We start from the raw sequence: 144,179 nt of genomic DNA on the forward strand, positions 1-144,179 counted from the left end.
CTCATTCCCATCCCTTTAAATATATAGGGACGGCCCATTCCCTTGCTCTCATTACCACCCCTTTAAATATATAGGGACGGCCCATCCCCTTGCTCTCATTACCACCCCATTAACTATATAGGGACGGCCCTTTCCCCTGCTCTCATACCCACCCCTTTAAATATATAGGGACGGCCCATCCCCTGCTCTCATTCCCACCCCTTTAAATATATATCAACGGACCATTCCCCTGCTCTCATTCCCACCCCTTTAAATATATAGGGACGGCCCTTTCCCCTGCTCTCATTCCCACCCCTTTAAATATATAGGGACGGCCCTTTCCCCTGCTCTCATTCCCACCCCATTGACTATATAGGGAAGGCCCTTTCCCCTGCTCTCATTCCCACCCCTTTAAATATACAGGGACGGCCCTTTCTCTTGCTCTCATTCCCACCCCTTTAAATATATAGGGACGGCCCATCCCCTTGCTCTCATTCCCACCCCATTAACTATATAGGGACGGCCCTTTCCCCTGCTCTCATTCCCACACCTTTAAATATATAAGGACGGCCCATTTCCCTGCTCTCATTCCCAACCCTTTAAATATACAGGACGGCCCATTCCCCTGCTCTCATTCCCACCCCATCAACTATATAGGGACGGCCCTTTCCCCTGCTCTCATTCCCATCCCTTTAGATATATAGGGAGGGCCAATTCCCCTGCTCTCATTCCCACCCCTTTAAATATATAGGGACGGCCCTTTCCCCTGCTCTCAATCCCACCCCTAAAATATATAAGGACGGCCCTTTCCCCTGCTCTCATTCCCACCCCTAAAATATATAAGGACGGTCCTTTCCCCTGCTCTCATTCCCACCCCTTTAAATATATAGGGAGGGCCCATTCACACTGCCCTCTTCCCATCCGATAAAATTACATTATTTGGACGGTCCATTTCCCAGCCGCTATCCACCCTCTTACATTATTGGGACGGTCCATTCCCCTCCCTCCTCCCCCACCCTCTTACATTATTGCGTCCATTCACCTGTCCCTATCTCCACCCCATTTAACTATATTAATTGGGATGATGCTTTAATGGATATGACGTGTTCCTTCTGGATAGCTCCGTTTTGTGCAGTTGACTGACTAACATCCGGTTGACTAGATATACACCTTCTGGATACCTCCGTTTTGTCCAGTTGACTGACTAACATCCGGTTGACTAGATATACACCTTCTGGATACCTCCGTTTTGTCCAGTTGACTGACTAATATCCGGTTGACTAGATATACACCTTCTGGATAGCTCCGTTTTGTGCAGTTGACTGACTAACATCCGGTTGACTAGATATACACCTTCTGGATACCTCCGTTTTGTGCAGTTGACTGACTAACATCCGGTTGACTAGATATACACCTTCTGGATACCTCCGTTTTGTCCAGTTGACTGACTAACATCCGGTTGACTAGATATACACCTTCTGGATAGCTCCGTTTTGTGCAGTTGACTCACTAACATCCGGTTGGCTAGACATACACCTTCTGGATACCTCCGTTTTGTCCAGTTGACTGACTAACATTGTGCAGGTGACTAGAAACGAAGTGTTCATCCTGGATAGCTCCGTTTGGCCATTTGATTGACATCATACATATGTCATTTCATACAGAAACGCACGCACACGCACATACACACACACACACACACACACACACACACACACCTTGTGCTGCATAACAGATACGTGAACTTGCTCGTTGTTCAGAAAGGTATTTTTCATTCAGTTATTCTTTTAATCATCATTGACTTAAGTTTGAAAATGCATTACAAGTATTTCTTTTAGGTTCCAATATTTAGTGTAATTGATGAAAGGACAAAAAGTTATGTGTCCGCGTTAGAGAGGTAAAAACTGAAGTAGACCCAAAACACTTTGGGTTTTTTCTTAATGAGGAACTTAAAAAAACCTTATTAACAATCATAAACTTTTTTGAAACGGAACCAGTCCATTTGGCAACATCTTCTGCACATATTTATGGGAGCTCTGTATTTCGGGCCGTGTTTTCGTAATTGTTTACTCAATCTAAGTGAAATAAATTCATCGCAGAGAAACCGACATGTCATCATTTCAAACTAATAACCAATGAACAGAATACACTGTGCCTGTATTCAAGAAATGTTACATGTGAGTGAAACGCAATACTGTAATGAGTATGGTATAACATTACAAGACATACGTTACCACTAATAACAGATACGTCACCACAGGCGTTACCAAAGGCATCTATTTCTGTTGTAACCATCTTAGTGAGTTAGTGTGTATGGTTTTACGCCGCTTTTAGCAATATTCAAGCAATATCACGGCGGGGGACACCGGAAATGGGCTTTACACATTGTAACAATGTCGGAAATCGAACCCGGGTTTTCGGCGTGACGGGCGAAAGCCATAACCACTAGGCTACCCGACCGTCCCTGCAACCATCATACAAATGATTCAATCTTTATGAGGAACAAACAATAATCAACTTTCGTAACGTATCTGGCTGTAACATACCTGTTGACACAAATTATACTGATGATCGAGAGAGTTTCTTGTTCATCAGCCAATGGTAATACTTACCCGTATTGGGGGCTGGTGTGGCCCAGTTGCCTGAGGCGTCACAATTGGCTGGTGCAGGGTTGCGACCCTTGGGCACGCCAGCAATCTTTGATTGTGGGTGCGAATCCCGGTTCGACCCGATCAAGTTTCTAGGTTTCTCAGCACCATAAACATATATCACCTGCGTCACTCTGGGCTTTCCTCCCATATTAACCTGACACGCCGTGATATAACTACAATACTGTTAAAAGCGGCGTTAAACCCAACCCACTTACCCATATTAAGCGTTTGCAAGTCATGTATATAAGCACTGGGAAGTGCAGTTTGTTTGTTTGTTGTTTAACGCCGCACTCAGCAATATTCCAGCTATATGACGAGGGTAAATAATCGAGTCTGGACTAGACAATCCAGTGACTGAAATCATGAGCATCGATCCACGCAATTGGGATACAATAACATGTATCAACCAAGTCAGCGAGCCTGACCACCCGATCCCGTTAGTCGCCTCTTACGACAAGCATGGGTTGCTGAAGGCCTATTCTACCCCGGATCTTCACGGGTCGCCCTGGGAAGTGACAATATTTGTGTGCCGTATATATGGTAACGTATCTGTTGAACATGTTCGGTACCAACACAAACTGGAGGCCTCATGATACCCAGCTCTTTTATATCTCAAATGTTGAGTTATGACTGAATGTAAAAAAACTATTTTCATATTAGAAGCTCTAGATAGATGAAGACGTACACAACTCACTTTGGGATATAAAGACATTCATTTGGCCTATTGGAGCACTGGTGTTACATTATGTTGTGACAAACAGCTGATTTGATTTGGTGAGTATAGGCCTTCTTATACACTCTACTTTAACCTAACTGCATAGATCGCACACTTAGCGGGGAAAGAAAATATCCATATTTTTGCTTTGTTTAGCGGTACCTAGCGCGAACGATAAGGCATGATTTTAATTAGATTGATTCCGATTTCTGATTGGTTGGATAACGTTTAGAAAGTATTCGAAGCCTTTGTTACATCATCCATGCATTGTGACGTAACAAAGCAGACGTCATGCGTGAAAGTCAAAGACAAACGCTGGCTGCAGTAGTTTGATCTCTGAGATGCCTCAGCTTGATGTGCGAGGTAAACCATGATGCAGCAGGTCTTAGACGTTCGCCACTTTGGTGAAACTAACGAGAATGTGTAGGGTGCTGTCAAACCTAGAAATGTTATCAGCGCGAATCTGGGGTTCGAACCCACCATCATAGGTTTACATACTGGGGTGGCTATTTGAGGATTATATCGGTCGCCCATCTCACTGAAGACCCGGGAACGAATTCCCTGTTTTTTACCGAGCCGTGGAGTGGATGGAATATTGCTTATATCGGCATAACTACATACTCACTTATTAACTGGATAAAATGACATCTGGTAAAATGATAATAAAGACAGTCATTTGGATTGTGCGGCCCTTCTAAATGAACGACAAACAACTCGACATATTCTTTCAAATTATCATGAACACTACATACAACTGGAGTAACTATAATGAATTGCGTGCACGCGAAATCACAGGCTATATGTCGTCGGTGAATAATTATTCCTGGTAAACTGGCGATTTTATATACTGCACGGGGGCGGTCGGGTAGCCTAGTGGTTAAAGCGTTCGCTCGTCACGCCGAAAACCCGGGTTCGATTCCCGACATGGGTACAATGTGTGGAGCCCATTTCTGGTGTCCCCCGCCGTGATATTGCTGGAATATTGCTAAAAGCGGCGTAAAACCGTACTCACTCACTCACTATATACTGCACGGCTGTAGCGACCTGGTCGTATCCCAGTTCTGGTCGCTACACACGGCTACATATAACTGCCACCTCAACCGTGCAGAATGAGCCTGTGGTAGTACTGTGGGACTTGATAACTATTTTGGTCTGGCAAACATTTACATGTAAGAACCTACTGTATCATACAAGTGAGGATCTGGGTATTTATTCAATATGATGTGCATATAAAATCCACGATCAAATACAGGAGTAATATATACGCGTCATTATGATACCAACAGTAAATTAATGTTCATGGATAAATATGTCCATTTCACATCATGCACATATGCAACTGAAATTTCACTTTACATAAAACACTATCCGTTTGATACATAACACTGGCCAGCCTATGATGCACGGGGAACACATCCTGCCAAATGCCCAACAACTTCATGTAAACGGTTCTTAACGCACTCAAATACTTGACATATATAGAGTGTATACAAGTATGTATCAACTGCATGCATGTGCACTGCATATGTGTATTAGCGAATTGCAAAACATCACCTACATGGCAATAATAATTAGTCACCTACCACTAACGAGAAAATCAATTTCACAGGTTTATCAACATCTCCCACTCGTCAATCTAATATTTTGACTCGTGCTTTTTAGAAGCCACAACATTATACCACATCTTCCATGGTTTGTATCGATCATTAAAATGCCTCAGCCACATTCAGAACATTCGGCATCTGAACTAAAAACCCTAAAATAATTACATTGATCTAAAAACCCAAAGTCCGCACGCCTGCTTCTGCTAAAAATCCAGCGAAATCTATTTTCGTTTCAGCGCTGCCTGTACAGTAAATTGTACCGAATCGCCCTCGGCCTAGAGTTTTCCGGCTTCGTGTAGTCTTGCACAGAAATTCGGGACATGTTTACCGGGATCAGTGAAGCGTGGACATCTGGAACTGGTAAGAGTTATGTCTGAATATGATTTTAGTTACTGAAATATCAGTCAAATGTCTCCGATATTGTACTGTTCACCGAACAGTCGTCCCTCTCGCCTCGCGTCATCAAACATGTCTTCCGAAATTTCGTGTGTGGAAATTTGGTGAAGAAGGAGAGACGGGTTTTCCCGACGCTGTGTGGGGTTCCTGTTCTATAGTGAGCCGTGGCAGAAATGAATGATGTTGTGAATATGAAGTGGTTTGGACAACTCCAACCCTTGATGTTGATTCAAGAGATGTAGAATATGATTATTGATTCTTGTCTCCAAAAATTTTTGGCGAGGACGAGGCGGGTTTAACGGAAGTGTTGCCGGCATTTGTTTGAAACGAAGTAAATCCTCGCTCGGCTGGCAAAGTATGTAGGTCACATTGATTTATTTCCGTATGTAGATGCCCTTGGTATATTTCCCACACAGTTGTTTACGGTGGCTAGTCATAGATTTTATCATGAATGCAGTTATTTTAATATCATTTTAGATTTGAAATGTAAAATGGGCAAATATATTAAACAATGTTAATCAGATGCAATACAACATCACTAATAGCAGAATATTTGATAATTCCTAACCATAAATATTCAATTTCATCTTCATTTTAATGTAATCTGTTATTATGCATGTAATATTTTATTTTATTTTATTTCCGAAAATCTCAAATTTCCACAATAAACAATGCTAAAAGTTGTCTATAAATTACAATTAAATATTGCAAGAAAGATTGTGAATAATAAAATAGTATGCTTATTAAACATAAAAATACCCATGACGATAAATCTTTCAAGAAATCATTTCATTTTTTTTCTCAGAAATATGCCTTGTTTGAAAATAATCATAAACAGCTCAGATGTCAGTATATTCACGTGTTTATGTTGCACAGGAAAGACATATTCAAATAACATAATGAATTTGTAGTAATGACAGAAGTGTAAGATATTCCAGTTGTTGGCACTTGAACAGATTTGTCAACAATCTGCGTTATCAGTCAAATGTGTACAGAGGAGAGATTGATGATGTCCATCATATTTGATGGAGATAAAATAATTGTGATACATGGGTTGCAATGTGATTATGATACTTGTTGCAGTTATTCAACAGTTTATTTGTGCATTCTGGTTAATCAACATTATTGATGATTAGATTGTTTCATTATCCAAACCAGCTTACATTGTGATCAATTAGCTTCCCAAATGAAGATGATTTGTATATGTGTCAGGAATATTGGAGTTGAGGTGTGCGACCTGTTGCAAATATTGTGGGTACAATATTTTCTGTTATTAGTAGTAGATATATTTTTGTAGCACATTGTAGTAACATGTCGTTTGGATGTAGTGTTGTTTTTTTTCCCTTTTCTATCATATAATTGGATGATGGTGAGAAAGAATTTTCATAAATTCTCATGATTAATCAATGTTGTACTTTTAAGCCATTATCATGATTATCATAATTTGGCCATACTTTGAAAGTATACATCTTTCAAGATATAATTTTTCTTCTTTTTGTATGTACAAGCTTGGTTTGGTAGACTATCATCATGAATATAATGCACTGCCAGTGTGTGTACATATACTTTATAGTTTTTCTAATATAATCTACAGATGACAACATGAATTTTTCTTTATTTATGGTGTAATCAGCATTGTCAGAAATCTCACACTATTTCTATAATAAATTGATCAGTAAATCATTTGCTCATTACCTGGATATATGCTGCTAGCTACTGTCAGTATCATCACTGCTGGTTGTTATCAAAGGGATAACATACTGTATTCATTGTATAACACATGATTAAGCGCCTTGCTTTAATAAGTGTCCTCTGACCACCTTCTAGACCAATGTGTAAGGAATCTTCACAAGCGCCCCCTACTAAGACTGAAAATGAATATGATTGTGCATATTTTCTTGTTTATCTTACTGACCTTTTCACAGAAAACATTATTGCCCAGAAACTATTATTGAAAACATTTTAGTCCCAATTGCATAGATCGATGCTCATGATGTCAAGGACCCGATTATTAACTGACCGCCGTCATATTGCTGTATTATTGCTGAGTGCGGCGTTAAACAAACAAACAAAGTTTCATCGATGTTTGAAGTTAGTTTGTTCACTACCTCGTCACTATATGGCTGAGAATAGTGAGATACTGCTGATGTGATGTAAACCTTTCACTCACTCACTTGTTCACTACCACTGGATTTCTGACATCAAATTCACTGTATTGGTACAAGTGTATGGCTTAATAAGCACCCACTCTGTCAATTTTCTAAGAGCCAATGGCACTTATTACAGCAAATATAGTATATCATTTATTTGCAATGTTGTGCCATCAACTTTTTTGATTAACTTGACAAGAGCAATATTATGATGATTTTTATGTGTAGTATATCATTTCAGTGGTGTAGAAAATAGCATCAATATTATCACGAAAATGTTGGACACCATTTTGTGCTTATCCTCTTATTGTCCACATGGATTGTAGGGCTGTCATCAGTGTCATGGTAACGATACACTTTGTTACGATATGATTCACACATATCAGACAGGATGTCATGGAAAACAACTAGCCTCTTGTCTTTCAGGAGATATAATGCATCATTAGAGGAAATGAATAGAATCCTAACAAAGACATATTTAGATTGATTATGTGAGTTCACAGTCACAGATGAAAAAGTGGCCTACAATCTCTTGAACATACCAACAAGAATCGTATTTTCACACAATGTTACATGTCTCCTTCATCCATCATATATGCTTATAAGTTGTGCCATTTACTACCGATGCATAACGTGCAAATGTCAGGAAAAGTCATTCCCAAAGTGTAAATAAACATTTCGCAATTCATGTTAATATCGTTATAGCTAATGTGCCGGTTATGTCAAGGTGACTTGTATTTCACTGAGAGCAGGACTAACATAGGGGAAGAGGCTTTATTGCTTAAATTCACCTTTTTGCATTGAAATTCAGTGAATGCAGTGTTAAATATACAAAGTCAAACTTCCTGTTTGTTTGTTGTTTAATGTCGCACTCAGCAATATTCCAGCTATAAGACAGCCGTCTGTAAATAATCGAGTCTGGACCAGACAATCCAGCATTGATCCAAGCAATTGGGATCGATGACATGCTCTAACCAAGTCAGCGAGCCTGACCACCAGATCCCGTTAGTCGCCTCTTATGACAAGCATAGTCGCCTTTTACAGCAAGCATGGGTTGCTGAAGACCTATTCCACCCTGGATTTTCACAGGTGCAAACTTCCTATGAAATTATGAAAATGAGAAAAACCTATAAATATTCAAACTTTGAACAAAATAACACTTTGTTGAGATAAATCCCTGCAGGAGTTCCCTTCAGTTGGGAAGTATGAAGAGACGGACTCCAAAGGCATGGTGTTCACTGCTGGGTTCTCCTGCTAATATGACACACTGTGAATGGCATGTCACATGCACTGACCTGAAAGAGTTATTTCTTACCCATGTTGAATCTGGTTAACAGTTAAAAAAACAAATTGGGGAGGAGGCAATTTTAGGGACAGGAGGGTCATTAGCACATGATTAGGAACCAGATATTTATTTTAAATAATTTTGTTGTAGACTAGTGTTTGACACTAAGCACAAACATCGAATCAACAACCAAAACGAACCTGCATCTGTTTGTGCATCGGGGCTGTCGGGTAGCCTAGTGGTTAAAGCGTTCGCTCGTCATGCAGAAGACCCGGGTTCGATTCCCGACATGGGTACAATGTGTGAAGCCCATTTCTGGTGTCCCCTGGCATGATATTGCTGGAATATTGCTGAAAGCAACGTAAAACAATACTCACTCACTTTTGAGTCTTGTTCATGGCATTAAAAAAACACAACATACTCTTGTTTTTGGTTTAAATTAACAAAATAATATTATGAAAAATCTATCCAGATCTTCCAACAAACCACGACAATTAGGAATTTGAAACATTGATATGATGTGTTTCAGTCTGGTCGTGCAGATGGGATTCAGATTTGCTCATGCAAGCAAAATGAAAAGTTTTGGATTTTTGTAACAAAAAATCAGAGAAAAATCAACTAAAATACTTTACGAATCTTTTTCTCAGAATCCACAAATGTCAAAAGTTGAAACTTTTATATACAGGGTTTTACATGATGCAGAAATGTGTATCCAGTATTAAAGCACAAATGTATAGAATGGAGTCCAACGGACGCAGAAAAAAATATTTATTGCATCCCAAGGAACGCACAATAATATTAATTGCACCTAAATCTTGACAAAAAATAAAAAGGTCCTGTAATTGAAGTAATTATTGAAATCTAACAGTACAGTACACGACATCATTACTTTACAGGACCCTCCTGTTTCCTGTAAGGATCCTTGAAATTTGATTTGTTCATGGCATGAATGTTCTTGTTTTTGTCTTAGAAATGAAAAATAATCAAGTTGTGAAAAATGTGTGCATTTCACAAGCTGTGGGCACGGGGCATTGGTGTATGAATACTAATAAGATTTCAAAGGTGATTTTGTCTGAACATACTTACATGGGGAGATGTGAGATATGGAAACTTAACAGCACACTTTGTCTGAAATAACGGACCAGCTGTGGCCTAAAGCATGTGTAGCAGCTGAAAGTTCATTTGCCTTGGGACAAGTAAACTGTTCTTTATAGATATCCAATCCTTCCTCAAGATTTTATCAGTGATCAGAAACAATCCACATACCCTTAGGAAAGAGAAAAGATATTAAACATTAGGGCTGGGATGAGTCCAAATTTACTACCCGGGTACCCACCCCCCTATTACCCGACCCTACCCGGGTACCCACTGTAGGTCTCAGGAGATGTCTCAAAATGTCCGATTGGGTACAGTTTTAGTATAGCCCTGCCAAAATTATTTAGATACATGTATTAAACAATCTGGTCATTCATACACTGAAGTTGAATTAAGTTACATCTTTATTCAACCATATGAAAAATCAGAAGGCATGGGTGCATAGTCAGAAAGAAATGTGAACATTAGTGACTTGCAGTGTAACCATAGAGTTCTAGAAAATGTTTGTCATTAAACTATATATATCACGTGACTAACCACGGGTCCGGTTAGTCCTATGGGTACACGGCTCCTACTCAGTACCCACCCGACCCGGGTACCCGAGTTACCGGTCCCAGCCCTATTAAACATGTAAATATATAACATAAATGCCAGAGAATAACCAGTCTCGATTATCCAATGTAACATTGGGATAAAAGGCAAAATGGCACAGTGAGCACCATATGTAAACATGGTAAAGATATAGCTCAATGTTTCCGAAGAAGATCCATTTGACAAGCCAATTAGTGGAAGGACAACCGAACACATGTACTCATAGTATATTGATGATAAGGACTGAAATGATGTTTCCCTTCAATATTGATTAACAAATCTCGTTATCTCTCTTGTATCCATGACTACAAAATGGCGGTGACAGATTTTATTTTGGGTCTGTAAAGATATGGGTCAGGATCTCTATGATTGCGAAAACGCCACTACATATTGTCCATGGAAGAGTCACTGGGCCGTACTACCGAGATGACATACTTGCGCCAATCTGGTGCTGTTTGTGCGCCATGCTGGTTCACGTTTTGTCTATCAAGACGCTTGCCAACTGTACACATATCGTGTACCGAACATGGCTATACAAGACTCCCTTGGATTGTCATTTGGAGATTGATTCGGACCATGGCACACCGTATAAACGAATGTTTGACTAATCGTGGGTGTATGACCCATTACTAATCAAGTCGTCTCAAACATTCATTTTTTTAACTGCACACCCATGTGATCTGTCTTGGTTGTTTGCACCCTTTTAGTGCACCGCCAACATGTTCTGTTGATTGTCAGGATGCACCTTGTCCTTCCTTTTTCATACCCATCCATTGCCATCACTTGATATCTCTTATTTCTGTACTCATCTGTTACTATCGTATAGACCCGTGAAGATTCCGGGGTAGAATAGGTCTTCAGCAACCCATGCTTGCTGTAAAAGTGACTATGCTTGTCGTAAAAGGCGACAAACGGGATCGGGTGGTTAGGCTCGCTGGCTTGGTTGATGCAGGTCATCGATCCCAATTGCGTGGATCGATACTCATGATGTCAATCACTGGATTGTCTGGTCCAGACTTGATTATTTACAGGCCGCCGTCATATAACCGGAATATTGCTGAGTGCGGCGTTAAACAACAAACCCAACCAACTACTATCGTATATCCCCAAATGTTTTTTTAGGAGTATGTTTCATTTACCTTGTGTCTCTTACTCAGATGTATAATCATTTGTTCACATCTACTCTCATAGCGGTGGAAGTCAGTGGCTGCAGCAACCCATGCTTGCCGTAAAAGGCGACTAACGGGATCGGGTGGTCAGCCTCGCTGACTTGGTTGATGCATGTCATCGATCCCAATTGCGTGGACCGATGCGCATGATATTAATCACTGGATTGTCTGGTCCAGACTCGATTATTTACAGACCGTCGTCAGATAGCTGGAATATTGCTGAGTGTGGTGTTAAACAACAACCCACCCAACCAACCAGTGGCTTCACCGGCAAGTGTCTTAGACATGAGCTTTGAAACCGAAGTGAGCACAAGCATCAATTTAGCGTGTAATCATCCTGTGTATCTTGAACATGGGTTTATTTTCTTAGTCTTTTGCAACTGTAATACTTATTTTGGGGTTATTTTCACTTCATGATCTTAAAGAAAACACAATTTTTGCATAACAACTTCTTTATTACTGTGAGGGCGACGTTTCAACCATAGAAACTAACTTTTTATTCCACTAGTCCTTAATATGATAACATGTAGCAAAATCCTTAATAATGGCAAATTTCTACTGGTCGTTATGATACCTTAACTATTGGGCAGTTTGGCAAGGACTACAGGACTAGTGCCAATTTCTAACTCTGTGTTTTGGTATAGATCCTTATACCGTTGTCAAGCAAGACTGTATTAAAGAAGTTATCCATAAATTGTGTCTACTTTGTCTTCCGTCAACTTCTAAGTAATGCCTATCGAACAATTCATGATCATAGTATGATAAACAGTGATGTTGTTACTTACCATCTATTGTTGTGAGAAAACATATTGTTCTTGTGCTAACATTAGTGTTTGAACCATTTATTTATCATCTCAAACTTACTGATATTTCGTTGGACCTTAGACTATGGAATACAAGGAGATACATATATCTATTGTACACTCAGACTCTTAATTATATTTCATTTTATGCAACATGTGCAACAGTTTTGTATACTATGACCTTGACATCTGGATTGATCCTCATTGGTAACATCACCAATGCTGCCTACTTGTATATTTTGCAAAACCAATTTTTCTCCAATTGTACAAATAATTTGTCAAGGCTAGAGCTGAGTATTGTATATGGGATGTAGATATAATTCTAAACTCCGTACAGCTGCATTCCAGTATCATGATCAAAAGAAAACCTCCTAATCTTGAGTGGTTCTCTACTGTGGGCCTCTATACAGTGGTTTATTACCTCTTGAAAGATATCCATGCTAAGATGACAGTAGAAGAAATTGAAATCCAGAGCTCCAGATAACTATTTGATCAATTGAGTTTTTACTCGAAGATTTCTATTTTAATTGGGTTATGACATTTTTCATTGGGTAACCAATATTTTTTCACTCATCTATTCATCGCTCTATTTGGTTTTTCCCAAAATGAGTTAACATTTGAGAATTAAAAAAAAAATGAAATAATGTTTTAGATGTATATAAGGGTTCTAACTACAGGCTTGACTCGGAAAGTAAATTAGCTCGTAATTGTGTTTCGGAAATTAGCTCCATTGTACACATGCTGAAAAATCTTCATTGGGTATTTACGAATGCTGTTTTTATACATATGAGTTTTTCTGTACGCAAGTTAATTGAAAGTTATTGGGTTTTGAATATTCTTCTTTTGGGGGGGGGGGGGGGATTTTACGCAAATATGCAGCTTATCTGTTGCTCTGAAATCTGACTTATATTGATTCATATTACTCTAAAGTAAGAAGAAATCATAGATTGTAAGTTATTCATGAAAACTTAATGCAACCCTTATGCATGCTTATTCAATGAAAATTTATAATTGTTCAATCACTTAAAATGTAAATGAAATTTGTTCAATACGTTTTGAAAGGTAAACCTCTTTCTGTCCCCACAGCTACTTCCTGAGAACAAATTGATATATTCTTACTTCAACATGTCTTTCAGTTTTGAATGAGGAATGTTTTTATTTTGAAAATATATGTTATTATGAGCAATATGATTCTCATTTTCTGTTGTAAAGATGATGATGTCGAATTCCAATGTATATTTTTACCAGTTTTACTGGTGACTTGACCTTTACATTACACAGAATTCATAGATATCTTACAGTATACTGTAAAGTATATATTTTAAGTCATCTGTAAGAATTGTAAACATTACATACCAATGGCCCTAATTGTGTTCTTTTAACCTGCATGTATGTCATCATGGTCATGCAAATTGCTGCCATTTTTTATATGATCCATTCAAACTTGAGGATGTTATTCAAACCTGCTTTGAGCGATTCCAAACCGTGCTATTGCAATGCAATTTTTAGCCATTACACAGCCCTATCGATGATACGCCTCAATACATCAGGTCACGAGACTTGCCGGGATTGTTATACCAAATTGGGTGTGCTGCTATAAGGATGTTATTCTTGGTGAATTTGTGAAATGATGATGGCAAGTGAAGAACTGATTATTGGAACAAATAAACCATGACAATGTACGTTGTGGTAAAAACTCAAAAACTCTATAAAATGCTGTAAAGGTGAACTATTTAATGTATGAAAGTCTTCAAGTAAAACTAAATGTTTTGAAAATGTTACCAGTCTGCAGAAAGGACTGGTCTTGGAAGCTGCTTGCTTTCTACTGAAAATAGATAATCACAATTCAGTACTGCAAAGTACCAGGGCAGATATTCAGGGGGAGATAATTTCAACCATGCATGGCAAGAAAACAAATTACCTCCCTTAGACCATGCAGTCAGCATTCTTGTCTGAAGTTAGCATGGTACAGTTACCTGATAAAGCCAGTCAGTGTGAAGTTGAACACTTCTTTAAATTTACTTTCATAGATGATAATAAAACTGATAAGAAATTTTAGCTCACCTGGTTTTGACAATTCATGTTATATTTTTTTTATAACAGCGTTAGAAACTAACAGTTTTCGTCCACTAGTCCTTATAATGATAACATATAGCAAAACCCTTAAAAATGGCAATTTTCTACTAGTCCTTATGATTTCTTTACCATTGGGCAGTTTGGCAAGGACTATAGGACTAGTGCCAATTTCTAACCCTGATGTACATGTATCCTGTAATTACAATCTCATTAAACTCAGATCTTAGTTCTCGCTATCGCTAAACAAAGATCTGAGGACATCCTTTTACGGGTCATGTCAGAACGACCTTTCCTCCGACCAATCAAAGCATCGCTTACCAGATCATGAAAATGACAGTCGTAATGTGTTTTCTAATCATGCAACCTCGAAAACGCTAACACAGGTTATTCCGAATGACAGTTACGGCCTGTACGACTGATTCCGTCAAAATCAACACTATGGCAGCCATTCCAACTGAATACAATAGAATTGGCGAGAAATTAAACATTGGGAAACTGACTGACACGCAAAAGAAAGCCCTAAAAAATCTTTTTGATGCAAAAGGATGTCTTCATCATGTTCATGTCCACCTCCTTTACATATTTCCCTATCCAACGTTTGATTGGTTGGTGAAAGGTTAACGATAAACAAGGGTGGTTAATTTGAGATTATGAGCACCATGGGCATAGGTGCAGATTTACCGAAATGCTAGCCCTGGAGATCTAGAGGATGATAATTCTGATCCACTTCTAATAAGGGTGACTGCTGCTGCCTAAGCAAAATTGGCAATGTCATTGATCTTGTTTATTCAACACTAATTTCATGGACCAATGAAGATCCGGGGTAGAATAGGTCTTCAACAACCCAGGCATGACGTAAAAGACATCTATGCTTGTGCGTAAGTGGCGACTTACGGGATCGGGTGGCCAGGCTCACTGACTTGGTTGATGCATGTCATTGCGTGGATTAATGCTCATGATGTCAATCACGAGATTGTCTGGTCCCGACTCGATTATTTACAGACCGCCATCATATAGCTGGAATATTGCGGCGTTAAACAACAATCAAACAAACTAATTTCATGTGTTATTGTGACATTTACTATATGCAAGAAAAAGTAAGCATGTAACTTATGTTTTTTTAACTGTGACATTAACAATTTTAGCCTACATGTATACCTTCCCCTTGCACCTGATGATATTTTCAATATATTTTCTTGAAACACTCTCATTGACTGTGGTGATTCTGACATATTGTGTATGGGCCAAATTAAAGTATAATCAAAAGTGGTCACAGGTTTCCAGTATTAATGAAGTTAATACAGTTATAATCATGACCAAAGTAGAAGCCATTTTGAAAAAGTCTTAATGGCCAATTCGTATCAATCTACTCATGGCTGCTTGTAATTTGATGAAAATTAAACAAGGTAAATAACTCAATATGTGTATATTATTGCTGTAACTTCCCTTTACATGGGCACTGCTTTACTGTGCATCTTGTGTTTTGTGTTATGGTCATTGCAGCAATAGGAGTTTGTGTGTTTGTTTTGCCGTTTGCAAATTTGGTCACTGAAAATGTGAAATTTACGATAAAACAGCACTAGACATGATGATTTACAAATTCAATGGTATTCATGTACTGTAAGCAATGTTTCAAACACAGAGATTAAGAATACATGAGTATTTGTCTCATAAATTAAGCTGGAAATAGCTATCTGCTGTTTACACGTTTTCTCCTTGATCTATGTGTGATTTAGTTTAAAAAATACTTAATGTCATGGCCAATATATCATAACTGAAAAGAAATTTCATAAGAATTGATAGGAAGAGTGACGACTTTGTATCTCTAACGGCTAATTTCAAGGCAAGTTCATGGCGAGTTGATGTGATTTGCCGATCAGATTATACACAATTTTGCCGAAATTAATGTAAACAAAGTTTAATGAAATCTTGGAGAAAAGAAATATAATGGATTACAAACGAACGTCCAGATATACAATGAAATTTTTTATAGCCAGATAGTGTAATAACAGGACTAACTTGCCTACTTCAGTACGGATTTGTTGACATGCTTCTTCCGGTCTTGTGTGCACACGATAATGTCATCGCGTTGTGAAATAAAATAAAATCTCATTGTATGTGTGTACTATGCACACACTGTTTGTCCAACGGAAGTCAAATACTGTATTCCAGTATTTTACTCATCAAGGAATACATTGATGTAGGAAGGACCTTTTCCAGGTTGATTGTACACAACTGTTTCTTTAGTTACATACTAGTTTGAACAAAAACAACAAAAAGGCTGTCTACCCAAACTATACTTTCAACAGCCATTGCCTGAGAGCCATTTCTTTTATTTTATTAAGCCTTAATGTGTTTTTGAAGTGACAAATGTCACTTAGTTTGAGTGTCTGCATTAATTATTTGAGTGACTGCATTAATGATTGAAGACAAGCGAGATGGCACAGTACATGCTCTTCCATCAAAATGGCAGTTTTCTATCTGTTTGTACATATGTTATATTATCTTTTGAAATAAGTACTGTAGTAGTCATTAATATCATAAAAACACATGAAACAGGACTTGGAATAGCACACAATAATTCTGTTTGTGTTCAAGGTATCATTTGATTCTTTGGAAAGTCATGACTCCCTACAATACACTAACAACCCCCTGTCATGATGGGAGGCGGTCGGGTAGCCTAGTGGTTAAAGCGTTCGATCCTCACGCCGAAGACCCGGGTTCGATTCCTGGCATGGGTACAATGTGTGAAGCACATTTCAGGTGTCCCCCGCTGTGATATTGCTGGAATATTACTAAAAGCGGTGTAAAACCATACTCACTCACTCACTCACTCACTTTATGACTGGCAAGGGGTCATGAGGACCTGTCACTGAGTGAGTGGTTGCGTTGGGTTTACTGCCGCTTTTATCAGTAAGCTTTAAAGCAGGTCCCATACATTTACCACTTTGGTGAAACCCACGAGCCCAGGTATTTTGCTGACAAACCTAGAAACATAATCAGGGCAAAGCCGGAATTCAAACCCACGATCGTAGGTTTCTGGCATGCCCAAGGGATGCCTGAGCAGACTCGGCCATTCATGCCCCCACCTGTCACTGTGTTGTAGGAATTATTATGCATTAACATCAATCATTCTCTGTCTTGACTTAAACTCTTCCAAATGTTTTTGTTTTTTCAGACTGACGGATGACCTGGAATGGCCCTGTATATACCAGCTGGTCTGAGCTAGTCCTTCCAGATAAGTCTCCAGGTACAAAGAACTGAAACACATACTATGGCATCTGATGCAGTGGAGGTTCTTTCGGATGCTGCTGATGACAAAGAGGGCAACATGGACATAGAGATCTCCATCAACCCTGACTATGATGATCCCACTCCAGACACCAGCGAGAGTGAGCCAGAAAGAAAAAAGGAGAAATTTGTACCGGTTCATGATGAAAATTTTGAAATCTCAGATGAACCGCTTTTGTCCTGTGACCAGTGTGACCGACAGTTTGTCTCTGAGGAATTCCTCCAGAAGCATCGGGTCAATCACCAGTTCAAGCGGTCATTTGTATGTCGACACTGTCACCATGAGACCTCCTCTGAAAGAGACCTCCAGCAGCACCTGAAGACACATCTGGGGGAGATGCCTTTTATGTGTGATGTGTGTGGTAAAGGTTTCGGAAATGTGTACCACTACCGGAGTCACTACAGGACACACACTGGAGAGAAGCCTTACAAGTGTGGAATTTGTGGTAAGCGATTTACAACTTCAACGGGACTTCGATATCATGAAAGAACACGCAGTGGTGAGAACTGTAGCATCAGAGTTGGAGGAAAGAGTCCAGAAGAAGGTAACAAAACAAAGGATTGGGATGGCGAGACATTGATTTATGTACACCCACCAGCAGGATATGTGAATCTGTTGATCAAATCGGAAAGTAAATCCCCACAAGATGAAGATGACTCCACAGCCAAATCTCGGGGTAAAAGTCCAGAGAAGAGCAATGCAAGTACAGATGTTTCTTCCATGACAACGGTGGAGAAGCAACAGATAGCTCTATCTTACAATGAGGGAACTGAGTGCATGATTTGTGGAAAGAAATTTCAGTACCCATCCATTCTTAAGAGTCACATGAGAGTTCATAGTGCTGAAGAGATTGATCACACCCTGAAGATGTTCCAGTCTTCTACTGATGAGGACAGTTTGAAGAAGTTTGCATCATGGAGGCCATATGCTTGTAAGGAGTGTGGACATGAATGTTGCACTTCAGAGGAGTTGAAGACTCACATGCTATCACATTCAGCAGAGAAACCTCATTTTTGCAAATATTGTGGGAAGTGTTTTGGAAAGGCACACAATTTACATGCTCATGTGCGCACACATACTGGTGAGAAGCCATTTAAATGTTTAGAGTGTGGTAAACGTTTCACAACATCTACTGGATTCCGATATCATAACAAAGCTCATCACAAGGGTTCAGCCTCACATGCTTCCAAAGAGAAGGAGACGCTAATTGAATCCTTTGAACCTGGTTTTCTGAAGATTGTCAGCGTGACCTCCTTAGCTGATGGCTCTTCTGACATTGACCCATCCATTTTTGAGGACAGTGTTGAGACAGTTAATGAGGCAGATCTTCCTGAAACTCCAACAGAAAAAACTGAAACATGTGAGGATAATACAAATGAAAAGAATTCAGAAGTTACAATGATATTAACAGCTGATGATATCACTGAAGTTGAAAAACAAAGCAGCAGTGATGTTACTTTGGAATGTGAAGTCTGTGGCACTATGTTTGAAGAGGAAGCTGTATTAGAACGCCATATGAAGAAACATCGAGCTATCAAGAAGAAGAAGGCTCGGTCATTAGGATCTGAAGCATCTCCAGAAAAACAGTCATTAAGTGTGGAGGGATGGAACACATCTATTTCTCAGTCAGCAGAGGGACAAGCCCCTGTGACCATTGAAAATGTCACAAGTCCTTATGTAACTGACATAATGGATGAAGATTCTGATGATGAATCACCTTCTGACTCATCAACATTGACTTGCCCATCTTGTGACAAGACTTTCTGTTCAGTGCCTGAATTCGAGATTCACTTAGAGGAACATTCAAACAATCTCGGACCTATCAAATACACATGTAGATTTTGTGCTAGAACCTTCTGGAGAAAGTACAACTTGAAGATCCACATGAAGACCCATACAGGGGAACGTGCCTATTCATGTCATTACTGCCCAAAGAGCTTCATCACCAGCAGTAGGCTCAAGTTTCACATGAAAAGCAAACACTCTTATGTGAGACTGAACAAAGTGAACACAGCAGACAGTGGTAATCTAAGGAATAGGATGCAGAATTCGGATGTATATATTGATGATGCTTCTGATGACAGAGATGATGAAGTCTGCCCCCAAGGACCAACTGATGATAGTGAGAATATAGAAAGCTCTAATGTCACCTACTTATATGATGGTGCTACTGGTGGCACTGACACACCACCTGAAGAACCAACTACTGGCCATGTCTGTCAGTTATGCAAAAAGGAGTTCCCCAGCGAGCAACGGATGATTGTGCATATGGAAGTTCACGCTGGTGAAAAGCCTTATGACTGCTTGATATGCGGCAAAGCCAACAAAACAGGCTATCAGTTAAATCTGCATATGAGGACTCACACTGGAGAGAAGCCATATCAGTGTGATGTCTGCTCAAAGCGGTTTAGGCGATACAATCATTTTTTCAGCCATAAACGAACTCACACAGGTGGAAGGCCCTTCAAGTGCAACGTCTGCCAGAAGACTTTCACAGCTATGAATGGACTGAAGTACCACCTGACTCATGTACACAAGCCAGAAGAGGCAGAGAAGGATCCAGTTCAGGTAGAAAGTGAAGAAAAGATGATTCAGGAGACTGTTGCCATGGTAAAAAGACATGAAGAGAGTAAGTTACCGCCAGAGCCTGGCAGTAAGTGTATTGTAACAGCAATTAAGATAAAAACGGAACCAGGTGACCCAGATGATATTCTTGCGATGCAGACTCTAACTGATGCAGAGCAGCGCGATGACGGGTCAGAGACTGCGGCCCTGTGTGCTGAGATTGCTGAACGGATGAAGAAGAGTAACAGCCAGTCAGCTTTCATGCTACCATCAGGTAGGGGCAGTATGAAGAGTGTTCCCTCAAGTAGTTCTGACATTGAGATGAATGAGCCATCCAAGGCTGCTGTACAGGACACACCTGTTAGTGATAGCATGTCGGGTCGAAGGAGGAACAGAAAGAGTTCTAAACCAAGCTTTTATGGAATTAAGGTCAAGACTGAAAACACTGAAAAGACAAAATCTGTAGAGTCTGGTTCCAACACTGATGATGACTTTGCAATTTCATTAGACAGTGTCTGTTCTGGACAAATTCCAGATGATGTTCGAGCAATGGCAGACAGTGAGATCTATGACGCATTGAATCCTGAGATGAACAGCTTCACAATGGAAGAGGAACTGGGGGTGGACGACAGTTCCAGGGATGAAAGCATGACGTCGAATATAATGAAGGACTTCAAATTTTGTGATTACTGCAGTATAACTCTACCTAGTTCTGAGTATGACAGTCACATGGAAAAGCATAATGGGACGTATTACTCATGCAGTATTTGTAATTTCAAATTTGCCACTAAGGAGACATTGAGAAAACATGAAAACCTTCATCCCAAAGAGACTCCTTTTGAGTGTATAGAATGTGGGCTTGGTTTCATGTATGCAGCCGACTTGCAAGTACATCGTCGAGTTCACAAGAGTAAGAAGAAATATGAGTGTTTGTATTGTGGCAAGTTTTTTGGGAAGTCGGACAACTTAAAATCACATGTCCGGACACACACTGGTGAAAAACCTTATAAATGTGATATCTGTGACAAGAGATTCACGACATCAACTGGGCTGAGATACCATGAAAGAAACAGAACACCGGAAAACTGCTACAAGGGAATGGACAACCGTTGTCGTTACAAGAACCATTACCAACAGGCTTATGATATCATTACAAAGGCTGCCAAGGAGGGGAAGAGCCGAGAAGATATTGCCATGATGTCGATCAAGTCACGGTCATCAACTAATACCTACTCTCTGGACTCCAAACAGGTTCTTGTCTTTCCCAAGACACCTGTGATGAAGGATAATTATCAGCAAATAGCTTTGAAGAAAACGCTCATGAAGCTTGACTCGTCAGTGCTGCCCGATGTAGCCAAACATGTTCTCAATGCACCTGCAGGGAAGAAACAGATGACTGACGAATCTAAACAGAAAGATGATATTCAACCTGAAGCTGTTTCAGTCAGGAGAGCCAGTATTGACAGACATGTCAAGAAAGAAATGCAGAAACAGCAAGAATTGGATAGGCTGGTAAAAGATCAATCCGTTTTTGCTAAGAAAAAGTATGCTCGCTGCCCGTTCTGCCCAAAGGTTTTGTCTGATCAGTCAGGGCTCAAGAAGCATCTCCGTATTCACACCGGCGAGAAACCATACAAATGTAGGCAATGTAGCAACTGTTTCGCTCGTTCTGACTACCTTCAAAAGCACATGCTGACCCACATGGATGAGAAACTTCACAGGTGTGATGTTTGTGACAAATCGTACAAGTTAGCATCAGATCTCAACAGACACAAACTTGCTCTGCATGGCATCTTCATGCCTTCCAACATAGAGTCATCTTATATTTCCTTGGTTACCTACCCTTGTGATGTCTGCCAGTTGGAGTGGAAGTCTGAGGAATTGCTGCGTCAACATATGAAAACCCATGACCATCAGTGCCCCAAATGCAACAGAGCTTTCTCCAATGATCGCCTTTATCAGATTCACTGCGGGATCTGTACAGGAGCAGAGGTAGACAACATGGGGGAGGAACCCGATGTCACAGTCACCTTTGAAGGTTTTGAGATTACATGTAGTCCACCTGGCTCTGATATTGAGGATGAGGAACAAAACATTGAAATAGAAAATGAAGGAGTAGACGCTAAAGAGATGGAAGATTTGGATGATACAGATGATGAATCAGATAATGAATCAGATGAAGTGGAAGGTGATGCGGTTGATGATGCAGGTGGTGCAGAAGTTGATACTGAAAGTGATTATGAGCAGGTTAGTCGGATGAAGTCTCAGTCCGATGCACAGAACAAACAAAAAACAAGCCACAGCTGCACATTCTGTGGGAAGACCTTCAGGTCCTTCTCCACCATGATACTGCATCTGCTGGAACATAAGGGTAAGTGTTAAAACTTGGGGGTGTCATATCTTCATTCTGCTACCATTGCTCATTTGGAACTCTATTCAAAAAACACAAATAAAGACGTCAGTCAGCATGATCAGATTCCTCTCAGGAATGAGATAATTTTGTGGTAAGTTGGTGAGATGGAGATAGTTATGTCACTTCCAAAATGAAGCTGTACTGGTGAATGGGTCTTATCATAATAATATTGAGAAATGATACACTGGATGAGAGATAATTTATTTACAGCATAAATAGGGAGACATGGAAAAATGTTACTCTTCAAAGTGCTTTGTCAACAAGTTTTTGCTTCAGATAAATTGTCAAATGGTTCATGTTATTTCTGCCATAATATTTGAAAATAATTGAAAAATATGGGATAATGTTCTCTGATGGTTTACAGGACCGAAGGTATTTCCTTGTCCAGTATGCAGCTACACATGCTCTTCTCTCAAATCCCTGGAGGAGCACGAGAACGAACACAACGCTTCTAAGAACGAATGGGCTCAAGTCAGGTGCAACCTCTGTGGCAAGTTCTTCGAGACACACGAGGTGATGAAGTCCCACTACCCCGAACATATGGGTGGGGATGTGTACAAGTGCAGCAAGTGTCACAAGATGTTCAAGCAGTTTCCTGACCTCAACAAACACTCGAAGACCTGTAAAGAGTCTTTGGAACATGTGAAGGCATTTTCTTGCAGCTTCTGTAACAAGCAGTTTGACAAGCAGGATCACATAAAGACACATGTTCGCATCCACACCGGGGAAAAACCGTATGAGTGTCAAGTGTGTGGGAAGGCATTCGCTGCTTCTACTGGCCTGCGGCTCCATCAGAAGCGAGGGCCACCATACGTCTGTGCTCCGCCATCACCTGCAAAGAAGGTCACCACCACAACCTTTGTCACAAAGCGGACAGTCAGTGACAAGCAGACTGTGCACGAAAAGCGGACAGTGAGTGCTAGCACTAGCAAAGCCACACCTGATGATGTTGCCGCAATCCAGAATGGTTATAACGAGCCACGGAGGAGAAGCTTAAGAAACAGAACAATCAGTGCTAGCAAGGGGAAGTAACCAGTGCTAGCAAGGGGAAGTAACCAGTGCTAGCAAGGGGAAGTAACCAGTGCTAGCAAAGGGAAGTAACCAGTACACTCTAGGGAAAGTAACCAGTGTTAGCAAGGGGAAGTAATCAGTACACTCTAGGGGAAGTAACCAGTGTTAGCAAGGGGAAGTAACCACTACACTTTAGGGGAAGTAACCTGTGATAGCAAGGGGTAGTAACCAGTGTTAGCAAGGGGAAGTAACCCTCATTGACAAAGTTGACTTCTGCTGAAGAATACAGTGTTAATGTTTGAAATAAAAGAAGAATATAGATAGAAGTGATGAAGTCTTAACCATGTTACTGATGTTCAAATTCAGATTTTCAATTTCAAGAGTTTGTGTCGGATGCGAAACACAAGTTCTAGTTCCAGATTGTAAGGGACCCAGGTCAGTGACCTCTGAAAATAATAAATGACTTTAACTGTCAGACAAATATAAGGGCTCTGGTCATGTATAAACTTATACTTCTGGGGTTGGGGCTACAAAGCAAAGTTTAGTTTGCACCGACATACCGGTATGTCAGTGGTGAAATATAGGAGTAATGATCGTTTTTTATGCTCAGATTGGAATATTTATAAACCTCACCAACTCATTAATTTCCCAGGTTGTCAGTCGGAGGTTTAAAGTGAACATGGTGTCGTCTTGAACAAGTTAAACTTGCGTGTTCTTTTATCAACAACGTTCTGCCAGGTCAGACGTAACTGTTGATGCCACGTTTGTCTCGTATGTGTATGGTAACCTGATATTTATATTTAGACATGGTGGAGAAAGCATGGACCGGGTGTATTCTTACACCAGTATTATTGTTGGATCTAGGGGCTCTTCAGCCTGTCATGGAAAATCATTTTTGCATTCAATATTACCCTTAAAAAGTCATTACAATAATTGTATGTTTGAGAGAAGCTCAGTTGGTTTAAGGTGTGAGGAGTTATCTCCCCTGAATGAATCCCCCCGCTCTGTCCTTTTAATGAATTATTCTACTATGGTTGATATACAGTGTTTTTAACAAGGTAGAAACTTAGTGAATTCATATTTTGCTACTTTCTTTTCTCTATATGTTTGAAGTAACCATGGTAACAGTATAATTCAGAGGAAAATGCCCTTGTGATTTTTCCAAAAATGGAGTGCATTATTTCTAGCAGGGATTACTTTTTGGTTATGATTGTTTGATTTTATGGCATTTTAAGAACGGCATATGCTATTATTTTATAACTATTCTTAAACAGTGTGAAAATTATTATGTTGATTTTGTGTTTTACATGATCATTTAGCAACCTTTTATTCTGAGATGTTATGTTTCTTGGGTGTAATATTGTCATAGATGAACGTGTTAAGTTTCTGTTCCTGAAACATTGAGATATATTGAAATTATTTTTACACATTGAGAGTTATTGTAACATACTATCAAGAAAATGCTAAGCACACAGCAAATATGCAAATGTGATAGATTATTTTTGTTAATCAGTGATCAGAATGTTACTGGTCTATGACTTCAAGAGGTCAGATAGAAAGCGAGCGAGCGAGTATGGTTTTTACGCCGCTTTTAGCAATATTCCAGCAATATCACGGCGGGGGACACCAGAAATGGGCTTCACACATTGTACCCATGTCGGGAATCAAACCCGGGTCTTCGGCGTGACGAGCGAACGCTTTAACCACGAGGCTACCCGACCGCCCCGTCAGATAGATAGCATCACCATGGTGATATACCTTGTTAAAAATGATTATGATGATACATGCCACCTGTTATTGTATGGAAAACTCAAGAATATGTGAAAGCCCATGGCGTTCTGGACCCTGTAGACATTATTGCAAAACAGGATTTCATGGTTTTTCTGTACATTTCTTTTTGGTAAAAATATCATTAACACGTCATCTTACCCAAACTATGGAACCTCATGTTCCACATGTTGATTAAGAATCTCTATTTTTGACCACTTAGTTTACATGTAATTCTCCAAAACAAAGGTCCGGTGGTAACATAAATATAAAAAATCATAAAGGCTTAAAAAGATAAAAGAATTGGTTCTCAGGCACTGGTTTTGGAAAATATAGTGCTTTTTTCCGTTCATCTAGTATGTAACCAAATAAACAACCTGGGAAAGGGCCTCCCTACATAAATGTATTCCTTGATGAGTAAAATTCTGGAACACAGTGTAGGAATAACCATTGGACTTGGAATATTTAATGATTTTTTGTTTGTTTTTTTAAATGGAAATAAAAATGAAGGATGCGGCGAACTTTATGATGATGCAGTCGGTGCCTGAGAACCAAAGCCATTTTTTTTTAAGCCTAAATCCAAATTTTTAAGTGACCTTAAGAAAATTGATGGCCAAATGAAAACATAAGAGTAATGAAAAAGTATATTTTAATGAAAATTTAAAGGATTAATTTTGTTTCTATTCTGACAAATTTGACCCACTTTGAACAGGTTGATTTTGTTCTGAAGATTTAAGATGGAAGGAATATCTTCTCAATATTTATATCTAATTTGGGGTCAACGGATATGTAAACCAGGTAATTAGAAACTTCTGCCTCAGTTGTAACATGTCGGTATTACTCTGAAGATGTTCATGCATAATGTGTATTTGATAGTATGGTTTGATCGTTTTGTAACCATGGTAACAAGTGTAAATATGTGTATCAGCACACAATCCGTCCACAACTCTGAACTGTCTGTGTTTCAATAGTACCTGTTTGTTTTCATACGACTCGTGTAAGCCATGCAGCATGTACACTATTGTTATTCTGGTTTATCATATGAAATTACCACTGATGTATTCAATTTATCAGAAATGTTCTCAATTGTACGCAATCCACTGGGAATACTGTAAAGCATTAAATCGATTCTCTAGCCATCCATGCATGCACCATGCATCCTACCAATATAAGTTGCAGCAGTTGCAACGAGGGGTACATCTGGTTTTATGTGTCCCGTGTTAGGTTTTATACCACAAGCCAGATTTTTTACAAGCTGGCGTGACATAACAGGGTTAATGCAGCATTTAACAGCAGGCAAACAATGTTGTTGGTTCATGTCCAAGATTCACTCAGGTCCAGGGGGTGTCAGCACTTTGAAAGCTGCATATTCATATTTTCATCTCCTCGTCACCACCTATAAGTATGTTAAATGAGGTGCTTGTGACCTATGCCCCTGTGGCAAGCCGTGAATGTGCAGTATGGAACTGATGGCGAGGCATTCACATTGAAGTTGGTTTCTATCCCTTGTTATTTTACAAAACATCCCCAGAAAGGTTGGTCATCAGATTTCTGCCATTGTTTCAAAGAATGTCAATCTTCTGAAAGTTTGAAAATTTAACTGGATAGTTTCCAGTTGTATCTATCTGAAGGGACAATGCCATGTTTCAGCAGACAGTTTTTATGGCAACTGTCATTCCTGTCTTGATGCCACCATTGTCTGCACGATGTATCCACTTGGAGCTCCCATTGTTGGCATGATGTACTCCACTTGGAGCTCCCATTACCTGCACGATGTATACACTTGGAGCTCCTATTGTCTGCACGATGTATTCACTTGGACCTCCCATTGTCTACACGATGTATACACTTGAAGCTCCAATTGTCTACACGATGTATACACTTGAAGCTCCCATTGTCTGCACGATGTATTCACTTGGAGCTCCCATTGTCTGCGATATGTATATACTTGAAGCTCCTATTGTCTACACGATGTATACACTTGAAGCTCCCATTGTCTGCACGATGTATACACTTGAAGCTCCAATTGTCTGCACGATGTATACACTTGAAGCTCCCATTGTCTGCACGATGTATACACTTGAAGCTCCCATTGTCTGCACGATGTATTCACTTGGAGCTCCCATTGTCTGCGATATGTATATACTTGAAGCTCCTATTGTCTACACGATGTATACACTTGAAGCTCCCATTGTCTGCACGATGTATACACTTGAAGCTCCAATTGTCTGCAGGATGTATACACTTGAAGCTCCCATTGTCTGCACGATGTATACACTTGAAGCTCCCATTGTCTACACGATGTATACACTTGAAGCTCCCATTGTCTGCACGATGTATACACTTATGGCTCCCATTGTCTGCACGATGTATTCACTTGGAGCTCCCATTGTCTGCACGATGTATTCACTTGGAGCTCCCATTGTCTGCACGATGTACACACTTGGAGCTCCCATTGTCTGCACGATGTACACACTTGGAGCTCCCATTGTCTGCACGATGTACACACTTGAAGCTCCCATTGTCTGCACGATGTATACACTTGAAGCTCCCATTGTTTGCACGATGTACACACTTGGAGCTCCCATTGTCTACATGATGTATTCACTTGGAGCTCCCATTGTCTGCACGATGTACACACTTGGAGCTCCCATTGTCTGCACGATGTACACACTTGGAGCTCCCATTGTCTGCACGATGTACACACTTGGAGCTCCCATTGTCTGCAAGATGTATTCACTTGGAGCTCCCTTTGTCTGCAGGATGTATTCACTTGGAGCTCCCATTGTCTGCACAATGTATTCACTTGGAGCTCCCATTGTCTGCATGATGTATTCACTTGGAGCTCCCATTGTCTGAAGGATGTATTCACTTGGAGCTCCCATTGTCTGCATGATGTATTCACTTGGAGCTCCCATTGTCTGCATGATGTATTCACTTGGAGCTCGCTATGTCTGCACTATGTACTCACTTGGAGCTCCCATTGTTTGCACGATGTATTCACTTGGAGCTCCCTTTGTCTGCAGGATGTATTCACTTGGAGCTCCCATTGTCTGCATGATGTATTCACTTGGAGCTCCCATTGTCTGCACGATGTATACACTTAGAGCTCCCATTTTCTGCAAGATGTATTCACTTGGAGCTCCCTTTGTCTGCAGGATGTATTCACTTGGAGCTCCCATTGTCTGCATGATGTATTCTGTTTGTAATTTTCTGTCCTTGTTGCATTAGACTTAGTTGTTATTCTGACATACGAAGAACAGATTTGAACTTTTGTTAAATAACAGATCTTCTATATTGTGAAAATGTTTTTTTGCTGAATAAGCATTGACTTTACTATATTTGTTACAATATGTATATTGCCAAGTGGTAAGATGTGTAAATATATATTGATGGTATGTATGGTTTATGTGTTGGTTTTTACAAGATAAGCTTGAAGATTGTTGTTAAAACTGCTTTGATATATCTGGTTTGCTTGGACTAGATGTGAGTATTTCTTTGGGGCACGCTAATATTTTGAAGAATGACTAATATATGGATGTCGGTGTTGGATGGGGATTAAAGAGACCTGAAACTGAGTTACCTCCCTTTATATGTGATCACAACTTTGAGAATTGATGATTAGAAAAGATATATTCACTCAGAACAATGAGTCTTCCTCATGATCCCATTCAATATAAGAACCTGATATCATATTTTAAGATATCTTCTTTTTTCAACTGAAAACAAATATATTGTTTTATGACTTGTCTGTCTTGCAAGCTGCTTCTATTACTCAAGCAGGCTTCATACTGGTTATGATGTCCCTGAGAAGTCATTGAATTTTAGTTTCCCGGGCCTGGAATAGTTTGGGAAAATAGAAAAATTTAATAAAGTCATAGAAAAATCATTGGAAAGTAAAAGTTTTATTCAAGTAAGTTTCCTGGGGAAATATCATTGACAAGAAAATATATATACCGGTACCTCAACCATCGGGTGTTCTCATCTTCCAGAGATTATTTTGTTATTTTTATTGGTATAATATAATGAAAAACTGTCATAATGCCCTTGAAAAGAAATGGAAAAAGCTTGTCAGGCTTACAGAACCCAGTGGAACTTTCTCCCCAAACCATGTACGTACACTGGTGCCAACATGTCTAAACAGGTCTGTGAGTCGGGGAAGATGTCCTTCCCAGCAAGTTTGAATCAGGCTAATAACAATGTGTTTCTTGTGTGTCAGATCAGATATTATGTAGATCCCACTGTCCAATACCCCGTTTAGTCCCTACCCCGGTGGGGATAACAGGTTAGAATTGGTCCCCATAAATCTGTTTGTACAAGGCAACTAAATGGTTTGGGTGGTCAGGCTTGGTGACTTGGTTGAATGCATGTCAACTTGCAGCATGCATTGGTTGTGACATCAGAACTGGATAATTTTGGTATACACATTTTCGAATGCCTGGGAGGAATTGAGGGGAAAAACCCAACTTAATCCAACTGTTTGCAGAAGGTCAAGCTACTTTGGGCCAATGTAAGTGCTGAATTGGGCCCATATCTGAAAGCTAGCATGGCTCATTTGGTACCATGTAAACTTCACTCTATATTTTGTTTAACCCATGTTCCACAATGAGTATGTTCAGTTTTTGCAAGGAATTCAGGGTGGTTTTGCACAGTACTTAACATAAATATTCATGTTGTATAACTGGGTATATGTTTATAAGAGTAGTATATGTGTCCAGGAGTGTGGAAAGATTGATAAAATGTTCCATGGGAAAATAGTCTGCGAAGATGATAAATTAGTGGCATTGTAGACAGAATTGACTCACGAATTTCCACTTCTTTATTCTTTCAGTGCCATGTTTTGGTTCAGATGCAAGTACCTTTATAAGCACCACGTCAAATCGATGTCATTAAGATGCATTTGTTACTTCAGGCTATCACTGCACTTCAATGAAAAAATGTTTTCTGTCTTATACATAAAATTTGTGTGCAGAATATAGTTTCAGTCTCAGCACAATTTTCTACTTGTTTGCAGGCAAAAATCGACTTGTCTTATAACTTTCAATTCTTGAACGGATATGGTATCTTTGCAGTCCTGATACATTTAAAATTATATAATAAACAACTCTGATCAACCCAACTCTGTTTCTTATAACAAGCTACACAGGCAATGAAGTGTAACACATAGCCGTCTAATGAGGTTTAAATCATTAGGTACAAGCTATGTGGTTTCTTAAGGTGTAGTTTAAAAAAGGACTTATTTCTGTACAATGATATTAGAATGACAGTCCAAATGTTCACAAATTGATGAACATGAGTATGAGGTTGGTAAACATCAATACATTATTGACACACAGGTCGAAGGATGTGATGGTATAAGATTAGGCTATATCTCACATGTCAGCAGTGTTTAATTAACTAGCATCAGGCCATAATTGATTGATTATTAGAGTTTCATCTGTCTCATTCTTTCTTTGGTGAAATACACCATATGAATGGTTCTGCCAATGCTTCATGTGATTCCCATCCATCCATCCCTATTTGCAAATGCCTTTAACAGTTTGTTTGGAAAAGTATTTAGTTGAAAGGCGAATATTGAACTTTATTATTGCCTTGGCTGGAATTGCCACACATATTTTCATACGGAGTCCGGTTTAATGAAAGAATCGGAAGCTTGAACAGCAGCATCATCAACCACATAACACCCTTACCCCTAACACTACATGAATTTGGCAATTGGGAAAAAGCATAATTCATAACAAGTTGAAATGACGAAAATGCATTTTTCAATCCAATGACATTGATTATTTTTCTGAAAAAATTGTTCCAAAATGTTTGATACTGTTCCTTGTATAGATGTACACCTAAAAGGTATATGTGTGCATCCTCTCCCGCCCAATTGGTATCCTCCAAAACTTTTCTTATGTCACATGATGTTTGTTCTAAACAGAGCATTGAATGCTTTTTTCGATGTGATTTCTCATTATAATGTTCTTTGTTATGGTGAGATTCTCATTTACTCATGCATATATATATATCTATATATGTTTAATTTTGTATTTAATGTTTACCTATACTTGTTATGTTAACAAGGGTTCATGTCTTTCATGTGGCTCTGTCAGTGAAACTGCACATATTTAGGCACTGTTGAGAGAGAATAAATGTCTAGTCTCCAGCTGTTCTGTGTGTCCTGATCAGAGTGAATGTTATTTTATGCCACATTGGACAATACTCCCACTGAGTCATTGCAGCCAGTGAGTGAGTGAGTGAGTGAGTTGGGCTTAACCCCGCTTTTAACAGTATTCCAGTCATATCACGGCGTGTCAGCTTAATGGGGGAGGAAAGCCCGAAGTGATGCAAGTCTCAGACGTTTACCACTTCGGTGAAACCCACGAGCACGGGTATGGTGCTGACAAACCTAGAAACATAATCGGGGCGAACCGGGATTCGAACCCACAATCATAGGTTTCTGGCGTGCCCAAGGGATGCAACTCTGCACAGCCAATCGCGGCCACCCGTGCCCCCTGCAGCCAGTGACCTGTGAAGATCCGGGGTAGAAGAGGTCTTCAGCAACCCATGCTTGCTGTAAAAGGCAAATATGCTTGTCGTAAGAGGAGACTAACGGGATCGGGTGGTCAGGATTGCTGACTTGGTTGATGCATGTCATCGTATCCCAATTGCGTGGATCGATGATCATGGTGTCAATCACTGGATTGTCTGATCCAGGCTGGATTATTTACAGACTGCTGTCATATAGCTGTAATAGTGCTGAGTGCCACGTTAAACAAACAAACATTGCAGCTAGTAAATATTCACCTCTGGGCCATGTACATCAGTGGATGATATATATGTATGTGTCTGTGTATGTATGTGTACATATATATACTATAGACAGCGGTCTGTAACAAATCAAGTCTGGACCAGACGGTCCAGTGATCGACATCATAAGCATCAGTCTACGCAAATGGGATACAATGACATGTATCAATCAAGTCAGCCAGCCCAGTCATGTCACAAAGATCGTTCTGTGGAACGGACCTATGATACAATTATACCCTATGACACAATTATACGTCTTCCTGAAAACTAATCTGCCCCATCAATATCAATAGATACGTCTACATACTTGTAATCCATGATACGTTGAACCAGCTCACAAAACGCCTTGAGACAAGTAGGTATTATTGCACAGAATTTGGGCAAACATATTAGGTTTTTCACAGTTAAAGGGTGTACGCATGTTATACACGTGCAGGTCATGGCGATGAAATTGAATACGCTCCCATGGACACACACGTGTTGCTCATAAGACTATTAAGAGGTCGATGTGACACATTGATACCATAATTCTCTAAAAGTTCATTTACAAACAGGCATGCCAAAGCAAGGTAAGCATGGCCAAGTCATGCATTATCAGGCTCGAGAATTGACCTTTAATGTCATAAATTACATGGAGGGAGAATGTACAAATATATCTCAAGCATTGTCAAGCATTGAGCTTAAGCACATCATACATGAAAAACAATTGCCAGCTCCATAACCACTCAGAAGCTGGTATTTTAGTGAAAGGTGAGATAAATGGAATTATCCTTACACCAGTAGCCACTGGTTTGACTGGTCCAGTAACGTGTTTGTATTGTTTAGCACCATACACTCAATCACTCTTTCTCTTTTTGTGAAAATAAATCTATTTGGAAATTTGGTTGATGTTCATACTGCTTTTTAGGTCTTACGAATTAATGTATAGTATGCTCGATTTAAAAAAAAAATGTTTTGACAGATACAGGCTGATTACCCAGCTAAACAAGCCTTGATAATGACAGTTGAAAAGCCTTGAATTTTAATGTTCCATATCTGTATGAACCTTGTGTGGCCACCATCAGAGTCCAAAACTGACTGGCATCGTCGTCCAATGGAAACAATCAGATCTCGAATTGTGTCCTGAGGAATGTTCACCCACTATGCCTACATTGCTTGTACCAACTGTACGAGGTTCTGTAGTTGTTGATGACGTACTCGTAGTCGTCGATCCAGTGCTCCTTATAAATGTTCGATTGTGTTTAAATCTGGAGACCTGGAGCGCCATGGTAGACCTACATGTTGTGATTCCTGAAAACGGCTGTTGTCAGTCCTGCTCTGTTGGAAAACGTAATTTGAAGGTCGCGTGGCGGAAGAATCTCATCCGTGTGACGTTGTGCCGTTAAAACCACCCAGTACTTACACCAAGTCTGTTCTTCCAGTTTAGAATGCGCACATCATCACACTACCACCACCAAATCTGTCCACTTCCTTTATGCAGTTCGGGCATAACGTTCCTCGCGACGTCTGTAAACACGGCCACCCACACAGCAAATCATGAAACGTGACTCGTCACGAAGCCAAATGGTTCCCATCGCAGTTGTGGCCATACCCTGTGACCTTGACACCAATGACGTCGCAGCCGACGACGCAGGTCCGTCACATTGACACTTCGAACTGGTCGTCTATTTCGAATACCTTATGCGCGTAAACGGTTCCCCACTGTATTGGCCGATATTAGTTGTAGAAGTGGCCGTGGTAGTTCTTTCACGTAAGTGACGTTGCCGTATGAATCTATCCTGTGCTCTAGCAGTGATACGTGGTCGACCGGATGTGCGAAGGTCCCGTGTTGTCTCGTGTGTCTGATAACGGTTCCACAGTCTTGTAATTGGTGCTTGGTGTTACGTGGAAACAGTAGGCTACAGCTGAAGATGATTCACCTATCTGCAGTCGGCCGATGGCGTTGATGCGTTGGGCTTCCGTCAGTCGTAGCATGTTTTCGCTGATCGCTTGCCATACGATTATGATGGCATGCAAATGAAAACCCAACGTCGTTTTAGCCCAACAAGTGATGCTGCGCGTGCAAGTCATATTGGTGTGTTTCGGCGCCAGTATAGTTGTTCTCGCCACTAAGAGCGTGTTTGGAACTCCAAGTAGAAACTCCCTTGGGACCTGTAATTAGAATTGAGTCAAAAGTCAAATCTGCTGGACGCACTCGTTAAATCTCCAACGTAAGAAGGCAGACACAACAGCCCGTCAAACGTGAAGTTTTGCAATGGAACATAAAACAGCAAAACGCGTCCGTATACACAGGTGATCAAAATGTGTAAAAAGAATTATTTACATTTTGGCTAAAGAAACATGCATTAAGTGTCATGTGTATGATCCGCGTCTGTTTACGAACGAGAGAAAAATCTGGTCACATGATATGCAACTTAGCTTGTGACAATGGTGTAATGCAGAGTCATCGCTGCGCCGGAGTGTTACCAGCCACCGGAGTGTTTCTTTGATATATGACTTCATTCTCTCACTATTCTGCTCAGCTCGACTCTCATTGTTTAATCTTGACGCAAATACATTCAGCTTTGAAATGGTTGATATTCTGTATGTGCGAAAGACACTTGCTTGATAAAAACAATTAAATTATAGTGATTTATAGGACAGGATAATAATTATGTCCCTCAACATGTATATCAAATTTATTGTATTTTTTTAAACATTGCTTGATCTGATTTGAATTTTTTAAAACCAAATTTAACACAACAATGTTATTTCGCCACGGAAGATGTCATCACTCAAACAAATGACAAGCTGGCGTATCTACTTAGCATTTTATTAGGAAAATAGCACATCTAGAGAAATACAAAGCGAAACACTGAAACCCCTTTAATTATTAACCTCACATAAGTTTTAATAAAGTAACAAGTAATAGAGTTTGTACTGCCTCTGATGTTTGATATGTTGACATTTTTCACAGACGCAGTAGCGCTTTCGAACAGCGTTAGCTGGCATTTTAGTTATTATAAAAGTATTTGTGTGTATGTATGTATGTATGTATGTATGTATAACGTCGAGGTTAAGTGAAATAGTATTGTTTTACGCCGCATCAGCAGGTGTAGCTATCCCTGGAGATAAGAGAATGAGTTCCGTACTAAAGAGACGTACATGTTTAAACGCATTCCATGGTCATTACCTAAATTCTAAAGGGTTTCAAATTGATCAATAGGTATGTAAACTTCACAAAATCAGCTCAGTTATAAATAATACCCCAAAGATTTGTGCGCATCCACTTAAAATTTTAAACATACATACTTTTATATATACAGTAAACTACGGTTATAACGAACTCAGGGACCACTAATTTTAGTTCGTTATAACCGTAGTTCGTTATAAGCATATATATATACAGCATATATACAGCAAATGGCCGGGACTAAAAAATAAGTTCGTTATATCCGTCAGTTCGTTATAAGCGTGTTCGTTATAAACGTAGTTTACTGTACATACTCCGGGCCGGGGAATCAACGATGTACTAAGATGTACTATGTCGGTGGTGATTCTCGTTAACTTTTAACTTTGTAAATATCATCAAAACAACGCAAATGTATGTAAACAATATAAAAGCAGTATCATGCAATTTGAAGCATATACTATTATTTCATGTCTGTTGCTGGATGTTAAACAATGTCACATGATAGGCAGCAACTTATTATATTTTACATCATTTTGACGTTGGTCGACACAGGCTACATTTGATAATTTGCGGGAAGTAGCCTTGGGACAATTTATGACACAGCAGAATGTTATCGTCCTTGTCGTCTTAATGAGCGTCATGTTTAACGATTGGTTTGTAAACAAGTGACAGGAAAACATGTAATCCTTGGTAAACACCCCAAATGTCACGTTGCTTTATCACGTCGAAATGAACGACAGAATTAAATAGTCTGTTCCACATCTCGACACTTGGGACTGGGGCAGCTCTTTATAAAAGGAAGGGGTTCGTTTTTGTGATCACGAATATAATACAAGTGCGATTTGTAGTCGTGTTGTTATTGTTGAAATCCCATCAAGAACATGGGCTAGTTTTGTGATACATGTACATTGTGTCTACACGAACAACAACACACACTTCAAATTACAAGAGGGCGGTCGGGTAGCCTAGTGGTTAAAGCGTTCGCTCGTCACGCCGAAGACCCGGGTTCGATTCCCGACATGGGCACAATGTGTGAAGCCCATTTCTGGTGTCCTCCGCCGTGATATTGCTGGAATATTGCTAAAAGCGGCGTTAAACCATACTCACTCACTCAAATTACAAGATCATGAGTCATGTTTAGCATCGACACAAATGTGTGCACAATTGACAATTATGATGATATTTAGTAATAAATATACTCAAGCATTACCCTAGCTTGTTATTTCGGTGTATTTTATGACAATGTGTGAAAGGACTCTGAAAGAACAAGGAACACTTCAAAGGTTCTACCCCCTTGTAGAGATCAGATATTGAAATTAAATGTACTTATATGTTCTCATTAATATTATTCTTAAGTAGTTTGTATCATATTACAATGAATGAAACAGACAGCAATAGCAAATAGAATTGACGCATATAATATCACTGTCAAGTCACATTCTGTGGAGTGTCATTATACTGGGGCATCAAGTATGCATTAAGGGAGGGGGGAAGGGTATTGGGTGTTGAAAATTGTTAATTATTTTTTAATTAGGCTCATACTTTTAATTAAAAAATATCCTGGTTTTGCAGCCGTAGCTGTAAGAATATCTATTCTCTTCACAGAATCCCAGATAACAGGTTACAACATGCATGGAGAAGAGGACCCGATCTACCCGGGTGCTGGACTAGGCTCTTCAAATGACGGCATATACAATGTGGGCGAAACCTGCGGAGAACTGAGAGGAAACATTATTTGTATATCTCAACGCTGAATGTGAAGCCGCTCCAAGCCAGCGTTTGACAATGTGCCAGTTTGATTGCTGTTTAAACAGCATTTAGCGACGCTGATCCATACTCCAGGTGAACGTATTCCATGACCCAGACTGGACATTCTGACCTGACTGTTTGCCAGGGAAAGTGTGCTCTACGGCCATGTTTGGTCCAGACCTAGACGTTGATATAGTTCATGTGTGACATTCAGACATTGTCTCTGTGTGAGGGTGATACAGATCTTACCCCTGTGGGGATCCCGGGATGTATTGGTCCCGGGATGTATTGGAGGCGACTGACTGGATCGGGTGCTCTGACTCGGTGTATTGGTTGATTACGCGTCGTCCTACCACGACGGCGTGGGACGTTGTATATTTGTTTGTTGTTTGTTGCCGCACTCAGCAATATTCCAATTATATGACGCTGGTATGTAAATAATCGAGTCTGTACCTGATATTCCAACGATTGACATCACGAGCATCGATCCACGCCATTGGGATACTATGACATGAATTTATCAAGTCAACGAGCCTGACCACTCGATCACGTCTTTTGGTATGACGCAACCGGGGATCGAACCCCGACCTTTTCCTCTCCGGGCGGACGCTCTACCACTAGACCACGGAGGTAGTCCACTGTTGAGTTAGGGTAATATGATAGTACAGGATGAAAAGGAACATTATTTGCCGACGGCAGGTACAAGATTGTTCCTTCCTATGATATATATTCCCTGGTTTAAGTTTAACATGTTTTGGTGGCCTATAGTATACTCTTTGATGGTGGAGCATGTCTTCTTAACGTGGCTAATTCAAATTACCATGTGTCAGATTGTCTATATCATACACCTACTATTGTACAGCTATCAAAATTCATATTGAATGTAATGAAATTGTATAAGTCACTGTATCAGTAATCGTATTCCTGTAATGTTATGTTATATGGACCTGTGGCCTCTAACTTGAAATGAAGGTGTTGTTGAATTGAGTATATCACGACATGTTTCGAGTAATCCGTAGTTCGAGATAAACGAAATGTCGATATAAGGCTACAGGGTAATTAAGCATTCTGGTGGGTCATATCGTTCCGTCGTTTTAAGCGACATATTGTGTCACTTGCATGGTTAAACAGATTTCACTTTGTGTATGGCGTCTTGAAAGATGAAACGTTGCAGCCTAATCACAGTAACATTCAGATGCATACACGTGCCATGTCACGTACACTTCATTGTGCCAGGTTCAGATTACACCACGGATATCTCTACTGGACCCGTGAAGATTCTTGCCGTAAAAGGCGACTCTGCTTGTCGTCAGAGGCGACTAACGGGGTCGGGTGGTCAGGCTCGCTGGCTTGGTGGATGCTTGTCATCGTATCCCAATTGCGTAGATCGATGCTCAAGATGTCAATCACTGGATTGTCTGGTCAACACTCGATTATTTGCAGACCTCCGTCATGTAACTGGAATATTGCTGAGTGCTGTGTTAAACAACAAACAAACAAACAAACAAAACATCTCTACTGAGGTCGTCAAGACGCTGGCAGTTTTCGTGAAAATAGTGAACCCTTGCTTGATTTTTATTGTTTTACTCTGCAGTCGCAATAATCCAGCTGGACCAGGAAAACAATGGCTTGCTGCATGATCAACATCCCACTCTGGGGAGGATACACGATCATCTAAATCACAGAGCAGGGACATTCAACCTCCTTTGCCGGACCTACTTCCATCCCTGTAGCTCAAGCTTCAACAGACATGCTCGATGTCATATTACGTCCTCGGCCAACGGATCAGCTTCATTCAAACCTCCCAGGGGGGAACACAAGCTGCATGTTTAGCGCTGAATGCATGTAAAATATCCAAATGAACTTTGAAAAACTCGGTGTAATATTGGTCTTGTCTATTGTTCCGCATGTCGATCATGCAAAATACAATCTCTCAACTGAAAAAAAGAAAGACTAAACAGTAACTCTTTGGGGACTGGGCACCGTTCTACAAAGCGATCTTAGCGTTACGACTATCGTAAGCCAGTGTTAGAGTACGGGACTTACGATCACCTTAGCGCTAAGATGGCTTTGTGGAACGGGTCCCTGGTCATTTATTATAAGGTGAGGTGTCTTAGGCCCATTATTCCGAAATGTTTCTAGTTACGTGAGAAGTACGTCGCGCTGACCATAAGGCCCGGATTGATAGGAGACTCGCTTTGCTGTCCCTGCGCCATCGTGGACCCATGAGAACTTGAAGAGTATAAATTGTTTCCGTTGAACCTTACATGACGAGCAGAATTAACGCTCTTTTTAATGTAAAAGAAATATGCATCTGTCTGCGTCGTTTCTGACCTACATTGTAACTAAGACGAAGGTAAGGCCTCCTCATTATGATGTGTGACATGTCACGGTTTATGGCTCTATCTGTCAGAGGAGTTGACGACACATCGTGACGGCCAGTAGCGTGTCCCAAGCTTACCTCTGTGGTAGGTAGGCCTTTGTGAACAGTGGTGGGGAGAGGGAAAGCCAAGCCATCTTTTCGGGAGAAATCCTGAACTTCGATAAAGGATTATTTTCGACAATTCGCAGCTTGCTCATGCTGCCAATTTAAACGGTTACCGTGGCAATGATTGTACGTGATACAGCGCCAAAACCTTATTGATCACGAGGTAAGAGTTTGACTGACAACATGTTTTATATGTGTTCCATGAAGTTTGTTTACTGTGACGTATGTTTTTAATGCTTCTGCTGTAAAGTCTTCTCATGGTCAGATGAGGTTTTCACTCTTGTGAGATGACAGCATTTCAAGGGATGACATGTCGTTCTGCCTGTAAAAGTGGGCACGGGTGGCCAAGTCGTCTAAGGCGCCGCGATTCGCTGTGCAGAGTTGCGTCCATTGGGCATGCCAGAAACCCTATGATTGTTGGTTCGAATCCCGTTTCGCCCCGATTATGTTTCTAGGTTTGTCAGCACCATACCCATGCTAGTGGGTTTCAGCGAAGTGGTAAACGTCTGAGACCCGCATCACTTCGGGCTTTCCTCCCACATTAAGCTAATACGCCGTGATATAACTGGAATACTGTTAAAAGCGCCGTTAAACCCAAATCACTCACTCACTCACTGCCTGTAGGAAAATAACAATAAGACATTTCGCGCTAAAGAGCAATACGAATTACCACTTCATATTCGACACAGCGCTCTCTTGTGCAGTGTTTAGGGCAGCTTTGACACAATTACACATACTGTAGCCTAAACAACAATCGATTATAGCACGCATTACATGGAGAATGTGACAGATTTACAGATTTTCAGTGATACTTTCACATAAATGTAAGCGCAATTTTGCCCTTTATTCCCAATGGAATCTGTTTCGGCGCATAATTGACGCTAGTTATTCTCTGACATTGACGCTTAAAATTTATGAATATCAAATTGTCGGTCCCTTAAGTAAATTTGAATCTGCTGATACTCGTAACATTACCATCTATATCGAATAAAGACGTTTGCTGTTTTAAACTCAACTGGTATTAACATATTTGATGTTATAACAGGGTTATATGACATGTATTTATGACAATGAGCTCCGTGGCACTGACGTGAGCGCCCACCTACAAGTAGGTACGATAAGCAGTCAAACCGGGAGGACATTACGTAACTGACACGTTGGAATGGTATCTTTACTTTAAGATTTGCAACTTAATCTACATATCGAATTGCACTCGCAAGATTCAGATGTGGTTCACACGAACTCTTTATCGAGACGGGAAGATATATGGGGATCGCGAGAGAACACAGAATTTGTCAGTTTTGTTATTTAAACACTGTAAAAAATGAATACCATTTCTTACAATTTGTCCGTTATATGCTGAACTCAGAAAACAGTTCATTGATATATATTATATCCGTTATCCAAGTCCACAGAAGTTTGTTACATTAATGTCAAGTAAGAATGTAGTAATAACGAAAAAGCTGACAATGTGCATCTTGCATGCTTTGAAGCTAAGAAGCTCCAAATGTGTTACCTTATAAATGTATATACACCCACTACTATATAACATGTACTATAGGCCTATGGCCTCTCATATACGTATGTTGTGAATAATTGTGCCTATCTTTATAAACTAAAGAACTACCTGTTTTTGTATTTTATGGTAGATATTCAGAAGAGTTTACTAAACATGAAAGGCAGCTTGTCAACGTGATGTGATCCATGCTGTGACTTTAAGACGGAGTTTTCCCATCTCGTTACTCACTGGCTCTCACGTTTTGAATGAAGATTGTGTGAGTAGCCGGTGCTATCTGTAGGGCGGGATGTGCGTACCCTTTTCGGGAACACCTGGTGTCGTTACTGATTTTCAGTGATCCATTCCCATAATTTGCATCAAACTTTGCTGTTTACAATACGTCATATGGGATATGTTTCGGCAGGCAATGGAGACTGATTATTCTTTGGCTTAAACGTAAATTGTTTTAAATGTTCAGTTACCTCTGTTTCATACAGACCATGTAAATTCTTATCATAGGTATGAACTGCCTCTGTTAGAAAAGGGGCGGTCGGGTAGCCTAGTGGTTAAAGCGTCCGCTCTTCACGCTGAAGACCCGGGTTCGATTCCCGACATGGGTACAATGTGTGAAGCCCATTTCTGGTGTCCCCCGCCGTGATATTGCTGGAATATTGCTAAAAGCGGCGTAAAACCAAACTCACTCACTCACTCTGTTAGACTAAATTGTACTTCACGTCTAAACAGCTACTTTGATCCGTCATTGATGCAACCTTAAACACATTGCCCCTATTAGAATATATCGTACCTCCGGTCAAAAAGCTACTTTAGTTTAACATTGTTGTAGTGAGTGAGTGAGTATGGTTTTACGCCGCTTTTAGCAATATTCCAGCAATATCACGGCGGGGGACACCAGAAATGGGCTTCACACATTGTGCCCATGTCGGGAATCGAACCCGGGTCTTCGGCGTGACGAGCGAACGCTTTAACCACTAGGCTACCCGACCGACCGCTAACATTGTTGTAACCTTTTACACACTGCTTTTGCGAGAATAGTGCTAATCACGTTTTGTAAAAAAGCGACAAACACCTTTCCATATCCAATAGTAATCTCTGCATAAAGCAGAATCGATAATACGATATCGACTTTATTATGAGCATGTGTTTATGAATCACTATCAAATAGTGATATTACAAGGTGTTCCGAAAAAGGGTGAGCGTATCCTGCACCACCGGCGGGACCCATCACAAATACATGCAAAGGCAAGCTAGCAATGTATGTTTGTGTTTGAATATTTCTAATTACACATTGCCAATGTTTACACAACATGTATTCTAGCAGGGACAATGTGTAAAAGGTTGCACCAATTAGCCATGTGACATTTGTTGCTAAACAAGGTGACCATAGACATTACTGGTAATCCAGGATAAGTTGAACCAACTCAACCATTGACATACTGGTAATCCAGGATAAGTTGAACCAACTCAACCATAGACATACTGGTAATCCAGGATAAGTTGAACCAACTCAACCATAGACATACTGGTAATCCAGGATAAGTTGAACCAACTCAACCATAGACATACTGGTAATCCAGGATAAGTTGAACCAGCTCAACCATAGACATACTGGTAATCCAGGATAAGTTGAACCAACTCAACCATAGACATACTGGTAATCCAGGATAAGTTGAACCAACTCAACCATAGACATACTGGTAATCCAGGATAAGTTGAACCAACTCAACCATAGACATACTGGTAATCCAGGATAAGTTGAACCAACTCAACCATAGACATACTGGTAATCCAGGATAAGTTGAACCAACTCAACCATAGACATACTGGTAATCCAGGATAAGTTGAACCAACTCAACCATAGACATACTGGTAATCCAGGATAAGTTGAACCAACTCAACCATAGACATTACTGGTAATCCAGGATAAGTTGAACCAACTCAACCATAGACATTACTGGTAATCCAGGATAAGTTGAACCAACTCAACCATAGACATACTGGTAATCCAGGATAAGTTGAACCAACTCAACCATAGACATACTGGTAATCCAGGATAAGTTGAACCAACTCAACCATAGACATACTGGTAATCCAGGATAAGTTGAACCAACTCAACCATAGACATACTGGTAATCCAGGATAAGTTGAACCAACTCAACCATAGACATACTGGTAATCCAGGATAAGTTGAACCAACTCAACCATATACATACTGGTAATCCAGGATAAGTTGAACCAACTCAACCATAGACATTACTGGTAATCCAGGATAAGTTGAACCAACTCAACCATAGACATAACTGGTAATCCAGGATAAGTTGAACCAACTCAACCATAGACATTACTGGTAATCCAGGATAAGTTGAACCAACTCAACCATAGACATTACTGGTAATCCAGGATAAGTTGAACCAACTCAACCATAGACATACTGGTAATCCAGGATAAGTTGAACCAACTCAACCATAGACATTACTGGTAATCCAGGATAAGTTGAACCAACTCAACCATAGACATACTGGTAATCCAGGATAAGTTGAACCAACTCAACCATAGACATTACTGGTAATCCAGGATAAGTTGATCCAACTCAACCATAGACATACTGGTAATCCAGGATAAGTTGAACCAACTCAACCATAGACATACTGGTAATCCAGGATAAGTTGAACCAACTCAACCATAGACATACTGGTAATCCAGGATAAGTTGAACCAACTCAACCATAGACATTACTGGTAATCCAGGATAAGTTGATCCAACTCAACCATAGACATACTGGTAATCCAGGATAAGTTGAACCAACTCAACCATAGACATACTGGTAATCCAGGATAAGTTGAACCAACTCACAAAACGCGTTTGAGACAAGTAGTCGGTGCACAGAATTTGCGCAAACATATTTGGTTTGTAACAGGTAGGGAGGGTTTACGCATGTTGTGGACGTGCAGGTCATGACTACATTGACTACGCTTCCGTAGACACATCACATCGGCACGTACTATTATGTGATTTTGAACTCGCCACTAGAAGTCGTTGGCCGAGCCATCACACGCACGTGCACATATCCATCGTACGCCTTGTCGCGGACCACCCGCTTCCCCTTTCTTCACAATGGTATTGCCAGTAGTCGGACTTCATTCATAGTCACACGGGGTTAATTGTCAGGTCACAACTTAACTTTTCCTGGCTTAACAGTAGTTACATCTCTATCTTCAGTCTCAGGACGGTTTGTCAATAATAAAAATAAATGTCATCTTATTTATAGAAAACAAAATGTGCAATGCTGTACAGCCTCATTGATAACATATATGGAATATTTGGGGATAAGACATTTTGGCACGAAGTAGGCATCTCCGTGGCCACCATTTCTCTTCTTCCTGTTCAGTTTCTTTAGGCACATGAATCTGAATTTCTGCTCGGATTGGCAAAACCAAATAAGGGAATTTGGCCATGAGGTTTGACTTAAGCTTCAGGTAAATCGTTAATACGATGGTCAAGCAGCAAATTTCCTTCCACTGATTTACTCACCTGAACTAGAAATGAAATATACTTATGCGCCCCTTGATCCAAAGTTATTTGATCAGGGTTACAACATTCAAGGCCTCAGTAAAGATTTCTAAACGTTTAATGGTAGACATGTGGAGGACATTTCCGATTTTGACGCATCATTGACTAAATTGATGTGCGATGTAATTATCTATTTCCAAACAAAGGAATGTATACACTTGAAAATAAATTTGACCAAACATTTACAAAAGTCATCAAAACGTTACCAGGCCGAAACAGTGCAAACGGAAGGTCAAAAACACAACTATGATACCAGTATCACATCCATTGCCATTTATTGTTTGTTTCATCAAACATGGGGGCATTTTTCTTTTGCCCGGCAATTTAGTCGGAATCGTACAATGGACTCTTTTTAAGGATTATGAAAATGTTTTTTGTCGCTTTAGTTTTTATTGAGCTTGTTATACCCTTGCGAGAATATAGTGCTTCACGTTTAAAACCTTTTGTGCTTATTTGTCACAATGTTACATTGAGCGGTTACTAGGATACGCATACCTGTGATACATGTTTGTACCTAATTGGTGATGAAATGCTAAGCATACTTTTGGAAGAAATGCGTAATTTATAGTTAATAAGCTATCTCTTGATATTCTTTTAAAATATTGTATTTAGCAGTGTAAGGCTGCGTATGCCTTTCTGGTTAACGGTTTAAAATCTAACCCTTGTTAGAAGATTCTTTTAAATTGTTTAATATATGTGTATGTCTATGTTCGAATATGAGTATGGTCGTTTCATAAGCTCTTCTTGAATTTCCAACACCCTGAAAGTTGCCAGGAGAAATCACAAATTAGATTTAATTGCTTCATCACTGATAAGATGATTACAATCAATCACTTCTATTGTGACTTTGATTGTATCACTCAACCATCGTATCGGCTGCAGATGACACCAGGCCGACACCCCATACTTAATTGCATCCTTCACTTCCTCCTTAAAACACCCCCTTGAGTGATGTACGCATCACTACTAATGTTTTGCCAGATCAGCGTCCTTCTCGTATACACCTTGCCCGCTCATCAGTGACTGGACACACGTTTCTTCCACTAAATGTGTGACACATATCCGCAATCACTGCCCAGTGTAGCCAAGTGCCTTAGTGCCTAGAGGCTTGTCATAAACCCAGTGGTGACGTCAGTAGTGCGATGGTAGCTGTATACTGCTGGACTATAAAATATACAGCAACTTTCAACACTTGCTTTGACCTGTATCTCGCGGTGTTATATGTGAACATCTGTAAGGTTTTACAATATCGTACATTATTATTTACAAGTGTTACCATTGTTGTATTATTGTCAGTCTGTGTCTTTAACATTGATGTTGTGTATATAATTATTATTTTCTGAGCTATATTATAACAAGGTCTTAAACCAAACTCTTTTAGTTAGATAAAAAACGGTGATGGGCATAAAACTAGGGTGGGGTGGGGGGTGGGGACCAACCAATTGATTTGTCCTGAAGGGGGTGGGGGTAGGGTCCGGGGTGGGGAATATTTTTCAGCTACAACTACAAAACCAAATGTAGTTTTATTTAAACCTATGAGCCTGAATAACACCTTGCCACAATGTAATGTTTGTGGCAGGCAATTTATTATATATATGGATATATAATAATGAACAAATACATTTAAATGAAAAGTCTTATTAAATTGTAAAGAAAGAACGCTACAAGAAGGTTTACAATTTTCAAGGCACGAGTGATGCTTTTAAAACGTTTTAGGGTAATTTGGAGGACATCTCCAAATTTGACGCATCAGTGACGAAAATTATGTCCGATGTAATTCCCTAATTTGACTTGTACCATATGTTGCCATGTTTTTTCAGTTGAGTATTTGACTTGACTTTGCATGTGTTTGTGACGGGTACAACTGATAGGACAGGATACGCTCACCCTTTTCGCGAAAACCTAGTATAATCACAATTTGATATTGATTTACAAACACATGCTCGTGATATAGTCGGAATTGTAAAATGATTTAATTTTTTTATAATTAGGAAAAGAATTTTGTCGCTTTTATTAAAACCATTACAACATTTTTGAAAACGTAATGAAATACCACAAGAACATAATGGAATACTAAACTTCTCGAACATTGTTAAAAAGGTGCACACGTAGAAGCTAAAATAAAAAAAACATGTTTATTTGTAGTTTTTGTTGAAGTTTGAACTTTATTAAATTCAATCAAAACAATAAGATCATACCTATTCGTAATGAAAATCAAATGATTGTCAGCGGTCTGACGCTGATAAACACACCTTCGAGGGATTAATTAGACCACAAAATATAACACGTTCAACCATGCGTGTCGTTCGCGTTTGTCTTTAGCCGAATTATTAATAGGCACTGTTCAGGTTCATGCGAGGTAAATTCCGCCAGAGGCATCGTTACATCGTTAAAGTCCTCGCCAGCGTTCACTGACTGACAGACAGTGAGAGGGCAGCCCCGGTAACGTCCAATAGCTGCACCCATGAACAGGATTACACATTATTGGATATACAAGTGTGAAGACAGGCGGGATTACTGAGGTATGTTCTGTTTACATTATGGCTGAGTCTTGCGGTGTTTGGTCTTACAGAATGAACAGTGTGTTTTGATTCTCCGTAACACATACGCGACGCAGCTATGGTAATGTAGATGTGGTTACGTTGATACTTTTTCGAGTAAAATTTAATACGTTTCATACATGTTTAGCGTCATTGTGATATAATTATATTTTCAATGATTTGTGAACGTGGTCAGTTTGACTGGGTTTCGTTAGCACTAAGCCTTTATTTATAGAAATGTAAATGAACCTCTACCCGTGCTTGCCGTCATGTATATAATTTTGACACAATTGACAGATGGTGTTTTAAAGTATTGCATCGCTTGAAACACACACTGAAAAATATCCTCTTAACCTGTTTGATTGATCGTCGTCGATTTTGTGCGAAATTGACAGTTGGAATTCACGACATGTAACACAGTTGTGATCTCCGTAACAATCACTGAACAATGTATAACATATTCTGAATACTTATGTCTACACCCCGCCTAACTTTGATGTATCAAATGAAATGGGTGTTTCTACGTAGAAACAAAACGGTTTCATTAAAAATATAGATACAACATTCAAATATGTGTATTGAACACTCTACGCCAAGTTTACATAATTGATTTTACTAACGTACTGACCAAGCACGACCTGGATAATTTCGGGTTAAAATGACCCCTGCAAATGTTGAAAATGGCGTTAAAACAAACTCATCTACTCACTCATGAGAATTTGTTCATTGTTCACGATTCAAACACGCCATTTTAAATAACAGGTATTATAATTACACAAGCAAATGAAATAGTTGTGGAGAGGAACAACCGCCTTGGAGAACACCATGTTAGGAATCGCTTTAAAATTTATACTGTGTTGTAACGGAGTATCTTCCTATTGTTGTGTCAGCGCTCCTGGTCATTCTATAACATTGATTGAGTCAACAAGTGCAAACTGTGTTTATTGGAAATCGGGCTGACATAAAGCGTCAATATATGTCCAATGATGTTTAGTATACACTCCCTACGAGGAAACGAGCTGACACAATATTTCGTAAAGCTACTCACCTTTGTGCCCTGTTTCGTGTCAACTCAACATTTACAGTAGTCTCCCCTAATCTCGAATGTGATTCCTATCTCAAGCCAAACCTACTGTCCCAAACGTGTCCTTAAATCAGTGTCATTACATTACTCAAGATTCACATTCAAACGATACCTCGAACCCAGAAATGAGTCCCAGTACTCGAACCTCAATTAACATATTTTGAATGATTCACACTTTTCTCAGCTTACCGATGAATTGTACCAATAACAATTACCGAAATCACATTAATAATGAGATAAACAACCTTTGATAAACATACACATTTAATATTTGTCTTTGATGATTCTGTCAAGCAGTTATTATCGGTCTTAACATGGATCACATGTATGTTTATGGTATATTTCATTCATTTATTTAATGTTGATTATGAGGTAATTCGTCTAATAATTTCCGATAGTGCGAATAATATCCTGCGACCCGCTCTTCCACAAAAAAGCAATAACCATACAAAGACTTCTTTAAAGATATGTACTTCCACAATAATAATATCCAAATACCACTGGAAATCAATAAACAACATTCGTAATTAATTTGTTAGGCGTAACGTCATATTAACCCTTGACACTAATATATATGAAGCGCATGAGCGGTATCTTTTATGTAAGGCTAGGATAATCGATTACGCGATATTATGCAATATACCGGTATGAGTGCGTCACAAGGTTCAGACTGATTTATTACAAATCAGGATGACTGCTATTACATTTGATAGCAGATTTGTTACTCGGTGATATGTTTCTATTGTGTCATAGTTATCGTCGTTGTGTTTGTTAGGTATACACCGATTCAAACTAGGATGAACAGGGTTTAGTAAAAGATAAAGAGAAAATTCTTTAAGAATTTTATCATGTCCAACTATTTGTGCCATGGCTAATTCATGTGCAACTAACCGTTCAAACAAGGGCATGTTACTAGTCTTGCCATAAGACTTGCGGTTCTGATTATTATATGGTTGCCTTTGTTATTGTTTTTCCCCCTGTGAGTACCCGTATGATATAGCAGAAATCTAGACTAGTTCGCGACTCGTGCTGCGCTATTCGCAAGAGCATTTATCGCTTTTATTGAAAGTATACGGGCGTATGGTCACATTTATCCACAAAATGAACTACAGTTTAGTCTTGAAAATAATATGTAAATGAAGGCATCTTTGTGGGTGGCATCGGTAATGGTGACGAAGTTTTGATAAGTCACTTGCTTGGTATTGTGCGATTTTCATTTACACTATTTTTACTTGCAACACAAAATAAATATTTCACCTGAGCATTGCTTATTTTATCGTGTGCATATTTTGTTTAGTCAAAATGTGTAAAACTTTCACTGAGGCAATTTATTAAACGCCTAAATATTCCGTTATTTTACAAATTGACTGAAAAATCTGTCCATTTATGTTATTATGTTAACAAATTCCAAACATTTTTAAATATTTATTTCATCACCTAGGGATAGGATTAAAAGAAAACGAAATTCATAGTACATTTCTATAGTTTGCCCTTCTCATCCTTGCATAACTCGTCTATTGTGATGTTTTAAGCCCTTTTGAACCTCTTAATAATTGTTAGTCAATCTGGACAGATATTTCAGTCAATTTATAAATTACTGAAATATTTAGACATTTTATAAATTGCCTGAGTGAATCACATTTTACACATGTAACAAAATGCAAATATCATAATTACAACCTACCAAAGTTACAGTTACTGTATATGTATAGATTTAGGCAGCTACTTTGTTCGAGGAATGTATCCGTGAATATCCACATAAAGGAACAATAGCCCATACATCTGCAGCTGTACAAATGAACGTATTCGATGTCACGAGGCTCTGTAAGAATCAAATATTTTAAAATATATATAGCGTTTCTGGATATTATAACCTTTGTTCTGCCTTCCAGAATCTCTCGATTGTGTGATATTTTTAGTTGTATAAGAGCGCTGGTATATGTGCTGTAGGGTATATACATAATCAAAGCTTACGATCAGCTCGCCTGAAAAATGATAGCAAATGCATACTGTGATTTTGTTGTTTCTTACACAGGATGAATAGAATAAATATTCAGCCATAACACAATGCCAAATGCAATAACATTTAGGAGACAGACAAATTTAAAAAACAACAAAATGACGTATAGAGTGCAATTTTAAACATAAGAAAACGCTGGCAATATCGAAATGCCAGATATAGTGTAGCCGAAGAAGCGAAATTGGGATATTAGCATGCAGTATTTTCAATGTATTGCTGCGTTGCCTGTACGTTCGATTGCTCTAAATGGAATTTGGAACCGAACGCGTGTCCTGATGTTTTACATCCTGATTTTAGACGCCTTTGTAAGACATAGATCCGGCAAAGCGCCAGATTTCAAGCAATGTGTCAGCTGAAGTCAGAGGTTTCAATCAGAAGTGGTTATTGTGGTTTGAAACCTCTTATTGACCAATGAGAATCGAGAATTTTCCAAAGTCAGGGTAGAATGTCGGATAAACGGTACTCGAATCCTAATGTGATTTCTTAAAGTTCTCATCATAAATAGGTCAACAGGGCTCACACTTACACCAGGGCAACTCGGCCAGGGCTGTTTCTCCACATTTATCTAATGCATGAGCAGATAGCGATATTGCAACTTGTCGAATAATTACGATTTCTTACTGTTTTGATTATGTATGAATCCGCTGACAATGAATATTTAAATATCACACACACACACACACACACACACACACGCACGCACGCACGCACGCACGCACGCACGCACGCACGCACGCACACACACACACACGCACGCACGCACGCACACATAAACACACGCACACACACACACACACACACGCACGCACGCACGCACGCACGCACGCACGCACGCACACACACACACACGCACGCACGCACACATAAACACACGCACGCACGCACGCACGCACACACACACGCACGCACGCACACACACACACACACACTTCTGTCCTAATCTGGGTTCCACACTCCCTCACTCCCACACTTCACATCGCTTGGTCGAACTGGGCGCTTGACTTCCTTAAGCTTGTTACAGTACTTAAACAGGATGCATCTTTTTAAAGATTGCGATGTGTCATTCAGTTTGGTGAGAAAATTGATAGTTAAAGATAAATATTTTAAGATCAACTGTATAGAAGTTGAACATATCCTCCTCAAGCCGTCCTGCGGGATATAACCAACGAGTTGTATCAGTGTATACCGGGTGCAGAAGGACATTATCAGATAAGGACATGCATCTGCTCAGTTTCAGGGAGGATTTGTCTTGATGTTAGAGGCAAAGCCATGTAATTTTATTTCTTTGTGGATTTGCATCTTTCAACGAAAACTACGGTAAGAGTAATGTTCTGCGAATACGCCACGTACACAACAACGCACAGTACGTGTACATTTTGTAACAATACACTTGCCAATAGAAATCAGATGTAAATTAAACAAAAAACACATTATGCCTTGTTGTGATGACTACATTTCTTGACAAAACAATTTCAATAAGTCATTTACATTTTTATTATTTTTGTTTATATATTAATTACTTCTTATAATTTTCATGGTATAACAATGACAGAGAGTAAATAAAGTGAGAGGGTATCTTGAACACGGTGTTTACATCTTGTCATCAGTCATTCGATTCTACATACTATCATCAATGGACACGGCCTTTGACCCCCGTGAACCAAGAAACTAGTAAGGATCAGCAACACGACGAGTATGTGTTCACATGCATCACTGTCAATTGAGGTCATCGAGTTTCTGGCCTGGGAATCTGGCTGACCGATGGTGGTCATCTGGTTCATGTGTTTACACCGGAGAGAACATGCCGGTGGAACATCTCAGCATAAGAAATGGCATTAGCGAAATAGAAAATGGAACAAATACAGTACACGTTACATTAATTTGGGCAAAACCGTCTGAAGTGCAATCGTCCTTCTGAATAAACTAACAGATCGTAATAAACTAACATCCAAGGCCTCAGCAAAGCTTTCAAAAAACATTGTGGGGGACATCCAAATTTGACGCGTCAGTGACAAAGGTGATGTCCGATGCAATTCCCTATTTGACTTGTACCATATGTTACCCATTTTTTTCAAGAGAACAATTGACTTGCCTTTGCATGTATTTGTGACGGGTTGTCAGGACTAACAGGGTTTTACTGTATGTGAGTCAGTGAATTGGCTATGTCAATGTATTTGTATGAATACACACTGCCATTTAGAAAGTGGTCAAATGTAACAACTTAATGTTTGAGATAACACTTCCTAGTAAAGCACAAATTATAAAACTTGTTTTAGTCCAATCAGGGATTCGACCCCACACTCTCAGAGTGAGGCACCTAATCGCCAGCACACAAAGTCCGCGTTCTAAACTACTCAGCCACCAAGGCGTCCACAAAAAAATGAAAGTCTGACAACTGGTATTCAAGATCATGTACTTTGTGTACCCCTCTGATAAATGTAAATTGACACGGCTCCCATGGCCGAAAGCTATCATTAGAAAGTTGGATTAGAAAGTTGTCAAATGTAACAAATGTAAGTAAAGCACAGTTTGGTACCTCACTCTGATAGTGTGGGTTGGAATCCCGGACGGGACTCAACCCCAACAGTACTGGAATTTGTACTTCACTAAGAAAGTGCATATGTATTGGATGACCATCCGATAAATCCACCATAAACTGAAATGTATGTGCGTAACTCGGCCCATGCTAGTTGTGCATGGTGTTCACTAAGCAGAAACAATGATTTACTTAATTGTGATAATCGCCGGGCCGACTGGTCTGACAACACACATTTGTTCATCTATGTCACCTCAGACGGTGTTTTGATTGTCGATCCTTTTTCTAGGAAAACATAAGGAAGAGAATCGATCATACCCTGAAAAGTTGAATCAAATTATCTCCCGAAATATCATGGTTCAACTTGTGAGATTGAAAGAAAACATATTTTATAAAAATAAGTTTCGAGTGAACATTATTTGATTTGATTTACCATTGTATACTAACAACATTTACGTGTATTCTTCCATCATAACGAAATCAGAAATACCTTGGCATTTAGGAGAGTATTTTCATTGCCACTCATATATTTAATCAGATACTGAAGCTGACAATTAATTTGTCATGGCCCCTTAGGATAGGAAAGAAAATCCGTGGTTTTCTAAGATCAAATCTGGTTTCTTTCCGTTTATTCCCCATCTGTATGTAACTCTTTGTATACTAAAGCGAGTACACCAGTATGTAGAGATACGCTCGTAGCTATGACTACAAGGTGGCAAATAGGTAGAAGATGGCTTTTCAACTGAGACAGCTTCAGTTGGCAGATTTATGACCCTATAAAAGTATGCTATATGAGAAGTGGCATAAGGCAAAAACTTGTTATTTGTGTAATTTTGTTTTGGAACCCACCTTACATTCTTTGTGCTGTTTTGGTGAGTTTTATATCGTATTTCTTTCTGAATATTGGAAACATGAAATGGAAAACAATTAGCTAGCAACAAAGTTTCTTGTGTCGATATCAAACAACGTACGTGACGCTACTTCAGTCAGATTCCGACGAGGTAAGTAGTTTTTGACGGTTTCAGTAATACTGAACGTAAATCAATCATTACTTCTTGACATGTGTCCCTTCGTGTGAAGTAATTTGTCATCATTAATTGTGGTAATCACACAGTCATAACACATATCACCGAAATCCTCATCGAGTGTTAGCTTGCTTAGAAGGACTAAATATGTTTTTTTCACAACACGTTATCAAAGAAAGATGTATATTTATCTGATTTCGACTTCAATTTCTACTACCACGAAGTATATGTACAGACAATGCTGTCAAATAGAAATTGATATTACACAATAATCAAATTTGGAACTTCAAATTCGAGTACGAGATTGACCTTATCTTAAACAATAAATCAGATGACCCTTCCATCAGCCTGGCAAAATAGATGTCAATCGAACAATTGTCTAGCACTGTTACAGGACACTGACATAATTACCACAAATTGAACTGTATATCATTGTTACATTTCACTTAACCAGTTACAAAATAAATAGTCGCCGACAGTCTGACGAAATGTCAGATGTCAATCATGACTTGGCAGTCGAGCATCAGTCTACCACTGTTACAAGACGCAGAAATAATTTCCACCAACTGTAATGGATATCAGTGGTAGATGACACTAAAACAATAACCACAAACTGAAGTGAATGAAATTATTGTTAGATGACACTGAAACTATAACCACAACTGAAGTGAATATATGTTAGATGGCACTGAAACAATAACCACAAAATGAACTGAATATAATTGTTTGATCACACTTTAACAAGCATTACAATCAGACATTTACTAAAACCTGCAATTTACACAACTTTACATGATATTCATACAGTATGTACAAACTCAAAAGTAACATTGTTACATTGCACTTAAGCTGTTACCACAAACTGAAATATTCATCATTGTTTATGGATGCAGCGAGAAAGAAATTTGTTCTGTCTGATAATACTTTTGCAACTTTCGGCAAGGAATTAATTGTTATTCAACCATATATACGTATTAGGAAACGTATACTAGTCCTTCAAACACATCCTGGTCTTTTCGCATCTTATGGTAAAGCAAAAATACATATACCTATGATAACATTGTTTATTATTATCTACGATATGATTTGACGTTATGACTCATATGTCTACGAATGACAAATTATTCTGTCTTAAACAAAAACGATCGATCGTCATGTGAAAGTCTTCAGCAATTCCAGACAATCCCATATTTGTTCAAAACGCCATGTAACTTATATAAACCTCTGTAGTTCCGCATAACTCGGCATGTAGTGGCTTCTCTATTGACGTCTGACGTCACGCTCCTGGGAGGCAAACGGACAGGGACTGGCGCTGCAATGACGCGTGGTTTTAGGCGAACCTGGGAAAAAATAGAAAACAATTATAAATCATGAATAAAATCTTTGTATTAGCATATTTTAAACATGTACCAGGATGTCTGTCATAAGTTTGAAAGGGGATGGTATTTATTAACACATTTACATGGAATATATCTAACTGTATCTACATCTTTACGCGTGTGTGTGCACGCATCAAACATGTTAGTCATTCCTCTTATCCTGACGCATTTCTTGTAAAACACATTATTTTAAATATTTATAGTTTGTATACTTTATTTCTCGACATACGTGTTCCGAAGCATAAAAAGCTTCGTTCTCAGGTATTCTCTTTAAATAGAAACTCGTCCAGGCTACAGTGGTAGAAGTAATTCCAAGAAGACAAAAATAATTGTTTGACGTGTTATGACATACATAATAAAGTAGCTGTATGACAACATACACGAAAAATGACATGAGATGTCTCAATGTTCGTATACTTTCAGAAGCGGCGTTAAACCCAATTCACCCACTCGCTTACTCACTCGTATACTTTTAGACAAGTTTCAAGGAAAGGGTGAACTATTTGACAAGGTTTTTTTTCAGTTTGATGGATTGGCGGTGAGTGTATTTGCTGAGGTTACTAAGTGCATACCGTCAGATGCAACTAACTGAACGTCTCTCAACACACGCGCCTAAGCGGATACACAACATCTGATACGTGCATCGGTTAAATAGGATGAACAAAGCAAAGACATATATGATGTCATTAACACTGTGACGTCACAGTTTTGATAGATTATGCGATTGCTGCACAACCAAAACACACGCCTACATGTATAAATTAATTAACATTCCATTTGAACATTACTAACCTTATTCCTTAAGTCGCGATCGTTGTGTTCATTCATGGTTTAATTTTGCTTTCATTTTTTAAAATATGTTATTAATATACTTATTTAAGGCCAGAAAAGGTTGTTTAAAGAACCGCTTCAATTACAAATGCAAACGAAGAACAAAAACACAAGGTAGTAGTAAACCCGCATCTCGTCAACAGCCCTAACTTGCCCCATGGAGCCGTTCAACGTTCAATGTAGTTAAAAATTATTCTTTTAGTTTTTAGTCTCCACCCCACCCCGTCCCTATACACACATATTGTTAAAGTTCACTGTGAAAATGTTTACGTCCTCAAAAAGATGTTTTTGTCAAGCGAATCCATGTTCGCAATCATTTATAAAGGGGGTGATGCGCCAGAGCCTTGGAGTATGATTGCTTCTTCCCTCGTTATTATACCTAATAAGATGGAGAAGGTGTTTATAAGAACTGTTACTTATTAAAGTAAACTGCCAATGACCTCAAAGTATATTTTCGGATAATAGAAAAATTGGTGACAGGCTAATCCACCCACTCTATCCCAAACTTACGAAATTATATTTTTCACTCCACATTGAACTTCTCAACACGAAATAAAGTTCTTTGTAGCAATTGTTTCTTTTTACTGACTGTCTTTGAAGAAACATTTTGTATATCATCAAACTGACATGAATATTAAAAGACTTATATTATTCATGTATGCCATACAAATATTCTTACGTAATGGCAGACCATACAGATCCTCTATCAACAGTTTTTAATAATGACCTGTCTACTATTTCAGCCCGATGACCTAGTAAGATGCCCTACACAGATGACCTCTGCTCCTTGGAGGTACTAGATGAAGAAACTATTCTTGAAACCCTCAGACACAGATATGAAAAGGATAGATACTATGTAAGTAAAATGTAGTTTGCATTTTAATGATAAGACGTCCTCCCATGTAACCATATAAGAGGATGAGGATCAATACTACCAAACACCATAAAGAAAGAAAGTCATTATTTGCGTAATGAAGGCACTTCTACGTATAAAATGTATTACATTTTAAGACTTATGGACCGACCATTTGATATTCTGGTGGGAGGAATGGGATTTTATCCCAAAAAATAAATTGTCCCCGAAAATGCCTGAAAAACATATTTATGCTTCAGATGGCTAAAAAAGGGAAGAAATTGCCTGCCACAAAAACACATAGTCGAAAGGTGTTTTTCTTTAAAAAATCATGCTCAAAGTTTTAAATAATAATATATCTGGTTTAGTAACTGAAGCTGAAAATAAATATCCACTCTCGATACAAAATCCCAGCCCCCTCCGCCTTCCCCCATATCAAATGGTCGGTCCCTTTGAGGCGAGGGACTAATCTCCCAACGCTTCTTTATGCTCTAGCCTCGTGTGTCTTAGCATGTGTATTCTCTTATCTTGTGAATGAACCTGTTTTTGGAGATTACTGCTCGAGCGTCTGTCAGATACCATTTATCTAACGAGTTGTAAGATAAATGGTATTTGACAAGCACGTATGCAGTAATGTATCTCACACACCTAAAACCGCACCATTTTAGCATCGAATCGATGCATATGTTGTATATTCTCATGATCACAGTGGCGTATTAATACATAATACAACGGTGATGACTGTTGTCATCCGGCTTACTGCTTACTACACGTAGTGTGACCCTCCGCACAAAAACGTTTCAGCAATATCTGTGGATTATATAAGGACATTTATCAAACATTGCAAAACCATACCGTTTCAAAACAGACGTAAGTGAATTCGACTGAGAAAATTATCAACGAATTACAATCAGAAACGTAGTCCGTCATAATCTGGTGTTAGGTCATCACCATGGAGTAGCCAATCACGGACCTGGAAATCGATCTCACACATGTTTGATACTAGTAACTATATAATCACTCACAAGATGTGTAAGAAGGTTTTAGGTGGGAGTCATGTCCAGAAACACACAGGTCTTAGATGTTGAGCACTTTGGTAAAACCCACACCACCCAGGGATCATAACCGTGGGGAATATGTGAGTCTGTCCTTGACGATCTGTAATGTATAACACATCAAAATAACGAGTTATTATTACCCTATGTATTAATGTTGTCTATCCTAACACACATGTTCGCATTCAGTAGCTTCTTTCTTGTTCATTTCCAGACATACATCGGGGATATTCTTATTGCCTTCAACCCTTGCAAGCCTCTGAATGTATTCAGCGAAAAGGTAATTATTCTCCACGAGAGCGTAACAAGTACGCCCTTGACACGAAAACACAACATTCTTATTTTTGTTGATGTTTTATGTCCATGGTTTATGAATAAAGTTGACAAATATAAATGTTGTCCCATAGACGTTTTCATTTTGAAGCCATCAGAGAGGAAATGACCAACATTTGTGTGATGTTTAAAGGAGCATTCCTCATGTGTGGACTATATGTAAAGCGCCGTTAAACAACAAACAAACAAACAAAACTACGTGTATATTTACGGTACGGATAATCAGTTCAGTGAGTAAATCGTGCGTGACATCGCCAATTTTCACGTTTAGCTCATGACTCCATGAGACTCCAACATGCCATTGACTTTGAAGACCACTGTGACGTCATCGGTTACAATCACGTCACAATGAAATGATTTCACTAACCTCTTTGCCACTGAAGCTTGTTAGCTATATTTTGTACACACAAGAATCTGCTTATTACAGTTTATGAACTGAAAAAGTTGAAAGATTGATTTTGGATGATAAATAGAATCCTACCCTCATGTCTTTTTATATCAAATAGATCAACACGAGTCGATAAGTTGGTTGCTGAGGAGTTTAAAACTTTTATCGACCCGTGTTGATATATTTGATATCAAAGACACGTAAGTTTCTCTATGTACTATGAAGACTGTAAAGTCCTTCTGTTTAAGAACATGAAACCCTATGGTTCCCTACTAAATCCTTTTCGACAGTGGGGGCACATATCTGCACACCACTTGTTTCGAAGTATGGACAACTATTGGAGAATTGAAGCTACTATTTGACTCTTTGTGTATTATGCCCAGAATAACACACAATTTCTTTCTCAACAGCACCACAATAACTACAAAAATGTTCTGTCACGCATGTCCAAACCACCTCACCTGTTCTGGGTGGCTGACCGGGCCTACAGAAACATGGTGGACTCTGGTCAAAACCAGTGCATCCTGGTCAGTGGAGAGTCCGGTGCTGGGAAGACGGAGTCCACTAAATACATCATCCGGCACCTGATGCACGTCAGCCCAAGTGTAGACAAACAACTCCTGGATAAGATAGTGAAGGTTTGTATAACTCTTATTACCATTACCAGCATTGCAAGAAACCAGAAGTAGATATCAATAACGTCGTAAGTTTTCTTACATGTGAAGAAAGTAAAACGAGGTCCGTGTTTAACACCCAGAAAACCACTTGGATCTTTTGTCTGTGAAAGGAATGTTACCATGCACGGATGAACCCATTAACCATCGACACTTTCATCAGAGCTTTTGTATGTGACATATATGCAAAATAAAGCAGATATCAGAACTCGCATCAACACTACCAATATATATGCCGACTTTATGTGCAATCATTACTTTGGAGTGAGTGAGTTGGGTTTAACGCCGCTTTTATCGGTATTCCAGTTACAACACGGCGTGCTCTCATTAATTGAAACCGACATTGGTTGAATGTGAATATGACAATATCTTAGTGTTATTTTCTTATATATCAGAATAATGCTCATTGTATTTAAGTTATGCCCAGATTATATATATATGTGACCAGATCTTGACCACAATTGCAGGTGAATCCACTTCTGGAGGCTTTTGGGAACGCTGCCACCAAGATGAACAACAACTCCAGCCGCTTCGGGAAATTCATCGAGCTGCATTACAATGATCATGGAACTCTACTCGGAGGTAAATTGTACAACCTCGGGATCATACGGTTGGCCCAGTGGTCTGTGCGCAGTGTTATCGTCACCGGCCAGGATTTTTTGTTATAAACGTCTACAATCCTGCTTCCGTCTCTCCCTCATGCCTCGAGTAACAACATGTCGACTAAATGTGTTTTTCACTATTGAACTTCACTAGCTTTGGAATGTCTGACATCGTTATCGTTATTTTGTTTCAGCTAAAATAGATGACTACATTCTGGAGAAGTCCCGAGTTGTTCACCGCTCTGCGGGTGAGAAGAACTTCCACATCTTCTACGCTCTGTTTGCCGGGATGTCCCGGGACCGCCTCCTGTACTACTTCCTGGAGGATCCAGACTCACACAGGTGACCACACCCAGTCCTACATCACACCCACACTCACACAGGTCAACACACCCGCTCACACAGGTGAACACACCCAGTCCTACATTACACCCGCACTCACATAGGTGACCACACCCAGTCCTATATTACACCCGCACTCACACAGGTGACCACACCCAGTCCTACATCACACCCACACTCACACAGGTGACCACACCCAGTCCTACATCACAACCACACTCACACAGGTGACCACACCCAGTCCTACTTCACACCTATACTCACACAGGTGACCACACCCAGTCCTAGATCACACCCACACTCACACAGGTGACCACACCCAGTCCTACATCACACCCACACTCACACAGATGACCACACCCAGTCCTAGATCACACTAACACTCACACAGGTGATCACACCCAGTGACCACACCCAATCCTACATCACACCCAACTCAAACATGTTTAATATATTTCATTATTCCGAAAAATAGTTCTCCGCATAAGTACCGAAGGTTATATTCTTCATTCCACAAATCACACACTTCACGATATAATTACTTTCTTTGAAATCCTAGAAAGAATCATGACCTTACATTTCGCATTGTTTCTACATATTACATCATACACGTACATGTGCCCGAATAACTAAATGATGCATGATACTTTTATACTGACATTTTAGAAAATACATTTACCTCGAAAAAAGAATTATAATATTTCTCACTATTGTTTCTGAATATGTCACCATATGTGCCGAAATCACTTAATAATGCATGATACCTAAAGGTTGACTTCTGTACAATTTAACCCGTGAATATCCGGGGTAGAATAGGTCTTCAGCAACACGTGCTTGCCGTAAAAGGCGACTATGCTTGTAAGAGGCGACTAACGGAATCGGGTGGTCAGACTCGCTGTCTTGGCTGATGCATGTCACGGTATCTCAATTGCATGGATCGATGCTCATGATGTCAATCACTGGATTGTCTGGTCCATATTCGATTATTTACAGACCGCAGTCATATATCTCGAATATTGCTGAGTGCGGCGTTAAACAACAAACAGAAAAACAAACCATACAATTTACCTCGTAGCAAGCATAATAATACTTGATATAATTGATTTAATTGATATTGCCCGGATAAATTACTGAATGATACATGAGAGCTTATTTATTTTACCATACATCTTCATTGGCATTCACACAAATGATCCTAGAAACACTACGTTCTCGTTGAGTATATCATCGTTCAGTACACGGTTACAAGGAAACCCACCTTCACTTGTGCCTTGTGATTGACACAATGTATGATCAGCAGAGTACATCAGTTCCACCTTCTTGTCCTCCAGAATCATGCGAGATGCTGACCCCACCAAGAGTGTGTACGAGACCCCCGAGGAGTTCCAGCACTACCAGAGGATGTTTGGGGACCTCACCTGCCTCATGTTCCAGATCGGATTCACAGAAGAGGTAGACACATTCAGTTGTTTTGTCGCACGTATTGTCAAATCAACAAACCAATCAATGAAAATGGCTGGGTAATACTTATGGTGCTCTTGAACTTCAACGTCATATGTGGATTTCGTTTGCTGGGAACAGTCGGTGGTATAGTCTAGTCAAGCGGAAATATCTGCTTCTCTAAGTGGTATTACTTGTTTATTCTTCGTTTCCTCAGTCGTAAAAGGGCGGTCGGGTAGCCTAGTGGTTAAAGCGTTCGCTCGTCACGCCGAAGACCCGGGTTCAATTCCCGACATGGGTACAATGTGTGAAGCTCATTTCTGGTGTTCCCCGCCGTGATGTTCCTGGAATATTACTCAAAGCGACCTAACACCATACTCACTCACTCACCCACTGACTGTCGTAATATTGCTGTAATGTTGCGAAAAGCTAAAAGTAGTGAAGTCCACAAAACAACATTTTAGGCAAAACACGAAACCCTATATTTCCTTGTATACACCGTTGTCTTTCAAGGTGACGCGCTTGATGCTTCATGTGGCAAACTTTACACGATTAGTCCCTTGATGGGTGTGGAAAAGGATCATATTGTGATTATTCGATTCAATAAAACATTTTGTAATTCTAATCTGTGACAGCATTTGACGGTGATCTACATCATCCTGGCTTCCATCTTGCACTTGGCCAACATCGTCTTCCTTCCCTGTGAGGACACGGATGGCGTAACAGTAGCGGATGAGTACCCACTTGCGGCAGTCGTAAAACTACTCGGCATCGAAAACGAAATGTCCCTCACAGAAGCTCTTATCTCTAACGTCAACACCATCAAAGGTAATTTCCAGTTTCTTGTTTCGATTAAGTGTGTATAGGGGGAGAGGGTGTCGTTTATTCCAACGGACATATATTGATCTATCAACAAGATTTGTCTATTTGATAAATGTTTCTCTTTTGTGGTCATGTCGACATGGACCGTTTTTAACACTTACCACCCTGGCTTCCAGGCGAAAGAATCCAAAGCTGGAAAACCCTGAGGGAAGCTAACGACGGACGGGATGCCCTTTCCAAGGAATTGTATGCCAGGCTGTTTGGCTGGATTGTCGGTCAAGTCAACAGGAATCTGTGGCCGGAAAACTCGGAAGAACTAAAGTAAGTGTCTGAGTGACCAAGATGACACCCACTGCCAGGACCCACCTGTGTCCGAGTGACCAGGTGACACACACACTGTCAGGACCCACCTGTGTCCGAGTGACCTGAAACAAAAATATCTATACTTACGTATTATTACCCCTGAATGCACGTTTTACATATAGCAATGTCATTTTCATACTTACAGTTTGAACAACGTGCTATAAATGTGTATCACTTACAGACTTGTCCGAGGGCCCTCCATCGGTCTGCTAGACATGTCAGGGTTTGAGAACTTCCACAGTAACTGTTTCGACCAGTTCCTCATCAACATCTCCAACGAGCGTCTGCAGCAGTACTTCATGGACTACATCTTCCCCCGGGAACAGAAGGAGTATGAGCTGGAGGGCGTGGAGTGGGCAGACATAAACTACAGGTCCAACGATGGGGTGCTGGACCTCGTCTTTTCGGTACGTGCCTTCTAGATGTTGCTCTCAACTCTCTGAGTACTGAACTATACCCATACAAAACGAACATGTGTTGGTTCATAATTTGTTATTAGCTATCACTGTCCCTTATCGTTACGTGTCATTTAGAAGCTGTAGTGCCAATGAAGACACAGTTGACATCAATGCATTCAGTACAGATGCTGGTACCTTTATCAATCAGGTCACTGACACTTGTACCGAAACGACTTTGTTTTTGTCTCGATAAGGAACGTAACCGACACTCATTGATGTTTGTATATGGTCTCTGCAGCTATTGAACTTAAATCATTAAACGGTCTAAGGTCTTCAGTTTGTTCATACGTTCTACTATTCATTTACAGCGCCCTCATGGCATTTTGTCTCTACTGGACGAGGAGTCGCACTTCCCCCAGTCAACAGACTCAACGTTTGTTCACAAACTCAACAAGTACTGCTCCAAGAGTGACCGCTACCTACCCTTGAGGTCACAAGTTGGGTTCGGTATACAGCATTACGCAGAGAAGGTACATCCATGTGATAGTGTTGAGTTGTATAACCCTGATATGCCATTGGACTGTAATATGATGCTTTGTTTAGAGACTGTACGATCGCACGTATGGTCTGATCGAATCCTTAGTGGCATCTTATAATTGTCATATAAAAAGCATAAACTTCACAAAATAAGAGTCACAAATTCACAGAAATCATTCACTGCACCAGGGCCTCGTTTCATAATTTACAAAAGCAGTCAAAGCGACTTAAAATCAGATAGTTTAACGCAGGACAGTCGCAACGCTACGGTCGCTCTATGAAACATGGCCCAAATGTGTAGTCATATTCATTTATCTCTCATTTGAAGAATAAACATAATCTAAACTACACGGGGAATTTACAGAAATGTCGAATAATGTAAACGTAAAAGTTAACAACAGGTGTTCTTTATACGGACAACGATGTCCTGCCTCACAGGTAGCGTCTTAAAGAACCGCCAAGGTCACACAACAGTCTTTGACAATTGAGCAGATTTTGATGTATCACGTGCTATCTCATAAATACCACATGCTTTCTTCCGCTTTAGTATTTGCTTCACGTATAATTTTCACATAGCTTTCATATAAGATCTCTGTTGGGTAAATTTTTCAGGACATAAAATTGTTTTTAAAAGTAGGTTAACGCCCTAATGCAAACGTTTATCCACGGCTTCAGCAGGGTATGTTCTATATACCTGAAGCAACCATTTTGTTGTTGCTGTTGTGGATACATAAGACAGCCTCGGTCAGCACTCTTACAATTTGGTCATCTTTGCTTTACAACTTTGCTTTAAATCCCTTGTTTTAAAAAAAAAATGTTTATTACATTGCTTATGTTACACAGACAACATAAACGTCGAGAATCCTCAGTTGGTTGTTGTGCACTATTCAGGAAAATTGTTTTTATTCGTTATTAATTTTGCGTACATAATTACTTTCTATTCCAAGTAGGATTGGCATTTGAAGAACTAAGATTAACAAGATAGCATGTTTACTGACGACCATTCATTTAGTTTATGTGGAAACTATTTTGTCATGCGGAAACTCTTTCTTGCTCATTTGAAACATTTTATGTTTCTGACCAGAGCACCATGTCATAATTGGACTACAAGGAGGTGTAGAGGTGTAGAGGTGTAGAGGTGTAGAGGTTTTACGTAATTGTTTTCATCGAAATCGTGTTTTCTTTCATCTATGTTGTATTTTCAGGTGGTAAAATAATAACTGGTTTCATCTGTGTATTTCCAGGTGATGTACGACGCAAATGGTTTTCTTGAACGTAACCGTGACAACCTAAGCCAGGACCTGATGCTGTGCCTTCAGCAGAGCAACAACGACTTTGTCAAGGACCTCTTCATGGCGTCTCTCTCTGCCACAGGGACCATCTCACAGTAAGATACAGTATACATAATGTCTTCCCTGACAGGGACCGTCTTAGAGTAAACTAAGTATATATAATGTCTTCCCTGCCAGGGACCGTCTTAGAGTAAACTACAGTATATATAATGTCTTCCCTGCCAGGGATCGTCTCGCAGTAAGATACAGTATACATAATGTCCTCCCTGTCAGGGACCGTCTCACCGTAAACTACAATATACATAATGTCTTCCCTGCCAGGGACCGTCTCACAGTAAGATACAGTATACATAATGTCCTCCCGTCAGGGACCGTCTCACAGTAAACTACAATATACATAATGTCTTTCCCGCCAGTGACCATCTCACAGTAAGATACAGTATACATAATGTCTTTCCCGTCAGGGACCATCTCAGAGTAAGCCACATTATACATAATGTCTTTCCCGTTAGGGATCATCTCAGAGTAAGCCACATTATACATAATGTCTTTCCCGCCAGGGACCGTCTCAGAGTGCGCAACATTATACATAATGTCTTTCCCGTCAGGGACCATCTCAGTGTAAGCCACATTATACATAATGTCTTTCCCGTCAGGGACCATCTCAGTGTAAGCCACATTATACATAATGTCTTTCCCGTCAGGGACCGTCTCAGAGTAAGCCACATTATACATAATGTCTTTCCCGCCAGGGATCATCTCAGTGTAAGCCACATTATACATAATGACTTTCCCGTTAGGGACCATCTCAGGGTAAGCCACATTATACATAATGTCTTTCCTGTAAGGGACCGTCTCTAAATAGGTTACAGTTTACATAATGTCTTCCCCGTCAGGGACCATCCCAGAGTAAGCAACAGTATACATAATGTCTTCCCTGTCAGGGACCGTCTCTAAATAAGTTACATTTTACATGATGTCTTTCCCGTTAGGGACCATCTCAGAGTAAGCCACATTATACATTATGTCTTTCCCGTCAGGGACCATCTCAGAGTAAGCCACATTATACATAATGTCTTTCCTGTAAGGGACCGTCTCTAAATAAGTTACAGTTTACATAATGTCTTCCCCGTCAGGGACCATCCCAGAGTAAGCCACAGTATACATAATGTCTTCCCTGTCAGGGACCGTCTCTAAATAAGTTACATTTTACATAATGTCTTCCCTGTCAGGGGCCGTCTCAGAGTAAACTACAGTATACATAATGTCTTTCCTGTAAGGGACCGTCTCTAAATAAGTTACAGTTTACATAATGTCTTCCCCGTCAGGGACCATCCCAGAGTAAGCCACAGTATACAAAATGTCTTCCCTGTCAGGGACCGTCTCAGGGTAAGCCACATTATACACAATGTCTTCCCCGTCAGGGACCATCCCAGAGTAAGCCACAGTATACATAATGTCTTCCCTGTCAGGGACCGTCTCTAAATATGTTACATTTTACATAATGTCTTCCCTGTCAGGGACCGTCTCTAAATAAGTTACATTTTACATAATATCATTCATGTCAGGGACCGTCTCAGGGTAAGCCACATTATACACAATGTCTTTCCCGTTAGGGACCGTCTCAGAGTAAGCCACATTACACATACTGTCTTCCCTGTCAGGGACCGTCTCTAAATAAGTTACATTTTACATAACGTCTTTCCCGTCAGGGACCATCCCAGAGTAAGCCACAGTATACGTAATGTCTTTCCCGTCAGGGACCATCTGAGGGTAGATTACAATCTACACACTGTCTTTCCTGTCAGAGACCATCTCAGAGAAAGTTACAAAAAAATGTAGGCGTTATATAATTTATATGTCATATTTTGGTTTTCTGGTTTTCATAAATCACACATTGTATTCACCACGTGTTGTGAACATAACGACAGGCAAGTATGCCAGGTGCCCGCTTGATTCGTACCTAGATGTCCCTCTTCAAGACAAAGAGAAGATCATGGTGCTGCAATTAAAACGTTTCAATACATCATCCACGGCGACTGAGCTCCTACTGACACATTTCCACATTCGACTGCTGTACTCGACCATAAAACTGTCACGCCAGGGCGGGGAGACAGTGGCAGCCTCGAGACTGCTCGCCTGACTGCCGGACTAACATACACCCCAAGGGATTAGAATTATAGATAAATATCAAAATGACTTTAATATTTTCACGCATATCAGGTACACTGATCTAGGTCCGTGTACCAAGCAGAACTCGGGGGAAATGCTCGGTCTCTTATGGAGGTCTATATAATGTGGCATTTAGTCCCTGGCTGTTTCAAGTTTATAACGCCTTTATATCATCATCATAATAATACGCTTATGATTTCATGTCTTATTAGTTTCGCCAGCAAGTACTCTGGGCGTCCAAAACTGCCTTTAGCATGGCCCGTGATGATCGAGGCAGATCGACTGAAGGTCAAACTATCAAGAGAGGCCTCTCTCAAAATAAAAAGAAGGTATGAACTATTTTTAAACTGTAAGTAAACTGTTCGATTTGTAACATACATATACAGTTCATGTAATATGAGGTCCTGTGTGCGAGGAGTCAGTCACCACACAACACAGAGCTCCCATGTCCTGAGACTACATTTGCATGAAAGGAGAGTTTCAAGCTACAGCTGCCTGTTGCTGTACCAACTAGTGTCAGTTATGTCAGGTGGCTCCGTAGAATCCTGTCATTATTATAAAAGTCTTTGTAACAAAAGTATGACAAGAATATTTACAAGCAGTCATTCTGAGAATTAGCACCCATAACGTCCCTTATCAGGTACGTGATTCTTATAATGATATCGCCATGAATATATTTCCTTCAAGAACAAACGGCCCTTAACCTGAGACAAGAATGAGCCGACTTATTCCATATATTTCCACGATTGTACCGAGTCACAGTGATGCTGACTTGACTATTATACTGGCTGACATGTGCAGGCCTTTTGAGACAGATGCTGGCATTTATTGGTTCAACTTCCTATGGTATTCTGGACATGGATGTCCAGTAGTTCTGGGTGGCACTACTGCTAGGATGGGTGTCACTACTGCTAGGATGGGTGGCACTACTGCTAGGATGGGTGGCACTACTGCTAGGATGGGTATCACTACTGCTAGGATGGGTGTCACTACTGCTAGGATGGGTATCACTACTGCTAGGATGGGTATCACTACTGCTAGGATGGGTGTCACTACTGCTAGGATGGGTGGCACTACTGCTAGGATGGGTATCACTACTGCTAGGATGGGTGTCACTACTGCTAGGATGGGTGTCACTACTGCTAGGATGGGTGTCACTACTGCTAGGATGGGTGGCACTACTGCTAGGATGGGTATCACTACTGCTAGGATGGGTGGCACTACTGCTAGGATGGGTGTCACTACTGCTAGGATGGGGTATCACTACTGCTAGGATGGGTGGCACTACTGCTAGGATGGGTGTCACTACTGCTAGGATGGGTATCACTACTGCTAGGATGGGTGTCACTACTGCTAGGATGGGTATCACTACTGCTAGGATGGGTATCACTACTGCTAGGATGGGTGTCACTACTGCTAGGATGGGTGGCACTACTGCTAGGATGGGTGGCACTACTGCTAGGATGGGTATCACTACTGCTAGGATGGGTGTCACTACTGCTAGGATGGGTGGCACTACTGCTAGGATGGGTATCACTACTGCTAGGATGGGTATCACTACTGCTAGGATGGGTGTCACTACTGCTAGGATGGGTGGCACTACTGCTAGGATGGGTATCACTACTGCTAGGATGGGTGTCACTACTGCTAGGATGGGTGTCACTACTGCTAGGATGGGTATCACTACTGCTAGGATGGGTGTCACTACTGCTAGGATGGGTGGCACTACTGCTAGGATGGGTGGCACTACTGCTAGGATGGGGTGTCACTACTGCTAGGATGGGTGTCACTACTGCTAGGATGGGTGGCACTACTGCTAGGATGGGTATCACTACTGCTAGGATGGGTGTCACTACTGCTAGGATGGGTGGCACTACTGCTAGGATGGGTGGCACTACTGCTAGGATGGGTGGCACTACTGCTAGGATGGGTGGCACTACTGCTAGGATGGGTGGCACTACTGCTAGGATGGGGTGTCACTACTGCTAGGATGGGTGTCACTACTGCTAGGATGGGTATCACTACTGCTAGGATGGGTGTCACTACTGCTAGGATGGGTGGCACTACTGCTAGGATGGGGTGTCACTACTGCTAGGATGGGTGTCACTACTGCTAGGATGGGTATCACTACTGCTAGGATGGGTGTCACTACTGCTAGGATGGGTGTCACTACTGCTAGGATGGGATGGGTGGCACTACTGCTAGGATGGGTGGCACTACTGCTAGGGTGGGTGGCACTACTGCTAGGATGGGTGGCATTAATGCTAGGATGGGTGGCACTACTGCTAGGATGGGTGGCACTACTGCTAGGATGGGTGGCACTACTGCTAGGATGGGATGGGTGGCACTACTGCTAGGATGGGTGGCACTACTGCTAGGGTGGGTGGCACTACTGCTAGGATGGGTGGCATTAATGCTAGGATGGGTGGCACTACTGCTAGGATGGGTGGCACTACTGCCAGGATAGGTATCACTACTGCTGGGATGGGTATCACTACTGCTAGGATGGGTGGCACTACTGCTAGGATGGGTGGCACTACTGCAAGGATGGGTGGCACTACTGCTAGGATGGGGTGGGTGGCACTACTGCTAGGATGGGTATCACTACTGCTAGGATGGGTGGCACTACTGCTAGGATGGGTGGCACTACTGCTAGGATGGGTGGCACTACTGCTAGGATGGGGTGGGTGGCACTACTGCTAGGATGGGTGTCACTACTGCTAGGATGGGTATCACTACTGCTAGGATGGGTGTCACTACTGCTAGGATGGGGTGGGTGGCACTACTGCTAGGATGGGTGTCACTACTGCTAGGATGGGTGGCACTACTGCTAGGATGGGTGGCACTACTGCTAGGATGGATATCACTACTGCTAGGATGGGGTGGGTGGCACTACTGCTAGGATGGGTATCACTACTGCTAGGATGGGTATCACTACTGCTAGGATGGGTGGCACTACTGCTAGGATGGGGTGGGTGGCACTACTGCTAGGATGGGTGTCACTACTGCTAGGATGGGTGGCACTACTGCTAGGATGGGTGGCACTACTGCTAGGATGGGATGGGTGGCACTACTGCTAGGATGGGTGGCACTACTGCTAGGATGGGTGTCACTACTGCTAGGATGGGTGGCACTACTGCTAGGATGGGTGGCACTACTGCTAGGATGGGATGGGTGGCACTACTGCTAGGATGGGTGGCACTACTGCTAGGATGGGATGGGTGGCACTACTGCTAGGATGGGTGGCAGTACTGCCAGGATAGGTATCACTACTGCTAGGATGGGTGGCAGTACTGCTAGGACGGGTGTCACTACTGCTAGGATGGGTGGCACTACTGCTAGGATGGGTGGCAGTACTGCTAGGACGGGTGTCACTACTGCTAGGATGGGTGTCACTACTGCTAGGATGGGTGGCACTTCTGCTAGGATGGGTGTCACTACTGCTAGGATGGGTGTCACTACTGCTAGGATGGGTGGCACTACTGCTTGGATGGGTGGCACTACTGCTAGGATGGGTGGCACTACTGCTAGGACGGGTGGCAGTACTGCTAGGACGGGTGTCACTACTGCTAGGATGGGTGTCACTACTGCTAGGATGGGTGGCACTACTGCTTGGATGGGTGGCACTACTGCTAGGATGGGTGGCACTACTGCTGGGATGGGTGGCACTACTGCTTGGATGGGTGGCACTACTGCTAGGATGGGTGGCACTACTGCTAGGATGGGTGGCACTACTGCTAGGATGGGTGGCACTACTGCTAGGATGGGTGGCACTACTGCTAGGATGGGGTGTCACTACTGCTAGGATGGGTGTCACTACTGCTAGGATGGGTAGCACTACTGCTAGGATGGGTGGCACTACTGCTAGGATGGGTATCACTACTGCTAGGATGGGTATCACTAATGCTAGGATGGGTGTCACTACTGCTAGGATGGGTGGCACTACTGCTAGGATGGGTGGCACTACTGCTAGGATGGGTGTCACTACTGCTAGGATGGGTGGCACTACTGCTAGGATGGGTGGCACTACTGCTAGGATGGGGTGTCACTACTGCTAGGATGGGTGTCACTACTGCTAGGATGGGTATCACTACTGCTAGGATGGGTGTCACTACTGCTAGGATGGGTGGCACTACTGCTAGGATGGGGTGTCACTACTGCTAGGATGGGTGGCACTACTGCTAGGATGGGTGTCACTACTGCTAGGATGGGTGTCACTACTGCTAGGATGGGTGTCACTACTGCTAGGATGGGTGGCACTACTGCTAGGATGGGTGGCACTACTGCTAGGATGGGTGGCACTACTGCTAGGATGGGTAGCACTACTGCTAGGATGGGTATCACTACTGCTAGGATGGGTGTCACTACTGCTAGGATGGGTGGCACTACTGCTAGGATGGGTATCACTACTGCTAGGATGGGTGTCACTACTGCTAGGATGGGTGGCACTACTGCTAGGATGGGTGGCACTACTGCTAGGATGGGTGGCACTACTGCTAGGATGGGTGTCACTACTGCTAGGATGGGTGTCACTACTGCTAGGATGGGTGTCACTACTGCTAGGATGGGTATCACTACTGCTAGGATGGGTGTCACTACTGCTAGGATGGGTGGCACTACTGCTAGGATGGGTAGCACTACTGCTAGGATGGGTGTCACTACTGCTAGGATGGGTGGCACTACTGCTAGGATGGGTAGCACTACTGCTAGGATGGGTATCACTACTGCTAGGATGGGTGTCACTACTGCTAGGATGGGTGGCACTACTGCTAGGATGGGTATCACTACTGCTAGGATGGGTGTCACTACTGCTAGGATGGGTGGCACTACTGCTAGGATGGGTAGCACTACTGCTAGGATGGGTATCACTACTGCTAGGATGGGTGTCACTACTGCTAGGATGGGTGGCACTACTGCTAGGATGGGTATCACTACTGCTAGGATGGGTGTCACTACTGCTAGGATGGGTGGCACTACTGCTAGGATGGGTGTCACTACTGCTAGGATGGGTGTCACTACTGCTAGGATGGGTGGCACTACTGCTAGGATGGGTATCACTACTGCTAGGATGGGTAGCACTACTGCTAGGATGGGTATCACTACTGCTAGGATGGGTGTCACTACTGCTAGGATGGGTGGCACTACTGCTAGGATGGGTATCACTACTGCTAGGATGGGTGTCACTACTGCTAGGATGGGTGTCACTACTGCTAGGATGGGTATCACTACTGCTAGGATGGGTGTCACTACTGCTAGGATGGGTGGCACTACTGCTAGGATGGGTGTCACTACTGCTAGGATGGGTAGCACTACTGCTAGGATGGGTATCACTACTGCTAGGATGGGTGTCACTACTGCTAGGATGGGTGGCACTACTGCTAGGATGGGTATCACTACTGCTAGGATGGGTGTCACTACTGCTAGGATGGGTGGCACTACTGCTAGGATGGGTGTCACTACTGCTAGGATGGGTGTCACTACTGCTAGGATGGGTGTCACTACTGCTAGGATGGGTATCACTACTGCTAGGATGGGTGTCACTACTGCTAGGATGGGTATCACTAATGCTAGGATGGGTGTCACTACTGCTAGGATGGGTGGCACTACTGCTAGGATGGGTGGCACTACTGCTAGGATGGGGTGTCACTACTGCTAGGACGGGTGTCACTACTGCTAGGATGGGTGGCACTACTGCTAGGATGGGTGTCACTACTGCTAGGATGGGTGTCACTACTGCTAGGATGGGTGGCACTACTGCTAGGATGGGGTGTCACTACTGCTAGGACGGGTGTCACTACTGCTAGGATGGGTGGCACTACTGCTAGGATGGGTGTCACTACTGCTAGGACGGGTGTCACTACTGCTAGGATGGGTGGCACTACTGCTAGGATGGGTATCACTACTGCTAGGATGGGTGTCACTACTGCTAGGATGGGTGGCACTACTGCTAGGATGGGTGTCACTACTGCTAGGATGGGTAGCACTACTGCTAGGATGGGTGTCACTACTGCTAGGATGGGTATCACTACTGCTAGGATGGGTGGCACTACTGCTAGGATGGGTGTCACTACTGCTAGGATGGGTGGCACTACTGCTAGGATGGGTATCACTACTGCTAGGATGGGTGTCACTACTGCTAGGATGGGTGTCACTACTGCTAGGATGGGTATCACTACTGCTAGGATGGGTGTCACTACTGCTAGGATGGGTGGCACTACTGCTAGGATGGGTAGCACTACTGCTAGGATGGGGTGGGTGGCACTACTGCTAGGATGGGTGTCACTACTGCTAGGGTGGGTGGCACTACTGCTAGGATGGGTATCACTACTGCTAGGATGGGTGTCACTACTGCTAGGATGGGTGGCACTACTGCTAGGATGGGGTGTCACTACTGCTAGGACGGGTGTCACTACTGCTAGGATGGGTGGCACTACTGCTAGGATGGGTGTCACTACTGCTAGGATGGGTGTCACTACTGCTAGGATGGGTGGCACTACTGCTAGGACGGGGTGTCACTACTGCTAGGACGGGTGTCACTACTGCTAGGATGGGTGGCACTACTGCTAGGATGGGTGTCACTACTGCTAGGATGGGTGTCACTACTGCTAGGATGGGTGGCACTACTGCTAGGATGGGTATCACTACTGCTAGGATGGGTGTCACTACTGCTAGGATGGGTGGCACTACTGCTAGGATGGGTATCACTACTGCTAGGATGGGTGGCACTACTGCTAGGATGGGTATCACTACTGCTAGGATGGGTGTCACTACTGCTAGGATGGGTGGCACTACTGCTAGGATGGGTATCACTACTGCTAGGATGGGTGTCACTACTGCTAGGATGGGTGGCACTACTGCTAGGATGGGTGTCACTACTGCTAGGATGGGTGGCACTACTGCTAGGATGGGTGGCACTACTGCTAGGATGGGGTGTCACTACTGCTAGGACGGGTGTCACTACTGCTAGGATGGGTGGCACTACTGCTAGGATGGGTATCACTACTGCTAGGACGGGTGTCACTACTGCTAGGATGGGTGGCACTACTGCTAGGATGGGGTGTCACTACTGCTAGGACGGGTGTCACTACTGCTAGGATGGGTGGCACTACTGCTAGGATGGGTGTCACTACTGCTAGGACGGGTGTCACTACTGCTAGGATGGGTGGCACTACTGCTAGGATGGGTATCACTACTGCTAGGATGGGTGTCACTACTGCTAGGATGGGTGGCACTACTGCTAGGATGGGTGTCACTACTGCTAGGATGGGTGGCACTACTGCTAGGATGGGTGGCACTACTGCTAGGATGGGGTGTCACTACTGCTAGGACGGGTGTCACTACTGCTAGGATGGGTGGCACTACTGCTAGGATGGGTATCACTACTGCTAGGATGGGTGTCACTACTGCTAGGATGGGTGGCACTACTGCTAGGATGGGTATCACTACTGCTAGGATGGGTGTCACTACTGCTAGGATGGGTGTCACTACTGCTAGGATGGGTATCACTACTGCTAGGATGGGTGTCACTACTGCTAGGATGGGTGGCACTACTGCTAGGATGGGTAGCACTACTGCTAGGATGGGGTGGGTGGCACTACTGCTAGGATGGGTGTCACTACTGCTAGGGTGGGTGGCACTACTGCTAGGATGGGTGGCATTAATGCTAGGATGGGTGGCACTACTGCTAGGATGGGTGGCACTACTGCCAGGATGGGTGTCACTACTGCTAGGATGGGTGTCACTACTGCTAGGACGGGTGTCACTACTGCTAGGATGGGTGGCACTACTGCTAGGATGGGTATCACTACTGCTAGGATGGGTGTCACTACTGCTAGGATGGGTGGCACTACTGCTAGGATGGGTATCACTACTGCTAGGATGGGTGTCACTACTGCTAGGATGGGTGTCACTACTGCTAGGATGGGTATCACTACTGCTAGGATGGGTGTCACTACTGCTAGGATGGGTGGCACTACTGCTAGGATGGGTAGCACTACTGCTAGGATGGGGTGGGTGGCACTACTGCTAGGATGGGTGGCACTACTGCTAGGATGGGTGTCACTACTGCTAGGATGGGTGTCACTACTGCTAGGGTGGGTGGCACTACTGCTAGGATGGGTGGCATTAATGCTAGGATGGGTGTCACTACTGCTAGGATGGGTGTCACTACTGCTAGGATGGGTGGCACTACTGCTAGGATGGGTGGCACTACTGCTAGGATGGGGTGTCACTACTGCTAGGACGGGTGTCACTACTGCTAGGATGGGTGGCACTACTGCTAGGATGGGTATCACTACTGCTAGGATGGGTGTCACTACTGCTAGGATGGGTGGCACTACTGCTAGGATGGGTATCACTACTGCTAGGATGGGTGTCACTACTGCTAGGATGGGTGGCACTACTACTAGGATGGGTAGCACTACTGCTAGGATGGGTGGCACTACTGCTAGGATGGGTGGCACTACTGCTAGGATGGGTGTCACTACTGCTAGGATGGGTGTCACTACTGCTAGGATGGGTGGCACTACTGCTAGGATGGGTGGCACTACTGCTAGGATGGGGTGTCACTACTGCTAGGACGGGTGTCACTACTGCTAGGATGGGTGGCACTACTGCTAGGATGGGTATCACTACTGCTAGGATGGGTGTCACTACTGCTAGGATGGGTGGCACTACTGCTAGGATGGGTATCACTACTGCTAGGATGGGTGTCACTACTGCTAGGATGGGTGGCACTACTGCTAGGATGGGTATCACTACTGCTAGGATGGGTGTCACTACTGCTAGGATGGGTGGCACTACTGCTAGGATGGGTAGCACTACTGCTAGGATGGGGTGGGTGGCACTACTGCTAGGATGGGTGTCACTACTGCTAGGGTGGGTGGCACTACTGCTAGGATGGGTGGCATTAATGCTAGGATGGGTGGCACTACTGCTAGGATGGGTGGCACTACTGCCAGGATAGGTATCACTACTGCTAGGATGGGTGGCACTACTGCTAGGATGGGTATCACTACTGCTAGGATGGGTATCACTACTGCTAGGATGGGTATCACTACTGCTAGGATGGGTGTCACTACTGCTAGGATGGGTATCACTACTGCTAGGATGGGTGTCACTACTGCTAGGATGGGTGTCACTACTGCTAGGATGGGTGTCACTACTGCTAGGGTGGGTGGCACTACTGCTAGGATGGGTGGCATTAATGCTAGGATGGGTGGCACTACTGCTAGGATGGGTGGCACTACTGCCAGGATAGGTATCACTACTGCTGGGATGGGTATCACTACTGCTAGGATGGGTGGCACTACTGCTAGGATGGGTGGCACTACTGCAAGGATGGGTGGCACTACTGCTAGGATGGGGTGGGTGGCACTACTGCTAGGATGGGTGGCACTACTGCAAGGATGGGTGGCACTACTGCTAGGATGGGGTGGGTGGCACTACTGCTAGGATGGGTGTCACTACTGCTAGGATGGGTGGCACTACTGCTAGGATGGGTGGCACTACTGCTAGGATGGGATGGGTGGCACTACTGCTAGGATGGGTGGCAGTACTGCCAGGATAGGTATCACTACTGCTAGGATGGGTGGCAGTACTGCTAGGACGGGTGTCACTACTGCTAGGATGGGTGGCACTACTGCTAGGATGGGTGGCAGTACTGCTAGGACGGGTGTCACTACTGCTAGGATGGGTGTCACTACTGCTAGGATGGGTGGCACTTCTGCTAGGATGGGTGTCACTACTGCTAGGATGGGTGGCACTACTGCTAGGATGGGTGTCACTACTGCTAGGATGGGTATCACTACTGCTAGGATGGGTGGCACTACTGCTTGGATGGGTGGCACTACTGCTAGGATGGGTGGCACTACTGCTAGGACGGGTGGCAGTACTGCTAGGACGGGTGTCACTACTGCTAGGATGGGTGTCACTACTGCTAGGATGGGTGGCACTACTGCTTGGATGGGTGGCACTACTGCTGGGATGGGTGGCACTACTGCTTGGATGGGTGGCACTACTGCTAGGATGGGTGGCACTACTGCTAGGATGGGTGGCACTACTGCTAGGATGGGTGGCACTACTGCTTGGATGGGTGGCACTACTGCTAGGATGGGTGGCACTACTGCTAAGATGGGTGGCACTACTGCTAGGATGGGTGGCACTACTGCTAGGATGGGATGGGTGGCACTACTGCTGGGATGGGTAGCACTACTGCTAGGATGGGTGTCACTACTGCTAGGATGGGTGGCACTACTGCTAGGATGGGTGGCACTACTGCTAGGATGGGGTGTCACTACTGCTAGGATGGGGTGTCACTACTGCTAGGATGGGTAGCACTACTGCTAGGATGGGGTGTCACTACTGCTAGGATGGGTGGCACTACTGCTAGGATGGGTGTCACTACTGCTAGGATGGGTGTCACTACTGCTAGGATGGGTATCACTACTGCTAGGATGGGTGTCACTACTGCTAGGATGGGTATCACTACTGCTAGGATGGGTATCACTACTGCTAGGATGGGTGTCACTACTGCTAGGGTGGGTGTCACTACTGCTAGGATGGGTGTCACTACTGCTAGGATGGGTGTCACTACTGCTAGGATGGGTATCACTACTGCTAGGATGGGTAGCACTACTGCTAGGACGGGTGTCACTACTGCTAGGATGGGTGGCACTACTGCTAGGACGGGTGTCACTACTGCTAGGATGGGTGGCAGTACTGCTAGGACGGGTGTCACTACTGCTAGGATGGGTGGCACTACTGCTAGGATGGGTGGCACTACTGCTAGGATGGGTGGCACTACTGCTAGGATGGGTGGCACTACTGCTAGGATGGGTGTCACTACTGCTAGGATGGGTGGCACTACTGCTAGGATGGATATCACTACTGCTAGGATGGGTGGCACTACTGCTAGGATGGGTGGCACTACTGCTAGGATGGGTATCACTACTGCTAGGATGGGTATCACTACTGCTAGGATGGGTGTCACTACTGCTAGGATGGGTGTCACTACTGCTAGGATGGGTGTCACTACTGCTAGGATGGGTATCACTACTGCTAGGATGGGTGGCACTACTGCTAGGATGGGTGTCACTACTGCTAGGATGGGTATCACTACTGCTAGGATGGGTATCACTACTGCTAGGATGGGTGGCACTACTGCTAGGATGGGTGGCACTACTGCTAGGATGGGTGGCACTACTGCTAGGATGGGTGGCACTACTGCTAGGATGGGTGGCACTACTGCTAAGATGGGTGGCACTACTGCTAAGATATACTTTGAGGGTTGGTCCGAATCAAAGAAGTATGATCTTGCAACACGAGGCAAAAATGGTTGAAACGATGTCTCTGAGAAGTGCTGTAATAACCCGACTGGAAGTTAATCAGAGGTTTCAATTCATTGATTGGACGACCGTTTACTTTGTATGCAGATATTTATCTTTTGTTACGTTTTCACCGTCACTCATTTTTAAAGCTGTATTTGAGAAGAAAAAATAATCACAATTACATACCGTGGGTTTCAAATACAATTTAACACTTTCAAATATATCGGTAATGTAGCTTGCCACAGTTGGATTATCTCCATATTTCACATTTACTTATACTGTTGCCGCAATAATTTTGTATATCAAATTTTGTCATATACTGTATTTTCTGCATAGGTTGTATATATAGCATCATTAGAAGCTGATTTGAAGAATATATGTATTTATCCCGGTTGTGTTTGTGTCTTCTAATTCAGAGGTCTGTCCGGCGACAGTATTCCAAGTATGTCATGCCGAGCGTCTCCAACAGTTAACAAACATCTCAAGGTCGGTTACTCAAGTTTCATGGAAATCTGTGTCTTTTGGTTAGTGCTTGTGGATGGGCATTCAGCTGTTAAAGCTTTCGTTTGTCACACCGAGGGCGGGCTTTAATTCTCTTCATGGACAGTGTGGGAAGCTCAGTTATAATCTGTACTCATTTTAACTTGAAGTAAAATGGACTCAGCGGACATGGAAGGAAACTGGAACGTTGGTTGGTTTGTTGTTTTTCACCGCACTCAGCAATAGTCCAGCTACATGACGGCGGTCTGTAAATAATCGAGTCTGAACCAGACAATCCAGTGATTGACATCATGAGCATCGATCCACGCAATTGGTATCGACGACATGCTTCAACCAAGTCAGCGAGCTTTACAACCCGATCCCGTTAGTCGCCTCTTACGACAAGCATGGAATTATGACCAAAAACATCCAGAAATTGATTTTTATTATGTTTTGACAACTGATGTGATAGTTAATTATATGTGCATGTATACTTTATATATGAATATCGTATCAAATGAAATGTCATGTATTGCTTCTATTTGCAGAGGTCCTTGTCAGATTTGATGGCTAAACTGTCTCAAGCCCAGCCGCTGTTTGTCAGGTAAAACAAAACTACTTGCATATTTTCTGAAAACACCCTTTTTAATAAACTTCAATAGACGTATGTACCGTCGCATGACATGCATTGTGTGACATTCAAACCATTAAATTAAATGTTAAATCTACAGATGCCTCAAGCCCAACAAAAACCTCTCTCCAGCCAAGTTTGACATAACACTGGTCCGTAGACAGTTGCTATGCAACGGTTTGATGGAGATTGCACAGCTTCGTAGGGACGGCTATCCAATCAGAGTTCGATATGAGGATTTCGCCGAAAGGTAAGTGTCATTTATTCTAACAAAGATTCATTGTGATTTACATAGGATGTCATAAACCTTCACTAACTTCATGACCTTCACAAATGTCATACACATATACATACAACACGACATCACACGGAAGTCCGGGTTAAAACTGGTCTTCAACAACCCACGCTTGTCATTAAAGGCGACTAACGGGATTGGGTGGTCAGACTCACTGACTTGGTTGACACATGTTAACGATTCCCAATTGCGAGGACAGATGCTCATGATATCAATCACTGGATTATCTGGTCTATACACTAGTATTTACAGAATGTGTACCTGCATATTATCTTAGTTTAGTTCAGCGTCTTTTTTCTTTTCTATATAAAGTATCTTATATGTGCATGAGAACGGAGTCCTTGAAATACATCCGATATTAGTTATTTATATGAATGGTAATATCAATTTTAAAGCCATTTTGTAATTGACCGTGTTCTATTATATATCTCACGGTATCAATTTTTTTTGTATTCGAAGTTGAAACAAAACTTAATTCAGGGTCAGAGGTTTAAACAAATGTACGAAATGTTCCGTGTAAACGTCAGTCACCCAAAGCTATTTATCTTATGCTTTGGATGAATAATTGCATTGGGATTGACAAAGTGACGAATGAATTTATTCATGCATAAAAAATGTTTGGAATATATTACATGCCCACATTAACATGAAGATCTTACGGAAGCTTAGTAGGGCCACGGTGAAATGTTTTTTGTCTAAGTATCTCCTACGTAGGACTTATTATCTTCTACGTAGGACTTAGTATATCCTACGAAGGACTTATTATGTCCTACGTAGGATTTACTATGTCCTACGTAGGACTTACTATCTCACACGTAGGACTTACTATCTCCTACGTAGGACTTAGTATGACCTAGAATTACTATCTCCTACGTAAGACTTAGAATCTCCTACGAAGGAGATAGGCAGTCCTACGTGGGAGATAATAAGCCCTACGTAGGAGATACTAAGTCGTACGTAGGAGATATTGATTCTAGGGCCATACTAAGTCCTACGTAAGAGATAGTAAGTCCTAAGTACGAGATAGTAAGTCCTACGTAGGAGATAGTAGGTCCTACGTAGGAGATAGTAAGTCCTACGTAGGAGATACTAAGTCCTACGTAGGAGATAATAAGTCCTACGTAGGAGATACTTAGACACACAAAAAAATTCACCGTGGCCCTACTACGCTTCCGTAAGATCTTGCCCTGGAAGATTGTCTGGAAATATTTAAGTTATAGACCCCTATTCCCCGACTTCTGTCCAGTTTCATCATAACCAGCTGGTGCTTGTCGCCTTTGACTGAAGGGTTGTTCAAATTTAATCTAAATATTAGTATTACAATCATCACAGTCATGCTTGTAAATGTAAATTCTCTATTGAATGTAGCGCATCTTCAAAACTCACCGATACACAATTATTATTATTCAAACATTTATACATACAAACGTTATACGTTAAAGTTATGTGCTGCTATGCAAATGAGAATATGACCAAAATAACTTTAACGTTTCTATAGGGAAACAACGTAACATATTTGTTGATTTGTGTGAGTAACTCTACAATTGTGTGGGTTGGAAAATCTGAAATGTCCTGTACTGGATGTAAGGTATAGTCGGATGATGATGTAGCCGGTTCTCACATCCGTAAAGGATACAATGAGGGTTTAAATAGTACCCCGGGGCGGCCCAGGCACTAGGCGTGTGTGGACTGTCACATACACGGACACAGGGACGTGATTCATGGAGTGTCCACAAAACAAAAGTAACAAACCATTATTTAAGTGAGTATTCATATGTGGAGGGTGTTGGCATCGTGCTGAATATCTTGTTATTCCGCTATTTTTATAGTCAGTGAAGTTTCACTTTATAATTGTCATAGTTTTCTGAAAATGGTTTAACATGCCACCTAATTCCAATCAAATATTTAAGAATAATGTAAGCTTAAGTTGCGCTCATCTCATAAAAAATACAGTAAACTACGTTTATAACGAACACGCCTATAACGAACTAACAGATATAAAGAACTGGTCTTTTTCCCCTATCCATTTACTGTTTATATGCTGTGTGTATGCATATAACGAACTACGAATATAACGAACTAAAATTAGTGGTCCCCTTGAGTTCGTTATAACCGTAGTTTACTGTATATTGATAAGAGAAACATTTGTAACATTCTCTGGACAAAGATCTCAACTGATTATCGCAGGCCTACCTGTATCACCGTTTGTTAAATATATTAGCAGATATTTATATCTGTACGGTACTAAAGCACCGAGAAATAGAAAGTAGACACCCGTGTTTGATGGTGGCTAAAATGACACAAACAAGAAATGGTTATTCGATGGTGATGTATCTGATACGGGTATCATAGTTGTGTTTTGGACTTGCCGTGTTTCGGCGTGTAAACTGCAGCCACGACGCATATCGATACAACGCAACGTACCTCGAGTACTTAAGATCACATCAATAAGACGAAGCTGATAGTTCATTTAAAATATTCATATAAAGCAAGGAATGAATGCAATACTGCGATATAAATAAGGTATTTTGATCAAGCAGATGTTCATGGGTTTCTGCCAAGTACTGTCAGAAAGTTATTCGCATTTTTCTGAAGTCATATCTAGATCTGTATCAAATACCGTAACGTGCTTACGTCCAAAATGAACCAAAACGCCCTTTGTTTATATTTGGTCAACACACACTTAAATGTATATCCTAATGTAAAACGTAAACGTTACGCTCATCTTCATATATTATAAACCCGAAATGTGTAAAACTATGACGTGTAACAAGATAATCGTGGGTAACCTACGTCATAACGGCCCATCTGGACACTGACCCACCACAGACGTCACGTGACGCGCCTAACCATAACTACAGATGGCGAAAAGTGTACATCTTTCAGCATTTTTGTCTGTAATCGTTTATCAACAAAAAGCGTGACTCTCGCTACAAGACACCCACGGTAACAGGGCGCAGGGTCGCTCCCAGGTGTTGAAGGAAATAAATACTACTCTTTTGAGCGACGATGCCCTTGCCTTGTTCTGTGTAGCAGTGAGTTTATTGGCGGATATTAAGGATCGTACACATTCCGGTAGATGAGTCATACAAAACGAAAGACTTAACATTTGCGCTCATGTTCTAGGCGATATGTTTATATGTTTATATATAACTGGAGGGGGTGGTGTTAGGACATGTGACCTCACCTTAGAATACCTTTGGTAAAATCTTTTTGTGTCTGTATGACGTCGAGTGGGCGATGAACAATGATCGTCACTGATGATATAATGCACTTACATATGGTACGACTATCATATCCAGAATATGTCGCCGGTAGCAGTATGTAACTGCTCACTGAGAGGTAAATCCATTGATCCAATATGATTCTATCTTGATAGTGCAGTGCAGACAAACTGACTGACCCCGATAACCGGACCTCGCTAACCCGGACTTTCTGCCCTCCGGGCGATGACTGTCGTGAACATTTACATGTACGACAAGGAATATTGCTCTGTTAATCCGTGATTGCTCAATACGGACGAATTCAGTTGAACGATACGGTCCGGGTAATCGAGGTTTCAGAGTATATTACAAGTATGGTCAGACGTATTTACTAAACAATCCATAATCTAGATGTATAACAGGTGACGATAAACATACAAAGCAAAGATATATCACATTTTATAATATTCATATTATTTTCTCAACTTAAATGCCACCATCCTACTGTAGGCGTGGGTGCTCTCGATATTTTATATTTAGTTCTATTTCACACAATTTGACAATATAATGTATGTTAACTACACCAAGTCTTTATGTCAAACTCCATTTGGCACTGAGTAAATCATGAAACGCTGACTACACATTTAGGTATTGGTTGTTAGCATATGTCTGACGCGGAACAGTCAATGTTCTCCATGACAGAATTTGGCCACTTGACTAATTGTAATTTAAGGGAGTAGTCAGATAACCACCATGTACATATCAGTATAAGTAGACCACTCCGCTGTCTGTGCGGGTAGTAGTTGTATGCATGTCTCTGATGGAAGGTGTACATTTCGCTGCATGACAGGTTCTCTGGTGTATGTGATGAAGTGAACTACGATGCTGATTTCCCATCTCGCTGTAAGGACATTCTGAGAGCCGTGCATGTGCGTGACTACAGACAAGGAAGGTCGAAGGTAGGTACGGCCAATTTGGCGTTCCTACTTCGTTCATGTGACAGAGAAACAGAGTAAAATTACCTTGAAAGGTAAAGTAAATAGTTTTCATTAGTACCCTGTTTGTGATCCATTCAAATAATTGTCATCACTATTTTTCCTTTTACCCAAAAGGAATCTGTTTTGGTGGATGATCGAGAATGGTTTATCTCTGGAGGTGCGGTTATATATCTAATACGCCCCGATTCATGTATTCATTAAGTTCTATAGTCGGCGTGTTAACGTTAACGTCGACGCCGCAATGGCACTGTCACACAGTGGAAACATTGAGTTGACTATGCAAGCGGTTAATTTATGTATATTTCACTCTCGTGAATATTGAATATTGGAAGAGTTCGATTTAAGTTAAATTAGTTAATCATTATTAAGAAGTCGAATATAAGTAAAATTGTTATAAATACGGCTCACTTTAAATTGAATGTAATAACTGTTGCGTAAATGTTTTAGGACTGTTTTCAGACATAGCCACGTATTAAATGTGGACATTATTTGTAAACAGCAATTACATACTTTACCTGCAATTAGTTTCTCTTAAATATGTAATGTATAAAAATACGCTCAGTTCATTTTACGTAGTCTTCTTCTGAAATAATAGGACAATTTAAATATGTAAATTTGATAAACTTGAAATAATCTATTCTGATTTAGTTCATAATTATTACAAGACAAAAGCCCTCTTCAATATATTTGAAAAAGAATCCATACATGCTATGTTTCATCTGTGGTGACAAATATTCAGTTTCATTTCTAAACACACACTGAAAGGTACATATGTTTTATTAAATGTCTCCGTTCAGTTTCTCTATGTTTTTTCCTCTCATTTAATGACGCATGATTCTACACATTTTTTAAATATGCATTCAACTTTAAGTGGCTCTAATATGTGATCATGTTTCTTGGTTTGTCAGCACCATACTCGTGGTTGTTGGTTTCACCTAAGCGGTAAACGTTTAAACATGCACCACTTCGGACTGACACACCGTGACATAATACATGGTTGGAACTGGAGACAAGATTGACATGGAGTTCAAATTATATTATTTTTTATTGCAATGTACATTGTACATGCACAAGTACCTTTAGGATACCTTGTTTGAATGATGTACTTGTGTCTGTACCGTCATGCATTTGATTGACAAACACTTTGTCAATGAAAACATTTCTTCAAAATAATTATATATTTTTCTTCGAAAGAACCATTCCTCTTCTTCTGTTGTGGAATCAAGGAAACTAGACTTGGTTTAGTTTGATATAGACTTGATTAATAAATTCCACTCATGGCGTAGGACTAGGCATTTCAGTACTCATTAAACATTCAGATATGATGGTTCACGGGTACATGCACATTCCGAGACAGACATCGGCTTGAGCCACTGTCCATTATCAATTAGTGGTGCACCGAGACGGAACGGACATGTTAATGACTCGAGTGTATGACTGATCGTCCTACATACCAACACTGGACATAAACATGGACTGACCTGACATCCCGGTCAAACCGACTGACCCAGTCTTTGATGACATCATACAATCAGAACATTACGTATTATATAGTGTAGCCACAAGTCTCGGAACCCACTCATTATGCCTTGATGCAATGACAATTGTTATTAGGTAAATGGATTTGTCGGAAGATCAGTGAATTATACGTAACTGAATTACTAGAAGTATCCCATTAACGTGTCTCATCATTTATCATTGAACATGATAATGATCACTGAAAGTCTATGATAATAGGAAACCGTCACCGTTCTAATCATCGTATATACATGAATGAATGTCATTATTTGGATGTCATTATTGGGATGTCTTAAATGGGTTTGGTGACAGATGTGTTCACATGTCTACATAAATATAAAACGTCAACGCCAGAGACTAACCAGTCTCGATTATCCGATGAAACAGATTCCTAGATAACAGATAACTATATGAATGGATCACTGAAAATCAGTGATGACACAAGTTGTTGGTGAAAAGAACTAAATCAGTATCTTGTTATGATCTGAACCATTCACAACCGAGACACGGGTAAAGGTTATAGGATGGAAGGATGCTTTTCCAAAAGCTTAAATTGCCTTTTATTTCTTGCAGCTTTTCCTCAAAATGTGGCATAAGGAACAGCTTGAGACTGCTCTGAAGGAAAAGGTAGGTCACGTGGGGTAATTCATTACTGTCAGTTGTCTGCAACACTTACAAGTTTTCACAAACTTTTTTATGCATCAGCGTCGTTAAATTGCCATGAAACCTTCACGTCACTGTTGAATCAAAAAGGACTGAAGGTGTAAACGGACTTCCTTATCGCGTTGATGTATATTTCAGAATATTTCTTGAGGTACATAATTATTTTTATCCTTAATTAAGATTAATTAACAATTCGTTTAGCTTTATGTGGGTAAACTTTCGATTTTAACACCTATGACAATATTTCTTCTTATGCCTATCTTGGACATAGTTTCACTTTTTCAGTTTCAGGAATATAAAATGAAAACCGTTTATTGGTTTGTTAGCCAATGAGATACAGTATACCCATTATTTTACTTTTGGAAAAGTATTGTTAAAAGTCAAATTAAGTTTACTAAAAAATGACATTATTTAACCTACAGCTATTATAATTAATACAAACAGTGACCTTCCATGTTCAACCCACATTGTTACAGTACGTATTGTTTAACCAATAGAGAGCCACAACAAAGTGGTTATATATAGCTGTCGCAGCCAATCACACTCATACCCCCTAGATATATAGGGGAATGTAGACTTCAGCACCATGTATTCGTCATTTGATTTATGCTCGCTTCGTGTCAACATAACCCGCAAATTTCCGTGATTTCCATGACGCATTAATTTATATCTTATTTCGAATACAGAAATAATTTTGACACCCTTACAATGAGAAAATCAGAGTTAATCCAACATCGTTAAACGTTAGGCAACAATTGGAATGTATCTGTACATTATTTGTAACACTGCCATATTGTCATGACATTGCGAGACATCTATAGGTGTGCCCCTCGCTCATATATATGGGTTATTCGTGTAGCGCTTATGGCTAAATACATTTGACTACGACAGAATGCATGGTTTCTTTCCATCGCCTGGAGGACATATCAGTCAGGACTAACTTCTGTCCATAAAATCCACATCGACACATACTTTTTCTCTGAATGTATTGCCGAGAGGAGTGAAATGTATCACGGAGTTCACATGAGAATTTGGGCCTTGCGTTTCGTTGAACCATAGTAAGTAAAGGGTTATTTAATTCCGCTTATTTCTGCAGTGCGATGGGGAATATTCTTTGTGTTAGTGGCATACAATAGATGTAATCATATTGATGACCTGTACCAAGTGTGTACGTTTACTGTGTGGAGTATCATGAGTAGGTCTTTTAACAGTATTCCAGTTATATCACGGCGTGTCAGCTTAATGTGGGAGAAAAGCCCGAAGTGATGCAGGTCTCAGCCGTTTACCACTTCGGTGAAACCCACGAGCACGGGTATGGTGCTGACAAACCTAGAAACATAATCGTGGCGAACCGGGATTCGAACCAGCAATCATAGGTTTCTGGCGTGCCCAAGGGACGCAACTCTGCACAGCGAATCGCGGCGCCTTAGACGACTGGGCCACCCGGGCACCCTTGGAGTATCATGATTACAGTTGTATTTGATGTTGTTCCCTTCATAACTTTTCCCAGTATGTGTCTATTGGCTGGCTGGGTGACGAGCGGAGTATAATCATAGGGGTAATAATACATGGCGGGTTCAGGTTTAAATACGATACGATTTTTGATTGATCAAACCGAATGTGACGAGGAGTTATTAAGCGGAAAAAAGTGCCACTCGAGTTCATTTTAATTAATCTTCATCTTACTGGATACAACATAATTTTGTTTTTGGATTCACCAGATCAAAGAGCGAGAGTTTCGCCGACAGTCCCAAGCATCCTTGCTGACGGTGATGAGCGAAGGCACAACCGAGCCAGACTACTATCACTCCACCCTCGGCTCGTTGGACAGCGGTAATGCCTCCTCGGATACCATTCACACCATCATGGAGGCTAACCGAGGGAAGAGGATGTCCGTTCCAAATCTTCTCAATGTTTATCCCACTCCGGAATTCTCCAAACGGAGGATGACAATGGCCAACATCTCGGGAGATCTCGTCGGGGGCTCCCTAGACCGTAAATTGTTCCCCACCAATCTGTCTGCATGTGACACAGACAGTAGACGACTCTCTGTGACCGAGACCCTGGAACAGGAGCTGAGTGAAAGTGTGTCCATGGTGGGGACGGATGCGCAGAGTCTGTACAACAGTATCGGGGAGGTGAAGAGTGCCACTGATGGGGAACACAGGATCGGGGAAGATGGGAACGCCAAGGAACCGCTCCCTGACCCAGAGGTTACATGTGAAGACGAGTCTGTGGAGTCTGATAAGGAGGACGAGGATGATCTCTGGTGAGACCCTGATCTGGTTGTTGTTAGCGTGTATCTGATTGGATTACATACTGTGGTCAGCACTGCCCAACTGGTACTGCCACGATCCCGGATGACCCATACGTGGGGAAATCCAAGGACCCGTGCATTATTTGGAGCTTGGGCCTTTCTCTCTGTCCCGAGTGATCTCAGGGGCAAATGTACCAATGTTGGTCACAGAAACTGACCATTATGGAATCGAGTGTCCTGGCTGGTTATGGGTCAAAGTGACCCGACGGCGTGGATCGTTGCGCATTCTGTTGCTCAGTTTGCTGATCCGGCACAATATCCGAATATTGCTGACTGCGGTGTAAAACAACATTCTCACTCAATCTATTTTTACAATGATGAAAACATGGAAATTAGGAAATAGTGGTACTTTTGCGCGGTTTTTATACAGATGACATTTACATGTTCCCGATATTTATTGTCCTCTTACGTTTCCACTCCAGGCGACCGTACGACGTCTTCCAGGTATCAGAACGAGATTTCGAGGACAATGACTCCATATTCAATAACATCCTGAAGGTGATCCGGTTATTCCTGTACCTCCTTCTGGTGACATGCATCCTGGGAGGGACAGTGTCCAGTAGATTGTCCCTGCTCCTCATCACATCCGGCATCAGAGATGTAGGTCACCGGGCAACTGTCCATTCAGTAGTTATAACATAAACTGCATCATCTACCTAAAGTGGTGCATTTGCTGACATTTAATTGCCTATTGTTCCTCGTCGGTTTGTCTTCATGAAACATTTCACACTGCCAGTTTCATGATATATTGGTTTATGTAGAAGTTACAAACAGTGTGAAATAGGTTTCAAAAATGAATTTAATCAAACTTTCAGAAAGCGTTTAATAGTAAATGAAGCTTATTATGATATCTAAAATCTGAAATGCGTTGGTGTTTACAAATATATGGCGTGTGTTCACAGAAAGACATGGATCGGCGTGGGGAAAGCATGGTCATCCTGCTCTTCTGTATATGTGTTCCCATAGCCTGGAACTGGCTCATGGCGTTCATGAAGATACTTTTCGGCGGAAAGGACTGGCCCTCGATAAAAACTGTCTTCATTGTAAGTCAGCATCTGCTTTATGGATTTGAGAGTTGTCACAAGCCACTGAAGTCCAATTGCAACTAACTGATATAAAGAAAGTGAAGAAGTCACTCTGTAATTTAATTTGAAAATTTTGATTGAATCTTCTTTGAATTAAGCCATTGGTCGAGTTGGTGTTTCCAGCTTGTTTGGATTCTTTTCAATCGTTTCGTTTGGCAGAAATGAATGGTCGAAAATCTTGACAATTAATTATGGAAGTTTAGGACATAATGAAGAATTTCTGTGTTGATGGTTTCATCATAACATTTTTTTATTTTAAGGTCACAATACTAGAGCTTCTACAGACCTGTGGCTACAGCTTGTTTGTGTTCAAAGTACTTCCCAACACAAACTTCTTCTGGGGGATTATCCTGACGTTCGCCATGTTCCAGATTCCGAGTCTTCTTAATGTTATAATAACAGAGAAGAAACTCAAGCCTGAAGTATGGGACTGTCTGAAAATTTTCTGTGCCGTAATAGCCTTTGTGACACAATTCGGCGCAGTGTGTTTCTTCACGATGACTACCTTTATAACCGATGGCAAAAACATTGAAATAAACGGCGATAATGATGAAGACAGCAAACAAACTGAGGTCACATTCACACAATTTGACTGGCAACTTCCTGTGAGCCTCGTGTTGGTGTCAATTGGATGGTGGGAAAACTTTCTTTGTGGTGACTGGTCAATATTTGGAAAGGTCAAGGTCTCCTTTAAACAATGGCGATCTGTGCTTCATGAGGTTCGTGAGACAACCTATTTCCTTGTGGGCCCTCTGAAGATCGGTCTCGCCATTCTTCTGGCTAGATTCCTAACGAAAGGCAACTTTGTTCTCCCAATGACTGATGAGGATGTGGAGGACAAATCTGTCCACCACCTGACTTCCTACAGTTTGATGTATCTTCAGATTGGCTCTGGCATCGTCGTCACGTATCTGGCTGGGATGGCGTGCAAGTTGCACATGCAGAAGACGGCGTTCGCTCTTCCCCTTCTTCTCTCGACGCCTATAAGCCTGATGCTAGTGTATCTCCAGTACCGCTTTCACTTCCTCCCAAGTAACTGGCACGTTGGCGCGTGGTGTTTCCCGGAGGAGTTTAAGGACATGGCACTTTACATTCCTTTAGGATGTGCAGGAATACTGTGGATTTCCTACTGTTTCATCGTCTCTCATGTCTGGTTCCCCGAATGTGAAAGAATGGCAAAGATTGAAAAGTAAGTACGTGTGAGAGGAATATTTCAGTCATATCACGGCGTGTCAGCTTGATGTTTGAAGAGAGACTTTAGGTGTTTACCACCTTGGCGAAACCTAGAAACAAAATCAGGGCGAACAGCGATCACTGGCACGCCTAAGGGAAACAACTCTGCACAGAAAACTGCGGTGCACGTGTTTCAAAGTAATGACTGTGCATACGATTTAACATATATGTTTGCATGTTGCAGTGTAGTAAAAATTCATGATGTAGCATGACAATAGCGAATATACCTAAAGATAGTGATGTACATCTATTTTACTCTAAAAAATAGTAGGTGATGTTTTGCATTCTTTTATGACAGGCTCTTTGTTACACCCCACTACGACGGAATTTTCCCCGATTTCAACCTCACGATGCGACGACGCTGCAACGACAAAGAGGTTCGCAGCAGTCAGCGTCTTGCAGGGGAGGGTGGCAAGGTGGACGTGGACGACTACGTTACGCCGATGGTGTATGTCTGTGCTACGATGTGGCATGAGACGCGGCAGGAGATGACCCAGCTGCTGAAATCTCTGTTTCGGTAGGTGTCGTGTTAAACCCCAGCATGTGAGGGAGTATGGTTTTACGCCGCTTTTAGCAATATCACGGCGGAGGACACTAGAAATAGGTTTCACATATAATACCCATCTAAAGAAATCGAAGCCAGGTCTTCGGCACCGCCCAGCACTTCATGACACAAAACAGGGTCACTCATATTTTGTTGCCCTTTTTATCTGGAATTCTATATAACCAATGACTTTCGTAGCCACGATGGTAGATATGAATTTGTTTCATTATCGAAGTGTTGTTATATCCGACTTTGCGTTAACGATGCAACATCAGAATTAATGTTGAGTTTGTAAGAGTTTGAGCGTGGGTGAGTGGAGAATAAGGCTTAATGCAGCATTGAAACGTATTTCGGTAACGGTTACATCAAAGTAGGGGGATGCCTAAGTGACGCTGATCGTAGTAGACTTTTACCACTTTGATCAAATCTAAGGACACGGGTAAGGTGCTGACAGGCCAAGGGTCAATATCTTGGACTCGAACCCACGTCCAGCTGATGCTGGCAGCCACAGCGTGTTACGGTGCTTTGGCTACAAGTAACCCTTTTAGATGGTCAGATCTTTAATCGCCCTGCTGGTTTTAATTATGTATGTTATAATTCTGGATATTCATGGCAGTGCTGACACTAATATTCACGTAATGTTTTCCAGACTTGACTACATGCACTGTGCTGACACTAATATTCACGTATGTGTTCCAGACTTGACTACATAGACTGTGCTGACACTAATATTCATGTATGTGTTCCAGACTTGACTACATGCACTGTGCTGACACTTATATTCACGTATGTGTTCCAGACTTGACTTCAGGCACTGTGCTGACACTAATATTCACATATGTGTTCCAGACTTGACTACATGCACTGTGCTGACACTTATATTCACGTATGTGTTCCAGACTTGACTACATGCACTGTGCTGACACTAATGTTCACGTATGTGTTCCAGACTTGACTACTTGCACTGTGCTGACACTAATATTCACATATGTGTTCCAGACTTGACTACATGCACTGTGCTGACACTAATATTCACGTATGTGTTCCAGACTTGACTACATGCACTGTGCTGACACTAATATTCACATATGTGTTCCAGACTTGACTACATGCACTGTGCTGACACTAATATTCACATATGTGTTCCAGACTTGACTACACGCACTGTGCTGACACTAATATTCACGTAAGTGTTCCAGACTTGACTACTTGCACTGTGCTGACACTAATATTCATGTATGTGTTCCAGACTTGACTACATGCACTGTGCCAGCAAACTCGCCCAGCAACAGTTCCACATCCGAGACCCGGATTACTTCGACCTCGAGAGTGAGTAGAAAGCCTGCTGCACAACTCGGCTAGTTCCGCTTCCGACGTACATACAATACCCCGAGCAGAACGAAGTTGTGATATATAATTACACAGCGTTCCCTGCACCGCCAGACCATGCTGCACGTTGTGACATGGCGGCCAATTTTGAAAATGTCTTTCGTACTCTCATTGGAGAAAAAATAGAAACCTTTTTTCACGTCTTTCACGACTCGATAGTTTAACAGACCAAGTATTGCTTCCTCTCTGTATGGATATGAGAACATCTGGAGGATTGAGGCGAGTGTAGATCTTTTGTGGATAAATGACACGACATGTCCAGTGCTCTGTAGTGAAAAAAAACGTGAAAATATATGTGAAAATGATTATTTGAGTGAGTAGGATTCTCTACAGCTCTCAACAGGATTCTAGAAATATCTCGGCGCGATAGAAAATGGTTATCTTTGCATCTTACATCCATAGTTGATCGAACACATCGATACAATTGGACGGGTGAACCCAGCAGCCTTCATAACTGAAATATTTGCTGTCAACAGTAATTCTGCTTTCGATTGACCTGTACTACTTCACTGTTGCGCTCTTTTAACTAAGATTTACAGAATAATTTGACCGTGAGTCGTGTTTAATTGTTCACAAAGTTGTATGACGGGCGACTAAAGCTCATAACTAACAAGGTTTGCGTTCAGCCTGCTTGATGCTGACTTCGCCCGGGGGGGGGGGGGGGGGGGGGGCAAATATTTGTGCAAATATCACTTGTCCCCAACTTGTATTTTCATGATTCAAATAAAACTGTTTTCTATAAAAAAAAAAAAACCCGGCTGGATACGGCGCTGAATAACCATTATATTCTTAAGTGCCTAATAGCGTGCAGGACTTTGGTATACTCTATCTAAATGGCTATATATCAACTGATTTTTTTACACATGGAAGAGACGACGTCAAATATTAATAACAATTTTGGATAATAGAGTGCTCCTAGGCATAAATGAGCGTTTTTCATCTACGACGGACAACATATTTTTTGTGGGGTAAAACTCATTTTCGTGGGAATAGCTCACAGTATCAAACGATTTTATATGACATTGAGTGCTCTTTTTATATTAATTATGCGGTTTTATAAGAAAGGGTAAAAAAAAACGTTGGTATGTGTGTCTAACACACCTGTATTTATGTATGTATGCACGCACACTGGTGTATATAGCTGTCAATTATACATGAGCATCCAGTGATTGATGGAAAGGTCTAGGTTTCTCAAACAAAGACTGTGTTGGTGCACCTTTCTTAAATAGGATACCTGCCAATCATAATATTAGTCCGGAGGACGGTGTATTGTAATCGCTTAAATCACACGATGTCAAACTAAATCATAAAGTTGTTTTGTGTGCCTCACGCTGTCGTGCCAAGATAACTTTGTATTTTTAACATATCCTTGACCAGTTACCACTGATCTTCACAAACACAATGCCAGTCAAGAAATTAAATTTGTTTCTCATGACTTTATTTTGCAAAAACTAACTGGGTAGGGAAGGCGATGTTATTACTTATTTTACAACAGGTTTCAAATCTATAACAGTAAACTTGATTCGATGTACCGCGTGACCTCTGTTTGAGGAAAAGATTTATATCTGGTGCAAAAACACATGTATAAATTGAAAAAACAAATTGTTCATTAACAGTGCGTAAAATACACTAAAAGTTAGAATTGAACACTTATTTTAAAAAGCGTAATACAAATAGCATGGAGTTGTAATGCAACATTACTTACGAATTCCTCCTTAAAAACAGTTTTGTTGTATTAAGAGGTAGGGGTTTGAAATAGGAATGCACATAACACAGATAACAATATGTGGTTCTCACAACATTTACTTTGCCATTTTATTAGAAATTGAGATGCTAGTTCCGAAATATCAGATTTCGCAACTGTAAAAAAAGACAAAAGCGACAAAACCCTTTCCATGTTCATAATATACCGATTATAAGCAATTCCAGATTCCCCTGGACGTAAAAGGAATATTGGCAGTGAAAACTGTATGAATGGGTCATACAAAATGAGTGATAACACCTGGTGTTCGCGGAAAGGGTCATCATGACATTGTCCTGTCCTACCGGTTGCAAATCTACCGATCAGAAATCTCTGCTACTAGCAGAGTCGATTGTACGTTTCTGACTATATCGTGTAAGCCATGTTACGTCATGATTCCTCATTGTGATAGGATTCTAACATGGTGCTCGGAAAGGTGAACCTGTGTTGTTTGTTTGCAGTTCACGTCATCTTTGATGATTCCTTCGAGCTGGATGAGGAGAAGGACAAATTTGTGCCCAACAGTTTCGTGTGTCAGTTGATGGAGGTCATGGAGGATGCGGCAAGGTCAGTAAGAAGATGGGTCGGAGTAGGCATGTTGCGGGGTGGCAGGGAGCAGGGTGATATGTTGCAGGGGGAAGGGAGTCAGGGAGCAGGGTGACAGGGAGGAGGGTGGCAGGTGCATTGGTCAGGGTGGCAGGAAGCAGGCTGGCAGGGAGCAGGGTGGCATGTTGCGGGGTGGCAGGGAGCAGGGTGGCATTGTTCAGGGTGGCAGAGAGCAGGGTGGCATGTTGCAGGGTGTCAGGGGGCAGGGTGGCATTGGTCAGGGTGGCAGGGAGCAGGGTGGCATGTTGCGGGGTGGCAGGGAGCAGGGTGGTATGTTGCAGGGTGGCATGTTGCAGGGTGGCAGGGAGCAGGGTGGCATGTTGCAGGGTGGCAGGGAGCAGGGTGGCATGTTGCAGGGTGGCATGTTGCGGGGTGGCAGGGAGCAGGGTGGCATGTTGCAGGGTGGCAGGGAGCAGGGTGGCATGTTGCAGGGTGGCAGGGAGCAGGGTGGCATGTTGCAGGGTGGCAGGGAGCAGGGTGGCATGTTGCAGGGTGGCATGTTGCGGGGTGGCAGGGAGCAGGGTGGCATGTTGCGGGGTGGCAGGGAGCAGGGTGGCATGTTGCAGGGTGGCAGGGAGCAGGGTGGCATGTTGCGGGGTTTCAGGGAGCAGGGTGGCATGTTGCGGGGTTTCAGGGAGCAGGGTGGCATGTTGCAGGGTGGCAGGGGGCAGAGGGGCAGGGAGAAGGGGGTAGGGAGTAGGGGGGGGGGGTATTCTAGGGTGTGTGTAGATGGGTGAGTGACTCAGTAAGTAGGAAGGTGCGTGACTCGATTAATTCGTGTGGAATCCAATCTAGCTTGTGTCACCAAGAGCGAGCCTATTGAATGTTTAAACACTAGAATACTCCATCAACGCTGACAGTCTGACAGTGACAAGACAATACACATATACCTATATATCACTCTGTTCCAGGTCTGTAGTGAAGGGTCCCATCACCATTCCGTCCCCCGAGAAGGTCAACACTCCCTATGGCGGGCGTCTTGTGTGGACAATGCCTGGACAGACCAAGCTGATTGTCCACTGCAAGAACAAGAACAAAATCAGGCACAGGAAGAGATGGTCACAGGTAAGACATGCTGGCCGCATTGCGTGCCTTGAAATAAACACAAAACACTGCATGAATCTGTATGTTACTCTTTCCAGTGTCATTGTCACCTCCATGCAGGTTCCTTCTTTTATTGGGTCAGCGATAATTGTGTTTAATTGTTATACGCTGACACTTCACTATAACCAGACCGCCTCTTGGTCTAGTGGTAGAGCGTCCGCGCGGAGAGCGGATGGTCGGGGGTGGGGGTGGGGTGGGGTGTGGGTGGTGTCGATCACCGTCCAAGTCATACCAAAAAACGTTAAAAGATGATACTTTTTGTTACCCTGCCTGGCGCTCGACATTAAAGGGCTTAAACAAGGACTGGTCGTCACGGAGTCAGTATACTGTGTATGAGTGGAGTGTTCATCTGAAACTGCGGCATAGTATCATCACCATACAAACGGTTTTAATCCAGCAAAACACACACACAGCACACACACAACACACACAACACACACACACACACACACACACACACACACACACACACACACACGCACACACGCTAGCACACGAGCATGCACATCGCTACATAAGTGCAATAATCTTCATATGTCAAAATGACAGACTACAAGAGAACTAATAACTCATAGTTATATGACTTTTAATAATTTTCGAAACTTTTTTGAGGCTCTTCAAGTTTCAGGATGACAGTTAACATGTTAGGTCAAACTTTGCCAGAAATACATTAGTAGTGTTTGATTTCACCTGCATGTCCTGGCTGTTCCAGTGCATGTATCTGTACTACCTGCTGGGCTTCCGTCTCCTCGGGGGGAAGGGGGCCAACAAACAGATGGAGGAAGAACACATGGAGGAAGAGAAAAAACAGGAGGAAGGTCACGTGAGGAACAGGAAGAAGAACAACAAGAAGAAGTCGAAGAAGAAGCCAAAGGGAGTCCCACTGAAGACTCTGCTCATGCGCATGCCCCCAGATAAATACGAGAAGGTCAGTTACACTGCGTGAAAACATAAACTACACCTATGACTTCTGCGACGATGTTGTTTTGCTATTATTATTGTAATCAGTGTTATTATGTTTAAGATATTGGATACATGTTGATTGTTTTCCGCATGTTTATAGTAGTGGGTCGTCTATTGCTGGAAATGTATGGCGGTATCAAATAAAACCCAAAAAATAATGTAAGTGAAGGGATGTGATGTGGTTAAGTCCCTTCCAGACTCTTTACATCAACACGCTCTCTGTACATACATGTAGCATATAAATCATTCAGGTATTGAACATCGATACGTTGTCCACACCTTTTTTCGAGGTATTTTTCGTGACGTAAATTCTTTGAATGCGTTTTGGTAAATATAAACGTCACCGCCAGAGAATAATAATTCTCGAGTATCTGCCGAAACAGATACCATTGGGCGTAAAGGGCTAAATAGTGGTGAAAATAGATATGGAGGGACACTGAGTTGTAACAATTTCCAGAAGGCGAAGTATATCACAGTCGACCAACAAGAAATCACTGTTAACGATCGGATCCTGGCATCTCCCCTTTCACCGACATGTTTGGTTTCTCGTTTAGACACAGACGAAAGCACTTATGTGCGTTACCAGCCAATGTAAATCCTAGGTTTCCAAGATACCGAAAGTGTCATATCTGATCTCCGTTTGTCTGTCTTATGTATTACCGGTCCAATCATGATTGCTGCTTTTACCTACATTTGTACTTTATATATTCCTATTATTATTTTGTTTTTAACTGAAGCTGCACACTTGAACGTATGCCAGACACAATGATACTCGTCATAATACAGTAAAACCTCGTCAATCCGAATACCTCTTCCGAACGATTACTGTTAAAGCGCCTCATATACAGAGGAACGTGATTCCTTACTGAAGAGTCGTTTATCCAAGAACAGCTTAATAGTGAAGATTTCACGGTCTGTCCAGTTTAACGGGGTTTGACTGTACAGTTAACCATGTGTATTTCAGATTCTACAGAAAGCGGAGAGCACGTACATCCTTACTCTGGACGGGGATGTCGATTTCAGACCCGGAGCTGTCAAACTTTTGATTGACAGAATGAAGAAAAACAGGAAAGTGGGTGCAGTCTGCGGACGGATTCACCCCATCGGATCAGGTAGCTAATTTCATATCAGATTTTTAATTCACTAAATGTTTCAATTACATATAATTTATGACACGAAATAACTCTTATTAAATGTTTTTATTTTATTAATGCTGTAATGGATCACATAATGATAACTGCTCTCGTCTAGACCTATTGCAACACATTCATATCGTGACTAACATATCACAATTACTGTGGTCTAATAGATCATCTGTCCGGAGAACTGAAGGTCAGTGGTTCGATTGCCATGGCCGCGTATACCAAAACAAGTTAAAAGATGATAGTCGTTGTCTCCCTGCGTCCTATATTCTGGGGATAAAACAAGGATGTATTCATGTTAAACTGTGGCATGGTATCTCAGTGGGCTATAAAACCGGCATTAGTGCGAACCAGTAAAAACGACCACACACACTTGCATGCACGTCGCCATATTAGTGCAATATCTTCAGCGTGAGGTTTTGCCCAATTTCGCCTCAACTCACTGTACTGTACGAGTGAGTGAGTGGGGGTTAACGCCGTTTAGAACAGTCTTCCAGTTATATCACGGCATATCAGTTCAATGTGGTAGGTAAGCCCAGATCGATACAAGTAAACTGTTGTATACGTTTGCCTCTACACTGGGGTCCACGAGCACTGCATGGCATGGTGATCCATCCAGATCCCGTGACGATCCGGGTTAGAATAGGTCTTCAGCAACCCATGCCTGCCGTAAAAGGCGACTATGCTTGTCGTAAGAGGCGACTAACGGGATCGGGTGATCAGGCTCGCTGATTTGGTTGATGCATGTCATCGTATCCCAACTGCATGGATCGATGCACATGATATCAATCACTGGATTGTCTGGTCCAGACTCGAAAATTTTACAGACCGCCCGCATATAGCTGGAATATTGCTGAGAGCGGCGTTAAACAACAAAACAAACAAACAAAGCATGCATGGCGTTGTCAGCCGAGGCATCATTGTCGGGGTAAATCTGGGATTCGAACCAGCTGGTCCGGACACGACAAGCCGGCCAGCTGTAACTCTCACATAATGTTACATATCGTGTACTAACCACTCCGTCTTCTCCCCAGGCCCTATGGTATGGTATCAACAGTTCGAGTACGCTATTGGTCATTGGCTCCAAAAGGCTGCTGAACACGTGTTTGGGTGTGTTCTGTGTTGTCCCGGGTGCTTCAGTCTGTTCCGTGGATCTGCCCTCATGGACGACAACGTGATGAAGATGTACACCACTAAACCCACCGAGGCTCGACACTACATACAGTTTGAACAAGGTATACTTCTATTTACTGACTGAAATTATGTGTTAGACTAGGGAAGTGTAATTGTTGTTATGGGCAAACTTGATGGAAACAAATTGCAACTAAATGAATGAAATTTCCTGTAGCTGAGAAATGGACTCCTAAGTTTCTTTATATGCTTCCTATTTACTACATCAGGGTGGATTTGGGCCTGTTCAAGTAAGAAAAACATTTTATCTTTGCGAGGCAATATTTGCATAAGTTTATTCGGACAAAGGGAACCCAAATATAGTTAAAATATACTTTTATATGATGAGGGAGCTTCGTCAGTGACTCTAAAAACGAAGCATAATGCTGATATGTATATATGCTTGTGCTAGAATAATAGACAAAACGTACACTTGCGTTCGTATATATGGTTCAAGATGAAGTAATACAACATATTATACCCACAGGTGAAGACCGATGGCTCTGTACCCTCCTTCTCCAACAAGGTCACCGTATTGACTACTGCGCAGGCGCTGACGCCTTGACCTTTGCCCCGGAAACGTTCAACGAGTTTTTCAACCAGCGCAGACGATGGTCTCCTTCCACTCTGGCCAACATGATGGACCTGCTGTCTTCCTGGAAGGACACAGTGAGACTCAATGACAACATCAGCCGTCCCTACATCCTGTACCAGTTCATCCTAATGGCCTCGACCATCCTGGCACCCTCCACTGTCATCCTGATGATCACCGGATCCTACCACTCTGTGCTGGGTATCGGGGTCTGGTGGTCCTATCTTTTGTCCATGGCACCAGTGGCGTTGTACATCTTCATATGCATGACACAAAAGAGCAATATTCAGATTGGTTCTGCTGCAGTCCTGACGGCTATATACACAGTGGTCATGATGATAGCTACAGTTGGAACTATCATCAGTATTGCTACGGAGAACTTCAACAGTCCGAATGTTGTGTTTCTCAGTGGATTAACTGCCATCTTTATCATAGCCGGTTTGCTTCACCCTCAGGAGTTTTTCTGTCTGGTGTACGGCGCACTCTACTTCATGGTGGTCCCCTCAACCTTCATTCTTCTGACAGTGTTCTATCTGTGCAACTTGAACAACGTGTCCTGGGGAACTCGCGAAGTGCCGAAGAAGTTGACGCCGGAGGAGGCTGAAATTGCAGCCAAGGCAGAAGAGGAGAAACAGAGGAAAAAGAGTAAGAGCTTCTTCAGCATCCTCGGACTCATGACCTTGGTTCAGGAGCTGAGAGATGTCATCAAAGGTTTAATGGGTCTTAGGAACGAGATGGAAAATGCCAACAAAGACGAAGAAAAACAAGAGGAAAAGAACACAGATAAAACAAAATCGGACAGTCAAGACAGTGTAAGGCCTGAGAAGGTCCCAAAACATCCATCCGGCTGGGAACCCGATCCTGATAACCCCTACTGGCTGCAGTATGAGAAGCTTGGCAATGGTGGCGTTGATCACATTGATGAAGATGAAACTGAGTTTTGGAAATACATCCTAAAGAAATATCTCCACCCCTTAGACGAGGACAAATCGCACAAACAGAAGATCAAGGACGATTTGTTGTCCTTGAGGAACAATGTTGTCTTCATCTACCTGATGCTGAACTTCCTCTGGACCATCATAACTCTGCAGCTGCAGACAATGGAGGCACAGCTGAAGACGTTCTACATCATCAGCAAATATGAACCTCTGTCCCTTATCTTCCTGTCAGTGTTCGCTATCGCCCTAGCACTCCAGTTCTCTAGTATGTTCATACACAGATGGGGGACCTTCCTTCATCTCATGTCAAGTACGAGAATAGATTGGCTGAAGAAGACTCACACGGAAGAAGACTTTGCCAGGTTTGTGATCAACGAAACACGACGGCTGCAGACACTGGAGCCGGATCTTGAACCTGACCCCGATTACGGTGATGATGACGACGACAACGAAGATGCGTTTACGTCAACGTTTAGCGACACGAACATAACAGGAGATGAGCTTTCTCTTCCTGATCAGGATTATTATGAGACTGTGCACCACGTGCGTGATCAGACAATACGCAGGCTGCGTAATCCTTCCCGTACCACTGTCCCACTGTTACAGACAATCTTTGAGCAGAATTTGAAAACTATGCAAAACCTTCATAAATACAAACACGGGACTCTCGCGGCCAGGAACAGTGGGAACAGGTTGAGCAGGAGCGAGAGTCACAATCGCCGTGTTTGGCCGAGAGCGCAAGAATTCCGAGACAGGCTTTACAGCAGAAACAACAGAAATGACTATGATGATGACAGGTTCACGGGCGTTCGCATTGTCTAATGGAACTGTCAGTACTAAGTCGTCCGTTAATATATTTATGTTCTCCTGCTTCTAAATACTTGTTAATGACATCAGAAATACGTTTATATAGAGCATGTGGACAAGCTCGGCAATGAAAATACAGTAAACTACGTTTATATCAAACACGCTTAAAACGAACTGATAGATATAACGAACTGGTCTTTTGGCCCAGGCCATTTGCTGTATGAATGCTGTATATATGCCTATAACGAACTACGATCACTACTACCACTAAGATAAAGTGGTCCCTTTGAGTTAAAACCATAGTTTACACTACCACCATTGAAAGTTGGAACAACCACACACAAAAACTGGTATTTGCAATTATGGTGAAACGAAATAATTGTTATGTGTTTTTGGTAAAAGTTGACGGATCACTTTTACCGTTTTATTGCATCATCATTATTTTGATTATCATTCACAATCATGTTTTAATACAATACTGATGCACGGGACATTCTTAAATAGGATTGGGTGAAAAATTAGCATCCAGAAATCAACCGTTTAGGAATGGGTCTGCAAGAACGTTAGGGTCGGGTGGTGAGGGGACACAATGCTATTTTATGTGGTCCAACAAAAATCGAAAATCTTTTAAAATTTAGGTAATCGGAATTTTACGTAACTTGTTTGTTCAGACTGTCACACTGTGTGATTCATGTATACTGCTAAAAGGTTAAACAACTTCCAATATATGTACACAGTTCTCTGTCAATCACACACAGTCTTGTAAAGTAGAACTTGGATTTCATCTAGAAATATCGAGCCCAAATCCTTTGTACGATATTCTGGTATCGTAACATTGAATGTTTATTAATTTATCAGAGGTTGATAATTTATTGTATCATAAAATATCAAAGTTAATATATATGATGTGTATATAATACGAGTTAACAACAATCTCACCCAAGTGTACTATATCACTCGTTTAACTACCGCTATAGTCCATGATAACATCGTATGTAATGCATGCCTGACACAGTCCATGATTCGCAACGTGCGACGAATAGCTAAGATTATTCATTCCGATTTCTGATATTTCACGACATGGTACGGCCCGGGCTGGTGGAGAATGTAAGTCGTACCTTGTTAAATGCATTCTAGTGCTAAACTGTAAAATAAACTGCTATATATAACTGAATCTGTCTGTTATGTGTTCTAGTGCAAAACACTTTTCTATTGTGCTTGTTTGAGAGATGAAATACGGGACTTGTCCATATTGTTTCAGACGATCAATTATTTCTCTTTTCGGGCCATTTAGTCGTATAATTTGTTGTTTAACGCCTGACTCAGCAATATTCCAGCTATATGACGGCGGTCTGTAAATAATGAGTGAGTTGGGTTTAACGCCGCTTTTAAAATTATTCCAGTTATATCACGGCGTGTCAGCTTAATGTGGGAGGAAAGCCCGAAGTGATGCAGGTCTTAGACGTTTACCACTTCGGTGAAACCCACGATCACGGGTATGGTGCTGACAAACCTAGAAACATAATCGGGGTGAACCGGGATTCGAACCCACAATCATAGGTTTCTGGCGTGCCCAAGGGACGCAACTCTGCACAGCGAATCGCGGCGCCTTAGACGACTGGGCCACCCGTGCCCCCCGGTCTGTAAATAATCGAGTCTGGACCAGACAATCCAGTGATTGACATCATGAGCATAGATCCACGCAATTGGAATACTAGTAGATGCCATCCTCAACAAAGTCAGCGAGCCTGACTTCCGGATCCCATTAGTCGCTTCTTACGAATGGCATATCCGCCTTTTACTGCCATATACATTGCTGTGTATAAGAGCATGGTCTTACGCGGCTTCCGGCAATGCTGATGTCATGAATGGATGCCAACAAGGGGCTTCATATACTGTACGGGAATCAACACCTGGTTTTGATTTTGCAGCGATCCATGCATATATTTGTCACGACTGTTTTGCCTTTTACGCCAAATAGCATCTGCTTCGGCAGATAATCAAGACTGAATATTCTCTGGCGCTGACGTTATATATTTCATGCAAACTTGTGGACATTGGCATTGATTGTCATTGTGATGCATGTTTGTCGGGTTTGTTTACGTATTGTGTTGTTATAATGTCATTAAAAATCAAATCTAGATTGTCAAAACATATATTTACTCTGTGACACTTTAAAGGGGGAACACACAAACACCTCCATCATTTCATAAATGTGATCTATTATAGATTATAATAATAGATTATGAGTGAGTGAGTCGGGTTTCACGCCGCTTTTAACAGTATTCCAGTTATATCGCGGCGTGTCCGCTTAATATGGGAGGAAAGCCCGAAGTTTACCACTACCACTTTTACCACTTTGGTGAAACCCACGAGCACGGGTATGGTGCTGACAAACCTAGAAACATAATCGGAGCGAACCGGGATTCGAACCCACAATCATAGGTTTCTGGCGTGCCCAAGGGAGGTACCTTAGAGGACTGGGCCACCCGTGTCCCATTAATAGGTTATGAGATAACAGGAACATCATAACAACAGTAATTCGGCTGTTCTTTGAAGCGGCCGTACAATATCGACCAATACCTAAACAGGTATTCACAGCACGATATAAAACTTCAACGCCAGAGAATAACCGTTATCCGACGAAAAGAGTTTCCATTTGGCGTAGACGGCAAAATATAACCAAATAATAAAAGACGTCGTGTATGCACCAGTGAAGTGGCAGGTTAGATATGTAAGGCGTTACAAAGGCCAACCCTGGGTGAAATAGACAATGTTCACATGGAAACAGTAAATGCGGAAGGTGGTGCTATTGCAAGGATTTTACTGGTCGGCGATTGTCCCTGAAGAATAGTAACATGGATATACCTCACTAGTGTCCATTCGGGATCACTCGGCTTATTCCGTTAACCACTTAGTACCTCGGGCACCCATGGCGTAGGGATATTGCGTGGTGTCACTGTAAACTACATATACTGACCGACCAATCCGTTCGTGGATGATGGCGGGTTTTGAGAAAAACTTTTCTGTGGTTGATAAAAATTGTGTTTATACATAATATCCAGCAACGTTTATGTAAAGGTCACGACTGCAGCCAGGTTGTTACGTTCTGTGACAGTCACCTGAACTAGTAAAACTGGTAGATCGAGTTTCAATATGGACTCCTTCCAACGCTGACCGAGATTACCTTTTGGACGTGGATGAGCTATAAGGCCAGATTTCTTACTGTTTTGGTTTACGGATTTTGGTAGTGAAACGTTTGGTCGGTAGGTCGAACAAAATGCATTCAGAAACATGTAAGGCCTTAATCGGATTATTATGATTGGAGTCCGCAGCAGTTTCCTCAACTTAACAAGCTAAATTCATACAACTGTTCGCAGACATCGGTTTATTTTATTCATTCGATGGCATTATGAATGGTTTTGGAAGGTTTCCAATAGTTGCTATGAACCCGTTCTTGGATTATACCGACATACATTTGCCATAACGGTCCTTCGGGTAATGTTTGGGATCAAGGTCATCGGAAGGAGCACACTTTAGTCCTGGCCCACAAGGACACAGGCCGTGGTAATTTGGGGCAGCGTCGGAGTACTGCAGCCTCAGTGAGCACCATGGGGCGTCCATAGATTTGTAGGGCAAACAGTAGTTGACCTCAAGAGGGAACAGTTGGCGACGTCGCCCCAGTGCGGGCGTGATGGAGCAACACAGGGCGGTGTTGTTACAGTCGGCGTTTGTCCGGCATTGTTCCCATGACGTTGGCTTCCAGTCGTCTGTCTGTAAATAGAGTGCAAGAACTTGTTGATGCTTCCAAATCAGCATGTCTTTCTCATGAATGGAGTGAGTGAGTGAGTGAGTGAATTTAACGTCGCTTTGAACTGTATTTTCATCAGTTTTATCACAGTGCGTCAGCTTGATGCGCGAAATGAAGCTCGAAAAGCCCGCACTCAGCAATATTCCAGGCCAGACAATACAGTGATTGATATCATGAGCATCGATCCACGCAATTTGGATACGATGACATGCTTCAACCAATTCAGCGAGCCTGACCACCCGATCCCGTTGGTCGCCTCTTACGACAAGCATAGTCGCCTTTTACGGCAAGCACGTGTTGCTGAAGATCTATTCTACCCCGAATCTTCACGGGTTAAATTGTACAGAAGTCAACCTTTAGGTATCATACATTATTAAGTGATTTCGGCACATATGGTGGCATATACAGAAACAATAGTGAGAAATATTATAATTCTTCTTGGTTGCTGAAGACCTACTCCATCCCGGATCTTCACGGGTGTGTCCGAAGTGAAGCAGATCTTAGACGTTTGCTACTTTAGTCAACTCACGAACACGGGTATGGTGCTGAACCTAGAAGCATCAGGGCAAATCTAGGATGCGAACCCACGATCGTAGCATGGAAGCATGGAGTACAGGGGTGGTGGCGCCGCATCTCGTTGCACCTCCATAGGTTCCAGGATCCGCACTCCGTGAGTTTGAATCCTAGACTCGGCCCGATAATGATATTTGGTCTGTCGGCATCATACATCAATGTTAGTTTCACTGACGTGTCAAACCGACCGATAATACTGAACGACTGTTTAAAACTGCGTAACATCCAGTGCACTCACTTAGACAAAATGTCAACCTTTGTTTGACGTTTCTGTACTAGTTGTAACGCTTACGTCAGATGTAGAATACCTATTTCTGTAACATCAGATGGATGTACTATACCTATTTCTGAAGCGTCATGAGATAAAAAAGATCTCCTTTCGAGAAACATTAATGCTTTCATGAAAAAAAACATCAATTAGTCCAAGCTCCATTATATATTCTATGACCTATGAACATGTGATTGCTTTGCTTTGTACGTATATGTGTCCGCATCACAAGAAAACAGAAAAAAATATTTAAAACATGACATTAGAAACAATCGATAATAACTCGCACTTACAATGGTTCTCGGATTTTATGTCCAGGAATCCCTTGACAATAACTCTGTGATATTTATATCTCGTTGTAATAGCAACGCGACGAGGGGAAACAAACACAGTATTTTTTTTATAAAACACGCACAATAATTAAAACCTGTAATTGAAATGATGTTACCTTGGCAACAGACAACAGTGTTAAAACTCCAAGGAAAACTGTTTTGTTGAGCATTACGTGTTGTATACTTATTTTCAAGTATCTACAGAACTTATCTGAGTTCGTACACACTCTTTGTCATCATCTGGCTGTGTTCACAAACACTCCCTGAAGTGTCACAGTGAGGTCAAATTTGCTTTGTTATCTTGGAACCAAAATCCCGTTTACGTAAACGTGGATTAAAATTAACATAAGTCATAAATCAGGGAGTTTCGTTTCACACCACCTTGAACCGTGTTTCGGTTACATCACGGCGTGGCGGCTTGTTGTCAGATACAAGCGTTTGGTAAATGGTAACGACGCTAATGACGTCAACGTTGCCGGACTACTTTCCCACTTTTTGACTCCCGGGAATACTGTAGAAAAAAAGTGGTAGTGCCATCGTGAATGTAATGATATTTGAGATTCTTTTATCTTGAAATCAGTATTTGCACAGGGCGGGAATGGAGAATCGTGTATGACAAAATATTTTTCCAGTGGACAAAACAAATATATGCTGAAACCTTCGAGTCTGTGTCACAGAAATATGATCCTTCTGTTGTGGGTCTTTTATTTGAGTTCAGCACGTATCAGATACCGCTATGTAATCACCTTTAAATGATCGACCTTGGTTCGGCAATGGTGATTAACAGCTAAACGACACACGTTAGGAAACAAGACGTAGGCCAATTCGCCCGTCAAGTTTATCGTGTCAGCCATTTTGACTCCGTTTCCTTACAGTCAATGTATCATTGACTATTTGTTTGGTAGTTTCTTGACGAATCAAAAGATCCTTTGCTCAAATATCTAACCTGACTTAAAAAATTGTTGATGCAGGGAACAATTGAAACGTATCAACCACAAAACTACGTCACAGCACCCTTTGGAGCCTAAATGTCATAGAGTAAGGCCCAAATTCACTCAAACGGTTAAGCTCTGAATTTACTCATGTCTATATTTCAATATAAGATAGCGACGCGATAAATCGCAAAGAACAATGAAGAATGAAGTGTGGTTTATTTCACGATAAAACTTTGTTCTATTATGACGTTATTTCTGGAGATTCGAACATGCGCTCGCATCTTGATGACTTATTTTTGAGAGGGGAGTGTCTAGTGAGTTGCTCCCGTTAGATGTAGCTGGGCAACGCAGTTAAACGCGATGGCCGAAGGATCGCATCCAAAAGCGGGAAAGATGTTATCGGTATTGGGACAAAAAAGTACAGGTAATCGACGTGAGGATTGTGAGCAAATTCGGGAAATACCAAACTTACCCCGCCTGTTCGTAAAATCGAGTTGTCCGACATTTCCGAGGTCGGATCCTATTCAGTGAGTCATCATTATTAAAATTGGGGTAAATGTGTTTAAAGCTTGTACATTTTATCAACATCATTAAAGAGGCTGTACATAATGTTAATATCTCATATAAGAAATAAACTTATTTCTTAAATATAGCGTCTTAATCTACTATGTACACAATCATGGTTGTTTTTTGTACACAGACCTGTATATTTATAAAGGTATACAATAATGGTCATATAAACGCTTTTAAGCATACAAATATGTATATTGCTCACTAGGTAAATTTGGACGATGTAAGCAGGACATGCATGAATGCATATTTGTTTCAGATGTACTCTTGGTCATATCAACGCATAACATTCACCCATGCATATATCATCATACAATTACATCTCAAAGACGAAGGGACCCGTGAATATCCGGGGTAGAATAGGTCTTCAGCAACCCATGCCTGCCGTAAAAGGCGATTATACTTGTCGTAAGAAGCGACTAACGGGATCGGGTGGGCAGGCTCGCTGACTTGGTTGAAGCATGTCATCGATCTCAATTGCGTGGATCGATGCTCATGATGTCAATCTCTGTATTGTCTGGCCCAGACTCAATTATTTTACAGACCGCCGTCATATAGCTGCGGCGTTAAACAACAAACAAACAAACAAAATCAAAGACGAAGGACATATTCTATAGGAGGAGGAACGTTTTTATTCACAACACATCTGTTCAGGACATCTAGCGTGCCCACCCAACATTAACTTTATCAAAATGTCAAGGGTTTCACGAAATAAAGACATGAGGCTACAGTTAAACCATGAATGTATACATAGAGAGAGAAAAGCCCAGTCGTCTACGGCGCCGCAATTCGCTATGCAGACCTGTGTTCCTTAGGCGTGCCAGAAACCTATGATCGTTGGTTCGAATCCCATTCGTACTTTTGTTGTTTTTATGCTTGTCAGCACCATACCGTGCTCGTGGGTTCCAAGAAAATGATACACGTCTATGACCTACATTACTTCGGGTTTTCCTCCCACAAATGCCCCTTCGTGACACAATTAAAGTGCTGTTCAAAGCAGCGTTAAAATCAACCCTCTCGCTCCAAATCCTTAACAAGGTTACAAACACCATAGTCACTGTAGTACAACCCAGTCTTCACAGTATACATTACACAACAGTTCCTGGTTATTTTACACACTGAATGCAACACAATGATGTAAAGCGTAAAGGCATGTGTCAAAGAACAGACGATTTCGTACTTTCCTAGGCCAGAAATGTCACTAATCAGAGGAAATAAGTGTCATTATTTATATTTATTGTGATTAAATGTCCACGTAGCCCGAACACATCATTAACGTTAACCGGAAAGCACACACACAAAATAGCTGCAGCCGTGGGAAGATGTATTGGATGGTCACACGCTTCGTCTCCTCGCAGTGGTAGGCTTTGATCGTAGTAGCAAGTAAACTCACTAATCAGCCGATATTATGCCTGACATCAAGGCAGGTAGTTTGCGAAATGTCTTCCTCACGAAGATAATGTTGCCATGGTTACGAAATGAACAATGCGTTTGTGAATGTAACCTCCGAACATTAATGAACCAGCTTAATCCACCTGAATGCATATACATGGGTAATCGATTGGTAATTACCACATTATCATTGGAAACAGTGATGCACAGAGAGTTCAAACGGACGCTAATACAGAAAAAAATATTGTCAGAGAACAAAGATAAACTGTTGAACTGACTCGGGCTACCCTCAAGCTCTAAGTAAATAAGGCATCGTTAATGTGACACGGTGTAAACACAGGTTATTTGTTATGGTTGTATTTGACGAGGGACGTTTTTTTACCCGTTAATATGAATTATCAATAATGCATGTTTTTGTCTTACATTTTCTTGTCAATTCCACCTGAGGTCATGAAGCTGTACACATATGGGATGCACTAGAATGAAGACACTAGATTACAACAGTGCTTATTGTGATATATTCAATGTAAAACAAACACGTGTGACATATATCTATTTTCACGTGTGCACTTAAGTAAATGTAAGTGCTGATTTGACAACTGCAGCCGGGGGCGGTGGGGTAGCCTTGTGGTTAAAGGGTAGTCCGGGTTCGAATCCCAACATGGGTGCAATGTGTGAAGCCCATTTCTGGTGTCCCCCGCCGTGACATTGCTGGACAATTGCTAAAAGCGGCGAAAAACCATACTCACTCACTCAACAACAGCTGGTTTTTTTATTCACCTATTATGTCTCTTTCACGGGGAGCGAACGGAAGTGAACTTCTGAATGAATGACCAAAGATTAGTCCAGCCTTTTCGAGGTGAACATGGATGAATTGTGTGCACTTCTATAAAACGCATGAAACTTGGTATAACGGTCATTGGATGTTACAGCTCCAAGATCAGCAGGATTACGCATCAGTTACGGCTTCACGTCAGCTGTCGTAGGTCATAAGGAGAATGAATCGGCCGCAACGCCACTTTGTCAAACTTGCAGCTCTTTACATGGTACACAGCTTCAACAGTGATACCACACCACATGCCTTCATAAACAGGGCTCATGTGAACGCCATCGGCGTATCTTCACTCTGCTTATATAATACAATATCAAAGTATATGTATAACTGAAAAAATCAAAGCTTCTGTATAAATCTTCATGTATATATACAAACCAAGCAACTGTCCTCAACACGAATATTAATTCTATTCTTCTTACAAATCCCACTCCTCTTTTGGAATACCCGTTGCAAATAGCGGCTGTAGTGTCTTAAGCGACGGTGTCATATTTATATGATACAACGCTAAAGTTCGGGACAAAACAAAATTATTCTACACGTGACAGAAACTTGATATGACAAGGGAACGAACTTTTTGTCTAATTTTATACCCAACCCTGTTAAAGTTTTAATAACACCCCAAGTTTTGCGTCCTCTCCATAAGGAACGATATGCGTGGTAACTGTACAAGTGCTTGGTGAATGGGATGTTGACCGTATAACCTATTTAAGAAAGACGTTGCATGCAGAATATAATGTCCTGGATTAATGTATCAAAATGACAATGATAACATTTTGAAGTGAAATAACTGTTTACTCAACATGTTATGTTCATGTGTATACGTTTATAGAATTTAACAGTATTTTAAGTACTTATATTATCTTAACAGTTTGAAAATCTATCGAACGTTTTCTGGTAGGAGTCTCGCCGCAGTTCAGTCGATGGCGGGTCGTCATGGTAAAAGTAAAGTGCGCACGTTTAAAGTACATATAACGAGAACAAGACAAGACAATGACTACATGAACTAGAGTTATCAGGAACATTCAAGGCATTTTTTGAACGGCATGGCTGTTTATGCCTCGGCTAATTTTCATCCGAAGACGAATCGCTGATAATTATGAGGCGCTGTTTGATTTGAGCCGAACACGGTTTCGGGTCATTGCGAACATGAGCGTGACCCGAATCAATGCTGATGTGGAAAACACAACCATATATTGGACCCGAAAACACAGTGCCGCCAACCACTTCGAAATTGGGAATGTCTTTGGAAATGTGCTTTAAGGCGTTGTTTGCGTGTGAGTTCGGCGCACAACTGATCTCAGGGGGAATCTGGATGTAAATGATGGAGGTGCGCATGTACTGGCGGAAAGATACCACAGCCATGGACCGTGACACGAGGATCTTGCTCATTTCTTGATGTTGTTTGTCGGACAGTGTGGCGTAGGAGTTGACGGATGCAAGGTTTTTGTGTCCAAACATTTGCATAATGTGTGGGTGCGAGGTCGTTGAGCGTTTGAAGCATGGTCTGACGTGCACTACAGTTAGTCAGACGTCGGTCAGCGGACAAGTTTGCACAAGTTTGCGGACAAGTTTATTTTTTCCAGCCGGCTGACGCTGACACCATGCCTCACCACCCCGGGGAAGCCCCTCAGTGTACGAGGCCAAATAGAAGGTGTGTTCAAAAAAGGAGAAATTCACTGGGGTCATATTATGTACTTCTTGTAGGGTGCAATGGGACATCAGTCGGACTCATTGGTTGCAGGCCAAACGCGAGGAGCAATTTTTCGAACTAGATGGATTGCAACCTGTTCGTGTCCTTAGTCTATCTCTCATTGTACTGTAGATATTCATGACAATCACTATCGGTCTTTAGTGCAACATCCCCTCCCCCAGTTCATATTTCTATGAGGACGGATAGAACGAATGACCAAACCAATGCTGTTATTCCACAACAAAGTGTTTAGAATGGAGTCGGGAGTCTCTCAAACAAGTTGACCAGTTTATTTATTTCAGTTTCTGTCACAGCTTCAGCAAACTTTCCGTAAGTCCTCACAACCTGTTAACAGCAGACCTGGGCATTCTTGTCAAAATGGTAACCGTGTAAACGCTGTGTCATTTCGGGCTCTCCTCCAGCATCAAGCTGACACGCCGTGGTATAATTCCCACCCTGATGTGTTCAAAGCGGCATTTCGCTTTTTCAGGTTCATTATCAAACGTTCAAATTAACCCCGGGGTTAAACTGTGTCATGTAAATGGTGTTTAAGTTGAATACTACTAATTGTAAAAAATACATATTTAATATAAAAAAAATAAAAAACTGTTTAGCGATTGGTTTTCCATGGTCAAACATCATTTAATCTTCAAATTAGCAGTTTTTAATCTTCACAAAGTTTCCGTCAGCACATGGCATACTTTGTCGTGAAATCGAAAAACACGTTCTTTTTAATTACATGCTCAAGATACCTTTTTGAAAAAAAAGATTAAATCAAATTAAATTTGATCCACATGGAATGTCAATCGATTTTGCTACATTTATGAACAAACCAGGCAGACTTGCCCTCAAGGGAATCAGCAGCAGAGAATCAAAGCAGCTCTCCAGCTGCCGGTGTTTAGCCATCTAACATGGGTTTGTTCTCATCGTTGCCTTTACCGTCAACAGTGCAAGAAAGTGACATTTTATAACTCTTAAATTCTACAAAGTAATGTTAGCAGCGTAGCCAAATTAAACCCCATGATGGAGGCGGAAAAGTATATGTGTAATTGTGAGGGTACGTACTAAAGTGCATGTGCGTTTCTAAACAGGACCATATTAAAAGAAAAGTGTATTTCATATTTCACATTTAGGAATTAAGAAACGGTATCGAAGCGTGGAGTTAATTGTTTTTTAAAAGGCACCTCAGCGCTGTCCAGAGGAGTTTACCAAATACGGCACTTCGCCGATCAACATGCGGCGCGATGCCATCCCATACTATGATCTTTACATTGGATTTCACACATCCTTACTCCCTGACACCCTTTCAATGACAGTTGTGTGAGTGGCAGGTGCTGCCGGTAGCGCAAGATATTACTCATCTGGTGTCATAACTGATTTTCAGTGATCTATTTATATAAGTTAAATCAACCAGTGCAAGAAAGTGACATTTCATAAGTCTTAAATTCTACAAAGTATTGTTAGCAGCGTAGCCACATTAAACCCCACGATGGAGGTGTTTACGCCTTAAAGAGTCTGTTTCGGTGGATATGAGAGCCCTATCATTCTCTGGCGTTGGTGAGGTGATGTGAGGTGAGGTAAGGTGAAATGGGGTTTAACGTCGCGTCCAAGATAATTGCACTTATATAGCGACGTGCATGCATGTGTGTGTAGCTGCTTGTACCAGTCCGGACTGATGCCGATTTAAAGTGCTAGCTCACTGAGATACCATACCGCAGTTTAACATGAGTAAGTGAGTGAGTTGGGTTTAACGCCGCTGTGTCAGCTTAATGTGGGAGGAAAGCCCGAAGTGATGGAGGTCTCAGACGTTTACCACTTCGGTGAAACCCACGAGCACGGGTATGGTGCTGACAAACCTAGAAACATAATCGGGGCGAACCGGGATTCGAACCCACAATCATAGGTTTCTGGCGTGCCCAAGGGACGGAACTCTGCACAGCGAATCGCGGCGCCTTAGACGACTGAGCCACCCGTGCCCCCTCAGTTTAACATGAATACCCCACTCAGACACAGTATACTGATTCCGAGCCGACCAGTCCTTATCCCGTTAATGCCGAGCGCCAGACAGCGTAACAAGAAGAAGAATCTTTTAACGTCTTTTGGTATGACGCCACCGGGGATCGAACCCCGACCTTCCGCTCTCCGGAATGCCATAGGCCAGAGGCGGTCATCAGGCGTTTGCGTTATGAATCAGCAAATTCAATATCCTAAAGGTCACTGACTGAAAAGTGTCCTCTCCAGTGACATTGGATGGATTATTGTTTAAAGCAGAGTAAATCCATATTTACCCAGTTATTGTAAGAAAAATATCAGAAGCAGTTCTAATTGATAAATACAGATACAGATACTTACAACTAAATGTTGTTTTAAATAAATTGTAAATTCAGTCAAAACAAGATATAAGGTTTAAATTGTTAATTTTAAATTATAGTTGAAACATACTTGAACCATGACTTGATATAATATCCGTTACACCACTCTTTTTCATAGCCCACCGTCTTCATTGCGGATTGGCTAAAGGTAGCCAGGCCTTCAGCAAACCATTAGCGGGAGATTAAAACACCATGACATTTTAATCTTGAGCACAAATTTATTGAAAAATAACAGTCAGAAGGAAAGTTTTAAACAGTCATCGTCATAAAAATTTCCAAAGTAATATGGGATAACGTAATTTCATCCACGTCATCGTCCAAAAAAAAGTATCACACATCGCCGACATGTGATATTATAACGTAGGTTGTGACGTCATATACGACGTCACTAGTGAATCATCGATCGCGAGGAGGCGTAGTACAAATATATCACCTTCTCCATCACTCAATATATTTCTTGACTTACACCTCGGCTTTGGAAGCTGTCTAACAGGTGATTGACATCTCGGTTTCTGCAGTGAAAACCGTTATTTTAGTGGAGAAATTCCTGTTCCTGATGATATAACTGCAACACCTTTACAGCAGTTATAACTGTTTCGTTGCCGAGCGTGGTGCTAATAGCACTAAGACCATGGATTGTACATGCAGATACCTGATCATGTATCTTTGTATATTTCCGCTGTCCGGATAAAATTCCGTGGACGTTACCATGGTGACGATTGTTTCTCTCTCTGTATTCTACCGGTGTATATCACATGTACTGTACATCAATTTGGGTAGCCTTAAGATGCCCAGTCAAATGTCAACGCATTAATTTATTTTGCTGATGTTTAACCCGTGGCATTTCCAAAGAAGTCATTTGAAATTGAATATTTTTTTATATGGAAATGGGAACGTCATCGTCCATGTATATGTGATGCAAATTGTTACAGCACAACTCGTCCTTGTGACGTTCTGACAAGGTGAGGGTTCGACGGCAGGTTCTTGGATTCAATGTGACCTTTATCTTCAGCTGACTGCATCAGAAATGTCATCACGATGCCTATTATAAAGGCTATATATTATTCTCCAATTTCAAAGTATTGAACATAATAACAGTTGAGAAGGTTGTATAATCTATCAGTTAGCCTGCCCAGTAAACATTATGTTTGTTGTTGTTGTTGTGGTTGTCGCTATCAGTTGACCTGCTCAGTAAACCCTAAGATTGTTACCAAGGCTATCAGTTGATCTGCTCAGTACAACACTGAGGTTGTTAAGGCTATCAGATGACCTGCTCAGTAAACAATGAGGCTGTTGTTAAGGCTATCAGCTGACCTGCCCAATAAAACACTAAGCTGTTGTGAAGGCTATTAGCTGTCCTGCCCAGTAACACACTGAGGCTGTTGTTTAGGCTTTCAGCTGTCCTGCCCAGTAAAACACTGAGGTTGTTGTTAAGGCTTTCAGCTGTCCTGCCCAGTAAAACACTAAGGTTGCTGTTAAGGCTATCAGCTGACCTGCCCAGTAAAACACTAAGTTGTTGTTAAGGCTATCAGCTGTCCTGCCCAGTAAAACACTGAGGTTGTTGTTAAGGCTATCAGCTGTCCTGCCCAGTTAAACACCGAGGATGTTGTTAAGGCTATCAGATGATCTGCTCAGTAAAACAATTCCATAAGGAACCTTGGGGATCATCCATTTGATTTTAGTGTTTTGTTTGTGGATGTGTGTGTGTGGGGTGGGGTGTGGGGTGTGAGTGGGTGTGTGTGTGTGTGTGGGGGGGGGGGGTGGGTGTGGGGGGGGGGGGGGGGTGGGGGGGGGGGGCGGTTTAAATGTTCAGAAATATAAAAGAATAGTTTGTTTGAAGTGAAAAAATATATTTTGTTCGAAAATAATTCTCCCTACCACCAATCCCAACCTCAATAGGGGCGGTCGGGTAGCCTAGTGGTTAAAGCGTTTGCTCGTCACGCCGAAGACGAGGGGTTCGATTCCCGACATGGGTACAATGTGTGAAGCCCATTTCTTGTGTCCCCCGCCGTGATATTGATGGGATATTGCTAAAAGCGGCGTAAAACCATATTCACTCACTCACCCACTCACTCCCAACCTCAATATAAATCAAATGGATGCTCTCTCAATCCATAGTTATTGTATTTAGTGACTTATTTATGTTGTGTATAACATGTGGCTTCAAATAAATCATCTGTATTCTTCTTCTTACCCCATGCTCATTAAAAGCAACAACCTATACCGACCTTACAACCCCTAATTTCCATTAGCTTTCTGTCAGATCGGATACATATGGCCAATATACACATACTGATAGAACATCCCTGATCAAACCTCACGGTAAAATATATTTTATATTTTCAACCTTCTTTGATTTCAGGAAGTCTCATATCCCCCGAGAACAATTTAACTGATTGAACCGAACTCACATTCCTCAAACCATTAGATTTGCAAGTTCATAACCTGATATCAAAACATCTTGCATCGCCTTCAGCAATAACATTGTTGGCGTGTACATTCATGATTTATTCAATATCGCCATTGGAGACCACCTAATTCACCAGCTGGCTGTTTCACTTGGAGGCACGAGATTCACAAAACAGAAAGCTTTGATAAGAGCTAGTCGAACCAGCAAACACGGATAGCATACGTCATAGCATGATAAGAGAAACGAACTTATAATGAAAAACACAGATAAAAGGGTTGAAAAACTATTTCTACCGTCTTAGATGTTGACGATTTCTTTGGTATGTCAAGACTTTTAATATTGATTAAATCCTCGCATTTGTCAATGGAGCGGAATAGGGTTACACGATTAAGAAATTTGTAGAATATGATTTCAATTTCTCTTTGAAAATTGGACTTTATCAAAGTGGCTGCTAATACAGTTAATTTTGGGAAATGACGTTAGAAAAGGGTTAAAAAGAACGGATATAGTAATTAAGTTGTTTATCTGTTATGTTTGGATGGGATCTTTTAAATGTTCAAATGCTTCGGGCACGATTAAAAAGGTGGATTCGAAGCTCCTTAGGAGGTAAAGCGGCTTTGAATCTCTCTGCAAAGCATTTACAGATTACAGATTACGAACACTTTAGATGTTTTGTATCAGTTTGAATTTGACTGCTTTGGGGCGATGTTGGGGCAAATCTAAGCACGAACTACACTCATGTGCCATATCAAAGTTCACAAAAGGCTGGGGTTTATTAATGACAGAGTAAAACGTTAGGTGCAACATTGCCATATTACCTCTGATTTACGAGCTATGACGTGTTTCAGTGATATGGGAACAAGAGGCAAAGATCTGATCCCTTACCAGCAACAACTATCATAGATTTGGAATCTGAAGGGCAAAGTGTTTGTTAAATTGGTAAAATTTCTGAGATACACAGGTTTGCCGTTTGTAAATTAATTTTGGAGATGTTCAAAAGGAGAAGATACTGAAAACCCTCTACAAAGTGGGAGATGAAGAAAATCAACACATCGAGACACACGGTCGTTGTAGAAGGAAGTCTTTACAGGATATTACCTCGCTATTATACCAGTCATCACAAGTATCACTACAAAGACGTTTACATGAAAATTGTTACCGTGAACTGGTAGCTAAAACGAAAACAACCATCTCCTCTCGATATCGGTTCAAGCGGAGGGCCTTTGCCAGATCCCATGTAAACTGGACTGTCATTCAACATTAGTCCAAAGTTTTATTTTCAGATGAAACTCAGGTTGTAGTAGGTAAGGTTCAGAAAGTGGGGTGTTTTGAGAACTAATGGACAAATGTGGACGCCAAGATGTCTTGTAGTGTACAAAGACAAACACGCTCCCCTTCTGGTGTTAGTACCCTTGTAGATGTGGATGGTCACATACACTCTACAAAGTATATAGATATATTAGAAGCCAACGAATGACCAGTTTTTGCCAAACTTCCAGCTGACAGAGAATACATTTCTGAAGAGGATACTTGCCCTGTACATGTTTCTAGACATAAAATCCAGTGGAAACATGACAATGATATTCAGACTAGGTTTTGGCACCAACAGTCTCCAGACTGTAATATCAGAGACAATGTGTGAAAGAAATACTGTTTGTTTGTCGTTTAACGCCGCACTCAGCAATATTCCAGCTATATGACGGTGGTCTGTAAATAATCGAAACAATCCAGTGATCGACATCATGAGCATTGATCCACGCAATTTGGATCGATGACATGCATCGACCAAGTCAGCGAGCCTGACCACCCGATCCCGTTAGTCGCCTCTTACGACAAGCATAGTCGCCTTTTACGGCAAGCATGGGTTGCTGAAGACCTATTCTACCCCGGATCTGCGGGAAATAGGCTGCAGGGACAGTTACATGAAATCAGAACCAAACAGGACCTCATTGACCAGGTTATGGGCATCTTGATTTCATTGACTCAACAGTACATAAATACACTACATGCGACTTGACCAAAGAGAATGAGACATGTACTTTTGACAAATGGCTTCATTACAAAATGATTAAAATTTCAGGCAAGTAATCAACATCATTCTCATGATATATAGGTTTGTTGCTTTGCGCTCACATTCAATCCAGTTTATACGGCGGCCATATTGTGAACGTTGATATGGAACATGAATGTACTTTCAGTTTTCCAAGCAACGTGCTTGGGAAATAGTTGTGAACTACGACATGTTGAGAACCTCTCTCTCCATACCTTCTGCACAGTCTTTGGCGACACAATTCGCCTTTCAAAATCTTTCGGCGGTGGACTTGAATACCAAATTCGCCCGATTGTGATCTGTAGGCACGACACAGTGGTTTAAATAGGTTGTAAGCATCTAGTACCTGAACATTCGGTTCATATTAAGGAGACACGCCTTGAGGTAACTGAAATATTTTTCAAGTCAGCGTTTAATCTAACTCACTCATTTACATATACCCCTACCGTCATAATACAGCTCAGGTGTGGCGTTAAAGGTGAGGTGACATGAATACCCCACTCAGACACAGTATACTGACTCCGAGCCGACCAGTCCTTGTTTTAGCCCCTTAATGCCGAGCGCCATACAGGGTAACAAAAAGTGCCATCTTTTAACGTCTTTTGGTATGACGCGGCCGGGGATCGAACCCCGGACCTTCCGCCCTCCGGGCGGACGCTCTACCACTAGACCACGGAGGCGGTCTGTGGCATTAAAATGAGTGAGTGAGAGGATTGGTTGCTAGGCATGTGAGTGAGTGAGCTTTGAGCAGTATTTCAGTTATATCACAAATAGCCATGGAACTCAAAGAGAGAAGAGCTAGGGTGCTGACAAAACTAAAACCATAATCAGAACAACCGGGATTCGAACCCACTATCATAGATTCCTGGCACGCCTAAGGGACGCAACTCTGCACAATGACTGCCGTTTCTTCAGGCGACTTGGTCATTCATATCCCTGTGTGTAACCAAGAAGGAAAGATATGTTTTTACCAGCTTAAATTACCATATGGCATTCTCAGAACAAAATTGATTGAATGAAATAACACGGTATGCTCTCTTGGACATAATAGACAAACGTAATGGTACCTAGAATGAACATCTTGGAATTGTATACATTATGACGGTTAGACTTGTATTCAAACCCAGAATGGACACATTCTATGCATCTATTCACGTCTTCATCGCTGTTTAACATTAACCGTATTTTATGTAACTTCGACATCTCATATGTCACGTTACCAAAAAAAGAACACTGTACAGAATGTTCATGAGATGCAACGCTGAGCAAGCAAGTAAATGTCAATCTCCAGTTAGAAAATCTATGACGCTGCTTGATGTCATTGTGGGTGTTTAATTTCAATTTGACGTCATGCCACAGTGACCGTAAATTGTGGTGATAGTGTCGAATTCATGCCTAGATTAGAAATATATATGAATAACGTACTGGTGTCTGATTTTTATCTTGTTCTTCTCTATGTTTAAACGTTTTCCTTATTCTCACATCATGCAATTTCCTCCATAATTGGAACATCTTGGTATGTTAGCACCAGATTAATTTACATACTCGTGTACAAATACCTTTACCATCCATAATTAAAACAGACTTGTCAAGTAGCAATTTGGTACAGAAGTGTCGAGATGTCGAACTCAAGTATTGAAATTACGTCAACAATGATAGTGTATGACGTCATCATCTGACGTTTTTAATTGATACGTCACCAATATCATAATATTACCATTTTTGTAATGAAAGGTTTTTCAGACTGAAAGGAAGGATAGAGACATGATGTTGTGCAGTACACCCATCTTGCTTCAGCTTGTTGGTTGGTTGGTTGGTTGGTTGATTTGTTGGTTGTTTGACGCCGCATTCAGCAATATTCCAGCTCTATGACGGCGGTCTGTAAATAATCGTGTCTGGACCAGACAATCTAGTGATTAATGCCATAAGCATCGATCCACGTATTTGATCGATGACATGCATCAACCAAGTCAGCGAGCCTGACCACCCGATCCCTTTAGTCGCCTTTTACGACAAGCATAGTCGCCTTCTACGGCAAGACCTATTGTACCCCGGATCTTCACGGGTCTTCAGCTTGTAAACAAAGGAAGAGACCACTTTGTACTAAATGTTACATTGTCATCATCATATAGGAATCTCATAGCAATGTCATAACATTTATCAAGTGTATTACATTTTTCAAGTCTTTTTTAGTTAATTTTACAATTATAATGTTTTTTTGTAGGATGATGCCTCTATCACGTCAACAATTCTATAGAACACATGAGATCAATCTTTTCATTTTGCTACGTACTGCGAATGGGTTTTTGTTGGCTCGCTTTTTTCAACGATATGGATTATATTTCCCAGGCGCCTTTATAGATTGATATGCCCAAGATAACCTTGTTGTACAAGGAGGGTGGATACAGAAATAACGTTTCAAAAGTGCTTAGATGCTTGGATGCACGGGTGAAGAAAGGGCGTTTCATCCTTGGACGCAAGACTCTAAGGCTAGTTTTAAATGTAAATTAAAGAACTGTGTTTTCAGTTGGTCGGACACAAGAAGCTAAGGCTAGTTTTAAAACTAAAGAACTCGTCTGTGTTTTCAGTTGGTCGCGCCCATGATCAACGCCCTTAGTTGGTAAGCTTGTTCTACTCAATGGTGATGTGGTTTCACGTGAGCTCAAATTCTGTCTTCCTGTCTGGCATCAGATGGTAGGTCTGCCACAGCTGATGAAATATTGTTGGTCCACTACCTAAAGTTGAAGCCAGCTTGTCTTGTTTTTTTTGTAGGCTATCGAAGCAGTTGTCAACATAGAATGACTCCTCTACAGATTTAAGTGCTTCCTCATCATCATATTATGGTCCGAGACATTTTTCCATAAGGCATAGCTTGCATAACACAAAGAACAGATGCCTAATGATTAGACTTGCCATTGTAGTAAGTAGGGTTTGGAAGGCGTCAGAAAGTCTAAGCTGGTCAACGGTATTAAAGTTACTTACTTTACTAGGGGGTATGACAGAAGGATAAGTATTTGGTAGTACCGTTTCAGTCACTGACTGCATTTGCCTGTCATTAATGCTATTTGCATTTTTACCATCGTCACTGGGTTGCCCCGTTTGTTGCTCAGGACGTTGCACATTCCCTGTATTGCTATTGGGGTCTCTATTTACCATGGTAGCAATTAGTATTGCGTCACCAAATTTCTGTTGAACTTCATCATTTGTCTCTGTCTTTATAGCTAATATCGTCGCTCTCAATGTTGCTTCTTTCAATCTCTTGGCGGCATTCGACCACCTCATTGGCCTAGTGAACATAGCGTCGGTCGGTGGTTCTATTCCCGGTCTTGTCGTACCAAAAGATGTTGCTTGTTTTACTCAGCCTGGCGCACGGCATTAAGGGGATTAAAAAATGATTGGTCAGCTCAGAGTCAGTATACAGTGCCTGAGTTGGGTATCCATGTTAAACTGCGGCATAGTAGCACTATAAAAATGGCATTATTATGGACTAATACAAGCAGCCATATACATACAAACACACACACACGCACGCACGCACGCACGCACGCACACACATGTGTATGCATGTCGCTGTATAAGTGCAATAATCTTGAACGCGAGGGCTAAACCCAATTTCACCTCACCTTCGACTCATCCTTGGGAGCCAACGACGCTGTATATGCCTTATCCTCCAATGTTGGGGTGAGCTCTCTTGACAGTCTTGTGAAGGTGGCGTTTTGTTGCCGAAGAGGCAGCGCGACAGACCCATATGTTGACTTTTGAGTTATTCTTGTACTTGATCACCATCTCTAGACGCTGCACTTTGTTACGGCATATAATGTCGCCGGACACATATTGCCGCGACAATATATAACCCGGCGACAATGTGCTGTGCATACCACCTTCCAAGCAGAGAAAGCTATCACCATCCACAGTATACTTCCATGAGTCGGGCAGACCAACACATTGACTAATGCAGGGCAGATGTGGTCTACCTTCATCAACGATTTAGTCCACTCTTAGTCTTCTCGCGGACGTTGATGTTAAATCTAGTTGTCATTTTGTGTTCTCCATCTTTCTGACGTCTGATTTCTGACAAATTCTGATAGTGGTAAAACTTGGATCTACACATTCCAAATTTACCCATGGTATACGCTTATTATTTAATCTATAAGTAAACACATGTAGAAGGATTTGTCACCCACCTCTTTGGGGCTTAAAAAACTCGACACTCATTCTCAAATGACATCGCGGTGTTTGGATGCATCGGTGAGGAAAAGGTGGTTAGACGATGTAAATGTAAAGAAATGTATTTTTAGTTGACGCAAAAAACGAAATCGATCATACTTCAAAGCTCAAACTAAGCAACGAAACGAAATTGAAAGAAATTTGGACTCCAAAGGTTTGGGACAAGAATAATATTTTGAACTGACTTGGAATAGAAATATGTTATCTGTAAATCTAAGTGAATGTTCAGTGCATGATCGACTGTTTGAATTCAGTCATGAGAGGTTTACTGTAGCCTCCTGTCAGTCTGTGACCCATCGTTCAATAGAAGTGAATACACAATCCCTCGCACGTTCAGCTGATGCAGTCGTTATAAGCTGACTGCATCAATGCAGTCGTAATAAGGGGCATAAATGTTGTCAAAAACAGACAACTCAGGTTAATAGTGGTATACTTTCAGACTTCATTTTGACTAAATCAATGAATTCGCACAACAGTTTATTCAGCACAAATTGTTTCCTCGGACATTTAGCGGTGCACGCGGTCAGTAAGGTCTACAGCAGGTGCTTTGTTGTAGTATACCCGGACTGCCTGATGTTCATACCAACTAAAACCTCTCACCATCAAATTAACTCCTACGATTCATAATATTTTAGACGGCTGGGCCGTAACGGCTCGCCGGATCAGCCAAGTAATCAGCAGGTATTTGACAAATGTTTGGGAAACTGGAATATTTAAAAAAAAATATCTCTGTTAATATTTTATGATGCATTTATATAATAAAATGGTGTCATTTTGGTTAATCTATCTTTGTGAATGATGTGGACCTTTTTCTGTACCAGTCTTCTCGATCGTGCTGAAACTGTGACATATCCAGATACACGATTAGGAAGAAAGTTGACATTTATACTTCTACCTCTATACTTCCCAGATTCGCAGTGTACAGACGTGCTTTGGTGATTGGGACTACGTGTAGATACGTGAAAGCGTATTGAACACGCATTGTTAAAATATTGATCATGTGTTTTGTTACGGATAACATTTCAAGCAAATGCGTTTGTTGTATTTTGTTGACAATCGCTCATTATACCAAGATCCCCTGTTATTCCAAACTCTCAATAACATTGAACATCGGGCTTTTCCATACTCAGATTACCTTATTACCAGCGGCATCATAATTGGTAAATTTCAGACAGAGTAGGTGGGCACCGCTCAGAGTTGGAAGAACTATGGACGGATAACTCTTGTATTGATGATTGAAGCTGAACGTTTAAGCGGCGAAACTGCCTCCTCGGTTTCACATTTAGATCTATGTGTGGAAGAGAAACAAAGAGCTATCCACAAGATTGTATGACAAGAAGAATTACAACATTCAAAGCCTTAATAAAGATCTCAAAACGTTTTATGGTAGATATGTGGAGGTAATGCATGATGTAATTTGCTACAAACAGAGATAATGCACGATTATGTGATATTCATTTCATTTACATTATCATTTTTTATTTTAACATCACTGAATCCTCATAAGAATTCATAAAAAAACGAATTCTTGTTTTAAATTTTAACAGCCGTGTTTCAACAATTGTGTGCAGCCTGCACTTCGACACTGCTGTGGCAATGGCCTCTTTGATGCCGAGCTTGGAACCTGTTTCTGTCGATTACCTGATTAACAACAAATTACACTGTCATGTACATTGGAGTCGCTTTATTTCAGACAGACGGTGTTCTATGCATCACCCAATTGAAAATAATATCCACAGTTAATGTTATAGACAGAATATTTGTATCTTCAGCTCCAGTTATCACGGAGATGTGTCGTGGTGTTTTGCAGACACATTAACTTTGACATATTGTCTCGTTATGCATTCTTCAAAGGCTTCGTGCGGGATAATAAAGTTTAATGTCCATCATAAGTAAATCAATTTCATACACTACAAACGATTTAGAATTTGACATATACTATATCAATACTGATACCGCTGTTTTAAGCTGCAGTTACATGACATCACTTAACCAAGGTCGGGAAAACAGAAATAGGATTGCCAGGCAGTTTGGAGGGCAAGTCATATACAAATTTAATTGGTAAAATATACTACTCAGGAAATATAGAACCTGCACCTGATTATCATCACCGCCGTCTCCATGCGTTTTGAGCTCTTAAGTGAAAATATCATGAAAAAGTATTTTTTCTCACATCATACTTTCTACAAAATAGATGGCCGTTAAGAAAAAAAGTGAAAACGTAATAATGAGATTGTCAGAACCCAAACTAATCTTAACAGCGCTAACGAGTAACCGTGACTTAATTCGTACGTCCAGCTGCGCCTGCAAGCTGATTGGGTATCACCACCAGCCGGGTTCCAGAATATACGCGATCGTTTCATTAGTTGTTAGGAGACCTGTGTTGTGTATATATTACTGGTATGGCTTCCACGACGTCCATCAGCCATTGATGACCACAGGTGTTCCCATAAAGGGTAAGCATGCCCCGCCCTACCGGTAGATCCCGCCATTCATATAGAAATGTGAGAACTTATATAAATGTCAGCATCCTATTTTATCATGAATAGAGAACCAAAATTGATTTGATAAAAATGTATCACCATGGTGAGAATATGACGTCGTTTGAACATGACACCACCACACAACAAAGAGTCACGATAAGATTCTATAGTATACTTGAATTGTTATTTACAACTTAAACGAGTTAACAATGGAATATTTATATTTACATCTCTGTCACACCAATAAATGGACTTTGTGTGCTGGCGATAAGATGCCTGGTTCGAAACCCGGATGGGACTCGACCCAGAAAAGTACTAGAATTTGTACTTTCTTAAGAAAGAGTTATTCCCAAATAAAACATTTGTTACATTTGACCACTTTCTAAATGGCAGTGTGTATTCAAATAAATGGAAGCCACACAATAACTAACTTAAATCACTGTCAAGTAAGTCGGTTTGGTGTAGTGGAAAGTCGGTGGTTAGATCTCCTGGCCACGTCCCTGCCTGGTCAGCTTTGAGTCAAACACTGTGTCTGAGTTGGGTATCCATCACTGCGGCATGGTGTATCAGTCGGCTAGCTCTGCATAGTATCGGCATAGTCCAGACTGGTAGAAGCACGCACACACACACACACACACACACACACACACACACACACACACACACACCAAAACAAAAAAGCCAAACAACCCTTTTTGAGAGAAATAATATTGAAAGCGACGTTAAAACCCATTTCAACTCACCTCGCTGTGATGTAACATTTATGACCCAGTTTAGGAAAATCGTTAGATTGTCTCTACCTATCAGTGGCAACAGAAAGGTGATGATATAGTTGACGCCCGAGGAAAAATTTGTTTTCTTGAACTCTTTTGATTAAACCATTTAGTAAGTTTGGAATATTAAAAGTTAAAATCTTGCATCCTTATGTAGCTGGTAAGAGAAGGAGTTCTCAAAATAGGAAGCGTTTGGAAATTTGCCTTCTGACAACACCAATGAGAGCAAGAGTAGCATGGAGGGTAGGTAAAGGTCAAGAAGGTCACTTGAGAAGGGTAATGAGCCTTAGGAGTGCAAAGGTTGAAACATTACCAACATGTAAATGCCATGATCAATTGTTTTTAGACTTAAATTCCCACCTGTCACCGGGCGCCACCGAAGGAGCAGGATACGCTTTCCTAATCGCGAACACCTGGCATCATTGACATTTGATAGTGATTCTTAAACACATACTCATGATATTGTCGGAATCGCAGAATTGATTTTTCTTAGGGATTTCTTAGTCTTTCCAACCAATGAATTGCCAACGTCAATTGCCGGCTGGCCAACGATGTCGACGCAGCCATGGCCACAAACATGGACGAAGGCCAATTGATTTATTCCCTCTACTTCAGGAAGCATTGTGACTGAACAAAGTAAGAACACTACTATACACCGTGTTGTTGAAAGACATGAAACGACTCCAGCAACGACTTTGCAAACAGTAAGCGCCCACAGTATAGACTAGCGGGTATATTACTTGATATTGCTTATAACGTTTGGCCAAACCAGAAACAGGCTCCATTAAGTCAGACAAAGACCAAACGTCCCTGGATTTGGAATTTGTTAACAAAGGAATTGATGCCTTAAATAAACATTCTGAGACAAAGATCAAACTTCAGGAACTACCAAGAGTTTCATTTTCCTACACGAATATCCTTTCACCCAAGAGACGTTTTCCTGAACGTCTACTTGGTAACTCAAGATGCAGTTGCAGTTGTTCCCACTGACAAGGCCTCGAATAACGTACCCATTATATGTAAGCAGCACTACATAAATTGTTTGAACTTGGTATAAGTGACAAATAAAATAATGCCACATATAATGCCAGCATATTAAATACCCAAACTATGTATTGCATCAGTACTATCAACGTTTGACTTGACCTAAAGCCCCAGACAAAAATCCGAACAAAGTGAGATATATTGCTGGGTCAGGCAAATGTACCACCAAAGCCATATATCAAGATTAACCATAATCCTGAAAACCATTAATGGAGGACCTAGCTTCTTCATATTCGCAGAAAGTACTTGAGACAAGTAGAATTAATACCATGTGAATTCTCAAAAAGTTTAATTCTGTCAAATTCGATCATTCCTTGATCCTGAGGCATTTGTGACAAAACGTTTGTGACCATACCAATAGTTACATATCCATTGTCAGAGATTCAGGACAATTTGTCAACAATGCACGCAAATGTCATCTGAAAAATGTTCACTGAAAAAACAATAAGTGAACTGGTTGACTTGCTCATTGATAACATCAATGCGAAATGTAGGGATAAGGCATTTTGGCAAGAAGTAGGTATACCTATGGGTCCCTATTGTGTCACCTTCTTGTTGATTTGTTTCTTGATGCATACGAATCGGAATTTCTTTTCGGATTGGCAAAATCAAAACATGTGAAATGAAGTTAAACTTATGCTTCAGGTAAATCGGTGATCTGATATCGTTCAATTAATTTTGAAAAGCGAAGTTTCTTCCACAGATTTAGCCACCTGAACTAGAAATAAAAGAGACCAATAAACCGCCTTTTTTGTTATATATTTAGATTTATGCATAAAAATTCAGATCCCAATTGCGTGGATCGATGCTCATGATATCAATCACTGGATTGTCTTGTCCAGACTCGATTATTTACAGACCGCCGTCATATAGCTGGAATATTGCTGAGTGCGGCGTTTAACAACAAACCAACCAACCAATCATGTCGAACAGTACTCCAGCAACTATAACTTTTGGTGTCTGCATGCCTTTTGATGTACAATATACATAATCAAATATACGGAAATGTTTTTTGTCGATTTTATCTATTATTATTATTATTATTATTATTATTATTATTATTATTCACAGATTAAAATGAAAAATACAGCAAAGAGGGTTGGGGTGATCCTAGCACAGTGAGGCTGGTTAGGCTCATCATCAGCTCAGGGGCCTTGCTCCCTCTACACGAAGCCTAGACAGCGAATGGAACTTCTTCCAGGAAGCACTGCCTTGTCGAATCCACTGAGAACCTTTCGAAAAATGTGAAGACTCAGCCTCAGAAGTCAGAAGGGCTGTATTCCTGGCAGCAAACCCGGGTACTCTCCCAATGTCAATCATCAGATTAGGAGGTACCGAACCTAAGGGACCAAAAAAACGACAGTATTATTATTATTAGTGGTAGTAGTAGTAGTAGCAAACCCGGGTACTCTCCCAATGTCAATCATCAGATTAGGAGGTACCGAACCTAAGGGACCGACAAAACGACAGTATTATTATTATTAGTGGTAGTAGTAGTAGTAGTAGTAGTAGTAGCAGTAGTAGTAGTAATAAAATGTTTGTCGCTTTTATATACGACGAAATGCCCCACGTCATATTCTCTATTTTTGTACCCACTGGTGAAGAAACTCCCTATGTGTTTCCTGCTTCCTGTCAGACACTCCGGTAAATCACCCCCTTACCCTGCCCCTACCGCCGCCCTTCGAAAACCTGAGTTTTTGGATGTATCGTGACAGAATCGTTGCACAACATTATCAGAGGTCACAACAACATTTGCTTATGATAATTGCAACAACTGAATGCATTTATGCCCCCTCAGCGTCCAAGAGATCGTTTGACGAGAGAAGCATTAGGAGGATGCATAGATATGCTTGAAACTGGGTCAACACAACGTCACGTTGCAAACGTCTTTGGTGTCAGCCAAAGTGTGATCAGTAGGGCATGGAATCGACGCCAGACGTTTGGATCAGCTACCCAGCGACATGCAGGTGGTCGACAGCGCTCCGCCACACAGCGGGAAGACAGGTTTCTCCTAACTGCAGCAAGACGTCATCTCTTCGTGAATGACACCACACTGCGTAATCGTCTTCGTGAGGCTGGTCTCCGGTCACGAAGGGCATGCATTTACATCCCACTCAGTCATGCTTTGGGGTGGGATCAGTAGAGCTGGAAGAACCGGTCTCTATGTCCTACAGCTGGGCATGATGACAGGTATGCGATACAGGGATGACATTCTGGATACGTGAAACCATGTGCTGGTACAATCGGACCAGGGTCGTTGATGCCTACTCAGAGCAGGAGACCATTGTCCGCATGGAGTCGCCAGCCTGGTCACCAGACTTCAACCCTATCGAACACATGTGGAAGGAGTGGAACAATCTTCTCTTGGCACCTATCCAGACACTTAATGGGAGCATGAAACGACGGGAGCCAGGCTGTGATTGCATACGGCTGCTGATATTTTTTGACAATGAATTCGTTTTCGTGATTTTTGGACGTTTTGGAGTTTCAATCAAATACTCTCATTTTGAGGGGAGATCTGACTGATCATTGGTCACATGTTGTTTGTGGCATCTGGCACATGGCCAGGGACCTTTGTTCATTAAACATGTCTGAAGGCAATATTGTCTATGGCTATTTCAACAGATGCACACAATTTGACGTGTTACCTATTAAGGTGGTGATCCTAAGATCCTGAGTGTTTGTCGTCATTGTTCCGATTTTGTCTGCTGTTTAACGTCTCACTCAACAATATTCCAGCTACACGACAGCGGTCTGTAAATAATCGAGTCTGGACCAGACATTCCAGTTATTGACATGAGCATCGATCTTCGCAATCGGGATACGATGACATGTATCAGGTTGACCACCCGATCCCGTTTGTCGCTTCTTACGACAAGCATGGATTGATGAAGACCAATTCTAACCATGATCTTCACAGGTTACTGTTACGAGATTAAGTGATATGAGCTGCATGTACAACATGTTGTGAAATTTACATCATATTAGTCAGGATCCGTGAAACAATGCAGTTTTATACCTTGTTTATGGAATATTTTACGAGTGCCAATTAAAAAATCATTGTCTGAAATATTTGCCATTATATATATCATTACAGTGCACAAGTACTCTTTCTCTCTTTTAGTAAGTTCCACAATTCTTAAAGACGGTTATTATTCTCATTAATCACTCTTATAGTGAATAACAAAGCAGGATTCCATCTGGTGCTCAGACAGTGTCATTGTCAACAATGTCTGTAGACTCAAGGACGACGACACAGGAGCAAACATCTCATTACGACTGCCGGGGTTATGCTCTGAAGCTACTTCATGCTGAAGATGATGGTTAGCATTCAAACATGAAAGGGAACTTGTGAAAGCTCGCACGGTTGGACAAACATGTTAATTTTGAAAATGTAGTAGTGTATGTATTGAATATATTTAGTTTGCTGTATAAAATAATGTCATATTCAGTGGGAAATTGTCTGGCAAAAGAATGTATACACTTGAAAATTGGAGTGGACCAAACAATTACAAGTGTTACCACGCCAAAACCAGTCGCCGGAAAACTTCAAACTTGAAGTTCAAAGCACAACTATGATAACCGTATCAAATATATCACCATTGTATAACCATTTCTTGTTTGTCTCTGTTAAGCCACCATATCACATGGGTGTATGATTTCTTTTCCCCGGCAGTTAATAAAAGGTCTCTGGTTATGAAGATGTGAAATTGTCTTAATCAGATTGTAGTGTCACTCTAGAGTGGTCTCAGCCTAGGCCCAAGTCATTCTGGAGTGATCTAAGCTTTGAATCATGACTCAAGAGTGAACTCAGCCTAGGACTTGGACCTGGGCTAAGATCCCTCTAGAACGACTTGTTCCTAGGCTGAGATCACTCTGGATTGAGTTGGGCCTAGGCTGAGACCATCTTGGAGTGACTTGGGCCTAGGCTGAGATCACTCTGGAGTGACCTTTGGTCTAGGCTGAGATCACCCTAGAGTGACTTGGGCCTGGGCTGACAACACTCAAGAGTGACTTGATCCTAAGCTCAAATCACTCTCCCGGGGCTGTGGCACCTCCACCCTCGTAGGCCCAAATAATTCCCGAGCTCCCCGGACTTGCTTCTTCAAATATCCATGTTTGAAGTTTTGTTCTGGAACGGTTTGTGAAGTGGGGTGTGCGTGTTGTCAACCCTTCATTTTGTTGCGTAGCTTTCTCAGACATTATCCACCCTGAAGCGCCCTAAAGATATGACCACGACTTCGAGGACCCGTATAGCTACCTCTTTATTTGTCCATTCTTTACAAACGTTGACAAAAACCGATTATTTTTACATGTCTCAGTTTGGACTGATGAAACCTATTTGGTGGAGATTCAGACAAATGCTTCTGATACAATCTGAACTGTCTGAATGAATTTTGCATTTAGAAGCAATTTCTTATGATTATGGAAAAGATTGTGTCGTTTATATTTAAGAAAGTTTAATAAAGAAAATGTTGTTAAAGTCTTTTTTTTAAAAAGTTTTTTAAATGTTTATAAATTATTATATTTATATTTGATTTCTACATGGGAATAATGTAATCATACACGGTACATTTCCTTGCGAGTGTGTACTTGTATATGTTGGGTCGATAAGAGTGCATGTTCCTTTCAAACAAACACAGGCACACTTTTAAAGATGAAACAGCTACGTGAGCATGACTGGAATCCCAATTGTGTCCTTCTTGTGCAGAAACCGTTCCAGATATCAATACACTGTTGATGCGATCAACATGTACATACATTTTACACATGGAATATTGACAAGGTTTCAGCTTTAAGTCAAACATTCTAAGACCTTACGGTTTCGATGCTATTTGGCATTTTGCATCGACGTTTTATATTTCTAAAACAATGTTTTTTTACAACATGAGTATTGATTGATAACATCTGGTGTTACGTAATATAGGTATTGTCTGTGTTTGTATGACGTGAATATTTTATATTGACCGGGCCACACATTTCATCGATCGAGAGAGAGAGAGAGAGAGAGAGAGAGAGAGAGAGAGAGAGAGAGAGAGAGAGAGAGAGAGAATCTCACCCGAGTTGATAAATGTGGGAAATCTCCGAGGCTTGCCGAGGACTTTTTTCCACTTTTATCAACGAGTGTTAATATATTGGATATCAAAAGACACGAGGGTGAGATTTTATTTATCATCCAACATCATTCTTTTAACTTCTTCAGTTCGTAGAAAGTAATAAGCAGTGTCTTAAGTGTAAAACGTACTGCTAACAGCTTCAGTAGGAGAGCCATAAGTGATGTCATTTGATTGTGACGTCATGGTAACAATGACGTCACAATGGTCTGCAAAGCATTGTGATGCAATTTCATTGCAGCGATATCTACAGTATAGAGATCGCTTGATCTTACCCAAGCGATATCTCCTGTGGGAGCCAGTTTTGGATGATATATATATATATATATATATATATATATATATATATATATATATAAAGCACAGTAAAGTTCTAACTCTCAGGAACAATACAGCAATAATTAAATAAGTGGAGTAAGATTGGCACAGTTTTAATTGGCTAGCGCTTTCAACTCGTACCACGTACGAGTCTCATCAGGTCATAACTGAATAACGGACATGAAGTAGTAACAAAATAAATTATAGTTACGTGACGTCATAACATAACAATACCAAGGTGACAATGGACAAATAACTTACGCCTTTACATTTAACTTAGGCGCGTATTTATGAATGAAATGTTGCTCTTTTTGAAACAATGTAGGTTCATGATCACAATTTAGCTTATATAGCGGGAAAACTAAAAAAGTTGCCGCTTCCACATGTATCTAAATGTTCACTGAGTGGAATCGTGCGGTTGTGTGGCTGCTTTATTTGTGAACGGTGAAGATTCATTCTTTTTTTTAATTTAAGTTCTGTCTTTCCGATATACCTTTCATTGCATCCACTACAAACAATCAAGTAAATAACATTTCTACTATCACAAGTCATATTTAAAAAAAATTGTTTTACAGTAAATTTAGTGTCCTTTGTAATTTGGACTGAACAACCTTCAATTATATTGCTGCAAGTAAGGCAACGTTTGTCACCGCACTTAGAAACCTGTGGAGTGATGACAACAGAATCAAATTTAGAACTTGTCAAAATCTTTCTAAGATTTTTGGGTTGTCTTCGGCTGTTGATAATTTTATATTTGCTCAATATCTTCTCCATTTTAATACATTACATGAAAAAACATTATCCATGGTTCAAGGATACCTGCCTATTTTGAATCAAAGTATATATATATATAGTTTGTACACACACCTTGAATTACCCCACATATTGTATATTTTATATTACTTTTACTTTGTACCCTGTGTTGAAAATATGTGAAACGAGGATCAGCAGAAGATTGAAACTACAGGCGGTACCAGGTAATAGGAAAACATGACATACATGTACGTGTGTTGATTTTACATGTATATGCTATGTAAAGGGCATACAGTGTCTAATTATAATATCCTCTGATTTCTAACATTATGAAATTAAAATCAAATAAAATATTCTCTAAAAAAGAACCAGGAGAAATATAACTTGCATGTACTTTATATGTATATACATCTTATTATTTTCATGCGTCGTAGTTTATAATTAACCCTGACACACCAACCTACTGTCCACAAATAATAATGTATGTCGACAATTGAACAATGAGCTACCAACTTTCCATGTAAGAAGAAGTTCACATGAACATCTGAAAGCCTAAGCACTGTATGCTAAATTGAACAGGAGAAGAAGAATTCTGTAAAAATGTAGGGGATTAATTGAAGCCCAACTGAGAGGGAAGGGACTTGAGCCAAGGCTGAAAGCACTCTGGAGTTAATATTTAAGGGATTTCTTAGAGCCTGCTCTGCTACATGTATATGGCTAAAATAATGCGGATGCGACGTTAAGTATTAGCTTACACGCACACAATGTCTTGGGTGGAATCACTCAGAATAGCACAATTATTTCTTTTCCAACATATGCATTTTTCAATCTTTTAATCCCACCCCATTCATTGACGCTGAGCCAGAACGAAACTACATCAAAACAAGCAGCTAACGTGATGTCCGAGAAATCTGAACTCGCCGCCACTGGACATGTAGGCAGGTAGCATTACAGGCTCTTACATAATGTTCCAATTGACTTATTCGACAAGGATATACTATTACATTGTTCTGTCATCCCGTAGGGGCTTGTGGATATTGGCTTTACGGATTGAGCGTGAGTGGTGACAAGAATAGATTGACAGTGATTGAGAATGCTAAGCAACATTTGGCAACCTTTTCCAACAAACTGAAATGATGCACGGTTGTGTATTCGTTAAAACTATTTCCACCACACCGAAAGAAAATTATGACCAGTCCTATAATCAGTAATGTTGTTTGTTTTAAACTAGAAAATAATGAACATTTTGTGAAAGTAGTTGGTCGCGCATCCGTCTCTTTCCAAATTGCATTCTGTGGCTGTCTGTGTCAGATTATGGACAACAAATTATTCTGTTAAAGTATAAAGGGATCTCTTGCTCTCAAATGCAGACAGAATCCCAGTAATATATTTATCATTATAGATATATAATGTTATGGACCTGGGGCTTGGTCTGTGGAAAGGCCGGATCCTGTCAAAAAACAGAAGCTAAAAATGGTTCAGGAAATGTAAGCCTGCTCTTGTCACTCTTGTGTGTGATGAACCTGTCATTGCCATAGCTGATGCTGGTACTTATCAGCCCTTTAAGCTGTATGTACCAGGCTATATGTCCCGACTTGGTCGCATCGTGTTGGCTTTTGTGTGGTGTTTTAGGATAAGGGAAGCCGCTTCTATCATAACACGTGGCAGCTTGTTTTTTCCAACTGGACATTATCAAAACTACTAGAGTATGCGCTTTCCAAACCATTCTTTACCTACCATTGCAAAGAATTGTAGGATTTTATATGAATTTCTACATCTGATGTTTTAACACATCTGTGCATGTATGTAGATTCCCATACACGGCAATGCTTTAAACATGTGACAGCTGGAACACACTGAGTGAACAGTGAGTGAGTGAGTATGGTTTTACGCCGCTTTTAGCAATATTCAAGCAATATCACGGCGGGGACACCAGAATCGGGCTTCACACATTGTACCCATGTTGGAAATCGAACCCGGGTCTTCAGTGTGACGAGCGAATGTTTTAACCACTAGACTACCACACCACCCCCAGTATCCCAGTTTTAGACGACTTACATGGGAGGAACACCCAAGGTGCAGGTAATTCCCCAAAGATGCCGTGAAACTAAGAAGTGGGTATTCGAGCACAACGTCACAGGATTCTGGCAGGCTTAAATGAATCAGCTCTGCACAGCGAATTGCAGCACCTAAGAAGATTGGGCCACCCGTGCCCGTAGTTTAGAATGACAATATGAAAAAGGTTGAGTAATTTGTGAGTGTTTTCAAACACGTGATTCACATTGATATGGAGATGACAACAGCACAATGACCTTGCCATACCATAACATTTTTTAGGAAGATCACGTCACGAATAGGATCATAACATGTTTTAGCACATTAGATGATCATTTTTTTTGTAAATACAAAACCCTTCCCATATTCATAAGAAATATCTGTACGATTTCGACTGTATCATGAGCATGTGTTAATGAATCACTATCAAATAGTGACGATACCGGGTGTTCGCGAAAAAGTGCGCGTATCGGGCCCAACCGGTGGCATCCGTCACAAACACATGCAAGGGCAAGTCAACTGTTCACCTGGAAAAAAAACACCGGGACATTTTGCGCAAGACACAATAGAAAATTTGGAACACATCTACCATAAAACTTTACCTTGGATGTTCTAACCCCGATCAAACGACATTTGAGCAACAAGAACAAAATTCTTTAGGGCGACTTCATTTTGCATTGTGTGATGTGTTCATCACTCTGGCTCCCGCCCTGCATACTCTTACATTTCTCTCAACAATAGTTCAAACGCCCTTTGTTCTCTACAGTTGAAACAAACAAACATAAGGCGATGTCATTCTCTTGTGTATGGCTTGTTCGTTGATGATAGAGCTCAGCTTGAAATGCAATCTATAAATAATTTAAAGAAAACTGATTGGAGAGCTGCTACATGTCATTGTGTTGCAAAGGAGTATGTCAAGACTGGGACAGAAAATATGTTAGTTTCAGAAACATTGAAATTGATTTTAATGTTGTCTTCGTTACTTCACTCACCCTCCTCATGAGATACGTACGTTTATCACTATCGCCATCCTTGTTATACACATTTACATGTACTTAGCTAATAAACAATATGCCATTGTTTATAAGCTATGTAACGATTCTCATACTAGAAATTATTTGTCCTGTCATTTTAACTTACAATCTATACATCATTGTCTGCGAATTATGTCAATATAGTACTCGGGTCCAACTATTAATAAATCAGTGATTTATCATGAGTAACTCAGTCTGACTTCGGCCGAGGGAACCAGACTTAATCACTTATACGTCTATCAATCAGGTCCCCGTTTTAATGACGCGGAATCTCATCTAGGATGGAAACATGTAGGGAGTTTCTGACAGGAACTCGCAACCGTGAAGGAGGTTTTCTGTTACCAATATCCTTCAAGTCCATGCAGCTTTTAATTATTCCAACTGAAGGCCAGACTGCTTCATGTCTGAAATGTAAATACTGGTTTCAGTTTACGTAAATATCATAATTAGGTGACTTTAATATTATATCTATAAAGTGATCATGACTATTTGTAAAAGAATAGATACAAGGGGTGCATAACAATTTGGACACTTTCGACAGTTTATGGACGTTCAACTACAAAAACAGTTTTCTCCAGAGGTTGAACCGAAAAGTGTGTGAATTATAACCAGGTGGAACGTTGTGGAATGTATCTGCTAGTTGGTTCCCTCAAACCAATAATAAATTCTTTCTTTAAAAGGAATACTTAATGAGTTAATGAGTGCCAATCAGGAAGTATTTGATTTCTCTGGAAATTTGCTTGTTGGACTGTATACCTAACCATGATTCATTGTCCAAGTGGGTTCAGCAATTACACAATTCGTAAAGAAGGTTGTTGTTCTCTGTAATCACTCTTTCAACATATAACGCTGCTGGATCGCGTCTGGTATTTAAAGGGTGGTCGGCGGAATTAGATCACTAAACTCCAAACAGGACACACCAACCTAAATAACCACCTAAATTTTTTTTAAAAACACACTAAAGGTAACTGCCCACACTGCAAACAACCAGAAACCCCAGAACACGCACTCATCCACTGCACACACTACCTAACACATCGAACCGCATTACAAACCACCCTCAATCTAAACAAGGCTCTAACTCTAGAAGCAATACTAAACCCACAAAATAAACTAGAAAACTTCAAGGCCTTAGGCGTATTCTTAATAAAAACGGAACTAATAAAACGCATCTAAAAACACAATAACCTACCAAATCAAAATCACATAAACAAACAAACATCCACCATACCCAGCTCCCTTAGTTCTCCTCCCCAATCCCATCGGCATCTATTCCAAATCTCAAAATTCCCAAATTCTATATAAGCAACCCCTAAAACCCCCCTCTTGGGTTGCACAGACCACTTTCGCCCCTTTCGGAAACACATTAAATGGCCTGGCCGGGCCCGTGTGCGAAATACGCATCAGTCGGAAAGCGCACGTTAAATCTCCAAAGTATGTAAGTAAGTAAGTGAATTAGAGATTAGAGATATTCGTTTCAATAACAATGAACGAAATGAGAACACATACCGGTAGTGAAGTACGACACAAGATGTTATTACCGCTAACGATCTAGACGGACGATAGGGGTCAAATGTTAAATTTCAAAGTTGACGTTTTTGGATCAGTACTGCGTAATACCGCCACTATTTTTCAAAAATTTATCAACTCGACGAGACATAGCGTATGAGGGGTAAGAATTAGAAACTGACGTAAAGTTAAAGTCAACATATTTGCTGTTCCACATTATACAGTGGATGGCATCAAACATGGCAACTCGAACGGCAGTGGGCGTACTTGTGGACGTACCACGATAGCCTGTACCTTTAAGGGAAATATCATGGACTGTTTACTCAGCCTACAGAATAGTTGTATCAACGGTCTCATTTAGCCGCCATGTTGTTTTGTTCCTCATTCTAATGACGACAAGAAGTCGAATTACCTTCTTCGGAAACATCACGTTCTAGTTTATAACGATCGGTAGATATGCAAGAAATACATTGTCGGAAGATTGGACTTATTTTCGGAAATATCTGGTTTCATGAGACGTGACACATAGCATTATCAGATGGTTTGTCTGTTGGTTGTATTTAGCTGAAACAATGCCGATGATACATAATGATTACATTTCAACTCTCTTGCTTCTTTCATTGTTCTTTAATTTTTGAACATATTTTCTTTATTTTGCCCATGGTATACGGAACCGCTTTTTTATTTATGGTGGGGTGAGATGAAATGGATTCTTGGTCGCGTCCAAGATTATTGCATTTACTTGTAGCGACGTGCATGCATGCGTGCGCACGCGCATGTGTGTGTGTGCGTGTGTGTGTGAGTATGTGTGTGTGTGTCCTCCACAGCAAAAATGACGTCGTCACCACAATGCTTGCAACACAGTTCTTTTAGCAGAGAAGTCTTATGATAATGGAAATGTCTTTTTCGCTTTTTTTGCTTCAAGTCTGGGAAGAGGTGGCAATCTGACGGTGAGGACGTTCAGTGAGTTCAAAGCCACAGTCATGCATTGCAGCCACGGAGACAACAGACTCGTGCACAGGTGCATTGTCCTGGTGGAACATCACACCTTTAAGTTCTCCCTTGTCTTCTCTGCCCACCTCGTAACAGTGGCAAAGGAAGGAGCATCATCCCCTAACGTTGACACCATGTCCACATGGATGGCTGTTGAAGTAAACCCTTTCAGTTGGAGAAATTTGATGACACAGCGGTAGCAAATTTTGCCCAAAAAACGTATCAACTGAGAATATCTGGTCACTTTGCTTGCAGAATGTGCCGCCGTGTTATGTAGTTGGTTATGAAACCATGGAAAGTAATAAATACATGACAAACTGTTAAGGATTTACTCTACATCCTTCGTGGTAAGGCCTTTCAGCCAAACCTAGTACCATTGTGTATGTATATAAACATGTATGTTTCCGTATGTTGGGGTTGATCGACTACCTTAGTCGTCCAGTTTGGTTCTTAGAGACGTAGCCTACCGCATGTCTGAGACCCAATGCTCAACTGAAGTGCAATACACATGCCCTCACCTCTACATTGACCTAGCTTCAGTGACATAGTGATGACGTCACAAGGGACCATTTTTTATATCAAGGGAGACAACCCAGGCTCCTAGTGTTTGTAGTCTACTCTTTAACTTATGGTTGACGAAATCGAATAAGTATCGTTGCAATGCAGTCATGAATAGGCGTGTTGATATTGTAATACCTAATCAAGCATCACATAACAAGTTGTACGTGGCCATGGAGTGATCATTATGAAGTTTTGACGCCTTTATTTTAGCCTAGTCGGTGTAAGCTATTTGCTGTGTGGAGCTGCCCTGGTAATATTTCGTTTATTGTCAGCAACACACCCTTGCTCCCGTCTTCCGCCAAAGATGTTTACATCTAAGGCCTGATTCACTTCGAGATTTCCTCACATGTTTAAGCTAACACGCTGACTACTATTCAGATCGGCTTTAAACCCACTCACACACACTTAGGTGTTCAAGCAGAAGCTGGGAATAAGTGATCACAGTGAAATAAGACAGCTGGATAATCGGTTCTCTTGAAAAGGTGTTAAGAATTCATGTTTGAACAGTTGTTCCAGCACTTTATCATTTCTTGAGCAAAACATTCACGGTTTCAGCCGAAATTTAGGAATGATGACTCATACCTTCTTATTTGGAAGTTAGCCGTCTAGTCTTTTCAAACTCTGCAGGTACCTTCTAGTCATGAAACTGTAATATATTGAAGAGTGATGAATCTTTTAAAAATGCATTCCCGTTGATTAGTGTCTTGTTTAAAAAAGAAAAAAATCACACCAGCTTTTCCTGACTATCACGAGTATATATTGTCATAGCGACAGGGAATATTAGCTTTATGATTATTTCGAAATGTCATAAGCGAAAAAAAATAGAATGGTATGAAAATATGCATTATGTTTTCAGCTAAATGTTCGCTACATGAATGACTGTTATTGCTTCTATTTACGAATGTATTTGTTTCTTCTGTGTATTTTTATCATTATTTGAAGTTATTAGTGTTATTTAGAGTAAGCATCATATGGACAGTGTATATAGTCCTTCATATCCTTTGAGCAAATCCAGAACGCAAATCCTGAAATTTGATCCAAAGTGAAATTACAGTCAATTCATTCTCTAGACACCTTCAGTCAAACCCCTCATAATAAATCCATATCACTCCTTGTAACGTAATTATAAAACGTCAACGCAAGAGAATAACCAGTCTCGATTATGCGCCGAAACATATTCCACTGGACTTAAAAGGCAAAATAGGGTGACAATTACATGAATGGATCACTGAAAAGGCTAAGCATGTATTGCTCTACTGCATTGCGCACGGGTGGCCCAGTCGTCCAAGGCGCCGCGATTCGCAGTGCAGAGTTGATACCTATGATTGTGGGTTCGAATCCCGGTTCGCCCCGATTATGTTTCTTGGTTTGTCAGCACCGTGCTTGTGGGTTTCACCGAAGTGGTAAACGTCTGAAACCCGCATCACTTCGGACTTTTCTCCCACATTAAGCTGACACGCCGTGATATATCTGGAATACTGTTAAAAGCGGCGTTAAACCCAACTCACTCACTCACTCACTCACTCACTCACTCACTCACCCACTCACTCACTCACTCACTCACTCACTCACTCACTCACTCACTCACTCACTCACTCACTCACTCTTGCAATTAGGCATCCACTTGTCTTTGGCAGATGCGTTCGCGAAACCCAGGTGTTAACACTTTTAATTTTCAGTATCCTTTCATTTACATTCACGCTCAATGGAATATGTTTTATCGGACTGGTTATTCTTTGGCGTTGACGTTTTACATTTACAAGATATAACAATATGTTGAGGAAGACAGGGACGCTTGCTTTCATAGACACACGAATATGTCAGCCCAAGCCATCGAGAAGAACAGATAATATGATGGTTGACTTCGTAGTCACTCCTTCCTCCTTCCCTTATCATTAATAAGAAGACATACATCTATGTCCTATATAGCACTGTACATAGAAGTAATACGATTAATCATTCTCAAATATGATAATAGTCCTGTCATTTAAAATAACAGTCAACGCCGCGTTAAATGTAGATCCTAATGTGTCATTAATCATGTGTAACACAATCTGGGGGAGAAGGAAGCAGGCTTTCCTATATACATTTCTAACAATCAGAAAATTCATTTTTAATGAAGCAGAATGTCATCGATTATGGCCACCAAGGAGTTCATTAACAGAAGAGGGCACATGTTCTCCAGTTGTCTAAGGCGCCGCAATTCGCTGCGCAGAGTTGCGTCCCGTAGGCACGCCAGATACCAATTGCGTTTCTAGGTTTGTCAGCACCATAGCGGTGTTCGTGGGTTTCATCATGTGGCAAAACGTCGGAGAGCAACATCACTTCAGCTGGAATGTCATGATATCACTCGACTACTATAAAAAGCAGCGTTAAACCCAACTCAGTCACGCACACACCTGAACAGAAATCGTTTTGTGTCATCTGAAGGTATCCTCCTCGTCTCTGTAAATATTAAATACTCCACGACGATTGGTTATCGATACAATCAAAGCGTCACTCACGTAAGGATATACTGTATCTTTGTAACAAGGAAAAATACAAGAGAAAATAAACATGTTAAGCAAAATGAAAGCATGGATTGTAGAACGTTCATTCACTTCTCACTATCAACAGTATTGATATAAAGTGTTCCCTAAACTGGTGAAGCTGTATTGCATTACCAAGTAGCATCCGTTCTTAGTTCGTCTAAGAACATTATACATCTGCAAACGATAAAGAAGTAGTTGTGAAAGTATGGCTCATGGGTTCGAATCTCATTGGCCATGATTATGTGTCCAAGTTTGTCAGCACCATACCCGTGCTCGTTGGTTTCATGAAAGTGGCAATCGACATCCGCCAATATGGAACTGACACGCCGCCACGCAACTGAATTTCTGTTGTGTATGGTGAGGCATATGGTACAAATGATAGTGTATCCTTTGTTCTTTTGGGATAGACATACGTTCTGAAGAACACGCAGAGTTTTTAAATGACATTGACAAACACATCAGGGCACCAGTGGGTGTTAGCTGCATACGCTCACCACACTTTCAGGAAATGCCGCTTTTAAGAACAATGGTTGAAATAGTGAGTCAAAAAGTTTAAAGTTGGTTGTTAATATAAGCGACAATACCCTTTCCATATCAATCAGAAATTTATGCCCAAAGCAGACTCAATTTGGGATTCCCACCATATCATGAAATGTTACATAGATTGTAATCATTGAGGAAGTCCAGCATTTCGCATATTGTATTGTTAAGATAACTTCAGATGACATTTGCTTTTATTTTTGACAAATATATCAATGGTTACCTCGTTTTGTGACAAAATCCTCATGGGATCCCCATGACGTTTTTCTGAAAGTTTTGTCATGTGGGAAAGTTGAAAAATCAAATGTTTTGACAGAATTGATCTTGGCTCTTTCTGGGATTGTAAAAGATCTAGCAAATCCTTTGAGTTTTTTAGAAAACACATGGTATTAATTCCACTTGTCTCAAATACTTTCTGCGAATACAAAGAATGCCCTTCCCTGATTGTTTTCAGGTTTATGCTTCATCTTTGAGACAGGGATTTGATGATAAATTTACCGGACCCAGCAACATGTCTTTATTTGTACGGATTGTTAAGGAGCTTTAGAATCCAGTACAAAAGAGGAATGAACATATCTCTCGGTTTAAAAGTCAAGCCAAAAGTTGATGCATTGTTTTGGAAGATTTCTTCCTCGGTTAATAAAATGACCTTGTATGTGATATTATTTGATATGTAACTTATACCAGTTCTTTGATCAAACAATTAACGACATTGTAGT

The 144,179-nt window shown here is 41.3% G+C and overlaps 3 protein-coding genes across 4 annotated transcripts; 2 read left to right on the forward strand and 1 right to left on the reverse strand.

Moving 5' to 3' along the window:
- Positions 1-5,148: 5,148 nt before the first annotated feature.
- On the forward strand, positions 5,149-31,714 carry LOC124134073 (zinc finger protein Xfin-like). The gene is made up of 3 exons (XM_046498709.2): positions 5,149-5,309; positions 17,693-22,742; positions 23,149-31,714. The coding sequence occupies exons 2-3, from the start codon at positions 17,789-17,791 to the stop codon at positions 23,814-23,816; spliced, it is 5,622 nt and encodes a 1,873-aa protein (XP_046354665.2). The 5' UTR covers positions 5,149-5,309; positions 17,693-17,788; the 3' UTR covers positions 23,817-31,714.
- An 8,046-nt stretch (positions 31,715-39,760) lies between these two features.
- Positions 39,761-103,444, forward strand: LOC124134072. 2 transcript variants are annotated; one of them, XM_048400065.1, is made up of 30 exons: positions 39,761-39,932; positions 57,014-57,126; positions 58,393-58,458; positions 59,310-59,537; positions 60,041-60,155; positions 60,370-60,517; positions 61,849-61,969; positions 62,593-62,785; positions 62,956-63,100; positions 63,324-63,549; positions 63,909-64,070; positions 65,322-65,464; positions 67,754-67,870; positions 79,285-79,354; positions 79,897-79,952; positions 80,080-80,229; positions 84,328-84,436; positions 86,567-86,620; positions 88,378-88,925; positions 89,396-89,573; positions 89,876-90,016; positions 90,319-91,247; positions 91,590-91,808; positions 93,085-93,164; positions 95,427-95,532; positions 96,483-96,636; positions 97,388-97,603; positions 98,603-98,750; positions 99,815-100,015; positions 100,438-103,444. In XM_048400065.1, the coding sequence occupies exons 2-30, from the start codon at positions 57,031-57,033 to the stop codon at positions 102,300-102,302; spliced, it is 6,984 nt and encodes a 2,327-aa protein (XP_048256022.1). In that variant the 5' UTR covers positions 39,761-39,932; positions 57,014-57,030; the 3' UTR covers positions 102,303-103,444. The 2 variants fall into 2 exon arrangements, with proteins under 2 accessions (XP_048256022.1, XP_048256025.1); XM_048400068.1 differs by lacking the exon at positions 39,761-39,932 and adding an exon at positions 47,287-47,377.
- Positions 103,445-105,660: 2,216 nt separating this feature from the next.
- LOC124134149 lies at positions 105,661-107,535 on the reverse strand. Its single transcript, XM_046498829.2, has 2 exons — positions 107,388-107,535; positions 105,661-106,061 (listed from the first exon to the last, which is right to left on the reverse strand). Exons 1-2 carry the CDS (start codon positions 107,439-107,441, stop codon positions 105,750-105,752), a joined length of 366 nt encoding a protein of 121 aa, XP_046354785.2. The 5' UTR covers positions 107,442-107,535; the 3' UTR covers positions 105,661-105,749.
- Between the last annotated feature and the right edge of the window lie 36,644 nt (positions 107,536-144,179).

This window comes from Haliotis rufescens, unplaced genomic scaffold (assembly GCF_023055435.1).
Source record: "Haliotis rufescens isolate VD_foot unplaced genomic scaffold, xgHalRufe1.0.p SCAF_1, whole genome shotgun sequence".
Classification (NCBI taxonomy): Eukaryota; Metazoa; Mollusca; class Gastropoda; order Lepetellida; family Haliotidae; genus Haliotis; species Haliotis rufescens.

Coding starts and splice junctions, on each gene's coding strand:
- LOC124134149 (XM_046498829.2), bottom strand. CDS start 107,441: ATGCTCAACAAAACAGTTTTCCTTGGAGTTTTAACACTGTTGTCTGTT. Junction 106,062..107,387: donor CACTGTTGTCTGTTGCCAAG/GTAACATCATTT, acceptor CTCTATTTACAG/ACAGACGACTGGAAGCCAAC.
- LOC124134072 (XM_048400065.1), top strand. CDS start 57,031: ATGCCCTACACAGATGACCTCTGCTCCTTGGAGGTACTAGATGAAGAA. Junction 89,574..89,875: donor TCACATCCGGCATCAGAGAT/GTAGGTCACCGG, acceptor GTGTGTTCACAG/AAAGACATGGATCGGCGTGG. Junction 91,248..91,589: donor AGAATGGCAAAGATTGAAAA/GTAAGTACGTGT, acceptor CTTTTATGACAG/GCTCTTTGTTACACCCCACT.
- LOC124134073 (XM_046498709.2), top strand. CDS start 17,789: ATGGCATCTGATGCAGTGGAGGTTCTTTCGGATGCTGCTGATGACAAA. Junction 22,743..23,148: donor GCATCTGCTGGAACATAAGG/GTAAGTGTTAAA, acceptor GATGGTTTACAG/GACCGAAGGTATTTCCTTGT.